General features: G+C 44.6%; 7 protein-coding genes across 18 annotated transcripts; 2 read left to right on the forward strand and 5 right to left on the reverse strand.

The window, feature by feature from the left end:
- Nucleotides 1-2841: 2841 nt before the first annotated feature.
- FKBP2 (FKBP prolyl isomerase 2) lies at nt 2842-16947 on the reverse strand. Of its 3 annotated transcripts, none has more exons than XM_070766231.1 (6): nt 16872-16947; nt 11746-11924; nt 7188-7300; nt 5365-5411; nt 5130-5165; nt 2842-3042 (listed from the first exon to the last, which is right to left on the reverse strand). In XM_070766231.1, exons 1-6 carry the CDS (start codon nt 16930-16932, stop codon nt 2981-2983), a joined length of 498 nt encoding a protein of 165 aa, XP_070622332.1. In that variant the 5' UTR covers nt 16933-16947; the 3' UTR covers nt 2842-2980. The 3 variants fall into 3 exon arrangements, with proteins under 3 accessions (XP_070622332.1, XP_070622335.1, XP_070622334.1); XM_070766234.1 differs by having other exon boundaries at nt 16838-16913; XM_070766233.1 differs by lacking the exon at nt 16872-16947 and adding an exon at nt 14985-15791.
- Nucleotides 16948-22334: 5387 nt separating this feature from the next.
- VEGFB (vascular endothelial growth factor B) lies at nt 22335-36075 on the reverse strand. Its single transcript, XM_070766236.1, is given in 8 exon segments — nt 22335-22552; nt 24211-24339; nt 25374-25388; nt 27859-27932; nt 30326-30522; nt 31823-31883; nt 36005-36048; nt 36051-36075. Coding segments are annotated over 8 exon segments (639 nt in total). The 3' UTR covers nt 22335-22458.
- A 3418-nt stretch (nt 36076-39493) lies between these two features.
- Nucleotides 39494-64816, reverse strand: DNAJC4 (DnaJ heat shock protein family (Hsp40) member C4). Of its 3 annotated transcripts, none has more exons than XM_070766225.1 (7): nt 64736-64816; nt 62981-63101; nt 55638-55737; nt 46538-46830; nt 44835-45005; nt 40784-40870; nt 39494-39721 (listed from the first exon to the last, which is right to left on the reverse strand). In XM_070766225.1, the coding sequence occupies exons 2-7, from the start codon at nt 63070-63072 to the stop codon at nt 39592-39594; spliced, it is 873 nt and encodes a 290-aa protein (XP_070622326.1). In that variant the 5' UTR covers nt 63073-63101; nt 64736-64816; the 3' UTR covers nt 39494-39591. The 3 variants fall into 3 exon arrangements, with proteins under 3 accessions (XP_070622326.1, XP_070622327.1, XP_070622328.1); XM_070766226.1 differs by lacking the exon at nt 64736-64816 and adding an exon at nt 64476-64573; XM_070766227.1 differs by lacking the exon at nt 40784-40870.
- Nucleotides 60027-62408, reverse strand: LOC139175163 (tigger transposable element-derived protein 1-like). Its single transcript, XM_070766071.1, has 2 exons — nt 61845-62408; nt 60027-61503 (listed from the first exon to the last, which is right to left on the reverse strand). Exons 1-2 carry the CDS (start codon nt 62347-62349, stop codon nt 60086-60088), a joined length of 1923 nt encoding a protein of 640 aa, XP_070622172.1. The 5' UTR covers nt 62350-62408; the 3' UTR covers nt 60027-60085.
- On the forward strand, nt 64446-93749 carry NUDT22 (nudix hydrolase 22). Of its 5 annotated transcripts, XR_011560493.1 has the most exons (8): nt 64474-64656; nt 69650-69767; nt 75889-76376; nt 79270-79383; nt 79473-79570; nt 82112-82205; nt 83271-83533; nt 93668-93749. XR_011560493.1 is itself a non-coding variant. In XM_070766220.1 (7 exons), exons 3-7 carry the CDS (start codon nt 75909-75911, stop codon nt 83376-83378), a joined length of 882 nt encoding a protein of 293 aa, XP_070622321.1. In that variant the 5' UTR covers nt 64446-64656; nt 69650-69767; nt 75889-75908; the 3' UTR covers nt 83379-83612. The 5 variants fall into 5 exon arrangements, 4 of the variants coding, with proteins under 4 accessions (XP_070622321.1, XP_070622325.1, XP_070622322.1 ...); XM_070766220.1 differs by lacking the exon at nt 93668-93749 and having other exon boundaries at nt 64446-64656; nt 83271-83612; XM_070766221.1 differs by lacking the exons at nt 64474-64656; nt 93668-93749 and adding an exon at nt 64802-64997 and having other exon boundaries at nt 83271-83612.
- Nucleotides 83462-118824, forward strand: TRPT1 (tRNA phosphotransferase 1). Of its 4 annotated transcripts, XR_011560494.1 has the most exons (9): nt 83462-83533; nt 91249-91355; nt 93668-93749; nt 94805-94974; nt 95326-95500; nt 97753-97809; nt 99276-99386; nt 100059-100145; nt 118786-118824. XR_011560494.1 is itself a non-coding variant. In XM_070766228.1 (8 exons), exons 2-8 carry the CDS (start codon nt 91260-91262, stop codon nt 118815-118817), a joined length of 723 nt encoding a protein of 240 aa, XP_070622329.1. In that variant the 5' UTR covers nt 83462-83533; nt 91249-91259; the 3' UTR covers nt 118818-118824. The 4 variants fall into 4 exon arrangements, 3 of the variants coding, with proteins under 3 accessions (XP_070622329.1, XP_070622330.1, XP_070622331.1); XM_070766228.1 differs by lacking the exon at nt 100059-100145; XM_070766229.1 differs by lacking the exon at nt 118786-118824 and having other exon boundaries at nt 100059-101037.
- Nucleotides 103454-121603, reverse strand: FERMT3 (FERM domain containing kindlin 3). Its single transcript, XM_070766219.1, has 12 exons — nt 121477-121603; nt 120267-120435; nt 118708-118810; nt 115607-115714; nt 114639-114773; nt 113828-113877; nt 112714-112838; nt 110190-110296; nt 109732-109941; nt 106983-107107; nt 105643-105784; nt 103454-104130 (listed from the first exon to the last, which is right to left on the reverse strand). The coding sequence occupies exons 2-12, from the start codon at nt 120407-120409 to the stop codon at nt 103951-103953; spliced, it is 1428 nt and encodes a 475-aa protein (XP_070622320.1). The 5' UTR covers nt 120410-120435; nt 121477-121603; the 3' UTR covers nt 103454-103950.
- Nucleotides 121604-122235: the final 632 nt, after the last annotated feature.

The following is a 122235-nucleotide window of genomic DNA, read 5'->3' on the forward strand; positions in this document are numbered from 1 at the left end:
AATAGTGGTGAAACTTTCATCTCCCAAATGTTGTATATATATGTTTTTATGTATGTTTTTTTTCCCCTTTGTCTTGTATGTCACATTTGTAAAATAAATAAAAAATAAAAAAAAATAAAAAGAGCCAACTTGGCCTACCCCTGGTTTAAGCGATTCCGTTAACCGTAGCCCAGCTTAGCCAGTTGTAAGCCGAGGACTAGCTCGACAACTATGCAAGACTCCCAAGAACCAAATTGATGACACACAAATACACACAACCATTGGCTTAAGGGACAAAGCCACAATCAGGCTCACTTGCGATTCTTCCTCACCACGTGTGTGTTTATTTTATTTTTTAAAACCCAAAACCCAGCATAAGCCATGATTTGAACCATTCTCACTTCCCTCGCGGGGTTTAGGAAACTACCGCCGCACATCCAACTCTTGTGAAACCTTCCGGAAGGACCCGCCGCCCCTTTCCAGAAAGGCTAAACATTTAACGGGCTTGTTAACCACGAACGTCTGAGACGGCTCCCCCGTTTGCCGCAGCATCGCTATAAGACAATGCTGGCAAAAATCCAGCACTTTTTCACACTCCCGCTTTAAGCGAGACGATGCCGCCCGCCTGGTGCTCAGCAAGCGCAAACTCATCCTGTTATCTCACTTTCTCGCCCGGTTTCCTTGCGGAAGGAACTTCCGTTCCTTTATTTACGGAGTCCCTGTTGTCTTTAAACAAACCTAAGGGTTGGGGGTTGTTGAGTTTTTTGCAGTCGGAGTGGCAGAAACGGCCTTTTGCAATTTTATCTTGGTTCAAGCTTGTTAGGAGAATTCTGGGAGAATTCTTCGGAGGAAGTCCCAGAATTCCATGGGGCAGCAGAGGGAGAATCCTTAGGAAACATAGAAACATAGAAGTCTGACGGCAGAAAAAGACCTCATGCTCCATCTAGTCTGCCCTTATACCATTTTCTGTATTTTATCTTAGGATGGATCTATGTTTATCCCAGGCATGTTTAAATTCAGTTCCTGTGGATTTATCTACCACGTCTGCTGGAAGTTTGTTCCAAGGATCTACTACTCTTTCAGTAAAATAATATTTCCTCACGTTGCGGAGAAGGAAGTGCCTTCTCCACCTAGGACAGGAGACTCCGACCTTCATGACTTTTTTAAAAATTAGATTTGTATGCCGCCCCTCTCCGAAGACTCGGGGCGGCTAACAGCAATAAAAAAGACAATGTAGACAAATCTATTATTAAAAATAATCTAAAAAACCCCAATTTAAAGAACCACTCATACATACAAGCATACCATGTGTAAATTTTATAAGCCTAGGGGGAAGGGAATATCTCAATTCCCCCATGCCTGACGACAAAGGTGGGTTTTGAGGAGCTTGCGAAAGGCAAGGAGGGTGGGGGAAACTCTGATATCTGGGGGGAGCTGGTTCCAGAGGGTCGGGGCCGCCACAGAGAAGGCTCTTCTCCTGGCTCCCACCAAACGACATTGCTTAGTCGATGGGACCCGGAGAAGATCCACTCTGTGGGACCTAACTGGTCGCTGGGATTCGTGCGGCAGAAGGCGGTCCCGGAGATATTCTGGCCCGATGCCATGAAGGGCTTTATAGGTCATAACCAACACTTTGAATTGTGACCGGAAACTGATCGGCAACCAATGCAGACTGTGGAGTGTTGGTGTGACATGGGTATACCTAGGGAAGCCCATGATTGCTCTCGCAGCTGCATTCTGCACGATCTGAAGTTTCCGAACACTTTTCAAAGGTAGCCCCATGTAGAGAGCGTTAGCCCCATGTAGTGCATGCTAGGCTGAGGAATTCTGGGAGTTGAAGTCCACAAGACGTAAAAGTTACCAAGGTTTGGAAACCCCTGGTCTAGGAGACATGAGGCCTGAGGCTCAATCTCCTAAGGTCTGAATTTCTCAATCTTGCCAGCTTGAAGATGGGGCAGACTCCAACGCCCAGAATTCCGCAGCTAGCACACTACGGGTTAATGGTGCGATGGGGAGGCAGGTTTTACTCATGGGTCAACTAGAGGGATGGAGGGAGCCTTTCCTGGAGTCTTAACTAGTCTTGCTCAACCTCAGCAACTTTAAAGAGGGGTGGACTTCAACTCCCAGAATTCCCCAGCCATTCTGGGAATCAAAACCCATGCCATCTTAAAGCATCCTGGCTGGGGGATTCTGGGAGTTGAAGTCCATCTCTCTTAAAGCATCCTGGCTGGGGGATTCTGGGAGTGGAGGCCCACCCCTCTTAAAGCATCCTGGCTGGGGGATTCTGGGAGTTGAAGTCCATCTCTCTTAAAGCCTGCTGGCTGGGGGATTCTGGGAGTGGAGGTCCACCCATCTTAAAGCATCTGGCTGGGGGATTCTGGGAGTGGAAGTCCACCCATCTTAAAGCATCCTGGCTGGGGGATTCTGGGAGTGGAAGTCCACCCCTCTTAAAGCCTGCTGGGTTGGAGGATTCTGTTTGTGTATGCGTGTTTGTGTGTGTGAAATCCACCTGTTTCAAAGTTGCTGAGGTTGAAAAATACTGGTCCTGGCTTAATTGAAGACCACCACTTGAAACCATTCAGGCCTTTCTACCTACTCCCTCCTACCCTCCCTCCCTTTTTTCCTCCTTGTAGGACGCTGGCAACCTTTTCCGACCCAGTTTAACCCACAAGCTGGACCTTTAACCGGCTTTAAAGGTCTCGAGAGGGCAGGAGATAAGACTGGCAAGCGGACTCTTCACGGAGGACACTTGGGAGGCGAGCGCCAAAAATAGGAACCCTCTCCTCATCCCACCCTCGGCTGGCCCTCCCGCCCAACGTCCTCCCCCCCCTTCGCATTCACGGCGCAAAATCTGGTCTGTGCTTTTTGTTTTTTCCTTTTTAATTTGGCCCAACTAGGAGCGACAAACCCTTCTCCAGATCCTTCTCTGGCCCGTCCGTCCGTTTTTCGCCCGCGCAACCCTCCCCGCGTGAGCCCCCTCTTCCTCGGCCGAGGCGCCCAGCTATAGTTCTTGGCGGCGCTCGATCTTCAGCAGTTCGACTTCAAAGATGAGCGTGGCGCCGCCTGGGGACAGCGTGGGGGGGAAAAGGAGAGAGAAAGAAGAAGGCAAGAGATTGAAGGATGGATGGATGAAGGGAGAACTGAAATGTGGTCCTTTAAAACAAAAAATCCTCGCGGCTGGATATGAATGAATTTTTTTAAAAAATGGAAGGGTATTTTAATTCCCACAATGGACAATTGGCTGCAAAGGTTGATGAGAGTTAAAAGACAGGGTTCAACTGACTTGCTTTGATGAAAGAACTGAAATTAATTTTGTTTCTACTTGGAAACCGTTTCTGGACTTTATGCTTGAGATGGACAGGGAAAAAAAAGCCACATGCAACTTTGGTGTTGGGTTTTGTCGATTGGATGGTATAGAAATGGCTACGACGTGTTATTATGCCAAATTTCTACTTGGAAACCATTTCTGGACTTTATGCCTGATATGGACAGGAAAAAAAAAGCCACATGCAACTTTGGTGTTGGGTTTTGTCGATTGGATGGTATAGAAATGGCTACGACGTGTTATTATGCCAAGTTTCTACTTGGAAACCGTTTCTGGACTTCATGCCTGATATGGACAGGAAAAAAAAAGCCACATGCAACTTTGGTGTTGGGTTTTGTCGATTGGATGGTATAGAAATGGCTACGACGTGTTATTATGCCAAGTTTCTACTTGGAAACCGTTTCTGGACTTCATGCCTGATATGGACAGAAAAAAAAAAGCCACATGCAACTTTGGTGTTGGGTTTTGTCGATTGGATGGTATAGAAATGGCTATGACGTGTTATTATGCCAAGTTTCTACTTGGAAACCGTTTCTGGACTTCATGCCTGATATGGACAGAAAAAAAAAAGCCACATGCAACTTTGATGTTGGGTTTTGTCGATTGGATGGTATAGAAATGGCTACGACATGTTATTATGCCAAAGTAAAAAATTGAGGTGCGTTATTAGCTTACTCTACTGAGCCAAAGAGCGTTAGAAGTCAATACATTTCTTTCTCACCCTACAATTTTTCCTCTTCCACTTCTCCTCCCCTTTGTTCCCGTTATGTTGTGGTTAGCTCTGGCCCAGCTCCTGCCCCAAGGACTGTGGATGTGGGGGAGACATCCACATGCTGCAGGCCTGTTTTGCCCCCGGTGGAATCTGCTGATGAAGGCTCCTCTGACCAAGAAGACATGAGTGACAGGGAGGAGGAGAGTGGGGCAGACAGCTCAGAAGGGGATCAATTCTCTAGCTCCTCCTTGGATTCGGAACAAGAGTTAGTGATACAGCCACGCATGCGGAGAGCCTGACAGAACACATTATGCTCATTTTTTTCTTTGCCTTTCTGCATTTTTCCAGTTTGTTTAACTATTAAACATCTGTCATTGCGTCAACGAAGTCAATCCAATCAGGATAAAGGTCCAATGGGAGAAATTAAGAGGAAGGTGTTATGGAAATTGTAAATTCTTCATCGCTTGGTTAAACAGAGTATGACGTCCTGTTCTGTGGCTGAGTAACTTTGGGCCAAACACCAGGAGATGGTGAGTTGTAGGTCCTGCTTTAGACACGAAAGGCCAGCTGGGTGACAATGCGCCAATCACCAGAAGACGGTGAGTTCTAGTCCCTCCTTAGCAAGAAAGCCAGCAGAGTGACTTTGCGCCAATCACCAGGAGATGATGAATTCTAGTCCCACTTAGAAACATAGAAGATTGATGGCAGAAGAAGACCTCCTGGTCCATCTAGTTTGCCCTTATACTATTTCCTGTATTTCATCTTAGGATGGATCTATGTTTATCCCAGGCAGGTTTAAATTCAGTCCCTGTGGATTTACCAACCACGTCTGCTGGACGTTTGTTCCCAGCATCTACTACTCTTTCAGTCAAATAATATTTTCTCAAGTTGTTTCTGATCTTGGACATAAAAGCCAGCTAGGTGACTTTGGGACAGCTCCTCTCTCTCTCTCTCTCCCTCTCTCTCTCTCTGGCTGAACCACCTCACAGGATAGTTGTTACAGGGGGGGGGGAGGAGGAGGAAGATGTGTTGGAAATGTCCGCTGCCTGATTTGCAAAAATGTTGAAGGCGAGATGCAAACGAACAAAGAAATAAAGTAAAGAAATAAAATACCTGGGATTTTAGGCGGTGCTCCTCGGTCTCCATAACCTGTGAGATACACAACAGAAGCCAAAATCAACCGGATATCGAAGGATGAAAGGAAATACCTCTAGTCAAACTCGGGAAAAGTTAAAATTTACATATATCCTAAGGGGCAACGAGCCATTGCCAGGGCATAGACTTGACTTTAGGAGCACGGTGCCCACCCAGGGTTAACGCCTGCCCTGGTTTTGCTCTCATTCCTTACCGAGTTCTGAAGGGATGACTAACTTCCTTTTCTCTCCTTCGCACATCCTGAAAGAGCAAAAGAAACGAGAAAGGAGGCCTCGTTGGCTTTAAACAAATCTTGAGGACTAGAATCCATTTACTTATTGTATTTATATGCCACTCTCTTCAAACGGACTCTGAGAATTTTAGTCTCCGCTCTTTTAAACTTTGCCCTTCCAAGCCCAAGCAGGACAAACTATATTTTAAAAAAAGGCTACAAGCGACCGCATTGAAGATAAATCACCTGAACGAAACAACACAGGCCCACATTGTTCCCGCGTCGCTGCCAAATAGGCCTCTGATCTTGCAGAGAAGGACCAAGGGATGGAATGCCTTGCACTCGATTGAAATATGCACGCTAAAAAAAGAGCCGGGGGTGGCGCAGCAGGTAGAGTGCTGTACTGCAGGCCACTGAAGCTGACTGTAGATCTGAAGGTCAGCGGTTCAAATCTCATCACCGGCTCAAGGTTGACTCAGCCTTCCATCCTTCCGAGGTGGTTAAAATGAGGACCCGGATTGTGGGGGCAATAGGCTGCCTCTGTTAAAAAGTGCTATGGCTAACATGTTGTAAGCCACCCTGAGTCTAAGGACAAGGGCGGCATAAAAATTGAATAAATAAATAAATAAAATACCTCGAGAGCCCCAGGAGGAAATGCTCAGGGCAAAACCAATTAGCCTTGGAGAAATACAGCCAAAAAATTCTGGGACATGATAGGATATAATAATAATAATAATAATAATAATAATAATAATAATAATAATAATAATAATAATACAGTGATCCCTCGTTTTTCGCTGGGGATGCGTTCCAAGACCACCCGTGAAAAACGAATTTCCATGAAGTAGAGGAAATATATTTTTTTTATGTATTTAAAGAGTATTCGGACTTTTAAAACCCACCCTTTGCATTAAAGAATCATTCTATAATGCTTCTCAGCTGGAACTACGTGTGATATCCTACCAGTTTATTTAATAGAGTACAGTACAGTAGTACTGTAGAAGGATTTTATGAATTTTTAATGGATTTAATGGTTTAAGCCCCCTTTGAAAACCCGTGAAATGGCGAATCCATGAAAGATGAACCATGAAGAAGCGAGGGATAATAATAATAATAATAATAATAATAATAATAATAATAATACCAGTAATAATAATAATACCGGTAATAATAATACCGGTAATAATACTAATAATAATAATAACAACAACAATAATAATGTATTAGGCTTGTATGCTGCCCCTCTCTGGGTTCTTGGTGCTCTCTGAGCTTGGTGGTTTATTTGCAGACGTTACGCGACCCAACTGGGTAATGTCACCCATGCTAGAAGGGGTGTTTGCAAGCAAACCTCACACTCCCTTCTAGCACGGATGACGCAACTTAGTTGGGTCCTGAAACATCTGCAAGAAAACCACTAAACACAGAGAGTATCAGGGACCCCACCCACAGTGATCTTCTTCCTCCTTCTCCTCCTCACCCACTCAAACTAAATCCCTTCCTAGCAGTGATGGTGCTACCTAGTTGGGTCATGAAAAGTCTGCGAGAAAACCACCAACTGCAGAGAGCACCAAGGACCCCACCGTTCTCCTCCTCCTCTCCATTAACCCTTCTCCCTTCTAGCACTGGTGACATTACCTAGTTGGGTCAAGAAACATCTGCAAGGAAGCCACCGAGCTCAGAGAGTCAACCCTGAGCAACAGAAAAATTCCCTTTCATTAATAATAAAATATTCGATTCTGCTCGCCCATCATGGGCGCCCCCAAAAACCCCCTCGAACCCCCTCTTCCCCAGAAGCCGGCTTTTACCCGAGCAGGCCTTGTTCCCAGCCTTTGATGACTTGTCCGGTGCCCAAAGAGAAGACGAAGGGCTGATCGCGAGTTAAGCTGCTGTCAAACTCCGTCCCGTCTTCCAGTTTTCCCTGGGAAAGCGCAGAGAGGAAAATGAAACGGGAGGTGAGTGAATGTGACGGACGGCTGGTTTGTTTTCATTCGAAACTGAACATTGGCACTGAGACCTTGCCCTTTCCTGCTTACAACCCTACAGCAGGTGTCAGCAACCTGCGGCTCTGGAGACACACGCGGCTCTTTGGGCCCTGTCCTGTGGGCTCCCTGTCGAGCGATCCCACTCCTCACCATCACCATGGGGTACAAATGTTTGTCTGGTGGTGGGCACAATCACTTAGCACTTGTTATATGTTGTGTGTGTGTTTCTATATTATAAAAATCAATAAAAATATTTAAAAATAAAAAAAGAATATTTTTTTGTCTCTGCCAGAGAATGAAATTTCCTACAGGGCCCCAAATCTTTGCGAAATAGGGCAATGGGGCATATTTCAGAGTCTGCGGAGAGGGGCGGCATACAAATCCAATAAATAAATAATAATAATTTATATACACGATCAATAAATAAGGAGACTTCCATTTTGTTGGGTGACTGCACTGTGACTACAAGAGGGAGCCAAACACCCTTTTCATGGCATGCGGTCATTGCCACGTCAATATTCCGGTTTTCCTTGCCCTCAAATCAGCTGTTGGTGGAGATTCTCAGGCGTCCAGGAAATAGCTGCCCCCCTTTTTTTTCAAGAGGCAATTGGACTTTCTTGTTTTTCTCCGGAGATGTTTCACTTCTTATCCATGAAGTGTCTTAAATTCGATTCTGAAGAATTTAGTTCTGAATGGATGAGAAGCGAAACATCTCGGAGGAAAATTTCAATTCAACTCAATTCATTAGATTTGTATGCCGCCCCTCTCCGAAGACTCGGGGCAGCTCACAACAATAATAAAAACAGTATAATAATGGAACAAATCTAATAATAAAATTATATTTAAAAACCCCAACAATTTAAAAACCATACCACACATACATACCAAACATAAAATATAAGAAAGCCTGGGGGAGATGTCTTAATTCCCCCATGCCTGGCGATATAGGTGGATCTTGAGTAATTTGCGAAAGACAAGGAGGGTGGGGGCCGTTCTAATCTCTGGGGGGAGTTGATTCCAGAGGGCCGGGGCCGCCACAGAGAAGGCTCTTCCCCTGGGGCCCGCCAAATGACATTGTTTGGTCGACGGGACCCAGAGAAGGCTCTGTGGGACCTTATCGACCGCTGGGATTCGTGCGGTAGTAGGCGGTTCCGGAGGTATTCTGGTCCAATGCCATGTAGGGCTTTAAAGGTCATGACCAACACTTTGAATTGTGACCGGAAACCGATCGGCAGCCAGTGCAGGCCACGGAGTGTTGTAGAAACGTGGGTGAATCTAGGAAGCCCCACGATAGCTCTCGTGGCCGCATTCTGCACGATCTGAAGTTTCCAAACACTTTTCAAAGGTAGCCCCATGTAGAGAGCAGTTCAGTAATCGAATCTCGAGGTGATGAGGGCATGAGTGACTGTGAGCAGTGACTCCCTGTCCAAATAGGGCCGCAACTGGTGCACCAGGAGAACCTGGGCAAACGCCCCCCTCGCCAGAGCCGAAAGATGATGTTCCAATGTTAGCTATGGATCAAGGAGGACGCCCAAGTTGCGAACCCTCTCTGAGGGGGTCAATAATTCCCCCCCCCCCAGGGTAATGGACGGACAGATGGAATTGTCCTTGGGAGGCAAGACCCACAGCCACTCCGTCTTGTCTGGGTTGAGTTTGAGCTTGTTGACACCCATCCAGGCCCCAACAGCCTCCAGGCACCGGCACATCACTTCCACTGCTTCGTTGACTGGACTGAAAGGGAAAAGCAAGTCCAGCTGCCTTGTGAAAAGACACCTTGGGATCAACCAGGACCTGGATGACTGAGAATTCCCACTGACAGCTGATTTGTGAGGGCAGGAAAGGGGAAATCGGGCAGGGTGGAAAAAAAGGTGTGTCCGGAAACCAAACGTTTTTATGGCACTTGAGTTCAAGGGAGAAACATGAGAACGAGGAATCAGGTTTTGGCCACGTCACTCTTTCTAACTTGGCAAGGGAGTCCACAGATCACACAGGACTTTCCCGTGGTCAGCTATTCACCCTCGGCTTAAAGCTGCCACCGCCGAGCCCTGCAACAGGCGCCTGGGTGAGTCAGCGAGGGTGGTGGAGCTGAAAGACAGCTGAGGTGAGCATCCCCCGGGAGGCTGACTCAGAATCCAGGCTCACAATAAAAGCCCATGTTCAAGCCACTTCAGCCTCTAGGGAAGTTCCTAGTAAAACCCTCCACAACCGGACCACATTTGCACCGTCACACAAACCCTTTGTTGAATCAAGCCATCCAGAATTACCCCGATGGGCGGGGAAGAAAGAAAGAAAGAAAGAAAGAAAGAAGGAAGGAAGGAAAGAAAGAAGGGAAGGAGGGAGAGGAAGAAAGGAAGGAGGGAAGGAAGGAAAGAAGGAAGGAAAGGAAAGAAAGAAGGGAAGGAGGGAGGGAGGGGAAGGAAGGAAGGAAGGAAAAAAGGGAAGGAGGGAGGGGAAGAAAGGAAGGAGGGAAGGAAGGAAAGAAAGAAGGGAAGGAGGGAGGGAGGGGAAGGAAGGAAAAAAGGGAAGGAGGGAGGGGAAGAAAGGAAGGAGGGAAGGAAGGAAAGAAGGAAAGAAAGAAGGGAAGGAGGGAGGGGAAGAAAGGAAGGAGGGAAGGAAGGAAGGAAAGAAAGAAGGGAAGGAGGGAGGGAGGGGAACGAAGGAAGGAAAAAAGGGAAGGAGGGAGGGGAAGAAAGGAAGGAAGGAAAGAAAGAAGGGAAGGAGGGAGGGGAAGGAAGGAAGGAAAAAAGGGAAGGAGGGACGGGAAGGGAGGAGGGAAGGAAGGAAGGGAAGAAAGAAGGGAAGGAGGGAGGGAGTGGAAGGAAGGAAGGAAAAAAGGGAAGGAGGGAGGGGAAGAAAGGAAGGAGGGAAGGAAGGAAACAAGTGAGAGGTAAGATTGAAGGAATGAAGGAAAGGAGGAAGGAAGGAGAAAAGATAGATCGAAAACTATTTTGAGAGAGGAAGGAAGGAGAGAAAGAAAGAAGGAAAAAGAAAAAATAATAATAAAGTAAAAGGAAATGAAATGAAATGAAATTTTTAAAAAGCCACTACAGTACAGCGGTACCTCTACCTAAGAACGCCTCTACTTATGAACTTTTCTAGATAAGAAACGGGTGTTCAAGATTTTTTTGCCTCTTCTCAACAACCATTTTCTACTTACAGACCCGAGCCTCCGAAACTGTAACCGGAAAAGGCCGGGAGAAGCCTCCGTGGGGCCTCTCAATAGAAATCTCCTGGGAGGAAACAGGGCCGGAAAGGGTGGGGAGAAGCCTTCGTGAGGCCCCTCTAGGAATCTCCTGGGAGGAAACAGGGCCTCCACCCTCCCTGTGATTTCCCCAATCGCACACATTATTTGCTTTTACATTGATTCCTATGGGAAAAATTGCTTCTTCTTACAAACTTTTCTACTTAAGAACCTGGTCACGGAACAAATTAAGTTGGCAAGTAGAGGTACCACTGTATTTGGTTTGCAGAGGTGGGAGGTTGGGAGAGGGGAAGGTTGAGGAATGTGAGGCCCCTGGGTCCCGATTAACACTTCAACTCCCAGAATCCCCCAGCCAACACGCTTGTAAAGTTGAAGTCCACATCTCTTAAAAATTGCCAAGTTTTTAAAAAAACACTAAACAAAACCTGCCACATTACAGTGGAATGCGATGCGTCGTACATTAATTCTATTTATTTATTGGACTTGTATGCCGCCCCTCTCCGCAGACTCGGGGCGGCTAACAACAGTAGCAAAACAGCATACAACAATAATCCAATACTAAAAACAGTTAAAAACCCATTATTATAAAAACCAATCATACAAACAGACATACCATGCATAAAATTGTAAAGGCCTAGGGGGAAAGTGTATCTCAATTCCCCCATGCCTGGCGGCAGAGGTGGGTTTTGAGCAGTTTACGAAAGGCAAGGAGGGTGGGGGCAATTCTAATCTCTGGGGGGAGTTGGTTCCAGAGGGCCGGGGCCGCCACAGAGAAGGCTCTTCCCCTGGGCCCCGCCAAGCGGCATTGTTTAGTTGACGGGACCCGGAGAAGACCCACTCTGTGGGACCTAACTGGTCGCTGGGATTCGTGCAGCAGAAGGCGGTCCCTGAGATAATCTGGTCCGGTGCCATGAAGGGCTTTATAGGTCATAACCAACACTTTGAATTGTGACATGCATAGCCGCCCCGAGTCTACGGAGAGGGGCGGCATACCAATCTAATAAATAATAATAATAATAATACCTGGCTGTCTATTTTTGGCTATTAAGGTTCTTAAAACTTCGCTTTGGTTTCCAATACTCTCCTCCGAACACAGTTCTGTCTCCTTCCGCCTCCCAATCCCAAATTCAGGAAGACCCGGCTCTTAGCTCCGTCGTGCGTCGGCTTGGCCGTACTCACCGTGTAATGCATGTGGAGCACGTCGCCTTTGCGGGACTTGATGGGGCAGTTGTCCACTCGCTTCTTGACTCCGATCTGCAGTTTCCGTTTACCTTCCGTGCTCAGCCCAGGTGAGCAAAGGGCCCACAGAGCCAAGGTGAGCAGCGCCGTCCCCACGTTCGTCTGCATCGCTGGAGCCTCTGCGGAGGAGGAAGGGGAGACCCCACACGGATTAGCGCCGGAGCCGCGCACTCGGAAATCCCGACACGGTACGAGACGGCTGGAACGGCATGCAGCGAGAGGCGCCTTCGCAGGACGGGAGAGGATGAAAATGAGCCATCTAGGAAAAAACCCTTCTGGGAATTTGGGGAGGGGGCTTGTTCCAGGTTAGGAAGAATATCCCCTGCCTTGGACGTGGCGGTTTTAACGTCATTGCAACAGTGGGGTGTTCTATGAGTTTGGGTAGCTTTCTCGTAGACGTTTCGTGACCCAGCTGGGTAACGTCATCAGTGTTGGAATTTAGTGGGTTTGGATGGTGTGGAGGAGATGAAGGAGAAAATGGAGGAGGAAGAAGGGGGGATGTGGGGTCCAGTTTAGTTTAGTTTAGTCTAGTCTAGTCCAGGGGTAGGCAAAGTTGGCCCTGCTATGACTTGTGGACTTCAACTCCCAGAATTCCTAAGCCAACAATGCTAGCTCAGGAATTCTGGGAGTTGAAGTCCACATGTCATAGAAGAGCCGATTTTGCGTACACCTGGATTAGTTTAATTGTCATTGCACCCTGTACAAGGAAATTCCTGTAGACATTTCAATGCCCAACTAGGGAATATCATCAATGCTATAGAGGGAGGAAGGGTCTTCAAGGAGAAAGAGCCTGGGAGGTCCTTGATGCTCTCTTATGAGTTTGGTAGTTTTCTCGTAGACGTTTTGCGACCCAACTGGGTAACATCACCAGAGCTGCAATAGAGTGGGTTTATGTGGTGTGGAGAAGATGAAGGAAGGATGTGGGGAAGGGGGGTCTTGTTTAATTTACTTTAGTTTAGTTTAAATTGTCATTGCATCTCGTAGAATGAAATTCTTGTAGACATTTCAATGCCCAACTAGGGAATATCATCAATGCTAGAGGGAGGAGTGGTTTGCAGGGAGGAGGAGGAGGCTGGGTGGTCCTTGGTGCTCTCCGAGTTTGGTTGTTTTCTAAAAATCTCATGACCCAACTAGTTAACATTGTCAGTGCTAGAAGGGAGTATAAGGTTTGCTCTCTGTTTATATAGAGCGATTGCCTTTTCAATGTTGAACTTTGAAGCAGTAAACAAGGAACTACCAACTCGGACAGGGTAAACAGCAGCCTGATCAATAACTTTCCCAGGAATTCCAGCAGGCCAAGCCACTATTACATAAACATATATAATATATAAACTGTGGTCACGAAGCTGGGTCATGAAACATCTGGGGTGAAAAAAAATCACCAGGTACAAAGAGCCCCAAGGACCCACAGTAAAACCCTGAGCTACCAATATCCTCTTCTACCCACTTGTATATAAATGGAAAACGAACACCACTCCTTTTTAGAACTGATGATGTTCCATAGTTGGGTCACAAAATGTCTGTGAGAAAATCCCCAAGGTCGGAACGCACCAAGGACCCCACTCCCTGCCCATTTCAAACCTGAGCTACAAATATTCTCTTCCTATATGGATTCTCCCAGAATCCATCACAATAGCCAGAGTGGATAGGACCGTGATGGCACGCAGCTTCCCCTGCCCCCCAGAGGCCCTCTGGAGGCTGGAAACGGCCTGTTTCCCAACTTCTGGTGCGCCCAGTAGGCTCGTGTTTCTCCCTTCCCAGGCTCCAAAGGCTTCCCTGGAGCTTGGGGAGGGTAAAAACGCCCTTCCCATCCCCCTGGAGGCTCTCTGGAAGCTAAAATGCCCTCTCAGAGCCTCTGACAGCCAAAAATCAGCTGGCCAGCACAGACATGCATGTTGGAACTGCGCTAGGGCAACAACTCGCGTGCCAGCAGATATGGCTCCACATGGCACCTGTGCCATAGGTTCGTCATTACTGCGATAGATAGGTAGGCAGGTAGGTAGGTAGGTAGATAGGTAGGATAGGACAGACAGACATGCATAAATAGATAGGTAGGCAGAGAGACAGATGTAGAAGTAAAGAAAAGAAAAGAACATATAGACCTGCCATCACTGGGCTATAGTTTAGAAAGATTTGGAAAACCCACTCTATTCTCTTCCCTAACTCCTCTCTCTTTGCGATGTCAGATCCCAGTTTTATGCTGGTCTATAACGACATCTAAAATCCTGGAAAGGCTCTGATAAAAGTTGGGAGGACTCACAGAAAGCAGAACAGAGTTTGACCCATGCTGGACATATTGAATAAAGTATGAAGCTTGGCTGGGCCAGTGTTTTTCAACCTTAGCAACCTATAGGTGGACTTCAACTCTCAGAATTCCCCAGCCAGCATTGCTGTTTGGAGAATTATGGGAGTTGAAGTCCACCTACAGGAGGGGTGTTCCAAAAGTAATGCAATTATTATTTTTAACTAATTTATTGGACAGATTTGCACAAACACTTAAAATTCTTAAAAGTACATTTTTTCCAGCGACTCTGCCATGACCGGTACGCGCCCTGGAAGGCGTCTTCGGGGACCTCTCGCAAGGTCTTCATCACGGCTGATTGGATCTCTTCTATGGATAAAAAACAAGTTCCTTGCAGGGCTGGGAACAAAAAAAACCCCTGCAACGTCAGGACTGGGGGGGGGGGGCAGCATTGGCACCTGGTGTTTGGCCAGGAACTCGCGGACTCATAGCGCGTTGTGGCAAGGCGCATTTTTCGACCATAGAAGACATCCAATCAGCCTTGATGAAGACCTTGCGAGAGGTCCCCGAAGACGCCTTCCAGGGCATGTACCGGTCATGGCAGAGTCGCTGGAAAAAATGTGTAGAGGCCCAAGGACAGTACTTTGACAAATTTTAAGTGTTTGTGCAAATCTGTTCAATAAATTACTTTTTAAAAAACAATAATTGCATTACTTTTGGAACGCACCCTGTATTTCCAAAGATGCTAAGATTGAAAAACACTTTGACAGGAGATTCATATTGGCAGCTCTGACCAGACACATCAATGCCTCACTCTCGTCCATGCAGTTTTTTCGACACTCGAGATGTGTTTGGAGTTTGCATGCTCACCCCAACTTCAAACTTGGCATGCACCAGCAAGCAGCCCCACCCACTTCTCCAGAGCCTCCGGACTTACCCATGTGGCTAGCGGGGAGCCAGGCTCTGCTCCCTCCCCTGGTGCCACCACACCACCGTCCAGTCTTTCAAGGAATCGCCACCCCAGGAGTTGGCTCAGTTGTCTCTTGGCTCTGACCACCCACCCTTCCTCAAAGGATCTCGCCCCTGCTTATCTCTAACCCAGGTTTTTTTTTTTTAATAAACCTTGTGGCTGCTTTCAGAAGAGGGGACTTTGTCTCAAAATTTGGGCAACTCCTTAAAGACGTACGGACTTCAATTCCCAGAATTCTTCGGCATGGATGGATGGATAGATCCATGCCCAGGGGAATTCTGGGAGTTGAAAGTCCCTGCATCTTAAACCTGCCAAGATTGAAAAAAAAACCACTGCTCCGTTTCTTCCAAAGGAGCCTACTTTGTTTTTCCCATCCCTCCCGGTCTGCGGTACAGGTAGTTCTCGACTTGCAACAGTGAGCGAAGGGGGAAAAAAATGACTGGACGAGTTTTTCAGACTTACGACCATTAGAGCAGCCTCAAGGTTACGTGATCAAAACTGGACAACTGACTCAATATTTATGACAGTTACAGTGCCCCAGGGGGTGACATCTGACCTTCTGACAAGCAATGTCAATTGGGGAGGGGGAGCTAGATTCACTTAAAGACCATGTTACTAACTCAACAACCGCAGTGATTCATTTACGGAGAAAGGTCGTGAAATGGGGCAAAACTCAAAACTCACGGAACGAAGGTCTCACTTTAGCAACATAAATCTGGGGCTCGGCTGAGGTCGTACGTCGAGGACTAGCCTGTATCTCCCACCCACCCCAACCCCAACCCTGTTTCCCCCCCCCCCCCAAGTCAGCTTCCCCACATGCTTCTTAAGAGACCCCGTACCCTCCCTCGCCTTCCCCGCCCTTCCTCGGACCCTCCTTCTGGAAGGTCCAAACCCTGGCTTCGTTCACCACGTCCTCCTCGCTACAGTTGGTCACTTTGGCCCAGACCCACATGATGCCAGTGCCCGAGGGGTTTCTCACTTTGTGGACCCAGACGTCCCCCGACCCCCCTCCAGGAGGGGCAGGCTTCTCCCGGGGGATCCACACCTGGTTGAGCTCCGCCCCACTTTTCCGGGGAACGGCCCCTTCCTTCAGCCAAGGGAGCCCTGCCATCCTCTCGGGTGGCCTGCCTGGCTTACGGGGTACCCACACTTCCCCCGAACCATCTGTAGGGGCCCGGGGCCACTCCTTGTGGAGCCAAGCCCCCGAGTCCCGCTTGGCCCCTGTGTGGCTGGGAAGACCCCCCGAGAGGCTGCGGCTGACCCCCAAGGCCAAGAGCCCCATGCTGTCCTCCAAGTGCTCCCGTGGGCCTAGGGCCCCCAAGTCCCAAGCCCTGTGGCCATGCAAGCGGGGGGTGCCCCCTTTTCTGGGATGGCCCTCCTGAGGGCCCCCGCAGCCTTCGCAAAGGCCCCCCGGCCAAGAGGCCCTTTTGTCCTGCCCCGCCTTGCTTTGGCCGCCAGGGGGCCCCGGTGTGGCCCCCCAAAGGGCCCCTGAGCCCCCCCTGACTGGGGGAGCCCCCCACCTCCCAGGGGCCCCCCTGAGTTCCCCTGTCTTGGCCTGGAGGTCTTCCCCGGCCGTCCTAGAGTGGCCCTCACCGCTGCCAGTGGCACCACTCCCAGGGGCCCAAGACACCTGGGTCCCCACGTCCCTCAGCTCCGACCTCTTGAGCTCTTCCCGCTGAGGGGGTCCCACTTCTCCTCTCCCGGCCCCCTTCGGTTGCTCCCTAGGCGGCTGCCCCCCGCCCGGCTCCAGGCTTTTCGGCGCCCCGCGCCCGGGTCCCCCCCTTTCCTCAGGACCCCCCATTTCTCCCCACCCCTCTCACCTCGCCTCGCCTCGCCTCAACGGATACCACCCACCCTTCCTGCGCGTGCGCGTTTTCCTCAGCCCCGGCGCTTCCGCAGCGGAAGAAGCGGCCATGTTTTTTTTCTTCCCGCCTTTTCCTGCCTCGGGCGCCCGCGTCACGTGACCTCACGGCATTTCCGACCCGCCGAGCTCGAATTCAATCCGCGGGCCTCCAAGACAGAATCGGGGTTGAGGTTGAGGTTTTAAAAATCTGGGGGAGCTAACAGAAGAAAATAATAATAAAATAGTGCAAAGGTTTGATAGCTGGGCCCTTTCACGTGAGAGGTGACGTCACTTCCTCTCCGCTGGATAGAGGCGGGGGAGATCTCGAGTGGGCGAGGTCAGTGCTCGTTGAGTGGGCGTGGCTAATGGAACCCTGCCTTCTTTTCATTCTTTGGTGTCAGTACTGTATTGGTTAATCCAGGGGTAGGCAAAATTGACTCTTCTATGACATGTGGACTTCAACTCCCAGAATTCCTGAGTTGGCATGATTGGCTCAGGAATTCTGGGAGTTGAAGTCCACAAGTCGTAGAAGAGCCAACTTTGCCTACTCCTGGGCTAACCCTATGAAAGAGGCAGATGTGATTTCCTGTAAATATTTGTGTCATAAACAAACTTAATAATTAATAATAATAGTTATTAATAATCTTTTTCCTTTATGTATGCTGAGAGCATATGCACCAAGACAAATTCCTTGTGTGTCCAATCACACTTGGCCAATAAAAAAATCTATTCTATTCTATTAGAATCTCAATGTGGGGATGGGTGGGATGAATAAAGTTATTCGCAATTAAAAAATCACATCTCTATTTGTGGAGGAATTGGATCTAAGGGGGGAAAAGTTGTTGAGCCAAAATAAAGATGAAATTTATTTTATTTATTTATTCATTCATTCATTCATTTGTCCAATAGACAAATACATAGGAAGAAAAATAGACATGTAGTAATATATATAAGGGTAAAGTGAACTTAGAGGAGAGGACATATGAAAGAAAGAAAATATATATGATAAGTGAGAGAAAGGAAAGACAATTGGACAGGGGACGAAAGGCACACCAGGGCATTTATGTACGCCCCTTACTGGCCTCTTAGGAACCTGGAGAGGTCAATCGTGGAGAGTCTAAGGGAGAAGTGTTGGGGGTTAGGGGTTGACACAATGGAGTCCGGCAATAAATAAATAAATAGAAATACATCCAAAATTAAAAGAGCCGTCCCTATGCAGTTTTTATGGTGCAAGTAACAAGAATCAGAATAAAGTTGAAAGGGACCTTGGAGGTCTTCTGGTCCAATTTCCCAGCTTAAGCTGGAGAACCTATATACCATTTCACACTGATGGCTGTCCAGGGGCATCCACAACTTCTAGAAGCAGGATGTTCCACTGGTTAATTGTTCTCACCATCAGGAAATCCCTCCTTAGTTCTAGGTTGTCTCTCTCATTGACGAGTTTTCATCAGTTGCTTCTTGCCCTGCCTTCTGGTGCTTTGAAAAACAGATTAAAAATAAAAACAGTGCTGGAAGGGACCTTGGAGGTCCAACTTCCTGCTAAACCCTACACCACTTCAAACAAATGGTTATCCAACGTTTTCTTTAAAAACTTATTGCAGCATTCAAAACTTCTGGAGGCCACTTATTCCACTGATTAATTGTTCTCACTCTCAGGAAATTTCTCCTTAGTTCTAAGTTGCTTCTCTCCTTGTTTAGTTTCCACCCATTGCTTTTTGTTCTACCCTCAAGTGCTTTGGAGAATAGCTTGACTCCCTCTTCTTTGGGGCAACCCCTGAGACACTGGAAGGCTGCTTATCCTGTCTCCCCTGGTCATTCTTTTTATTAAACTACCCATGCCCAGTTCCTGCAACCGTTCTTCATATATTTTAGCCTCATCTTTGTTATTCTTCTCTGCACTATTTCCAGAGTCTCAACATCCTTTTGGCATCGTTGCAACCAAAACTGAATGCAGGATTCCAAGTGTGGCCTTACCGAGGCCTTATAAAGTGGTATTAACACTTCACGTGATCTTGATTTTATCTCTCTGTTGATGCAGCCTAGAATTGTGTTGGCTTTTTTTTTTGGCAGCTGCTGCACACGGCTGGCTCAAATTTAAATGACTGTCCACTGGGTTGACCCCTTCCTCTCCGTGGCAACCCCTCAAATATTGGAAGACTGCTATCATGTCTCCCTTTGTCCTCATTTTCCCTAGACTAGTCATGCCTAATTCCTGCAACTGTCCTTTGTAAGACCCATCCTCGAATACAGCTCATCTGTTTGGAACCCATATCGCATCTCAGACATTAACACCCATGAAAATGTCCAGAGATACTTCACCAGAAGAGCCCTTCGCTCCTCCACTCGAAACAGAAGACCCTACGAAACTAGACTTACAATCCTGGGCCTAGAAAGTTTAGAACTAAGACGCCTTAAACAAGATCTAAGCATTGCCCACAAGATCATATGCTGCAACGTCCTGTCTGTCGGCGACTACTTCAGCTTCAACCACAACAACACAAGAGCACACAACAGATTTAAACTTAATATTAACCGCTCCAAACTTGACTGTAAAAAATATGACTTCAGTAACCGAGTTGTCGAAGCGTGGAACTCATGACCGGACTTCATAGTGTCATCCCCAAACCCCCAACACTTTACCCTTGGATTATCTACGGTTGACCTATCCAGATTCCTAAGAGGTCAGTAAGGGGCGAGTACAAGTGCCCTAGAGTGCCTTCCGTCCCCTGTCCTATTGCTCTCCTATATCTCCTATACCTTTCTTCTATTCCTATATCTCTTCTTCTATTCTTTCATTGATATGTTCTATTCCTATACCTTCTTTTCTATTATTTCTTAGATATATTTTACTATGAGTATCTCCTCTATAACCTTCATCATGTATTTTACTATGTGTATATAGATATATACCCACTAAAACCCTCATTGTGTATTGGACAAAATAAATAAATAAACAAATAAACAAACAAACAAACAAACAAATAAAGTTTTTAGCCTCCAGATTTTATTAACTGGAAAAAAATGACGTCTGTTTTAGAGACACCTGAAGCAGAAAGTACGTCCAGTGGCAGAGAGTTCCCTTGCTTAATGAGGCATAATATGAATGAGGCAAACCTGGCCCTCTAGTAAATTTACGCCCAGCTTCAAAAGTGCTTTATAGAAACAGAGATGACCATCCCCTCTGTTCTCCCTGTCCAAGAGACACTAGGCCTTTCTAAATATTGACTTATCAAAGGTTAAAACATTTATTTCCCCCGGAAAAGCCAGAGGGGGTGTTTGGCTCTGTCCTTGAGCTTCCCAGTTTAGGAAGGAGTCCAATCTAGCTCATAATTCCAGTAAGTAAGTTAGTTATCACCTTTAAAGCCCTTCATGGCATTGGACCAGAATATCTCCGAGACCGCCTCCTGCCGCACGAATCCCAGCGACCGATTAGGTCCCACAGAGTGGGCCTTCTCCGGGTCCCGTCAACTAAACAATGTCGGTTGGCGGGCCCCAGGGGAAGAGCCTTCTCTGTGGTGGCCCCGGCCCTCTGGAACCAGCTCCCCCCAGAGATTAGAACTGCCCCTACTCTCCTTGCCTTTCGTAAGCTCCTTAAGACCCACCTTTGTCGTCAGGCATGGGGGAACTGAGACATCTCCCCCGGGCATATACAATTTATGAATGGTATGTTTGTATGTATGTTTGTTTAGTAAATGGGGTTTTTAAATATTTTAAACTATAATTTAGATTTGTTATGAATTGTTTCATTTTGTTGTGAACCGCCCCGAGTCTGCGGAGAGGGGCAGCATACAAATCTAAATAATAAATAAATAAATAAATAAAATAAATAAATACATAAGTGCACCAGTGTGCCTTCCGTCCCCTGTCCAATTGTCTCTCCTTGATCTGATATATCTTTTCTTCCTTTCATATATCTTCTCCTCTATTTTTATATCTTTTCTTCTATCCTTTTCTTTATATATATTACTACATGTCTATTCTCTTCAATATGTATTGTGTATTGGACAAATAAATAAATAAAATGAAATAAATAAATAAACTCCCTCCAAATCAGAAATTGTCCCCAGCTTCTTGGACTGAGAGACAGACCGACTCTGAATCCAGGGGTTGAATGGACGAATCTGTTTATTTTTATTCATTTATTTGATCAAGCTTGTATTAGATATCAAATCCTCTTCAGAATGTGTGGGAGAGACAAACCTCTTTAACACGTTCCGAACCGAATAATGTGTTGAAGAGGTTGACCTCAACAGTTTCATCGTTACAGTCTTTTCCATTTGGCCCTTTTAGTGGTGGGATGGATCTTGAGTCTTTTAAGTTTGTTGATTAGAATATTAGAATATTATTTATTTGTCTAGTATCTATCGATTTCTATTTATTATTATTCCACATTTTGAATACTGTGTTCAGTTCTGGAGACCTCACCTACAAAAAGATATTGACAAAATTGAACGGGTCCAAAGACGGGCTACAAGAATGGTGGAAGGTCTTAAGCATAAAACGTATCAGGAAAGACTTCATGGACTCAATCTGTGTAGTCTGGAGGACAGAAGGAAAAGGGGGGACATGATCGAGACATTTAAATATGTTAAAGGGTTAAATAAGGTCCAGGAGGGAAGTGTTTGTAATAGGAAAGTGAACCCAATAACAAGGGGACACAATCTGAAGTTAGTTGGGGGAAAGATAAAAAGCAACATGAGAAAATATTATTTTACTGAAAGAGTAGTAGATCCATGGAACAAACTTCCAGCAGACGCGGTAGATAAATCCACAGTAACTGAATTTAAACATGCCTGGGATAAACATAGATCCATCCTAAGATAAAATACAGAAAATAGTATAAGGGCAGACTAGATGGACCATGAGGTCTTTTTCTGCCGTCAGTCTTCTATGTTTCTATATATTTTATTCCTATTTCTTCTATTCTCTTCTTTTTTAGATATATTTTACTATGAGTATATCCTCTATAACCTTCATTATATATTTACTATATGTATACCCAATATGACTCTCATTGTGCAATGGACAAAATCAATCAATCAATCAATCAATTAAATAAAAACAAATAAGGACACACACGGAATTGATGCCGGGTAGCAAGCCACGGTTTGTCCAAGAAGCCACGTTTATACACGTGAAGTCTTTGACTTGACAATCATTCACCCAGTAACCATCCAGAGTTACAACAGCACTGAAAAAGGTGACTTATGCTCAACCGGTCCTCACATTACGACCATCGCAATATCGCCACGGTCACATGCTCAACCGGTGTGTATTTACAATGATTGTAGAATCCTGGGGAGCACATGACCGCTATTTGAGACCTTCCCAACAAGCAAAGTCAATTGGGGGGGGGAGCTGTATTCATTTAACGACCACGTGATCCACTTAACAACCACCGTGGCGAAAAGGAAAGAAAGCCCGCCTCTCTCATTTGCATAGCGAAAGCAGAAATTGTGATACCATTGTGCCAACATAATCCTGAAATTAAACCTGTAGCCAGTTTTCGGGGAAGTGGGGGGAGGGTGCTCCCCACCCCAGCCAAACTAGTGGCTGGCCTTTGAGCATGTAAAGATTCACACCCAGCAGAGAACAGTGTCAATGCTCAGTTGGGCCTCCTTCTGGCCAGGATCTAGCCTGAATTGCTGGTTTTAATCCTTTTCGGGTGGATCGTCCTCGGCGCTTTAAACATCTGAAAGGACAAAAAAGATACCAAGCTTATTTTGATCAACTGGTTAAAATTTTGGAATTTTTAAAATTCCCTTTCCCTCCCCTTCTTCCTTCGGCAGCGACTGTCCTCTTCCTCCTCCTCCTCCTCCCCCCCAAATTCCGACCTTGTATTTATTTATTAATTTTTTTCAATAAATTTTATTAATTTTCATAAAATAGACAAAACTGACAAACATAACATTAAACATAAAAATGGGGTTGTATCTTCCCCGCTTATTCTAAAAGTAAAAATGTCAATACAGAAAAAAGAATACTTAAAAAAAAAATACTTAAAGTCAACTTATTATTATAAATGAAAAGAAGAAATTTGTTGGACTTTTTATAATAGGTCTTCATGCATGAACTAATTCTAACATAATTCTAAAATCTTATCCCTACTAATTCTAATATAACACTTAAATCATATCTCCACTAATACAATACTATTTTTTATTTATTTTTACTGTTAATGTTAATATTTCTTCTTGTTTATCCATATATACACTTTGTTCCATATTTCATAAAATTCTGTTTCTTCTTGATCTTTTAACCGTCTTGTCATCATATCCATTTCAGCGCAATCTAATATTTTTTTAACGACTTCCTCTTCTTTGGGAAACCTTGTATTTATTTATTAATGGGTTTGCACCGGACCAGGATATCTGCGAGACCGCCTTCTGCCGCACGAATCCCAGCGACCGGTCAGGTCCCAAAGAGTTGGTCTTCTCCGGGTCCCGTCGACTAAACAACGCCGTCTCGCAGGACCCAGGGGAAGAGCCTTCTCTGTGGCGGCCCCGACCCTCTGGAATCAGCTCCCTCCAGAGATTAGGACTGCCCCCACTCTCCTTGCCTTTCGTAAACTCCTTAAAACCCACCTCTGTCGTCAGGCGTGGGGGAACTGAAACATCTCCCCCTATGTAGTTTTAGTGCATGGTATGACTGTATGTATGTTTTTTTTATATTGGGGTTCTTTGCTTTTAGATTTTTAAATGTACAAGTGTTATTTTAGATTTTGAATTATTAGATTTGTCAATGTATGTTGTTTTTGTCACTGCTGTGAGCCGCCCCGAGTCTGCGGAGAGGGGCGGCATACAAATCTAATAAATAAGAATAAAAATAGTATTTGCTTTTACATTGATTCCTATGGGAAAAATTGCTTCTACTTACAAACTTTGCTACTTAAGAACCTGGTCGTGGAACGAATTAAGTTCTTAAGTAGAGGCACCACTGTATTTATGCGGAGAGGGGCGGCATACAAATCCAATAAATTATTATTATTATTATTATTATTATTATTATTATTATTATTATTATATTTTGGATGTTCAGTAATAGAAAATAGATAGGGAAATCGTATCTCTTGGAGGCGAGGAGAGGCCAGGCACCCTAACCCTGACCCTTAGTGTGAGTGATGTCAAGTTGGCCACCTTTAAGCCAGTCCCATGACCTTTAAGCCACCCTCTGTGGTCACATGATCCTCAAGCCACTCCCACCTGGCCGCATGGCTGGCAAGCCACGCCCACAAAACAAGCCACGCCCCACAGTGTGGTAGTAAAAAAAAAAAATTGCAGCCTTTCACTGGAGGGAAAGCCAGTTCAGAGAGAGGGCGAGAGATATGGAAGAGAAGTTGTGGGTTTTCACCTGCAAGTCTTGTCGCTGATTTTCATCCAACGGATCTCACAATCATCTCTATATCGCTGCTGACACACACATTGGCACGTCTTAGGATCTGGGCGCATTTCCTTGATCCGACATGGTGGACACGGAAGACTATAAGGAGAGGAAAATGACAGTTTAAGCCCCTGAAATGTATCCCGGTACGGATGGGACCGCCGCTTGCTGGCCTTTTAACCCAAGAAGGACTGTGCATTTTTCTTTTTATTTTTTTTTTTGCAAACACAATGGCCAAACCTGATCTAGGAGTACCTCCAGTGTGTGGCCACCTAATTCTGGATATGTGTAAATTGGGTTTATGGGATCTGTGGGAAGGGAAAGGGAAGAGGAAGGAGAGGGGAGGATAGGAAGGGAGGGAGGGAGGGGAAGGGAAGGAAGGAAGGAGGGAAGGAAGATTAGAAGGGAGAAAGGTAAAGGAAAGAAAATTGGAGAGAAAAGAAGGCAGAAAATGGAGGGAGGGAAGGAAGGAAAATTGGAGGGAGAGAGAAGGAAAGAAGGAAGGGAGGTTATAGGGAGGGAGGAAAGGGAAGGAAAAGAGGAAAGGAAAGGAAATTGGAGAGAAATGCAGGCAGGCAGGCAGGCAGGCAGGAAGGAAGGAAGGAAGGAAGGAAAGAAGGAAGGTTATAGGGAGGGAGGAAAGGGAAGGAAAAGAGGAAAGGAAAGTAAAGGAAATTGGAGGGAAGGGAAGGTAGAAAAGAGAAGGAGGTAGGGAGAGAGGGAAGGAAGGATTGAAGGAAGGAAGGAAGGTTATAGGGAGGGAGGAAAGGGAAGGAAAAGAGGAAAGGAAAGAAAATTGGAGGGAAGGGAAGGCAGAAAAGAGAAGGAGGGAAGGAGGTAGGGAGAGAGGGAAGGAAGGAAGGAAAATTGGAGGGTATGAGAAAGGAAAGGAAATAAAATTGGAGCAAAAGGAAGCCAGAAAAGAAGGAAGGAAAATTGGAGGGAAGGATGCAGAAAGGAAGAAAAAGAGAGAAGGAAATGATGGAAAAATTGAGAGAGGAGGGAGGGAAGGAGGAAGGAAGATAGGACGGAAGGATGGAAGGAAGGAAGGAAGGACGGAAGGAAGGAAGGATGGAAGGAAGGATGGAAGGACGGATGGAAGGAAGGAAGGAAGGAAGGAAGGGACTTCTTACCCAGTTGTTCTCCGTCTGAAAAATAGAAGAGAAAAATAATAAGAATTAGCAACTTGACAGCTGAAGGAAATACACCATGTCCCTAGATTTAGCAGCCCGTGCCTAAACATTTATCATCACTATTGATTTAAAACATTTGCTCTTAAGAAATCTCTTAAGAAGTCTGCAGCCAGCCTTCTCCGCCCAGATCTGCAACCGGCCACTTCAAAATAAATTACAACTCCAAAGTTTTTGGACAGCTGAACCCACCTGAACCCAGGATATACTTTAAAAGGAAGGAGCCGTGCCTAATTTTAATAGCTTGAGCAGAATAATAATAAACCCCCAAAGAGCACCTGCATTATTTTTAACAACCCTCCTGGACCGATAGCAAAGTTGTGCTGAATTCCTAAGCACCCATCCTGAAGTTAATCCTTTCCTCTTAATGCCTGACAGGATGGCTTCTTTTATAATATTATATTATATTTATAATATAATATTCTTTCCCCCTAGGCCTTTACAATTTATGCATGTTATGTTTGTTTGAAGGGATGTTTGGTTTTTTACAATAAGGGTTTTAGTTGTTTTAGTATTGGATTTATATGATATTTTTTATTACTGTTGTTAGCCGCCCCGAGTGTACGGAGAGGGGCGGCATACAAATCCAACAAATAGATAGATAGATAGATATCTACATATATCTATCTTATATATATCCATTGTAAGATAAAATACAGGAAATAGTATAAGGGCAGACTAGATGGACCATGAGGTCTTTTTCTGCCGTCAGTCTTCTATGTTTCTATGTTTCTAGATAGATAGATAGATAGATAGATAGATAGATAGATAGATAGATAGATAGATAAAATCAATCAATCAATCAATCAATCCAACATTGTTGAGACTTTGAAACCAGGTCTTTGACATTTTCCATGGATCCTCTCTGGCCTTATTATACCAGATGTCCCTTGCTGTCACCACCAGTGGACAAAACTTTTTTAAAACCATTTTTCTTTGATTAAGGCACCATATAAAAGGACCAGAATTCAAGCAGGCTTCTGCCCATTAATTCCGTAAGAACTGAATAATAGAATAACAGAGTTGGAAGGGACCTTGGAGGTCTTCTAGTCCAACCCCCTGCTTAAGGCAGGAAACCCTACTTTACCACTTAAGACAAATTGTTATCCAACATCTTAAGCACTTCCAGTGTTGGAGCATTCACAATTTCTGGAGGCAAGTTGTCCCACTGATTAATTGTTCTCACTGTCAGGAAATTTCTCCTTAGTTCTAAGTTGCTTCTCTCCTTGTTTAGTTTCCACCCATTGCTTCTTGTTCTACCTCCAGGTGCTTTGCAGAATAGCTTGACTCCTTCTTCTTTGGGGCAACCCCTGAGATACAGGAAGACTGCTATCATGTCTCCCCTGATCCTTCTTTTCACCAAACTAGCCATGCCCAGTTCCTGCAACCATTTTTAATGTATTTTAGCCTCCAATCTCCTAATCCTCTTTGTTGCTCTTCTCTGCACTCTTTCTAGAATCTCAACATCCTTTTTGCATTGTGGCGACCACAACTGAATGCTGTAGTCCGTGTGTGGCCTTACCAACGCCTTATAAAGTAATATTAACACTTCACGTGATCTTAGAAACATAGAAGATTGACGGCAGAAAAAGACCTCATGGTCCATCTAGTCTGCCCTTATATTATTTCCTGTATTTTATCTTAGGATGGATCTATGTTTATCCCAGGCATGTTTACATTCAGTTCCTGTGGATTGACCAACCACGTCTGCTGGAAGTTTGTTCCAAGGATCTACTACTCTTTCAGTAAAATGATATTTTCTCATGTTGCTTTTGATCTTTCCCCCAACTAACTTCAGATTGTGTCCCCTTGTTCTTGTGTTCACTTTCCTATTAAAACACTTCCCTCCTGGACCTTATTTAACCCTTTAACATATTTAAATGTTTCGATCATGTCCCCACTTTCCTTTCTGTCCTCCAGACTATACAGATGGAGTTCATGAAGTCTTTCCTGATACGTTTTATGCTTAAGACCTTCCACCATTCCTGTAGCCCGTCTTTGGACCCGTTCAATTTTGTCAATATCTTTTTGTAGGTGAGGTCTCCAGAACTGGACACAGTATTATTCCAAATGTGGTCTCACCAACTATATACTGTAGTGGGATCATAATCTCCCTCTTCCTGCTTGTTATACCTCTAGCTATGCAGCCAAGCATCCTACTTGCTTTTCCTACCGCCTGACTGCACCGTTCACCCATTTTGAGACTGTCAGAAATCACTACCCCTAATTAATAATTAATAATAATAATAGTAATAATAATAATAATAATAATAATTTATTAGATTTGTATGCCGCCCCTCTCCGCAGACTCGGTTAAAAACCACGGCTTAGCAACATGTAAAATGTTGATTTAATTAGAGAATCTGTGGGAACCTTGGCAGCTGGGCTCGACTGCAGTCATAAGGTGAGTTCTATTCTAAAGCCTTACCTGCAGGTACATTCCAGGTGTTCTTTAAAAGTCAGATACTTTACATATTGGTTTGAAAATTGCCGAACCAATACCTAGAAGAAAGGAATAAGAACATCTTCACTCGAAACGCCCAGGACTCATTGCTAAATGAAGACATAGTTACGTCCGGTAGGAAATTGAAGGAGAATTTGGCTAAAGCATACGATGAACTGTTGCATGAACTGGGCTTGGGTAGTCTAGGGTAGAGAGACACGAGAGGATCTTCCAATATTTGAGGGGTTGCTGCAGAGAGGAGGCAGGTCAGGTTATTGTCCAAAGCACCAGACAAGGAATAATGGATGGAAATTGAACAAGCAGAGATAGAGAGATAGAGAGATAGATAGATAGATAGATAGATAGATAGATAGATAGATAGATAGACAGACAGATAGATAGATGATAGATAGATAGATAAATAGATAGATGATAGATAGATAGATAGATGATAGATAGATAGATAGATAGATAGATGATAGATAGATAGATAGATAGATGATAGATAGATAGATGATAGATAGATAGATAGATAGATAGATGATAGATAGATAGATGATAGATAGATAGATAGATAGATAGGTAGATAGATGATAGATAGATGATAGATAGATGATAGATAGATAGATGATAGATAGATAGATAGATAGATGATAGATAGATAGATAGATAGATGATAGATAGCTGATAGATAGATAGATAGATAGATAGATAGATAGATAGATAGATAGATAGATGATAGATAGATAGATAGATAGATAGATAGATAGATAGATAGATGATAGACAGACAGACAGAGAGCAGACAGACAGACAAATAGATGGATGGATGAAGACAGAGAGAGAGAGAGATTAATTGAAATAGAGAGAGAGAGAGACAGATAAGAGAGAGATAATAGATAGCTATTATCTAAGTAAGTAAGTAAATGGGTAGAGGGAGAAGAGAGAGATAATAAGTAGAAAGATAGAGATGGAATGAGGAAGGAAAGAAGGAAGGAAGGAAGGAAGGAAGGAAGGAAGAATTGAAACCTAACTTCTCTGATGACAGGTGAGCCAGCTAAAACCAACAATCAACTAAGTTGCCTTTGGAAGTTTATTTACGGCATTTATTTATTTTATTTATTTATTCGATTTTTGTGCCGTCCTTCTCCTTAGACTCAGGGCGGCTTACAACATGTTTGCAATAGCCCTTTTTTTTTTAAACAGAGCCAGCCTATTGCCCCCACAATCCGGGTCCTCATTTGACCCACCTCGGAAGGATGGAAGGCTGAGTCAACCTTGAGCTGGTGATGAGATTTGAACCGCTGACCTGCAGATCTACAGTCAGCTTCAGTGGCCTTCAGTACAGCGCTCTACCTGCTGCGCCACCCTGGCTCTTTGGGAGAGCTTGTAGTTGTGGGTGCTTCATCCCTGGAGGCTTTCAGGAAGAGACTGGAACTGCCATCGGTCAGAAATGGTGTAGCCTCCTGCTTGGACGACTAGATCAGTGTTTTTCAACCAGTGTGCAACGGCACACTAGTGTGGCGTGAGACATGGTCAGGTGTGCCACGAAGCTCAGAGAGAGAAAGAAAACAAGAGAGAGAGGAAAAAAGAGAGAGAGAGAAAGAAAGAGCAAGAGGGAGAGAAAGCAAGCAAGCAAGGGGGAGAGAAAGCAAGCAAGCAAGGGAGAGAGAAAGAAAACAAGAGAAAGAGCGAGAGAGAGAAAGAAAGAGCAAGAGGGAGAGAAAGCAAGCAAGCAAGAGAGAGAGAAAGAAAACAAGAGAGAAAGAAAGAAAACAAGAGAGAAAGAAAGAAAGAGAGAGAGAGAGAGAGAAAGAGCAAGAGGGAGAGAAAGCAAGCAAGCAAGAGAGAGAGAAAGAAAGCAAGAGAGAGAAAAAGAAAGAGAATGAGAGAGAGAAAGAAAGAGAGAGAGAGAGAAAGAGAACAAGAGAGAGAGCAAGAGAGAGAAAGAAAAGAGAGAGAGAGAGAGAGGGAGGGAAGGTGGGAGAGAGAAAGGCATAGAGGGAGGGAGGGAGAGAGAAAGAGAGCAAAAAAGAGGAAAGAAAGAAGAGAGAAAGAAAGAGGGATGGAGAGATAGAGAAAAAAGAGGAAGGGAGGGAGGGAGAAATAGAGCGAAAGGGAGGAAGAGAGAGAGAGAGAGGATTTTTTTGTCCAAACTTTTTTTAGCCGCGCCCCCCCCCACCCCCCAATGTGCCCCATGGTTTTGTAAATGTAAAAAATGTGCCACGGCTCAAAAAAGGTTGAAAATCACTGGACTAGATGACCTGCAAGGTCCCTTCCCTCTCTGTTAATCTGAAACTATCCCAGATAGTTTAGCCTGGAGGCTAAAACCTACGATGAACGGTTGCAGGAACCGGGCACGGCTAGTCTAGAGAAGGACCAGGGGAGACGGTCCAATATTCGAGGGGCTGGCCCACCACGACCACCATTCTGCACCCCTCTCCCCACTTTACCTCCAAGATGACTTCTCGGGAACGGCTGGGCACGCACTCCCAGGTTTCGTCCGAGCAGCATCCCTGGCAGCGTTTGAGGGCCACGCACCGCGGGACCACGATGAGGCTGCTCAGATCCGAGTGTTCTTCCTTGACAACCACCATGGTCTCCATGGGCTGGCAGAAGCTGTGGTTGTAGACCTCCAAAAAGGGGATCGCTGATGGGGGTGGGTGGGTGGGAGACACATCCAGGGTTTTAGCTGGTTCGCCTGTCATCTTCCTTCCTTCCTTTCTCCCTCCTTTCCTTTCTTCCTTCTTTCCTTGCCTCTTTCCTTCTTTCCTTCCTTCCTTCCTTTCTCCCTCCTTTCCTTTCTTCCTTCTTTCCTTGCCTCTTTCCTTCTTTCCTTCCTTCCTTTCTCCCTCCTTTCCTTCCTTCCTTTCTCCCTCCTTTCCTTTCTTCCTTCTTTCCTTGCCTCTTTCCTTCTTTCCTTCCTTCCTTCCTTTGTTGCTTGCTTCTTTCCTTCCTTCCTTCCTTCCTTCCTTCCCCTTCCTTCCTTTCTTCCTCCTTCTTTCTTTCTTTCTTTCCTTCCTTCCTTTCTCCCATCTTATCTTCCTTCCTTCCTTCCTTCTTTCCTTGCCTCTTTCCTTCTTTCCTTCCTTCGTTGCTTGCTTCTTTCCTTCCTTCCTTCCTTCCTTTCTTCTTTCCCTCTTTCCTTCCTTCCCCTTCCTTCTTTTCTTTCTTCCTCCTTCTTTCTTTCTTTCCTTGCTTGCTTCTTTCCTTCCTTCCTCCCCCATTCCATTATCTATCTATTATCGTCTCTTTATCCATTTACTTGCCAACACACCTAGAGATCTATTATCTCTCTCTTTTCTGTCTCTTATCTGGCAAGGAGGGTGGGGGCAGTCCTGATCTCCGGGGGGAGCTGGTTCAAGAGGGTCGGTGCCGCCACAGAGAAGGCTCTTCCGCTGGGTCCCGCCAGACGACATTGTTTAGTCGACGGGACCCGGAGAAGGCCAACTCTGTGGGACCTAACTGGTCGATGGGATTCATGCGGCAGAAGGCGGTTCCGGAGATATTCTGGTCCGATGCCATGAAGGGCTTTATAGGTCATAACCAACACTTTGAATTGTGACCGGAAACTGATCGGCAACCAATGCAGACTGCGGAGTGTTGGTGTGACATGGGCATATTTAGGGAAGCCCATGATTGCTCTCGCAGCTGCATTCTGCACGATCTGAAGTTTCCGAACACTCTTCAAAGGTAGCCCCTAACTTTCATTGTGTATTACTGTGCATTGAACCGACTAGCTACCTAGCTACCTAGCTAACTAACTAACTAACTAACTAACTAACTAACTAACTAACTAACTAACTGAACAAACAAACAAACAAACTTATGCCTTTGGAGTTGAATGAAGACGGCGGGAGTGTGATTCCAAGCCCATTGAAGGATGGAAGGAGGCAGGTGTAATGGCAGGGGAGGGTACCACTTCTTCACTCCCCCCACCCCATCCTTACCTTTCATAGGTTGCAGCATCTTCGCAAATACCACCCCCTTTTTCTCAGAAGGAAGCATCGTCTGTCAAAGGAAAAAAGCAGCAGGAAAAAACCCCCATCAGAACCTATTTCAATGGGCCAAAACGGGAGAATTTTAAGGTGTTTTTTAAGACCCTGTGAGTCAAAGGTGGATTCCTCCCAGTTCGGACTGATTCACCTGAACCGGAAAGCTGGTGATGTCACAACGATATCACAGAACTGGATCAGTCGGTGCCAATCTGTGGGAAGGAAGGAAGGAAGAAAGGAGGGAAGGAAGGAAGGAAAGGAGGAAGGAAGGAGGGAGGGAGGGAAGGAAGGAAGGAAAGAAGGAAGGAGGGAAGGAAGGAAGGAAGGCAGGAAGGAAAGAAGGAAGGAGGGAATGAAGGAAGGAGGGAGGGAGGGAGGAAAGGAAGGAAGGGAGGAAGGAAGGAGGGAAGGAAGGAAAGAAGGAAGGAGGGAGGGAAGGAAGGAAGGAATGAAGGAGGGAGGGAGGGAAGGAAGGAAGGAAGGCAGGAAGGAAAGAAGGAAGGAAAGAATGAAAGAAGAAAAGAAGGAAGGAGGGAAGGAAGGAAGGAAGGAGGAAGGAAGGAAGGAAGGAAAGAAGGAAAGAAGGAAGGAGGAAAAGAGGGAATTTATTTATTTATTTATTTATCTATTTATCTATTTATCTATTTATCTATTTATCTATTTATCTATCTATCTATCTATCTATCTATTTATTTATTTATTTATTAGATTTGTATGCCACCCCTCTCCGTAGACTCGGGGCAGCTAACAACAATAATGAAACAACATGTAACAAATCTAATATTTAAAATAATTTAAAAAACCCTTATTTTAAAAAAACCCAAACATAAACACAAGCCTACCATGCATAAATTGTATAGGCCGAGGGGGAAGGGAATACAGTATCTCAATTCCCCCATGCCTGACGACAGAGGTGGGTTTTGAGGAGCTTACGAAAGGCGAGGAGGGTGGGGGCAATTCTGATCTCTGGGGGGAGTTGGTTCCAGAGGGTCGGGGCCACCACAGAGAAGGCTCTTCCCTGGGTCCTGCCAAACAACATTGTTTAGTCGATGGGACCCGGAGAAGGCCAACTCCGTGGGACCTAACTAGTTGCTGGGATTCGTGCGGCAGAAGGCAGAATCCCCGAGGAAGGAAGGAAGGAACGGAAGGGAGGGAGAGAGGGAGGAAAGAAAGAAAGAAAGAAAAAAGAAAGAAAGAAGAAAGGAGGGAGAGTGGGAGGAAAGAAAGATGGAAGAAAGAAATTAGGACGGAAAGAAGGAAGGAGGGAGGGAGGGAAGGAAGGAGGGAGGGAGGGAGGGAAGGAAGGAGGGAGGGTGGGAGGGAAGGAAGGCAGGAGGGAAGGAAGGAACAGAAGGGAGGGAGGAAAGAAAGAAAGAAAGAGAAAAGAAAGAAAGAAGAAAGGAGGGAGAGTGGGAGGAAAGAAAGATGGAAGAAAAAAAATTAGGAAGGAAGGAAGGAAGAAGGGAGGGAGGGAAGGAAAGAAGGAAGGAAGGAAGGAAGGAGGGAAGAAGGAAGGGGGAAGGAAGGAACAGAAGGGAGGGACGGAGGAAAGAAAGGAAGGATAGAAAGAAAGAAAGGAAGGAAGGAAGGAAAGAAAGAGAAAAGAAAGAAGGAGGGAGAGTGGGAGGAAAGAACGATGGAAGAAAAAAAATTAGGAAGGAAAGGAGGGAGGGAAGGAAAGGAGGGAGGGAGGGAGGGAAGGAAGGAAGGAAGGAAGGAAGGAAGGAAGGAAGGAAGAACTGATTTGGAAGGGACCTTGGAGGTCTTCTACTCCAACCCTCTGCTCAGCCACCACCACCATTTCAGACAAGTGGTTTCCCAAACTCTTCTTAAAACCCTCCCATGTTGGAGCACTTACAACGTCTGCAGACAGGTTGCAACAAAACAGCAAGACCAGTGCAAAGGAATTCCACCTCATCCTGCCACCCTCTTTCTCTGGGATTCCCACGGGTGAAGGATGCCGGGGCAGCACCGATCCAAGAACGAGATACGTTTGGCTACTCTGACAAAAGCTGGTCAGCGCATAAGAACTGGCATCTCTGCCAAAGGGGAGGGAATTACGGCCAGGGCGCCGCGACCGAGATTTGCACCAACCCCAAGGGGCTGACCCAGCTGTGCCAGGGCTTGGCATCTTTGCCCAAACATCTCTAGCTGCATAGCTAGAGGTTTAACAAGCAGGAAGAGGGAGATTGTGATCCCCTTATATAGAGCCCTGGTGAGACCACATTTGGAATAATACTGTGTCCAGTTCTGGAGACCTCACCTACAAAAAGAGATTGACAAAATTGAAGGGGTCCAAAGACGGGCTACAAGAATGGTGGAAGGTCTTAAGCATAAAACGTATCAGGAAAGACTTCATGGACTCCATCTGTAGAGTCTGGAGGACAGAAGGAAAAGGGGGGACACGATCGAGACATTTAAATATGTCAAAGGGTTAAATAAGGTCCAGGAGGGAAGTGTTTTTAATAGGAAAGTGAACACAAGAACAAGGAGACACAATCTGAAGTTAGTTGGGGGAAAGATCAAAAGCAACGTGAGAAAATATTATTTCACTGAAAGAGTAGTAGATCTTTGGAACAAACTTCCAGCAGACGTGGTTGATAAATCCACAGTAACTGAATTTAAACATGCCTGGGATAAACATATATCCATCCTAAGATAAAATACAGGAAACAGTATAAGGGCAGACTAGATGGACCATGAGGTCTTTTTCTGCCGTCAGTCTTCTATGTTTCTATGTTTCTATCTCTCACTCCGCGCATGCCATTTGGAAAAATCGCCTTCCATTGAGGACCTGTATACTGCAGGCGTCAAAAAGAGGGTTGTGGAAAATTATTTATTGATCCCTCGGATCTTGGACGTAAACCTCAAAACGTCCCTACAGAGCCCTGCACACCAAGACAACTAGACACAAGGACAGTTTTTCCCCGAACGCCCTCACTCTGCTAAACAAAGAATTCCCTCAACACAGTCGGATTTTTTACTAAGTCTGCACTACTATTATTACTAGTTTTTTCTCATCATTCCTATCATCCTTTTCCTCCCACTTAGGACTGTATGACTGTCACTTGTTGCTTGTATCCTAAGATTTTTTTTATTAATATTGATTGTTTCTTCATTGCTTATTTGACCCCTATGACAGTCATTAAGTGTTGGACCTCATGACTCTTGACAAATGTATGTTTTCTTTTATGCACACTGAGAGCATCTGCACCAAAGACAAATTCCTTGTGTGTCCAATCACACTTGGCCAATAAAGAATTCTATTCTATTCTATTCTAAATTCCACTCCACTCCTCTTCTCTCCTATTTCTCTTCTATATTCTATCTATTCTACTTCTACTTTTATTCTATATTTTATTCCATATTTTATTCTATTCTACACTACTCCTCTTCTTCTATTTCTCTTCTATGTTCTATTCTATTCTACTCTCTATCTAAATCTTATTCCATTCTGTGATATTCTATTCTATTCTACTTTACTCTACACTACTCTAATTCTATTCTATATTATATTCTGCTCTACTTCTATTTCTATTCTAAATTTTATTCTAAATTTTTATTCTATTCATTCTACTCTAATTCTATTCTACTCTATTCTACTCTAATTCTATTCTATTCTATTCTACTCTAATTCTATTCTACTCTACTTCTATTCTATTCTAATTCTATTCTACTCTAATTCTATTCTATTCTATTCTACTCTAATTCTATTCTATTCTACTCTACTCTAATTCTATTCTATTCTAATTCTATTCTACTCTAATTCTATTCTATTCTACTCTAATTCTATTCTATTCTATTCTATCTACTCTAATTCTATTCTACTCTAATCTAATTCTATTCTACTCTAATTCTATTCTACTCTAATTTTATTCTGTTCTACTCTAATTCTATTCTATTCTACTCTAATTCTATTCTATTCTACTCTAATTCTATTCTTCTCTACTCTAATTCTATTCTTCTCTACTCTAATTCTATTCTATTCTATTCTACTCTACCCTACCCTACCTTACTCCACTCCACCCCACTCTAATCTACTCTATTCCAGCAGGGGAAGCTACACTTACCCTGGGCAAAACCCCTGGCTTTCCCCCCACAGCCTCCTGCCCGGCTCCCCGATGCCCATCTCCTCACCGTTGGTGAGCAGGTCGGCAGCGTCCAAGCTGCCGTGGAGAGCAGCAGAGGAGCCCACGCAGCGTTCTCATGGTCAAGGGCCCAGGGCAGAGCAGTGGGGGTCTTCAGAAAGTCCCCCCCACCCTCTCACCACCGAAGGGAGCCAGCTGGCTTGGGTCCAAGGCCCGGCTAGCTGCCCACTGCTGCTGCTGCTGCTAGGCAGCCTGAAAGAGAAGCCGCCTGCAATTCTCCTCCTTTCTAATAATGCAGATTTTTTTTGTAAAAAAAATAAATAAAAATAAATAAAGCTTAAGGTTTCAAGGGCACAGGAGATGTGGGAGCTGTGTCTTGCCTTCCTCTGTTTAGTTTAGTGGGTTGGGGGGGCAAATGATTCCAGGCGGGGAAAGGACGCAGCATTCCTCCCTTACGAACAACAACCCTGCGAAGTGGTGAAAGAGAGAGAGAGAGGGAATGGCGCAGTCAGCCAGCTCGCTTTGGTGAAACTAGAACTCAGCGTCACCTGGTGGGGCAGCCCAAAGTCACCCAGTTGGCTCTCAGGCCTAAGGCAGGACTAGAATTCACCGTCTCCTTGTGATTGGCCCAAAGTCATCCAGTCAATTCTCATGGTTAAGGCGAGACTAGAATTCACCGTCTCCTGGTGATTGGCCCAAAGTCATCCAGTCAACTCTCATGGCTAAGGCAGTACTACAATTCACCGTCTCCTGGTGATCACCCCAAAAGTCGCCCAGTCAATTCTCATGGCAAAGGCGGGACTAGAATTCACCTTCTCCTGGTGATTGGCCCAAAAGTCACCCGGTCAATTCTCATGGCAAAGGCGGGACTAGAATTCACCGTCTCCTGGTGATTGGCCCAGTCACCTAGCCAGCTCTCTCCCAATCGGCTTCCATGCGTTAGGCAGGACTAGAGCTCCCCGTTTCCTGGTGATTGACACAAATTCCCTCAATCGGCTTCCATGCGCAAGGCATGCTAGAGCTCCCCGTCTCCTGGTGATCAGCCAAAAAGTCACCCAGCCAGTCCTCATGGCTAAGGTGGGAACTAGAACTCACCGTCTGGATTGTGAGTGTGCTTAGGCATGTGCAGAGTGCTTTCCCATCCCACTGAGATTCTCCTTATTAGCTGGCCTGCAGCGCTAAAATAAAGTGGTTTTTTTCAAGATCCGGCCGTGACCTCATTTCAGCCACTGGTCGAATGGGTTGGTCCCACTAAAACGGAGCAAATTGTATTTAAACGGAATTTTTACACTCAACTCGCCTTATTTATCACTTTCATGTGGCGTTTTATTCCATGTCTGTAAGCCGATCGGACTAGCTTTGGCTGAACTGAACGGCATATAAGTTTGATAAATAAATAAAATACAGTGGTACCTCTACTTACAAACTCAATTCGTTTGGTGACCAGGTTCTTAAGTAGAAAAGTTTGTAAGAAGAAGCAATTTTTCCCATAGGAATCAATGGGAAAGCAAATAATGTGTGCGATTGGGGAAAGCACAGGGAGGGTGGAGGCCCTGTTTCCTCCCAGGAGATTCCTAGAGAGGCCCCACGGAGGCTTCTCCCTGCCTTTTCCGGCCTTGTTTCCTCCCAGGAGATTCCTAGAGAGGCCCCACGGAGGCTTCTCCCTGCCTTTTCCGGCTCTGTTTCCTCCCAGGAGATTCCTAGAGAGGCCCCACGGAGGCTTCTCCCTGCCTTTTCCGGCCCTGTTTCCTCCCAGGAGATTCCTAGAGAGACCCCACGGAGGCTTCTCCCTGCCTTCTCCGGCCCCGTTTCCTCCCAGGAGATTCCTAGAGAGACCCCACGGAGGCTTCTCCCTGCCTTTTCCGGCCCTGTTTCCTCCCAGGAGATTCCTAGAGAGACCCCACGGAGGCTTCTCCCTGCCTTTTCCGGCCCCGTTTCCTCCCAGGAGATTCCTAGAGAGGCCCCACAGAGGCTTCTCCCTGCCTTTTCCGGACCCGTTTCCTCCCAGGAGATTCCTAGAGAGGCCCCACAGAGGCTTCTCCCTGCCTTTTCCGGCTCTGTTTCCTCCCAGGAGATTCCTAGAGAGACCCCACGGAGGCTTCTCCCTGCCTTTCCCGGCCCTGTTTCCTCCCAGGAGATTCCTAGAGAGACCCCACGGAGGCTTCTCCCTGCCTTTTCCGGCTCTGTTTCCTCCCAGGAGATTCCTAGAGAGGCCCCACGGAGGCTTCTCCCTGCCTTCTCCGGCCCCGTTTCCTCCCAGGAGATTCCTAGAGAGGCCCCACGGAGGCTTCTCCCCGGCTTTTCCGGCCTTGTTTCCTCCCAGGAGATTCCTAGAGAGGCCCCACGGAGGCTTCTCCCTGCCTTTTCCGGCCCCGTTTCCTCCCAGGAGATTCCTAGAGAGGCCCCACGGAGGCTTCTCCCTGCCTTTTCCGGCTCTGTTTCCTCCCAGGAGATTCCTAGAGAGGCCCCACGGAGGCTTCTCCCCGCCTTTTCCAGCCCTGTTTCCTCCCAGGAGATTCCTAGAGAGACCCCACGGAGGCTTCTCCCTGCCTTTTCCGGCTTTGTTTCCTCCCAGGAGATTCCTAGAGAGGCCCCATGGAGGCTTCTCCCTGCCTTTTCCGGCCCTGTTTCCTCCCAGGAGATTCCTAGAGAGGCCCCACGGAGGCTTCTCCCTGCCTTTTCCGGCCCCGTTTCCTCCCAGGAGATTCCTAGAGAGACCCCACGGAGGCTTCTCCCTGCCTTTTCCAGCTCTGTTTCCTCCCAGGAGATTCATAGAGAGGCCCCACAGAGGCTTCTCCCTGCCTTTTCCCGGTTACAGTTTCGGAGGCTCAGGTTTGTAAGTGGAAAATGGTTCTTGAGAAGAGGCAAAAAAAATCTTGAACACCCGGATCTTATCTAGAAAAGTTCGTGAGTAGAGGCCTTCTTAGGTAGAGGTGCCACTGTACCCTCCCCACCTCGCTGAGCTCCCCTCCCCTCCCCAGCTGGCACTCTAGCAGTCCCATGAACCACGGCTCTCCTCGGCCACTCGGCCTTCAACTCCCAGAATTCCCCAGCCAGCATCACGTGATTGACATTTGTGAGAATAATTGTGGGGAGAGCGGGCAGGTTTCCAGCACACAAAGGACACACCGCGTTGTGTGCGTGTGTGTTTCTGTTGACCTGCTTTCGTGTTTTCACACCCTGACCCACGCTGACAAACCCCCCCCCCTCCCCACCACAACCTGCTGGAAAAAAATTCCCACCCCCATTTTTGCACAATCGAGATTAAAACAGTTGTTTCACACCTGCGGTACCTTCTTCACCGCAGTTGTGATACTGGCAGAAAATAAGCCGGGAAGAACAAATTGTGCATGTGTAGGGGGGGGGGGAAGCCCAGATTGTGTGTGTGTGTGTGTGTGTGTCCTTTGCGTGCTGGAAACCTGCCCCCCCTCCCACTGCCCCCAATTCCCCATCCCTGCTTTTTTTCATCCGAGTCCTGAGCGGATGGACGAGACCGCGCAGGATTTCCATGGAAAACGAGGACCGGAGAGAGGAAGCGTGAGCGAAGGGCTTCTATTGACAAGAATTGGGGAGCAGGGGTAGGGGAGTCCGGAGGGTCTCGGCCAGCAGGCTGGAAAAGAGCCGTCTGCCCCTGGATCACTTGGCATTTGAGACAGGAGTGACCGTATCCTTTAGAGAGTCCAAGATTCCCGAGCGTGGTTTAGAAGCGGGGTCTTCCTCCGGGATCGGGGTGGCCTTCTGTCCTAGACGCTGTTCTTGCCTGGCTCTGCGGCAGAGGGGGGAAGGAGGGTCAAAAACGTTCCTCAAACGCTACGGTCAAGAACCCCCAACCCCCAAAATCACCCGCCTGTAGCCTAGGTCTGCTGGCCGGGGCTGGCCTACAACTCCCAGAATTCTCAGCCAGCGCGGTTGATCAGGGGGTGGGAGGGGGATTGGTGCTCCTAGAGAGGCCCCTCCCCTGGAGGACCTCCGTCAAAAGTGGCCCCAATGAGGGTGGGGGGTCGAAAATGCGTCTATTGATTACAGTGGGTTCAAAATGCTGATAGGGGAAGGTGTGGATGAGAGGGAGGAAGGGACGAAGGGAGGAAGGGATGGAGGGAGGGAGGAAGGAAGGAAGGAGAGTAGATAAATAGATGGATTGAAGGGAAGGAAGAAAGGAAGGAAGGAAGGAAGGAGAGTAGATAAATAGATGGATAGGAAGGAAGGAAGGAAGGAAGGAAGGAGAGTAGATAGATGGATAGGAAGGAAGGAAGGAAGGAAGGAGAGTAGATAGATGGATAGGAAGGAAGGAAGGAAGGAGAGTAGATAAATAGATGGATAGGAAGGAAGGAAGGAAGGAAGGAGAGTAGATAAATAGATGGATTGAAGGGAAGGAAGGAAGGAAGGAAGGAGAGTAGATAGATGGATAGGAAGGAAGGAAGGAAGGAAGGAGAGTAGATAAATAGATGGATAGGAAGGAAGGAAGGAAGGAAGGAGAGTAGGAAAATAGATGGATTGAAGGGAAGGATGGAAGAGTTGAGGAGAGGAAGGGAAGGAAGGAAGGAAAGAAAGAAGGAAAGGAAAGGAAAGAAGGAAAAAGGAAAAGGGAAGTAGGATGGGGAATGGAAGGAGAAAGGGGAGGAGGGGGGAGATGGAAGTAAGGGAAAAAGCATGAAAAGGTAGAGGAAAAAGAAAATGGAATTTAATCCCATCCTGCAATAATTTTCTCAGCCCATTGTGCCCATGAAATCCATCTTTGTCTTGGTTAAGTTCCCCCCACTTGGGATTCTGGTATTTATTTTAATCTTTTGCATAAAATAAAATTTGGAGTATATATATATAAAGACACCTGGCTTGCTCCTTTGCCTTCATGAGGGCCTGGGTGATTGCGCGGTCCCTCTCATCCAGGAAGCCTGTGTGAAGTTTTGAGACCTGCCTGCATGGGAAATGGAAGACGTGAGTGAGTTGTGGATGAGAGGAAGGAAGGAAGGAAGGAAGGAAGGAAGGAAGGAAGGAAGGAGAGTAGATAAATAGATGGATTGAAAGGAAGGAAGGGAGGAAGGAGGGAGGAAAGGAAGGAGGGAAGGAAGGAAGGAGGGAAGGAGGGTATGAAGAAAGGAAGAAGGGAGGGAGGAAAGGAAGGAGGGAAGGGAGGAAGGAAGGAAGGAGGGAGGCAGGGAGGATTGAAAGGAGGGAGAGAGGAAAGGCAGGGAGGGAGGGATGAAAGAAGGAAGGAGGGAGGGAGGAAAGGAAGGAGGGAAGGAAGGAGGGAGGAATGGAAGGAAGGAAGGAGGGAGGGAGGAATGGAAGGAGGGAGGGAGGAAAGGAATGGAGGGGAGGATGAAAGAAGGGAGGGAGGGAGGGAGGGATGAAAGAAGGAAGGAAGGGAGGGAGGGAGGAAGGGTGAGTGGGTAGGAGAGGGGGGAGGGATGAAAGAAGGAAGGAGGGAAGGAAGGAAGGAAAGAAGGAAGGAAGGAGGGAAAGAGGGAAGGAAGGAAAGAAGGAGGGAAGGAAGGAGGGAAGGGGGGAGGTGGGGATGAAAGAAGGGTGAGTGGGTGGGTGGGAGAGGAGGGAGGGATGAAAGAAGGAAGGAGGGAAGGAAGGAAGGAAAGAAGGAAGGAAGGAGGGAAAGAGGGAAGGAAGGAAAGAAGGAGGGAAGGAAGGAGGGAAGGGGGGAGGTGGGGATGAAAGAAGGAAGGGAGGGTGAGTGGGTGGGTGGGAGAGGAGGGAGGGATGAAAGAAGGAAGGAGGGAAGGAAGGAAGGAAAGAAGGAAGGAAGGAGGGAAAGAGGGAAGGAAGGAAAGAAGGAGGGAAGGAAGGAGAGAAGGGGGGAGGTGGGGATGAAAGAAGGAAGGGAGGGTGAGTGGGTGGGTGGGAGAGGAGGGCGGGATGAAAGAAGGAAGGAAGGAAGGAAGGAAGGTGTTGTCATTTCCTTCCTTCCTTCTCTCCCTCCCTCCCTTCCAATAAAGAAGGCTTTTAAAGAAGAGACTGGACAACCACGTGTCTGAAGCGATATAGGTCAGTGGTGGCAAACCATTTTTTCCCATGGGTACCAAAGAAGTGCTTGGGCCCACGCTCATAATTCAATGCCCTTGATGTCCCCCAACCCTTGCGCGTGCGACCTGCCCATACTGCCCCGCACACTTCTCACTCCCCCGTTTCCAACTTCTGGTGGCCCTGGTAGGCCTGTGTTTCATCCTCCCCAGGCTCCGGAGGCTTCCCCGGAGCCTGGTTAGGGCAAAAACAGCCTCCGTCACCCCACCAGAGGCCCTCTGGAGACCGGAAAAGCCCTCCCAGAGCCCCCCCGTGTGAGCCGAAAATCAGCTGGCGTGTTCACACATGTGCGCTGGAGCAGAGCTAAGGCAAGGGCTTGCGTGCCAGCAGATGTGGCTCCACATGCTACCTGTGACACCCGTGCCATAGGTTCACCATCACGGGTATAGGGAGATTGAGACCAGAAGGCCTCCCTTTGTCCCTTCTTACCCTGTCATTCTGCCTTTTTTTAAAATGTTTTGCTTTCCAGAGAAAGCAGTAAAGTGATGCTTCCTCAACCCTCCTTTCTGCTCAGGCCTCGGGGTTCTCTTATCAGATGGCTGCCCAGGCTGCGTGTCTTCCTTCTTCCGCCTCCCAAGGTTGTTCGCTCACACATGACAACCAACCAAGGATGTACTGACGGAGACGCGACGGAAAACTGGCTCTTGCTAGCACTGATTGTGAGTGTCGGGCACACGCCCCCCCCCAACTGTTGGGGTGGGAATGAGGATCATTTTCAATTTTTGAGGGTGGGTGGGAAGTGCGGGTATCAACGGGCCGGTCCTGCCCCCCCCCCCCCTTGCTGCTCACCGGGGTGCAAGATTTGATTCCGTATGTTTCTTCCCAGCTGCCTTTTAAGCACTTAACGCTAGTTCGGGCTTAAGTGGAGTGTTTAATTGCCTGCGCTCTGATTAAAGGCCGTTTCCTGATTAATCTTTCCCTGGCCACAGCTGGCTAATGAGGCGGAGGATTAGAATAAAGAACCAGACGGCGGGGAGCGACGCTTGGCTAGCTGCCGTGCCCGGGGAGGAGAAATTCGGCAGAGGAAGCCATGGGGGGGGGGGGAGGCAGGGCAAAGGAGACACTGGTGGAACAAATACTGACGGAGCCTACGAACGGCATGATGGTGAACCTGTGGAGCCCTATCGGAGGGTAGATGAGGCATTGGTGGAGGTCAGCTGAAGCTGTGCGCCAGCTGGCTGATTTTGGGCCGTGCGGGAGACAGCCTGCAATGCTGCATTCTGGAAGGAAGGAAGGAAGGAAGGAAGGAAGGAAGGAAGGAAGGAAGGAAGGAAGGAAGGAAGGAAATTTCTGAGAAGTATGTCAATTGCAAGAATGTTCAAGAAGGAAGGGAGGGAGGGAGGGAGGGAGGGAGGGAGGAAGGAAGGAAGGAAGGAAGGAAGGAAGGAAGGAAGGAAGGAAGGAAGGAAATTTCTGAGAAGTATGTCAATTGCAAGAATGTTCAAGAAGGAAGGGAGGGAGGGAGGGAGGGAGGGAGGGAGGGAGGGAGGAAGGAAATTTCTAAGAAGTATATCAATTGCAAGAATGTTCAAGAATGAAGGAAAGAAGGAAGGAAGGAAGAAAATTTCTAAGAAGTATATCAATTACAAGAATGTTCAGGAAGGAAGAAAGGAAGGAAGGAAGGAAGGAAAGAAGGAAGGAAGGAAGGAAGGAAGGAAGGAAGGAAGGAAATTTCTAAGAAGTATGTCAATTGCAAGAATGTTCAAGAAGGAAGGAAGGAAGGAAGGAAGGAAGGAAGGAAGGAAGGAAGGAAGGAAGGAAGGAAATTTCTAAGAAGTATGTGAATTGCAAGAATGTTCAAGAAGGAAGGAAGGAAGGAAGGAAGGAAGGAAGGAGGGAAATTTCTGAGAAGTATGTCAATTGCAAGAATGTTGAAGAAGGAAGGAAGAAAGGAAGGAAGGAAGGAAATTTCTAAGAAGTATGTCAATTGCAAGAATGTTCAAGAAGGAAGGAAGGAAGGAAGGAAGGAAGGAAGGAAGGAGGGAGGGAAATTTCTGAGAAGTATGTCAATTGCAAGAATGTTGAAGAAGGAAGGAAGAAAGGAAGGAAGGAAGGAAGGAAATTTCTAAGAAGTATGTCAATTGCAAGAATGTTGAAGAAGGAAGGAAGGAAGGAAGGAAGGAAGGAGGGAAATTTCTGAGAAGTATGTCAATTGCAAGAATGTTGAAGAAGGAAGGAAGAAAGGAAGGAAGGAAGGAAGGAAGGAAGGAAGGAAGGAAGGAAATTTCTAAGAAGTATGTCAATTGCAAGAATGTTGAAGAAGGAAGGAAGAAAGGAAGGAAGGAGGGAGGGAAATTTCTGAGAAGTATGTCAATTGCAAGAATGTTGAAGAAGGAAGGAAGGAAGGAAGGAAGGAAGGAAGGAAGGAAGGAAATTTCTAAGAAGTATGTCAATTGCAAGAATGTTGAAGAAGGAAGGAAGGAAGGAAGGAAGGAAGGGAGGGAGGAAGGAAGGAAATTTCTAAGAAGTATGTCAATTGCAAGAATGTTCAAGAAGGAAGGGAGGGAGGGCAATAGTACGTAGACTTATAACCCACTTCATAGACCTTTACAGCCCTCTCTAAGTGGTTTACACAAAGAAGAAAGGGAGGGAGGGAGGAAGAAAGGAAGGAAGGAGTTGTGGATGAAGGAGGGAGGGAGGGAGGGAGGAAGATAGCACTTATATACAGCTTCATGGACCTTTGTCAGCCCTCTCTAACGGTTTGCAGAGTCAGCCTCTTGCCCCCAACCATCTGGGTCCTCATTTGACCCACCTCACAAGGAAAGAAGGCTGAGTCAATAACCTTGAGCCTGGTGAGATTCGAACTCCTGGCCATGGGCAGTGAGTCAGCCTGCAGGGACCCCTACCTGTAGGACAGGAAGTGAACCACGAGGCTTCCAGACATGATCAGCAGACAGTACATGACGATCCTCTGGTTGCGCTGCTGCCGCCTCTTGAACTCCTTCTCGGCGTACCATTCCTGGGGCGTTTTGTGGAATTCCTCCCAGTACGCATCGGCCCCAAAAGGGTCTGGATTTCTGGGAAGAGGAAGAGGGAACAGAACATCGTGGTTGAGAAGAAAGTGCCACGGTAACGCCAAACGGTCACTAAACGAACAGCTGTTACGGCGAGGACTATCTGCATTGGACGCTTTAATAATGCTGTTCGGGTAGAAAAATTGGGTAGTTGAAGCCTTCGCTTACAGAATTGATTTCTTAAACGTTCTTAAACATTGTGTATCTAATCACACTTGGCCAATAAAGAATCCTATCCTATCCTTTCATTCTCTGTTCTGTCCTGTTCTGTCCTTTTATTCTCTGTTCTGTCCTGTTCTGTCCTTTTATTCTCTGTTCTGTTCTTCCCTGTCCTGTCCTATCCTTTCATTCTGTTCTGTCCTGTCCTGTTCTGTCCTATCCTTTCATTCTCTGTCCTATCCTATCCTATCCTTTCATTCTCTGATGTGTTCTGTTCTTTCCTGTCCTGTCCTATCCTTTCATTCTGTTCTGTCCTGTTCTGTCCTATCCTTTTATTCTCTGTTCTGTTCTGTCCTATCCTTTCATTCTCTGTCCTATCCTATCCTATCCTATCATTCTCTGATGTGTTCTGTTCTTTCCTGTCCTGTCCTGTCCTATCATTCTCTGTCCTATCCTTTTATTCTCTGTTCTGTTCTGTCCTGCCCTGTCCTATCCTTTCATTCTGTTCTGTTCTGTTCTGCCTGTCCTGTCCTATCCTATCCTTTCTTTCATTCTCTGTTCTGTCCTATCCTTTCATTCTGTTCTGTCCTGTTCTGTCCTATCCTTTTATTCTCTGTTCTGTTCTGTCCTATCCTTTCATTCTCTGTCCTATCCTATCCTATCCTATCCTTTCATTCTCTGATGTGTTCGGTTCTTTCCTGTCCTGTCCTATCATTCTCTGTCCTATCCTTTCATTCTCTGTTCTGTTCTGTCCTGCCCTGTCCTATCCTTTCATTCTGTTCTGTTCTGTTCTGCCTGTCCTGTCCTATCCTATCCTTTCATTCTCTGTTCTGTCCTATCCTTTCATTCTCTGTTCTGTTTTGTCCTTTCATTATTTGTTCTTGTCTGTCTTGTCCTTTTATTCTCTGTTCTGGTCTGTCCTGTCCTATCCTTTCATTCTGTTCTGTTTTGTTCTGTTCTGCCTGTCCTGTCCTGTCCTATCCTATCCTTTCATTCTCTGTTCTGTTTTCTTGTCCTTTTGTTTTCTGCTCTGGTCTGTCCTGTCCTATCCTTTCATTCTGTTCTGTTTTGTTCTGTTCTGCCTGTCCTGTCCTGTCCTATCCTTTCATTCTCTGTTCTGTCCTATCCTTTCATTTTCTATGCTATGCTATGTTATTCTATTCTTTCCTCTATTCCACTCCACCTCCACTCTACTTCCATTTCTATCCTCCTATCCTCTCTTATCCATTTTCCCTATGAATGAGCCTTCAATCCCCAGGGGCTATCAAGTCCCCCCTTTTTTTCTCAGGGCTGTTGTAACTTCGAACGGCCACTCAACGAACGGTCCAGTCCAGGCCCCCCTGCCCTGCCCTTACTCCCTGCGGCTTACCACTTACCTTCCGGTTTCTTGAGAGCGATGGGGATTAAAAGGGTCTTCGGACGAACGTCTGCGGGAGCTTGGGTGTTCCCGGGTCTTCTGGCTCCTTGGCTGGCGATGGACGTGAAGGTCGCCGAAGGGGTCTCGGGCCGAACCTCGGTGGGCATCCTGGCGCTGCCAGGCCTTCCGGAGGATTTGCTGGGCGTCGTAATCTCGCCGGGTTTTCTCTTTGCTCAAGACGTTGTAGGCCTCGCTGAGTTTCACAAACTGGCTGTGCAGCTCCGGGTTGGTGGGGTTACTGTCGGGATGGAGCTGCAAACGGGGGAGGAGAAAAGAGGGGTGGGTGGGGATCTTATATCAGCCTAATTATTATTATTTATTTTATTATTATTTATTAGATTTGTATGCCACCCCTCTCCGTAGACTCGGGGCGGCTCACAACAATAACAAAGACAATGTAAGAACAATGTAAGAGTCTTCGGAGAGGGGCGGCATACAAGTCCAACTAATTAATTAATTAATTAATTAATTAATTAATAAATAAATAAATAAATAAATAATAAATAAATAAATAAATCTAATAATTTAAAAAACACTAAAAACCCCATTATTAAAAGCAAACATACACACAAACATACCATGTATAAACTGTATAGGCCCGGGGGAGATGTCTCAATTCCCCCATGCCTGATTGCAGAGGTGGGTCTTAAGAACTTTACGAAAGGCAAGGAGGGTGGGGGCAGTTCTGATCTCCGGGGGGGAGCTGGTTCCAGAGGGTCGGGCCCGCCACAGAGAAGGCTCTTCTCCTGGGTCCCGCCAAATGACATTGTTTAGTCGACGGGACGGAGAAGGCGAACTCTGTGGGATCTAACCGGTCGCTGGGATTCGTGCGGCAGAAGACGGTCCCGGAGATAGTCTGGCCCGATGCCATGAAGGGCTTTATAGGTCATAACCAACACTTTGAATTGTGACCGGAAACTGATCGGCAACCAATGCAGACTGCGGAGTGTTGGTGTAACATGGGCATATTTGGGGAAGCCCATGATGGCTCTCGCAGCTGCATTCTGCACGATCTGAAGTTTCCGAACACTTGTCAAAGGTAGCCCCATGTAGAGAGCGTTACAGTAGTCGAGCCTCGAGGTGATGAGGGCATGAGTGACTGTGAGCAGTGAGTCCCGGTCCAAATAGGGCCACAACTGGTGCACCAGGCGAACCTGGGCAAACGCCCCCCTCGCTACAGCTGAAAGATGGTTCTGTAATGTGAGCTGTGGATCAAGGAGGACGCCCAAGTTGCGGACTCTCTCTGAGGGGGTCAATAATCCCCCCCCCAGGGTTATGGACAGACAGATGGAATTGTCCCTGGGAGGCAGAACCCACAGCCACTCCGTCTTATCCGGGTATGTATGTACAGTATGTAAGCAATTTATATGTATGTATGGAAGCAATGGAAGCTGCAGTTTAATGTTTCCAAATGTAAAATAATGCACTTGGGGAAAAGGAATCCTCAATCTGAGTATTGTATTGGCAGTTCTGTGTTAGCAAAAACTTCAGAAGAGAAGGATTTAGGGGTTGTGATTTCTGACAGTCTCAAAATGAATGAATAGTGCAGTCAGGCAGTGGGAAAGCAACTTCAGCTTCAATCGCAACAACACAAGAGCACACAACAGATTCAAACTTAATATTAACCGCTCCAAACTTGACTGTAAAAAATATGACTTCAGCAACCGAGTTGTCGAAGCGTGGAACTCATTACCGGACTCCATGGTGTCAACCCCTAACCCCCAACATTTTCCCCTTAGACTATCCACGATTGACCTCTCCAGGTTCCTTAGAGGTCAGTAAGGGGAGCGCATAAGTGCACCAGTGTGCCTTCCGTCCCCTGTCCAATTGTCTCTCCTTTATCTCCTTTATCTTTTCTTCCTTTCAAATATGTTCACCTATACTTTTATTTATTATTTATTCATTTATTTATTTTGTCCAATACACAATGAGGGTTTTAGTGGGTATATATCTATATACACATAGTAAAATACATGATGAAGATACTCATAGTAAAATATATCTAAGAAAGAAGAGAAGAGAAGATATAGGAATAGAACATATCAATGAAGGAATAGAAGAAGAGATATCGGAATAGAAGAAAGGTATAGGAGATATAGGACAGGGGACGGAAGGCACTCTAGTGCACTTGTACTCGCCCCTTACTGACCTCTTAGAAATCTGGAGAGGTCAACCGTAGATAATCTAAGGGTAAAGTGTTGGGGGTTTGGGGATGACACTATGGAGTCCGGTAATGAGTTCCACGCTTCGCCAACTCAGTTACTGAAGTCATATTTTTTACAGTCAAGTTTGGAGCGGTTAATATTAATTTAATATTAATATTAATTTCAAATTTGTTCACCTATACTTTTATATCTTTTCTTCAATTCGTTTCTTTATTTATATTACTGCATATCTATTCTCTTCAATGTGTATTATGCATTGGACTAAATAAATAAAATAATAATAACAAATAGAACGCTCGTCTGCATTAAGGCAAAGTAAATAGGATGGTTGTGTGCAGGCCATGTGTCTGAGGTCATCCTCGACTTACAACGGTTTCTTTACTGACGTGACCACAGCGCTAGGGGAAAAAAAGGACTTATTCTATTTGGGGATTTTTTTAAATAAAACCTCTTATTTTATATTTTAAACGTGCTTCATTCTGGACCCACCGATTGCGAAGCTCGGCTGAGTTTGCAGTAACGGCTGAATTGATTTTGTTCGATTCCGGAGGGAGCTCTATTTACTTTATAAAAGACTGGGACCCTTTGTAGCTGCTTTGCTGGAGGTCGATAAAAGCGAACGGCTGATTTAGGGATTTGTTCATTAAAGGGGTTTGTCGAGAGGAAGAAAAGGACTGTGATATGCAGCAGGGGAGGATAGAGGTAGCAATTGCTGTTTTTAACTGCTGCGGAGAAGATTGGAAGAGGCTTTTTAGATATTATTTTTATTGCATGCTTTCCTTATTCTGTACTTTAAAAAAAAAAAATCCTTTTATAGTTCTCTTTTGCTATTTTTTTCTACATTTCTGAAGTTTTTAAGTCAAGGCATCAAAGCTAGAAAGCGGGAGACTGGGAGATCAAGTCCCGCCAGGGATACGAAAGCCTGCTGGGTGACTTTGGGTCAATCACCAGGAGACGGGGAGTTCGAGTCCTGCCGTAGGCATGAAAGCCGATTGGGGGAATTTGCACCAATCATCAGGAGACTGGGAGTTCTAGTCTTGCCTTAGGCATGAAAGTCAGCTGGGTGACTTTGCGTCAATCGCCAGGAGACTGGGAATTCTAGTCCTGCCTTAGGCATGAAAGCCCATTGGGGGAATTTGCACCAATCGCCAGGAGACGAGGAGTTCTAGTCCTGCCTTAGGCATGAAAGCCCATTGGGGGAATTTGCAGCAACCACCAGGAGACGAGGAGTTCTAGTCCTGCCTTAGGCATGAAAGCCCATTGGGGGAATTTGCACCAATCACCAGGAGACGAGGAGTTCTAGTCCTGCCTTAGGCATGAAAGCCCATTGGGGGAATTAGCACCAATCACCAGGAGACGGGGAGTTCGAGTCCTGCCGTAGGCATGAAAGCCGATTGGGGGAATTTGCACCAATCATCAGGAGACTGGGAGTTCTAGTCTTGCCTTAGGCATGAAAGTCAGCTGGGTGACTTTGCGTCAATCGCCAGGAGACTGGGAATTCTAGTCCTGCCTTAGGCATGAAAGCCCATTGGGGGAATTTGCAGCAACCACCAGGAGACGAGGAGTTCTAGTCCTGCCTTAGGCATGAAAGCCCATTGGGGGAATTTGCACCAATCACCAGGAGACGAAGAGTTCTAGTCCTGCCTTAGGCATGAAAGCCCATTGGGGGAATTTACAGCAACCACCAGGAGACGAGGAGTTCTAGTCCTGCCTTAGGCATGAAAGCCCATTGGGGGAATTTGCACCAATCACCAGGAGACGAAGAGTTCTAGTCCTGCCTTAGGCATGAAAGCCCATTGGGGGAATTTACAGCAACCACCAGGAGACGAGGAGTTCTAGTCCTGCCTTAGGCATGAAAGTCAGCTTGGTGACTTTGCGCCAATTAATAGGAGACTGGGAGTTCTATTCCTATCTTAGGCATGAAAGCCGATTGGGGGAATTTGCACCAATCATCAGGAGACTGGGAGTTCTAGTCTTGCCTTAGGCATGAAAGTCAGCTGGGTGACTTTGCGTCAATCGCCAGGAGACTGGGAATTCTAGTCCTGCCTTAGGCATGAAAGCCCATTGGGGGAATTTGCAGCAACCACCAGGAGACGAGGAGTTCTAGTCCTGCCTTAGGCATGAAAGCCCATTGGGGGAATTTGCACCAATCACCAGGAGACGAAGAGTTCTAGTCCTGCCTTAGGCATGAAAGCCCATTGGGGGAATTTACAGCAACCACCAGGAGACGAGGAGTTCTAGTCCTGCCTTAGGCATGAAAGCCCATTGGGGGAATTTGCACCAATCACCAGGAGACGAAGAGTTCTAGTCCTGCCTTAGGCATGAAAGCCCATTGGGGGAATTTACAGCAACCACCAGGAGACGAGGAGTTCTAGTCCTGCCTTAGGCATGAAAGTCAGCTTGGTGACTTTGCGCCAATTAATAGGAGACTGGGAGTTCTATTCCTATCTTAGGCATGAAAGCCGATTGGGGGAATTTGCACCAAGTACCAGGAGACTGTGAGTTCTAGACTTACTGTAGGCATGAAAGTCAGCTGGGCGACTTTGCGCCAATCACCAGGAGACGGGGAGTTCTAGTCCCACCTTAGACACAGGCTGGGTGACATTCCCCCAGTTTATTATTTTTATTTATTTATTATTTATTAATCAGATTTGTATGCCGCCCCTCTCCGCAGACTCGGGGCGGCTCACAGCAATAATAATACAATGTAAACAAATCTAATATTTAAGTTTAAGTTAATTTAAAACCCCAATTTAAAAACCAATCATACAAACATACCATGGATAAATTTTATCAGCCTAGGGGGAGGGAGGGAAAGTCTCAATTCCCCCATGCCTGATGACAGAGGTGGGTTTTAAGGAGCTTACAAAAGGCAAGGAGAGTGGGGGCAACTCTGATATCTGGGGGGAGCTGGTTCCAGAGGGTCGGGGCCGCCACAGAGAAGGCTCTTCCCCTGGGTCCCGCCAAACTACATTGTTTAGTTGACGGGACCCGGAGAAGGCCCACTCTGTGGGACCTAACTGGTCGCTGGGATTCGTGCGGCAGTTCCTCTTTATCAGCCCAGCCCACCTCACAAAGTTGTTGTTACGGGGAAAAGGGGAGGAGACAGTTGTGCTGGATATGTTCGCTGCTAGTTAGTCAACACACCAGGCAAATGAACCGAATACAGGTGAAATGACAGATCCCGCCAACCTAAACAAGCAGAAATGGAATTATCTTCATGTGCGGTATGTACGAAGCCAGCAAATGTGGCGCGTTTAGGATTCGGTCTCTTGTGCACAGAGCATTGTGCGAACGCAGCCGTCCTATTCTGAGTGTGCCAAGCGTGTTTTGTGAACTCGGCAGCTGTGGTGAGTTTTGAGATTCGGTGTATTGTGGAAGCTTTGGGGGGAAAAAAAAGATGAACAGACAAACTGCTCTTTGTGTCTCGTGCAGACGCTCGACACTGCGAGCTTGTTTCCCGAGCTGCGCCTGGCATGGAGGCGGCGTGGGACTCACGGAACGGCCCCGTCGGTTGTTTAATACTTAGCCCCGTTCTTCCCCAATCCCCACATTGTGCCTGACCCACAGAGAGAAAATAATTCAGAATAATTCAGAATACAGGGAAGAGCGGGGCCGGAGGGGAAGCTGCGTGCCTCCCCTTGACACTCCAGAGTTAAAAAAAATCAAATTGGAGAGGGTGGGACCGAAAGAGGAAGAGGAGGAGAGGAAGAGGAGGAGAGGGGCGGCATACAAATCTAATGCAGTAGTCCCTCACCTATCGCTGGTGTTACGTTCCAGACCCGGCCGCGATAGGTGAAATCCGCGATGGGGAATTTATCGACTGATAGTACTTATTTAAGTATTTATATTGTAATTGTTTGGTAAGTTTTCATTGTTTTAAGTGTTTATAAACCCTTCCCACACAGTATTTATTTTAGATAACAGTATTTAAATACAGCATTTACAATTTTAGATATATTTTTTTTTTGAAAAACCTGCCGATCGAGTTCGGCGGGCTGTTTAAATCTGCCGATCGACTTCCTCAGAAACCCGCGAACCAGCGAAGATCCGCGAATGGTTTTTCTCATTAATATTTCTTGAAAACCCGCGATGAAGTGAAGCCGCAGTAGGTGAAGAGCGGTATAGCGAGGGACTACTGTAGAATAGAACAGAACAGAATAGAAAATAGAATAGAATAGAAACTAGAATAAATCGAATAGAATAGAATATAGATCGTGCAGAATGCAGCTGCGAGAGCAATCATGGGCTTTCCCAAATATGCGCATGTTACACCAACACTCCGCAGTCTGCATTGGTTGCCGATCAGTTTCCGGTCACAATTGAAAGTGTTGGTTATGACCTATAAAGCCCTTCATGGCACCGGACCAGATTACCTCAGGGACCGCCTTCTGCTGCATGAATCCCAGCGACCAGTTAGGTCCCACAGAGTGGATCTTCTCTGGGTCCCGTCAACTAAGCAATGTCGCCTGGCGGGACCCAGGGGAAGAGCCTTCTCTGTGGTGGCCCCAGCCCTCTGGAACCAACTCCCCCCAGAGATTAGAACTGCCCCCACCCTCCTTGCCTTTCGTAAACAACTTAAAACCCACCTCTGCCGCCAGGCATGGGGGAATTGAGATCCTCTTTCCCCCTAGGCCTTTACAATTCTATGCATGGTATGTATGTATGTATGTTTGGTTTTTATATTAATTGATTTTTAATCATCAATACCAAATTACTACTGTACACTGTTTTATTGTCGCTGTTAGCCGCCCCGAGTCTCTGGAGAGGGGCGGCATACAAATCCAATAAATAAATAAATAAATAAATATAAAATAGAATCAAGTATAGAATAGAAGATAGGAAAGAATAGAATACAGAATAAAACAGGACAAAATAGAAAATAGAATAGAATATAAACTAGAATAAATCAAATAGAATAGAACAGAAAATAGAATAGAATCAAGGATAGAATAGAATAGAATCTAGAATAGAATAGAATATAGGAAAAACCTTCCGAGTCTTCGGAAAGGGGTGACATACAAATCCAATAAATAAAAATAAATAAAAAATAGAATACAGAATAGAATCAAATGGACTAGAATAGAATAGAATCGAGAAGAGAAGAGAAGAGAAAGAGAAAAAGAAGAGAATGAGAGGAGAGGAGACAAGACTGGACAACCATGTGATCGAAATTGTAGAAGGGCTCTTGCTTGAACAGGGGGTTGGACTAGAAGACCTCTGAGGTCCCTTCCAGCTGGGCTGAATGCTCAAACCAATCAATGCCTATAAGCCCATATACTGTAAATATCCCACAGGGTGTTTGTGGTGCGAGGCTGCCCTCTTCAGGAGAAAGACAAAAAGTGCAAGCTTGTTTTCACAGAACTTATAACTAGATTTTTTTTAGCTAGTTCAACTACCTTTCGAGTTCTAGCCACCGGCCCGTTTTAGCCATCGCCGTCCGTCAAAACTGAACTTTTGAAGGAGGAGGTTCGAGGGACTCAGCTGAAGCTGTTATCATAAGCTTTGTAGTCTCATCTGACATTTTCCACACAAGTAGGAGAAGGAAAGCAGAAAGCGGGGGGAAATGCCCATCAGATGTTTTGACCTGGATTACTGTCATAAATCAAGGACTACCTTATACCACCTTCAGTTAATAGCAACAGCACTTAGGCTTACATACTGCTTTGCAGCCCTCTCTAAGCAGTTTACAGAGTCACAACAATCTAGGTCCTCATTTTGCTGACCTTGGAAGGATGGCAGGATGAGTTAATCTTGATCCTGGTGGGACTTGAACTGCCAAATTGCAAGCAGCCCGCAGGCAGCAGAAGTAGCCTGCAGTACTGCACTCTAACCACTGCGCCACTGAGACGCAATCTGGTCCTTTGGCCTTTAACTGGCTTCAAAACTCTCTTGTATTTTATTAATTCATTTATGATGGAATTTGGCTCCGCTAACTCCCATCAAATGTGCCCAATTCGATCCATGCTGTCCACAATTTGAACTAATCAAGCCAGCCAATGCATAACAATAAAACCATATAGAGCCTTATTATCTGTTGTGGTTGGCTCTGGCCATCTCCTGCCCCAAGGACTATGGATGTGGGGGAGACATCCACATGCTGCAGGCCTGTTTTGCCCCCGGTGGAGTCTGCTGATGAAGGCTCCTCTGACCAAGAAGACATGAGTGACAGGGAGGAGGAGAGTGTGGCAGACAGCTCAGAAGGAGATCAATTATCTAGCTCCTCCTTGGATTCAGAACAAGAGTTAATGACACAGTCACGCATGCGGAGGGCGATGCATAGGCAGCAACAACTGAGAGATTATTATCAAAGAAAATGAGGCCACCTGTGGTTGGGTGGGGCTGTGGTCATTAGTGAGGCTGCCATAAATAGCAGCCTGTGGGTTTGGCCATTGTGGAGGATTATCTGATCGTTGTGTTTCGTGACTGCTTTACTGACTTTGACTTTTTGTGGGCTGATTTTCCCCCGCTTTGAAACTAAACCAGAGCAAAGTGTGTTTCACTTTGTGAAAGAAGAAGGACTGTGAATTGCCTCACAGCTGCAATCTAAGTATCACAGAACTGATAAGGGACTTGTACAAATTACCAGTTTGTTTGGAGACGAGGGCTCTTGGCTATACCAAAAGAGGGCTTCGTTTATTTGCATTTTTCGGTATAAAGAACATTGTTTTGAATTTTCAAACGTGTGTGTGTCTGAAATTGTACCTGTGCATTTTTGGGAGGATTCTACCAGAGAGCCCGACAGAATATTGTCCCATAGGCATCATGCATAAATAATGTAAAGAGACCTTTTTTGAAACCTTGTTCAAATTCCTTTTGAAAGAAGTCGGAGAGACAAAAAAAAAAAAAAGGACTTTGTGCATCGTGTAAAGTCTGCTTTTCAGACAAGCTTACCTGTTTTGATTTCCTAAAAAATGCTTGTTTGATCTCCTTTGAAGTCGCATCTTGTTTGATCCCGAGAACGTCGTAGTGGCTAATATGCCTAGCTGAAGACCTAGAAAGGCGACACGGTTACTCTGTTGAAGATGACAGTGTAGAAACATTCGAGAAGGTGAATCTGGGCTTATTCCAAAGAGGGTTTAGAAGGCCTAGGAAGGTGGGGTCTTTAGCCCAGCGACCGATTAAGTCCCACAGATTGGCCCTTCTCCGGGTCCCGTCGACGAAACAATGTCGTCTGGCGGGACCCAGGGGAAGAGCCTTCTCTTTGGCGGCCCCGGCCCTCTGGAATCAACTCCCCCCAGAGATTAGGACTGTCCCCACCCTCACCTTCCGCAAGCTCTTGAAAACCCACCTATGTCGCCAGTCTTGGGGAAATTGATATACCCTAGCTGGTTTGTCTGGATGTATGATTGCTTTTTTATAATGGATTTTTTATAACTGTTTTAAATATTAGATTTGTATTTGTATTATTTGTTGTGAGTCGCTCCGAGTCCTCGGAGAGGGGCGGCATACAAGTCTAATAAATTATTATTATTATTATTATCCATGTAAATTATTGAGTTTATCATCTGCACCTCTATAATTGTCTGGTTTGGTTCTGCAAACCAACAAGACAGACAACAGACTTCAATGGATAATTAGAATTGCAGAAAAAACAATGGCTACCAACCTGCCTTCCATTGAGGACTTGTATATTGCACGAGTCAAAAAGAGGACGGCGAAAATATCTACAGACCCCTCACATAGAAACATAGAAGTCTGACGGCAGAAAAAGACCTCATGGTCCATCTAGTCTGCCCTTATACGATTTCCTGTATTTTATCTTACAATGGATCTATGTTTATCCCAGGCCTGTTTAAATTCAGTGACTGTGGATTTACCAACCACGTCTGCTGGAAGTTTGTTCCAAGGACATCCTGGACATAAATTATTTCAACTGCTACCCTCAAAACGACACTATGTGGTATTACACACCAGAATAACTAGACATAAGGGCAGTTTTTCCTCCCGAATGCCATCGCTCTGTAACAGCTAATTCCCACAACATTGTCAAATAAGTTACTAAGAGTGTATTACTATTATTAGTCTCTGTTTCTTCCCACTTATTACTATAACCATGTTGTTTGTATCTTTCAATTTATATTGTTTTTATTTGTTTCCTAGTATGATTCGATAGCTTATTAGTAACCTTGACTATCACTGTTGTATCTTTTTATTCTTGATGAATGTATTTTATTCTCCTTATGCACATACACAACTAAGACAAATTCCTTGTGTGTCCAATCACACTTGGCCAATAAAGAATTCTATTCTATGTTGTATGGCTGTGGTATCATTATTATTATTCTTATCTTCCTCACTACCCATCTTATCGGTATTATTATGATTTTAACTAACTGCTATTTTGCATTCATAGGGAGAAGCTCTTCATCGGAGACAAATTATTTGCATGTCTTTGGCAGTTCGAATCTCACCAGGTTAACGTTTGACTCAGCTTTCTGTCCTTCCAGGTCGTAAAAACGAGGATCCAGACTGCTGGGGGCCATATGCTGACCCTGTGAACTGCTTAAAGAGGGCTGTGTGTATAAGCCTAAATGCTGCTGCTATTGCTAATCCCTCTGGCTTGAACATACAGGCAGCCTTAGACTTATGACTACTGCAGTGGTTTTAAGTGTGAGAACTGGTTGTAAGTCTCTTTTTTTCAGTACTGTTTTCACTTCAAACAGTCATTAAGCCACGGTGGCACAGTGGTTAGAAAGCAGTATTGCAGGCTAATTCTGCCCACTGTCAGTGGTTCAAGGTTGACTCGGCCTTCCCTCCTTCCGAGGTTGGTAAAATGAAGATCCAGAGTGTTGGAGGCAATATGCTGACTTAGTAAACTACTTAGAGAGAGCTGTGAAGAAGTCAAAGTGCTACTAAATGAAAGATTGTAAGTCGACAAATACCTGTATAGAAGACATTTACAGATCAGCACTTACACCTATTACAAGTACTGTACACATTATTTTTATTACTAGATTTTTATCATATACAGTGATACCTCGTCTTACAAACGCCTCATCATACAAACTTTTCAAGATACAAACCCGGGGTTTAAGATTTTTTTGCCTCTTCTTACAAACTATTTTCACCTTACAAACCCACCGCCGCCTCTCGGATGCCCCGCCTCCGGACTTCCGTTGCCAGCGAAGCACTCGTTTTTGTGCTGCTGGGATTCCCCTGAGGCTTCCCTCTATGGGAAACCCCACCTCCGGACTTCCGTGTTTTTGTGATGCTGCAGGGGAATCCCAGCAGCGCAAAAACAGGTGCTTCGCTGGCAACGGAAGTCCGGAGGTGGGGTTTCCCATGGAGGGAAGTCTCAGGGGAATCCCAGCAGCGCAAAAACGAGTGCTTCGCTGGCAACGGAAGTCCGGAGGTGGGGTTTCCCATGGAGGGGAGCCTCAGGGGAATCCCAGCAGCACAAAACGGGCGCTTTGGCTGGCAAAAGGGGTGAATTTTGGGCTTGCACGCATTAATCACTTTTCCATTGATTCCTATGGAAAACATTGTTTCGTCTTACAAACTTTTCACCTTAAGAACCTCGTCCCAGAACCAATTAAGTTTGTAAGACAAGGTATCACTGTATCTGTACATATATCTAGACTTACAATCCTAGGTTTAGAAAGCTTAGAACTACGTTGCCTTAAACGCGACCAAAGTATAGCCCATAAAATCATCTGCTTCCTTCCTGTCAATGACTACTTCAGCTTCAACCACAACAACACAAAAGTACACAACAGATACAAACTTGAAGTAATCCACTCTAAACTCGACTGCAAGAAATACAGATTTAGTAACCGAGTAGTTGATGGATGGAACTCACTACCAGACTCTGTAGTATCATCACCAAACCCCCAAAACTTTACCCTTAGACTATCCACTGTTGACCTCTCCCGATTCCTAAGAGGTCAGTAAGGGGCGTGCATAAGTGCACCAGAGTGCCTTCTGTCCTCTGTCCTAAGGTTTCTCTTTTACTAGCATCATGTATATAAATATTATTATATCTCTGTATACCACTAATACGTACTTGACAAAACAAACAAACAAACAAATAAATAATATATACTGCTGAAAAAAATAAAGGGAACATTCAAATAACACATCCTAGATCTGAATGAATGAAATATTCTCATGGAATAATTTGTTCTGTACAAAGTTGAGTGTGCACAACAGCAAGGGAAATTGATTGTCAATCAGTGTTGCTTTCTAAGTGGGTAGTTTGATTTCACAGAAGTTTGATTTACTTGGAGTTATATTCTGTTGTTTAAGTGCTCCATTAATTTTTTTGAGCAGTGTATATATGTGTGTATGTGTATATATATACAGTGATCCCTCGATTATCGCGAGGGTTCCGTTCCAAGACCTCTCGCGATAATCGATTTTTCGCGATATAGCGGTGCGGAAGTAAAAACACCATCTGCGCATGCGCGCCCTTTTTCCATGGCTGCGCATGCGCAGATGGTGGAGCGACGAAAGTTCGGAGGCTGGCAATGGTTGTTTTTCATGCCGGCCACCCCCCCCAGCGCCTCCGGGCTCCTCGCCGCTACCCCCCACCCGCCCGATTCGCCCCTCTCACCGGCTTTCTTGGGGCACGAGTCCTCCTTCAGCAGCACTTGTGGCAACGGCTTCTCGGCTTTTAGAATGCCCGCCTCCTTCCTTCCTTCCCTCCCTCCTTCCCTCCCTCCTTCCTTCCCTCCTTCCTTCCCTCCCTCCTTCCTTCCTTTCTCTCCTTCCCTCCCTCCTTCTCTCCCTCCTTCCTTCCTTCCCTTCTCTCCTTCCCTCCCTCCTTTCCTCCCTCCTTCCTTCCCTCCCTCCCTCCTTCCTTCCCTCCTTCATTCCCTTCTCTCCTTCCCTCCCTCCTTCCTTCCTTCCCTCCTTCCTTCCCTTCTCTCCTTCCCTCCCTCCTTCCTTCCCTCCTTCCCTCCCTCCTTCCTTCCCTCTTTCCTTCCCTTCTCTCCTTCCCTCCCTCCCTCCTTCCCTCCTTCCTTCCTTCCCTCCCTTCTCTCCTTCCCTTCTCTCCTTCCCTCCCTCCTTCCCTTCTCTCCTTCCCTCCCTCCCTCCTTCCTTCCTTCCCTCCTTCCTTCTTTCGTAAAAAGCACTTAAACAATGACAGAATAAAAAACCCCAGCCCTCACCTGTGTTTGAATTTCATTCACTCAGTCATTCATTCATTCTTCTGTATGCCACTCAGTCCCAACACTTTCAACCTACAAATTACCATTTCCCATCCCCTTAATTACTGTACTGTACCTCTACCTGTACCTGTACTGTACACATTGAATAACACACTTAGTCATCCTGATAGAAATAATAACAATATTTATTTACATTTTTACATTTTTGGGGGGGGGGGGTTAGCATAACTAGGATAACTCGGGATCTTCTTCTATCACCATGTCTACAATGGACGCTGCAGGTGATGGTGTGACAGACCTCTTGGTTTTCGTGACAAACATAGTTATGGGCAGTTGTTGGCACAGTTTCTTTTTCTGGGCTAACATGGCTCTGTATGGTGCAAAGGTGTAGTCAAGGGAGGCCTTAAATTGTATAGAGCGAGTCATGTTGGGATCCCAAAGTTCCACCATGCGTTGTACATTTGCAGCAGCTCTGTTCAGTTCTACAAGCCGCTCAAGCGTTAGGCCAACATCTTCTTCTTCCTCAGCTTGTTCAGCTTCCGCTTCCTCCTCTTCTTCACTCGCTGACCTGGTCAGCTCCTCCAGATCTTTGTCTGTCAGCGGTAGGCCATGCTCATCAAGCAAACCATTGACTTCCTCTGGTGTCATGTCAATGAAGCCTTCTCCACCCAGTGCCTGTGCCAGCTTCACAGAGTTCTGGACTGCAGCATCTTGAATTTCTTCGGGAGCAAATCCCCTGTAATCATGCACCACTTCTGGCCACAATTTCCTCCAGCAGGCATTCATTGTCTGTGACTTCATATCCATTAAGGCATTCTGAATGTTCTTCAGACAAGATGCAATTGTGTACTGACGCCAGTAGGCCTTCAATGTGAAGTTTTCATCAGCATCCATTGCTTCCACGATGCTTCCAAGAGAATTGCGCGTGTACAGTGCCTTAAATGCGCGGATAACACCTTGATCCATCGGCTGGATAAGCGATGTGGTGTTTGGTGGCAAGAATTCGACTTGCACCCCATCATGTTCATGTGCCAGGTCATCATGGCCTCCAGCATTGTCCATTAGGAGAAGCACTTTGAAATTGAGTCCTTTGCCAGCCAAATAAACCTGCACCTGTGGGATGAAGCACTGATGAAACCAGTCCCGCGTGAGGGGTTTTGTAATCCATGCTTTAGGATTATGCATCCAGTACACTGGCAATGCATTCTTATTTCTGTTCTTGAGGGCTCTTGGATTTCGTGACTTATAAATTAGCCCTGGCTTCATCAAAAAGCCTGCTGCATTCCCACACATGATCAAAGTCACTGGATCTTTCATGGCATTAAAGCCAGGGGCTTTGGCTTCATCTTGCATCAAGAAAGTCCGTGAAGGCATCCTCTTCCAGAACAGGCCTGTTTCGTCCATGTTGAACACCTGTTCTGGAAGGTAGCCCCCTTCTGCAATTAGATCTTTAAACGTGCGCTGGATGAAGTTTTCGGCTGCACCTGTATCTGCTGAGGCAGCTTCTCCATGCAATGACACACTCTTCAGGCCATAGCGCCGTTGAAATTTCTCAAACCACCGTTTGCTTGCTGTGAATGTGGCTGGGGCTGAAGAAGCAGAAGATGTTGATGGCTGGGGGTCTTCAGAGTCACCAGCACCTTCATCTACAGAGAATGACAGGAAAGGGAGAGAGAAGTGACTTGAATGAAAGCATACAGTCCTTCCTTCCTTCCCTCCTTCCCTCCCTCCTTCCTTCCCTCCTTCCCTCCCTCCTTCCTTCCCTCCTTCCTTCCCTCCCTCCTTCCCTCCCTCCTTCCCTCCCTCCTTCCTTCCCTCCTTCCTTCCCTCCTTCCTTCCTTCCTTCCCTCCTTCCTTCCCTCCCTCCTTCCTTCCCTCCCTCCTTCCTTCCCTTTCCTCCTTCCCTCCCTCCTTCCCTCCCTCCTTCCCTCCCTCCTTCCTTAAAAAGCACTTAAATAATGACAGAATAAAAAACCCCAGCCCTCACCTGGGTTTCCCTCATCTGCATCGCCTTCTTCTGTGTTTCCAAGACGGTTGTACAGTTGCTGCGCCTTGGTTCGTATAGTGTTCGTATCCAAAGCAATGCTCTTTTTGCGGCAGTCTTGTACCCACACGGACAAAGCAGCTTCCATCTTCATAAGGCGTTTGTTTCTAGGCGTCACCATTCTTTTTGCAGCCTTGTTGAACATTATCTGAGAAGTTTGCCTTATCTTCTTTTCGTCTTTCCGAATGTATCGCACAGTCGATTCGTTGATCCCATAATGCCGACCAACATCTACATTAGAATGTCCCGCTTTCAGCATGTCCAAAAGTTCAATTTTCTCCTTAATTGTCAGCATCTTCCTGCTCTTTTTAGCGTCGCCGCCTCCACTCCGCATGCAACGTTTAGGAGCCATCTTCCAACAAGTCTTAACAAGTTCCAACAGTTCCAAAAGTTCCAAAGCACGCTGAGCAAACAACACTGATTGGCCGAGATTTCTGTCCATCAGCATTGTCGGGCGAAATGTTTGCAATGACAACGCTGATTGGCTGTAATTTTGCTGCAACACCGTTGCCGGGCAAACTTTTTGCGATGGCAAAGCTGATTGGCCGAGATTTCGGCCAACCAGCAATGGCAGACGTCAGTTTGATGATGACGTGTGACGTCATCGGGTGGGAAAAACCGTGGTGTAGAAAAAAACCCGCGCACGTATTTTTAATTTATTGTTTTTTGAAAAATCGCGATATAGCGTTTCGCGAAGATCGAGATCGCGAAAATCGAGGGATCACTGTGTATATATATATATATATATATATATATATATATATATATATATACGATAAGATAAAAATCTAGTAATAAAAATAATGTGTACTTGTAATAACTGTAAGTGCTGATCCGTAAACCTCTTTTTGTAATCTCCACTTGTAATCAGTCTCATATATAACCAGCATCTGCGTAACCAACCTCTTCTCCACTCCCTTTAAACCCATCAGTTGAGCCACTCCACTACCTCTGATGAAGTGGTTTACCAAAGCTTATACCTTTTAATATAATTTGTGTGTTGGAAAAGGTGCTCCCCACCCCTTTCTAGAGTCTTATCAGTTCCAAGTGCCCGAATTAATTGCAAGAAACAGACTCACCAACCATAGATTGTAGAAGCAAAAGCCCGATGCCGGGAATTTTGGCAAAATTGGCAACAACGACAAAGGGAACACAGATTAGCCAAGGCCATTTCTTGAAATCTCTTCTCCCGTTCTTATCCTGACAAATGGAATGAGGAAAGACAAAGGGAGTCATTACAATGTAAGAAACTGGTTACTGGTCAAACTTTATATATTTACAGCGCTTGTGGGTTTTGAGGAGGGGTCTGATTTTATTTTATTTTATTTTATATTTACTTACTTACTTACTTACTTACTTACTTACTTACTTACTTACTTACTTATTGGATTTGTATGCCGCCCCTCTCTGTAGCCTTGGGGCGGCTAACAACAATGATAAAAACAGCAGGTAACAATCCAATAATAAAACAACTAAAAACCCTTATTATAAAACCAAACATACACACAAACATACCGTGCATAACTTGTAATGGCCTAGGGGGAAGGAATATCTCAACTCCCCCATGCCTGGCGATATAAATGAGTCTTGAGTAGTTTACAAAAGACAGGGAGGGTGGGGGCAATTCTAATCTCCGGGGGGAGTTGGTTCCAGAGGGCCGGGGCCACCACAGAGAAGGCTCTTCCCCTGGGGCCTACCAAACAACATTGTTTAGTCGACGGGACCCGGAGAAGGCCAACTCTGTGGGACCTTATCAGTCGCTGGGATTCGTGCGCTAGCAGGCGGTTCCGGAGGTAATCTGGTCCTCACAGGTAGTCCTCGCAGTTGCAACAGAGCCCCAAATTTCTGTTACTAAGCGAGACAGTGGATATATATCCGAGTCTGCGGAGAGGGGCAGCATACAAATCTAATAAATTATTATAATTATTATTATTATTATTTTGCCACATTTTATGGCCTTTCTTGCTGCAGCTGTTAAGCAAACCATTGCAATTGTTAAGTGAATATGTTGACTTTGCTTGCAGGTCGCAAAAGGGGAACCACATGATCCCAGGACACAGCAACCGTCATAAGTATGAACCAAGATTTTGATCAAGTGACAATGGAGATGCTTCAAGGGTTGTTAAGTTTGAAAAAATAGTTATAGGTCATTCCCCCCCCCCAGTGTTGTGGCTTTAAATTGTTATTAAATGAACGGTTATATGTGGAGGACTACCTCTGAAAGGATACAAACATACACCCAACTAAAGGAAGAAAGGCTCAGAGCAAATTTTCTAAGCCATCAAAGCAAAATCTAGGACGCTATGCCTGTTTTGCAATTTGTCCTGCACTAAAGATGGAGGAGCCAGATGAAGACTTGAGTGGCCTCATGACTGCAATAAACCAATATAGAGCCAATAAATAATTGTGATGGCAGTAAGCCAAGGGACTACAACTCCCATCGCTCGGCTGAAGCAGCCGAGCCAAGAATTCTCCTTAGTGGAAAGAAGCATAGGGTTAACCATCGAAGGGGCGGAACTTTAAGAAGCCTGCCGGCTATTTCCGGGGGGAAGAAATATATGGAAGGACCCTTACAGCAAGAAGCCTCCTTGGGAACCCGGAAGTGCAGCGGAAGGAAAGATCCAAAAGAATCCGAAGAGAAAACCGGAGAAAGGGGTTAAGGGACGCTTTGAAATTCGTAGGACTGGTCGTCCTTTTAAAACAACAAAAACCCCAAAGCGCAGCCACTCCCAACTGCCGGAGCAAACGTGGGAAGGTGACTGTGGGGGGAGGAAGGGACAAAAAAGAGGGACGGGCAATGACGGGGGGTCACGGCGGTTACCATAGAAACTCACCAACGGGTGTATCGACTTCGGCCGCCATTTTGTTCTCACTGCCGCGAGCCCCGAAGGGGAGGCGGGAGGGAGCGACATCCGGGTACTCTTCGAAGGATTCCAGCGCTTGCCTCCAAAGGGGCTGGGCCTACAAGTCCCAGAATTCCTTGCTAGAGATGCTGAGGGGACACTTTTGGGAAGCGTAGATGAGGCGGATTGGGATGAGGGACAGTTTATTATCCTCTGAAGTGCTCTGAAGTTGTGACGTTAGATACCCAAACAGGTATATCTTTCCCTCGCGGTTTGGTGAAAAGGTGGAGTCAAGTGTTGTGCACACAAATACATCATACAGTGTGTTAAATGAAAAGTTAGGCTGGGTGTTCTAGAACTTAGCAACTCCTAGGATTCCCCAGAAAACATGTTTTAAGGGGTGTGGACTACAAGTCCCAGAATCCCCTACCTGGCCAGCTTTAATATGGGTGGACTGCAAGCCCCAGAATTCCCCAGCCAGCAGGCTTTAAAAGTTGTGGACTACAACTCCCAGAATTCCCTGGCCAGATGTCCACACATCTGAAAAATTGAGAAATACTTAGTGGTCTCAGGACGCCTTTACATTCTTAAAAATTATGGAGGAAACCCCCCCCCCCCAAAAGAGCTTATATTTATATATAAATACAAGTTCAATTTATCAAGAATTGGGCATGGCTAGTTTAATGAAAAGAAGGACCTGATAGCAGAGTTCCAATATCTCAGGAGTTGCCACAAAGGAGTCAACCTATTCTCCAAAGCACCTGAGGGTAGAAAAAGAAGCAATGGGTGGAAACTAAAGAAGGAGAGAAGCAACTTAGAACTAAGGATAAATTTTCTGACAGGACAATTAATCAGTGGAACAGCTTGCCTCCAGAAGTTGTGAATACTCCAACATTGGAAGTTTTGAAGAAGATGTTGGACAATAATTTGTCTGAAATAGTGTAAGGTTTCCTGCCTAACCCAGGGGTTGGACTAGAAGACCCTCAAGGTCCCTTCCAATGCTGTTATTATTATTATTATCAGTTTTTGCCGAGACATTTAAAAATATTTATTTATTTGACTTCATGGAACCTTTGAAAGGGTGTTGGGGTCGCCTTGAAAATCACTGCATTAGAACATATCAAGTTTTATACGTGCCTATATATGCACACATGTATACGTATGCATATTTTGTTTTATTTATTTTATTTATTCATTTGTCCAATACACAAATACATAGGAAGAAAAATAGACATGTAGTAATATAAAAGAGGGTGAAAGTGAACTTAGAGGAGAGGATATATGAAAGAAAGAAAATATATATGATAAGTGAGAGAAAGGAAAGACAATTGGACAGGGGACGAAAGGCACACCATTGCACTTATGTACGCCCCTTACTGGCCTCTTAGGAACCTGGCGAGGTCAATCGTGGAGAGTCTAAGGGAGAAGTGTTGGGGGTTAGGGGTTGACACAATTGAGTCCGGCAATGAGTTCCACGCTTCGATAACTCGATTGTTGAAATCATATTTTTTACAGTCACGTTTGGAGCGGTTCGTATTAAGTTTGAATCTGTTGCGTGCTCTTGTGTTGTTGCGGTTGAAGCTGAAGTGGTCATTGACTGGTAGGACGTTGCAGCATATGATCTTGTGGGCAATACTCAAATCGTGTTTTAGGCGCCGTAGTTCTAGGCTTTCTAGGCCCAGGATTGTTAGTCTATTTTCGTAGGATATTCTGTTTCGAGTGGAGGAGTGAAGGGCTCTTCTGGTGAAATATCTTTGGACGTTTTCAAGGGTGTTGATGTCCGAGATGTGGTATGGGTTCCAGACAGACGAGCAGTAGTCTAGGATGGGTCTGGCAAAAGTTTTGTAGGTTCTTGTGAGTAGTGTGAGATTGCTTGAGCAGAAGCTGCGTAGGATCAGGTTAACAACTCTAGAAGCTTTTTTGGCGATATTGTTGCAGTGGGCTTTAGCACTTAGGTCATTCAATATTAGTATTCCAAGGTCTTTTACTGAGTGTGGGTTAGCAGTGAGAGATTGTTTATTCAGTTCGTATGTGCGGTTTGGATTAAGTTTACACTCGCACACAATGTACGCTAGATTTATATTATCAGATATTTTATATGTTTGTTTACGAAGGGGTATACATTTGTGTGCGTGAATGCTAATTCAAATGGATGTGTGCACCTGTAAGAACTTAGCTCCCTTTCTTGCCTAGCCCTACACAGATTTGTGAGACGTCTGATTGATTTTCTATAACTGCAGGTGGTCAAACTTTGAAGCAGAAGATTCGTGGCCAAGTGACAATAGCAATCAATCAATCAATCAATCAATATCAACTTCATTTGATTAGTCAATCGACCATATCAAAGCGAGGAAAAGGACCACATCGGTCGTCATAAAACTGTGACTGGTTAAAATACAATAAAATTGGCTGAAATAGAGGGAATTTGAATAAATAATAAGTTAAAATGCAGTATAATATGCTAAAATTGAGTAGGAAAACGTGAGAATATAACTCGTGCAAAGGATTATATTAAACAAATCTAAGATACTGATATAAAATATTCTTAAGTGAGTTCATCTCCTTTGCATGCCACCCCAATATGTTCTATAAAACATATTCTCATCTGAACAGCCCTGACTATAAAACTTACCGGTTCTAGAAACTACATATACATTTGTACCCTGAAGAAAATATGATAACTGTTTATTACAGTCCCAGTGTATGATTTTGTCAAGTGACAATAGGAAGCGGGGGGTCTATCAAATGCACAATTGTCCCCCTCCTCCAGGTACCAAAGGAGGATCTTTTTTTTATCAACAGCTAAAGATGCCAGAAGCCAAGTCCCCACTGCTCAATCGAGGCCCTGTGAATGAATCTTCGCTTTGTGCAAAAGGGGTTTCCCTCTCCCGCCCCAAAATTAAATTGAAACATGCCAATTGCAAAGGTTGAAAGGCAAGGGAACAGCTGGCTGTGGGATCCCTTGCGGAGCCTGTGGGTTTTGATTTGAAAAAGATATTACAGATGCTCCTGCTAACAAGCAGGAAGAGGGAGATTGTGATCCCCTTATATCAGGGGTCCCCAAACTTGGCAACTTTAAGACTTGTGGACTCCAACACCCAGAATTCTCCAGTCAGCTACACTGGCTGGAGAATTCTGGGAGTTGAAGTCCACAAGTCTTAAAGTTGCCAAGTTTGGGGACCTCTGCCTTATATAGAGCGCTGGTGAGACCCCATTTGGAAGACTGTGTTCAGTTCTGGAGACCTCACCTACAAAAAGAGATTGACAAAATTGAACGGGTCCAAAGACGGACTACAAGAATGGTGGAAGGTCTTAAGCATAAAACGTATCAGGAAAGACTTCATGAACTCCATCTGTATAGTCTGGAGGACAGAAGGAAAAGGGGGGACATGATTGAAACATTTAAATATGTTAAAGGGTTAAATAAGGTCCAGGGGGGAAGTGTTTTTAATAGGAAAGTGAACCCAAGAACAAGGGGACACAATCTGAAGTTAGTTGGGGGAAAGATCAAAAGCAACATGAGAAAATATTATTTCACTGAAAGAGTAGTAGATCCTTGGAACAAACTTCCAGCAGACGTGGTTGGTAAATCCACAGTAACTGACTTTAAACATGCCTGGGATAAACATAGATCCATTGTAAGATAAAATACAGGAAATAGTATAAGGGCAGACTAGATGGACCATGAGGTCTTTTTCTGCCGTCAGTCTTCTATGTTTCTATGTTTCTTTTCTAAAGTTGCCAGGCAAAAGGGCTAATATCTGGTCAGCCGTGAAATATACGGAAAGGGTGCCAGCAGCCTCCCAGTGAAAACGAACCAGGGAGCCACACCAACAAAATACGCTTTTGTCCAAGGTGCGGCAGTGACATTTCTCTTTCACTGGGAAGAAGAAAGAATGGACCTTTTATGTTTTGTTTTGTTTTATTTTTGAATGGGGTGGAGGTTCCTCCTACAAAGGGCCCAGTCAGGACAGCTTAGAAAAACCGGTGTCAGAAGGGAAGTTATGTTGCTGCCAAACGAGAAATGCCAATTTGTTTACGTGGTATGAAGGAAAGGCAAAAGAGAAAAACTGCAGCGGAAATTAATGCTTCATGCTCCGGGCTTCAAGCTGACCTTAGAACAGGGGTTACAACATTTTGCAGACTTTGGAATCCCTGGCAATGAGAAATGAGTTTGTTTTAAAAAATCAAAACGAATAAAATTATTTTATTGGTATCAGGGTAGGGCGAGAAATAACCACACTGTTGACTTTTGAGGATTCAGTTTCAATCTATATTAACACAGGAGTTCTGAAATGTTTTGGTCCTCCAGTGATTTTGCTCAGGTAACATGAGTAATGGACTTTAAAAGCCTGCCAATTTTTCCAGCAGAATTCAATCTTGCTCCTGTAACTCTTTTATCTGGCTGAGTTTGCAGCTGGTTTAAAGAGATAAAACAGAGAGCAAAAACAGAATGTGTTTTTACCAGCTCTTGTCCTTTGTCTACGCAAACCCAATTCAGGTGTGTGTGTGTTTGTGCGTTTTAAATTGTAACTCAATAAAAGAGAATATTTGTAGCTCAGGCTTGAAATGAGAGGCCCTTGATGTTTTCTGACCTTAGTTGTTTTCTTGCAGATGTTTCATGGCCCTGCTAGGTAACATAATTAGTGATAGAAGGGACATCTGCAGCAAACCCCTCTCCCTTCTAACACTGATGATGTAACCTAGTTGGGTGATGAAACGTCTTCAAGAAAACAAACAAGCTTAGAGAGCACCAAGAAGAACCCTTCAAGTTGCAATTCCAAGTTGCCTTTATGTCTGCCTATTTGTCTGTTTGTCTGTTTGTCAATCCTTCTTCCATAGCATCTGATTTTTGACATTTTGTATGAAAAGTCACACTCTTAAACCAAAGCTCTTTTTGTTTAGTTATAGGACTTTGGTGAATACCCAGCCCTTTGGCGCTGATCCGTTGTGGACTCATCCTGCAAATCAACAACTGATAACTGAAGAAACAATTCCTGTTGCAAGACAGATACGCCACAACGTGAGGTTTTTTTCCCTAATACTTAATAAATCATAATACATAGCATCTGGGTTGAGCATAGTTATGCCCCCAATCTTATTTTAGTCTGTCCTGTATTGTGTGAACGTGTGCTAAACCATAAAGTCAGTGCCAGTCAAAACACGACCACGGTTATTTCACCTGGTCAATTCCAAAGCTGCTGGGACTCTTAGGGAAAGCAAACCAACTTTATCACAGTACAGTACAGATACACCTCGACGTACGGCCACAATTGAGCCCAAAATTTCTGTTATTAAGCGAAACAGATATTCAGTGACCCATTTTACAGCCTTCGTTGCCAAGTCAGTAGCCCCGTTGTTAGGTGAAAATCTGAAGGGGATCATGTGATCCTAGGATACTCCAACCATCATAAAGATGAGTCGGTTGCCAAGTGTCCAAATATTGATCAAGTAACCACGGAGATGCTTGGAAATGTCCTAAGTCACTTTTTTCAGAGCTGCTGTAACTTTCAACGGTCACTCAGCAAACTATTATAAGTCAAGGACTACCTGTATCTTGTTAACAATGGTTCTGACCTAGAAATTAATTAGCATCTTCTAGAAATGCTGATTTCAATTCTGTCGAAATGTTATTCTATTCTAATTCTAATGAGCCACTAGTATTACAGGTTACTTCTGGTAGCTGCCTGCAGTTTGGCAGTTCAAGTCTCACCAGGTTCAAAATTGACTCAGCCTTCCATCCTTCCAGGAATGGTAAAATGAGCACCCAGATTGTTGGGGGCAAGAGACTGACTCTGTAAATTGCTTAGAGAGGGCTGTAAAGAACTGTCTGAAGTGGTGTACGGTTTCTGCCTAAGCAGGGGGTTAGACTAGAAGACCTCCACAGTCCTTTCCAACTCTGTTATTCTATTCTAACAACTGTGTTACTGACTTTATTTATTTATTATTTATTAATCAGATTTGTATGCCGCCCCTCTCCGCAGACTCAGACTTTAATAACTAGAGTGATTCATTTAACAACTGTGGCAAGGAAGGAAGTGACTTATGATCATTTTTCACGCTTATGACCCTCGTGGCATTCCCCATGGTCACATGATCAAAATTCAGACACTCGGGAACTGGTTCATGTTTACGACAGTAGCATGTGATCCCTTTTTACAAAGTCAAAGTGGATCAACAGGGAAGCCAGATTCACTTCGGCAATCAGGTGACTAACTTTTAACAACTGCCAAGGGATTCACTTCGTTGTCAAGACAGGTCATAAAACGGGGCAGCGCTCCCTTAACAAATGTTTTGTTTAGCAGCAGAAGTTTTGGGCTCAATTGAGGTCGTAAGTTGAGGGCTACCTATAACGACAGAAGGGGGGGGAAAGTAGAAAAAATATTTACAGTATTGGAGGGTTGGGAAATATTTCACATTTCACATATTTCATATGAGCTGGAACTAATAAAGCAGCGAGAAAATTCCTCTAGGGTTTTGTTGCAAAGAATCTCTTTCTTAATTGTTTTTGACATTTTCATCTGTCTTTGGTTTAGCACCGTTGGTGACAGCCAAACCAGATTCAGTGGTCTGTGTCTTCCCGGTTCAAATCCCAGATAAATGTTTTCAGCACGTGTTCTACGCTCAATTGAACTGTGACTTAATGTTGTCTTTCCCAGCTGTCTGGCTTCCCACTTCAGATAGTTCTCGATTTACGATACTTCATTTAGTGACCGTTCAAACTCAAAACAGCAGTGGGAGGGAAAAGGGAATTACGACTATGTTTTTCGCCCTTAAAACCCCAGGCTCAAAATTCAGACCTTCGGCAACTAACTCACATTTATGACCATTGCAGTATCACGAGGGAGGGGCCTGTGGTCTCCTTTTGTGACCCTCTGATCAGGAAAGATTCATTTAACAACCTGCAGAGATTCTCTTAACAAGTAAAAAAATCATGTAACGGAGCAAAACTCATTTATGTCTCACTTAGCAACAAAAGTGAGGTTGCAAAAAGGGACCACATTAACCACCACCCCCACACACACAGGACATTGCAATGGTCATAAATATGAGCCAATTGCCAAGCATCTAAATTTTGATCATGTGACCAAGGGGGGATGCTGCCATGGTTATAAGTGTGAATTTTTTTTCAGTGCCGTCAAAAGTTCAAACGGTCACTAAATGAACTTGTTGTAAGTCGAGGGCCATGGTTACGGCTATGATGAGGCTGAACTGTTTTTATTTTGGAGGAAAGACCTCTCCAGGTTCCTAAGAGGCCAGTAAGGGGCGTACATAAGTGCACTGGTGTGCCTTTCGTCCTCTGTCCAATTGTCTTTCCTTTCTTTCACCTATCTTATACATTCTCTTCCTTTCATATATCCTCTCCTCTAAGTTCACTGTCACCCTCTTTTATATTATCACATGTCTATTTTTCTTCCTATGTATTTGTGTATTGGACAAATGAATAAATAAATAAAATAAAATAAATAAAATAAAGTTATTAAAAAAGATTTTAAACCTTTTTTAAAAAAAATCTAGGCAGCGGAGGGGGAAATATTAAAAAAACAATGAGTTATCCAACGGACATTTCTTTAGTGAAAGCTGCAGTGTGGCAGTTGCTTCCCACCCTCTGCAGACAATTATTGCGATTAAACTACAATGATGGCATTCTAGGAGCAACGAAGGGGCCCATCTTCGCTCCGTAATTAAATTGAAGCCTTATAATCTCATCCATCTCCGCTCGAGGGCTTGACGTCCTCTTTGGATTTATAGCCTCTGCAATCCGGTCCAAAGGGAAAAAAAGCTTAATATCAGCCGTAGCGAGTGGAGGTGGTGGACGGAATTAAGAATTGGCACGAAGCCTCGGTTTTTTTCTTTCTTTCTCCTCCCTGTCAAATATCCCTACTATTCCCCCCTCCCAAAAATTGGTTTTCCCCCACGTTCCAGCTGAGCATTGCCAACTACTTTCCAGCTCTACAGCTCATCCTTTAAACTGCAGCTATTCCCAGCCTCAACCTTTGCAAAAATGAGTTTTTTCTGCTGTGATTCAGCTACCAGATTTTCAAATCCTTGATCCGCCAGAGACTTTGCTTCTAACGCAACTTGCGGCTGATATAGAAGTCTTGCCTTCTTTTACACCTCTCCAGAAAGAGATCGAGTTTTATTTATTTGAACAGTTGGCAGCTCTAAATTTCTCCCTCTCTTTTTTCCCCAATATACAGTGGTACCTCTACTTAAGAACTTAAAATTCGTTCCGTGTTCCGTTTCCCATGTTGTATACTCTAGGTATAGTGGGGTGGATGGATCCCATTTTTCGGTTGAGTCTTTGTATGTATAATGTTTTGAGTGATCAGATGTTTATTTATTTATTTATTTATTTATTTATTGGATTTGTATGCCGCCCCTTTCCAGAGACTCGGGGCGGCTAACAGCGACAATAAAACAGTGTACAATAGTAATTTGGTATTGATGATTAAAAATCAATTAATATAAAAACCAAACATACATACATACATACCATGCATAGAATTGTAAAGGCCTAGGGGGAAAGAGGATCTCAATTCCCCCATGCCTGGCGGCAGAGGTGGGTTTTAAGTTGTTTACGAAAGGCAAGGAGGGTGGGGGCAGTTCTAATCTCTGGGGGGAGTTGGTTCCAGAGGGCTGGGGCCGCCACAGAGAAGGCTCTTCCCCTGGGTCCCACCAGGCGACATGTTACCTTGTTTATTTTTATTGTTTTGTTTTTTTCTTTTATTTATTTGATATTTGTCTCTCCTATATTCTATATATCTTTTCTCCCATCCATATATCCTTCCTCTACTCTTCATTGATGTATTCTATTCTCATATCTCTTCTTCTGTCCCTTCCCTGATATTTACTACTACACGTTTTTATTCTCTTTAACTTTCAATTTGTATTGGACAAAATAAATAAATAAATAAATAAAATATTGTATGCTATGAATAGTAGAAACCTGGGTCACAAATGCTTCCGACTACAACCAAATCTGGTTCCGACAAAAAATCCACACACACACACACACACAAAATTTCTGCAGCCAATTTCCCCTTCCACACCAATTTTTTTTGTAAGTGCCAAATTTCCAAAATTAGGTTCGGGTCATGACCAAATTGGGTTGAGAACAAAGTTATGGAACAAATTATGGTCACGATCAGAGGTGTAGAATCATTTTGGAATCAGGCAGTGTGTGAATCAAATAATATATATATATATATATTCAGAGCTTCAGTTGGCAATTTTCTTTACTAAACATGGTTGTTTGCAGATGGCTTCATAAAATAAAGATCTTCAATTAACAGAATGTGTTTTTGATTGAGGCTACATTGTCAATTTGAGATTCTAGTACAATAGTTGAAAAAAAAACTAGCAACATTTAATATTTTTTTCAAAATGATAATTTATGGTGCTAAATAAATTAACAAAAATAATGTATATTATAATTACCGTAACTATAATTTCGTTTGAAATAATTTCAAACTTAATTGGATAATGAATTCCAGCATTTTCCTCCTGATTTTGAATGTAATTGAGTGAATGACATAAGTTTTAAAAAGTCCCCAAATTGCTTTTAAAAATGGCTATTTTATTACTTCTTTAAGTAGAAACCTTCTTAAGTAGAAGCAATTTTTCCCGTAGGAATCAATGTAAAAGCAAATAATGCGTGCAAACCCTTTAAGAAAGAAATAAAAGCTCGGAATTTGGGTGGGAGGAGGAGGAGGAAGAAGAAGAGGAGGAGGACAGTTGCTGCCCAGAGCGAAGGGAGCATTTCTTTTCTCTGGGCGCTGGCAGAGATTTATTCCCTCTTCTGCGTGATTGGGGGCGTAATGTGTTTAAATGACACCTTAATTTATTTGGCTTCATGCTGTCCACATTTTTAGACAGAGTAAACATACCGGTCTTTCCTTGTGTCCCACATAGTCACAGTGAAGCCAAGCGCTCCAAAAGCTTTGTCATATCTCCTCGTCTCAGCTTTCAGAGACTTAACGTTTGTCTCCTTATCTCTGTCTCTCTCCTCCTTTCTTTTCTTTCCTGTTACATCTTTTTCCATGGTGTCTCTTAAGGGTTTGTTATCTGCACTTCATATCTCCTGCTCTGTGCTACGTGCTATTGTTAGGTGCAAAAAAACCCTACTCCCTGCGGCAAAAAACCCCACATTCCCTGGGGTCATGCACCCCCTCCCCCTAGCATTGCTCTGCGCCCCCCCCCCTGGGGGTCCTGCCCCATTATTTGAGAAGCACTGCTGAGCACACAACAGATTTAAACTTAATATTAACCGCTCCAAACTTGACTGTAAAAAATATGACTTCAGTAACCGAGTTGTCGAAGCGTGGAACTCATTACCGGACTCCATAGTGTCATCCCCAAACCCCCAACACTTTACCCTTAGATTATCTACGGTTGACCTCTCCAGATTCCTAAGAGGTCAGTAAGGGGCGAGTACAAGTGCACTAGAGTGCCTTCCGTCCCCTGTCCTATTGCTCTCCTATATCTCCTATACCTTTCTTCTATTCCTATATCTCTTCTTCTACTTTCATTGATATGTTCTATTACTATATCTTCTTTTCTATTCTTTCTTAGATATATTTTACTATGAGTATCTCCTCTATAACCTGCATCATGTATTTTACTATATGTATATATACTGTATATGTGACACATACAGATAGAATTGTCGGCTATCAATAAAATTAACTGCCTTGGAAATGGCCCTGGGTCGGGCCGAGAGGCAAATAAGGAGCTGTGATGTTCCTTCAATACACCAGGGTGATTCGACACAAAAATATGTAACCCTTCCCTGGTGCAGAGCTGAAGGGATTGGATATTGTAGCCTAGAGGATAATTCTCTGCCTTACAAGGCAAAGGTTGCAGGTTCAAGACCCAGTGGGTATGGCTAGCTGATGAGGTCAAAATAAGGCCGAAATAGATCTATCCTAGACTCCCTTAATTTTCAAATTCGGCAAAAAAATATGTGACATATATATATATATATATACCCACTAAAACTCTCATTGTGTATTGGACAAAATAAATAAATACATACATACATACATACATACATACATACATACATACATACATACATACATACATATTGGGAATCCCAAACCAGAGGAAATGCTGGACGTTTGCCCGTTCTCTTTTTTCAGGTGAACGAAGCAGACCAAGGATGGATCCAGATATCTCCTTACTGTTCAAGTGCCCGGATTGTGGGGGTATCCCCGAGTCTCGCGTCCGAGTAGAACTTTCCCCCTTGTACGACCGGACCTCGCTGCCTGCAGATCAGGCCCAAATCGACAGCGTTTGGGCAGCACGATGCCGGCAGAACCCGTGGCTTTTCGACGGGGCCAAATTCCGCCTCCACTCGGTCAAGCTGGACGGGAGCCGTTTGACTTTCCACCTGGGGCTTACCAGCTATAAGGACTTCGTGGGCACCAACTTGGCAGAGACAGCCGGGCAGCTGCGGGAAAAGGGGCACAAGGACTTTGGGAACAGCCAAGCCTACCTCGCCGAACCCCTGGGTGTGGGTGCGATGGTGCACACAGCAGACGACAATTTTGTCTTCATGCGACGCAGCCTGCGTGTGGGGGAAGCCCCGGGAAAGATTGACGTTCCTGGCGGACACCCGGAGCCTCAGGTGGGTATCTTTATCCGTTTTGGGGCAGAGGAGGGAATCCCACCAATCTTGTACATACAGACAGGTAGTCCTTGAATTACGACCACCATGGAGCACAGAATTGTGATTGTTAGTCTCTGCAATTGAGACACCACGCAGCCTGATTAAATGTTTACAAATATTAGAAAATATTATTTCAGTGAAAGAGTAGTAGATCCTTGGAACAAACTTCCAGCAGACGTGGTTGGTAAATCCACAGTAACTGAATTGAAACATGCCTGGGATAAACCTAGATCCATCCTAAGATAAAATACAGGAAATAGTATAAGGGCAGACTAGGTGGACCATGAGGTCTTTTTCTGCCGTCAGACTTCTATGTTTCTATGTTTTTTTTAAATATAAAACTAGTCACCATGGTTGTTCAGGGGATCATAGTCATTGTTAAGCAAACCACCTGGTCATTAGACGAATCCAGCATACCCAATGGACATTTTGCTGCTGGAAAACAGCAGAAAAATCACAAATTATGATCTCAGGATGCCATGCATTTGAACCAGTTGCCATATGATCACCTGAAGCAACTTAGAACTAAGGAGAAATTTCCTGACAGTTAGAATAATTAACCTGTGGAACTACCTGCCTCCAGAAGTTGTGAATGCTCCAACACTGGAAGTTTTTAAAATGTTGGATAACCATTTGTCTGAAGTAGGGTTTCCTGCCTAAGCAGGGGGTTGGACTAGACGACCTCCAAGGTCCCTTCCAACTATGTTACTCTATTCAAATAACTGAGCTGTGTTGTGTGTGAGCGCAGGAAACGTAACTTTGATGATGAGTAATAAATAACTTTTAAAAACTCAGAATGGTTCTTAAGCGACCCATCGTAAGTCAAGAGCTCCCTGTGTTGGTAATGACCTTTAAAGCCCTTCATGGCATTGGACTAGAATACCTCCGGAACCGCCTGCTACCGCATGAATCCCAGCGGCCGATAAGGTCCCACAGAGTTGGTCTTCTCCGTGTCCCGTCGACCAAATAATGTCGTTTGGTGGGCCCCAGGGGAAGAGCCTTCTCTGTGGTGGCCCCGGCCCTCTGGAATCAACTCCCCCCGAAGATTAGAACAGCCCCCACCTTCCTTGTCTTTCGCAAGTTACTCAAGACCCACCTATATGGCCAGGCATGGGGGAACTAAGACATCTCCCCAGGCTTTCTTATATTTTACGTTTGGTATGTATGGGTTGTATGGTTTTTAACAGTTGGGGTTTTTAATATAATTTTTACTATTAGATTTGTTCCATTGTTATATTGTTTTTATTATTGTTGTGAGCCACCCCGAGTTTTCGGAGAGGGGCGGCATACAAATCTAATAAATTGAATTGAATTGAATTGAATATATACTGACGACTACAATTGAGTTCAGGATTTTAATTGTTATGAGAGACATTTGTTAAGTGACTTTCCCTCATTTTACGACCTTTCTTGCCCCGGTTGTTAAGTGAATCATTCCACTTGATAAATGAGAAAGCCGGTTGTTAAGTGAACCCGGCTTCCCCACTGACTTTGCTTGCCAGAAGGCCGCCAAAGCCGATCTCATGACTCATACGGTTATAAGTATGAGTCATTTGCCAAGCGTCTGATGATGATGATGATGCTACAAAGGTTGTAACTCTGGAAAATGGTTCTAAACTGGGCTGTTGTAAGTTTGAACGGTCGATAATTGAAGGTGAAGACTCCCTGTGTATTCTTACCCCTGATAAACCACACCGGGGTGTATCTCTTTTGGAAAATTACAACCACAAACGGAAGCTCTGCACGACCTTCTCTCCAATTTATTGACGTCGCCGATGGAGCCTGATTGCATTCTGACCTGGGCTTCCTGGTCAAATAACACAGCACAAACCGCGTCCACAAAACATCTTTTGTTTTAGCGGCTGTGAATTATTTTCATTCCCAGATGTAATAAGTCCCAAACAATGACGACAGTCTTTCGGGGGAAAGGCAGATAAGCACACAAACCTTGATCTCTCTGGACCAGCTGCCAAAGACCAATTGGCAAGAAAGTTAGCCAGGCCAAAGAGGAGTCTCAGCTAAAATGACATGAGGTGAACAAAGTTGCTTCCTGCAACGAGCCCCTTCTGTGTGCTCCACTTATATAGCCTATGGCAGTGATTTTCAACCTTTTTTGAGCCGCGGCACATTTTTTACATTTACGAAACCCTGGGGCACAGTGAGTGGGGCGGGGGCAGGGGCCTAAAAAAAGTTTGGACAAAAAAATTATCTCTTCCTCCCTTTCGTTCTATTTTTCTCTCCCTCTTTCTCTCCCTTCCTTCCTCTTTCTTTCTCTCTCCATCCCTCTTTCTCTTCCATCCTTCCTCTCTTTTTTGCTCTTTTTCTCTCTCCCTCCCTACCTCCCCTCTATGTCTTTCTCTCTCTCTCCTTCCCTCCCTCTCTTTCTCTTTCTCTCATGCTTTCTTTCTCTTTCTCTCTCTCTTGCTTTCTCTCTCTTGTTCTCTTTCTCTCTCTCTCTCTCTCTTGCTTTCTTTATCTTTCTTTCGCTCTCTTGCTTTCTTTCTCTCTCTGAGCTTCGCGGCACATCTGACCATGTCTCACGGCACACTAGTGTGCCGCGGCACACTGGTTGAAAAACACTGGCCTATGGGAAGGGCCAATTATCCCCAAGACTTACTCCCAAGTAGTCCTCCTCTTCCGGAACGATTCTTGCCTTCTGGCAGCTCTGCGCATGTGTACATTGAGAACTGATTCCCCCTGGAATCTCTGAGCTTTCTCCTGATTCGTGATCCTCCCCAGCCTCCTCGTTGTCCAACTCTGTTGCCAGCTGCACTGGTGGACCACAACAGTTTGTAGCTCTTACTCCCGAGTAGGCCTATTTGCTGCTACAGTATTTCCCTTTTCTTTGCAGGCTGTGCTGGGCAATGACGCTTCGGTGGGATCCTTGATTCGACATCAGGATCTCCCGGGGGATCGGGTGGTCGGGGAACTGTTCTCTTCTGTGCTCCGCGAGATCCAGGATGAGGTGAGAGGCTTGAGAAAGCGGGCAAGGTGTTGAGCCACGGGGATTCTCCTCCAGCTGCTTCCCGAATCATCTTTTTCACCTGTTTCCAGGTGAACCTCCAGCCGGACACTCTCAGCAGACCTGTTTTGCTTGGCATCGTTCGGAACGAAACCACGGCGGGCCGGTCCAGCGCCGAATTCTACGTCAGGTAATGCTTGAGGAAGCAGGGAGGCGGGCGGCCCTCGACTTACAACCACAATTGAGCCCCAGATTTCTGTCACTAAATGAGACATTGGTTAAGCGGGTTTTATTTATTTATTATTTATTTATTTTATTTTATTTTATTTTATTTATTTTGTTTGTTTGTTTGTTTGTTTATTTATTTTATTTATTTATTTTATTTATTTTATTTATTTTATTTATTTTATTTATTTTATTTATTTTATTTATTTATTTTATTTATTTTATTTTATTTATTTATTTTATTTATTTTATTTTATTTTATTTATTTATTTTATTTATTTTATTTATTTTATTTATTTTATTTATTTTATTTATTTTATTTATTTTATTTATTTTATTTATTTTATTTATTTTATTTATTTTATTTATTTTATTTATTTTATTTATTTATTTGATTGATTGATTGATTGGATTTGTATGCCGCCCCTCTCCGGAGACTCGGGGCGGCTAACAGCGACAATAAAACAGTGTACAATAGTAATTTGGTATTAGAAATGATTAAAAATCCATTAATATAAAAACCAAACATACATACATACATACCGTGCATAGAATTGTAAAGACCTAGGGGGAAAGAGGATCTCAATTCCCCCATGCCTGGCGGCAGAGGTGGGTTTTAAGGAGTTTACGAAAGGCAAGGAGGGTGGGGGCAGTTCTAATCTCTGGGGGGAGTTGGTTCCAGAGGGCCGGGGCCGCCACAGAGAAGGCTCTTCCCCTGGGCCCCGCCAAGCAACATTGTTTAGTCGACGGGACCCGGAGAAGACCCACTCTGTGGGACCTAACAGGTCGCTGGGATTCGTGCAGCAGAAGGCGGTCCCGGAGATAATCTGGTCCGGTGCCATGAAGGGCTTTATAGGTCATAACCAACACTTTGAATTGTGATCGGAAACTGATCGGCAACCAATGCAGACTGCGGAGTGTTGGTGTAACATGGGCGTATTTAGGGAAGCCCATGATTGCTCTCGCAGCTGCATTCTGCACGATCTGAAGTTTCCGAACATTTTTCAAAGGTGGGCCCATGTAGAGAGCATTGCAGTAGTCGAGCCTCGAGGTGATGAGGGCATGAGTGACTGTGAGCAGGTTTTGCCCCCTGTTACGACCTTTCTCACCACCATCACTGCCGTTGTTAAATTAGTATCATGAATCTGGCTTCCTCGTTGACATTGCTTGTAATAAAAGCCAGTCACATCACATGACCCTGGCTCAGACTTAGAAACTTTGACTTAAAATAACTTTATGGTCACTCTGAATGAACAGTAGTCAGCATACATTAAAGTGAAATCTCATTGTGTATAGGTCTCTGAGGATCTCTCTCCACCTGTAATATACACTACAGAAAAAATGACAAATAAAAGAAATAAATACAAAATTATGCATATGCCCACGTATTTTATATACCTATACCTGCATTTTTCAGATTATAAGATATAACTGACTATAAGACACACCTAAATTTTGAAGAGGAAAACAACAAGAATTTTTTTTGGCCTCCAAACACCCCATTTCCGGGCTTTTTTTCAGAATTTTTCAAGCCCTTCTGCTGCTTGTTTTCAAGGCTTTTTTCACCCCATTTTTGAGGCTTTCTCTGGGCTATTTTTGAGGCTTTTTCAGGCTGTTTTTCAAGGATTTTTCAACCTGTTTTTGAGGATTTTTTCTGCCTGTTTTTTGGGCATGGTGGTGAAAAAAGCCTTCAAAATAGCCTGAAAAAGCCTCTAAATGGTGCAAAAAACCCCCAAACCCTTGAAAACAGCTCCAAAAAAGTCCTTAAAATGCCCCCCAAAAGCCTCAAAAACTGCCCGAAAATGGGCTGGAAAAAAAAAGCCCCCCAAACTGGCCAAAAATGGGGCATGCGGAGGCCAAAAGATGACCGTTGGGTGGGCGGGGGCTTCAGCAATATTCAGTCTATAAGACACACAGACATTTTCACCCCCTTTTGGGAGACCAAACAGTGCATCTTATATAGTCCCAAAAATACGGTGTGTGTGTAAATTTGTATTTTAATGCCCCTGTAATCTCCTGCATCAGGGTGGACTCAGGGCCACTGAATGGAGCTCGCAGACTGTTTTAATGGCCCATTGCTCTTCCTGTCGCCAGTGAGGAGTTTTGTTCAGCAGATTTATTCTCATTGTGCCCGGAGAGAGAAATATCTGCCTCTAGCTAATTTGTGAGGCCAGAGATCCCTCTCCCAGGCTCCCCCACATATATTATATGACGCCGAGAAACAACACAGTCTAGTTTGGATGTACGCATGCACACAGCAAGAGAAACAAATCTGTCATCATAATAATAATTAATAATAATCTATTAGATTTGCATGCCGCCCCTCTCCGAAGACGTACTGCAACAATATCGCCAAAAAGGCACTGCAGCCGTCATAAACACGGCAGCCGTCATAAAGACGAGTCAGCTGCTTGTTCATCCAGCCCATTTTCAAACCTTCCAATCTCCATCGCGACTTTAGTTCTGCTCCTCGGCTGACGGTTCTCCTCCCCATTTGGCCCTTCAGGTGCAGCCTGACATCGGAGGAAGTGAAGCAGTGTTACGCCCTGGGGGGACCAGAAGCTCAGGAATCCGTCAGCATCATCATTGCCAGCCGAGAGGTACGTTTTAAACCTCTGGAGGGGGCTGGCCCAAATCACCCAGCAGGCTTTCATGCCTAAGGCAGGACTGGAACTCACCTCCTCCTGCTGCCTGAAATGGCTAGACCAAGCCTGCTGGCCTGAGCCTCTCGCCCTCTTGGAGATGCACTAAATTTAATTGGGTTCATTATTCTGCCTTGAGGTTTACTAGAAAAAAGGTAGAGTAAAACTCCAGCCAACCTTGAAAATCGCCCCCACCCATCAAAACATCTGTCCATTACAACCATTACTGCATGTCCTGTTGAACCTCATCCCATTTCAGCATCTATCTCTTCCCCCCCCCCCTCTCTTTCTCTCTACCCCTCTCTCTTTCCTCCTGTCTCTTTCTCTCCCTCTCTCTCTTTCCCTCTTAGTTTCTCTTTCCCTCTTTTCCTCTCTCTCCCATTTCTATCTCTCTCTCATTCTCTCCCTCTCATTTTTCCCTCTCTTTTTCCTTCTCTCTCTCTTTCCCACTCTTTCCATCTCTCCCTCTCTCATTTTGTCCCTCTCTTTCCCTTTCTCTCTCTTTTTCCCTCTTTCTGTCTCTCTCCTGTCTCATTATCTCCTTTCTCTTCTCTCTCTCTTTCCCTCTTTTCCTTCTCTTTCCCTCTCCCTCCCATTCTCTGTTTCTCAATTTCATTTTCTCACTCTCTTTTTCCCTCTTTCTCTCTCTCTCCTTTCTCATTCTCTCCTTTCTCTTCTCTCTCTCTTTCCCTTTTCCTTCTCTTTCCCTCTCCCTCCAATTCTCTGTTTCTCAATTTCATTTTCTCACTCTCTCTTTCCCTCTCTCTTTTTCCCTCTTTCTCTCTCTCCTTTCCCTCTTTCTGTCTCTCCCCCCCTCTTTCTTTCCCTTTCTCATTCTCTCCTTTCTCTTCTCTCTTTCTCTTTCCCTCTCTCTCTCCTCTCTTTCTCACTCTCTCTTTTCCCCCTCTCTTTTTCCCTCTTTATCTCTCTTCCCTCTCTCTTTGCCTCTTTATCTCTCTCCCCCCCTCTCTCCCCCTTACCCTCTCTCTCTCTTTCTCTCATTCTCTCCCTCTCTCTCTGCAGGATGTCCTGTCGATGGAGCAGAAGAAGGGCGAGTGGTGGAGTGAACTGTGCCCATCAGCCAAAGGGGCAGTGAAACTTTACACGGAGGTCCTGGGAGCACATCTGTAAAAGGCCCCCCCCCCCCCCCGATAGATTCTCTGTCACGGACTGCTCAAGAACCTCTTCACCAAAACATCAAATGCCACAAGCCCACCGTTTCCTGTTTCTCAAGCGAAGGAGGGCAGTTATGCCAAGATTCACCCTTCTCTCTTGAAATTAAACTGGTAAGGACTTCCAGCTCCTAGAACTGTGCCTATTGGGCTCCATTTTTCAATAAAGAGCCTTTTTTAAAAAACTAAAAAACCCTCCTCTCATTTCAGGTACAATTTCAGATGCTAGGATAGTTTGGGCAAAGCTTCTGAGCTTCTATTTCCTGTCCTACTCTCATCCTTGGGAAATAGTTAAACTAGAATCTACCATTGGCTGGGTTGGCTTTGTCCCCAAATTAAATTGTGGTTTGGTGGATACACAATCCTGAAATCTGCAGAATGTTTGATGGGCTTATATAAGTTTGGCCCTGTGAACACTTCTTAATGCGTTGGAGGTGAAAAAAATTAAGAATGTGCCTTGTGTTTTAAGCAAAAACCTTAAACAGAACAAGAGTCCAATAATGCGGTTCATATTTATAGGGAACGAGCAGTTACGTAAACCTTAACGTGTGTGTTTGGCGTTTAATGTGTTACAGGATCGGCTGCCGCGGTTCCTAAACTGTGATTTGGGACTCACACTATTGTGTGAACACAACTGATTACATTCTGGGTTGGTTTTTTAATTTTTTAAAAAAAATAAACGATGGTCAGGTTTGGGCTGCAGCTGATGGAACGATCCACATTTGTTGGTTTATTGGAATAATAAACGCAAAGCTTCCAGTCGTGATGGATAAGCAGCAATGTCTGGATTGACAGAACAATGTCTTAGGAAGATGTCATTGGTTGATGGAATTGACTTCCAGAAGAGGTCGTGACAGCTGTTAGCCTGGATAGCTTCAAGGCAGGATTAGACAGATTCATGGATGCCAAGTGTATCATAGGTGGTTATTGAAACAGATGTCCATGTGCAGCCTCTATGTTGGTTGAGACAGGCAGGGTTCCCTTAGGTCCCATTTGTTGGGGGTCCAGAGAAAGGGAAGGTTTTGCCTTCTCTTTCTGCTCAAGATCCCCATGGACAATTGGTGGACCACTGTGTGACACAGAATTTATTTATTTATTTATTTATTTATTGGATTTGTATGCCGCCCCTCTCCAGAGATTCGGGGCGGCTAACAACAGTAATAAAACAATGTACAATAATAATCCAATAAATACTAAAAATGATTTAAACACCTATTAATATAAAAAACCACACATGAAATTGTAAAGGCCCAGGGGGAAAGAGCATCTCAGTTCCCCCATGCCTGGCGGCAGAGGTAGGTTTTAAGGAGCTTACGAAAGGCAAGGAGGGTGGGGGCAATTCTAATCTCTGGGGGGAGTTGGTTCCAGAGGGCCGGGGCCGCCACAGAGAAGGCTCTTCCCCTGGGTCCCGCCAAGCGGCATTGTTTAGTTGACGGGCCCCGGAGAAGACCCACTCTGTGGGACCTAACTGGTCGCTGGGATTCGTGCAGCAGAAGGCGGTCCCTGAGACAATCTGGTCCGGTGCCATGAATGCTGGACTCGATGGGCTTTGGCCTGATTCAGCAGGGCTCTTCTTAGGTTCTTATGTTCTTATGTCCGGCTGCTGTTGCGGGGGTGAATTACAACCATGTGGGATTAAGAAGGTGGCACGAAACGCTTCCTCTGTCCATTGGCCGATTTAAGCCGCTGTAAATATTTCTGACTGTTTCACAGTGACCGAAGAACCAAGAAACGGAGTTGGTAGGGACATCAGAGGATTTAGCCAATCCCCTCGCTTGGTCCTGATTATCTGGATTATTGGCATCTTGGAGGCAATTAATGAACTATAATCTGGGTACCTTCCCTACCCATCAGCATCTTATCCAGCAGCCTAAGCAGCTTAAGTGTCTGAACTGTGACCCATGGTGCTCAGCTGACGTATTCGTTTAATGATTTCTGCTTTAGTAGGTTAGAGAGATGCTTACTGTGCTTACATCATGCTTAGCTGGGTCAGTGGGAGACCAGGGTTTGGGGGTCTGGGAACACCAATCTGGGGTTGATTTACTCATATTTTTATTTATTTTATTTATTCATTTGTCCAATACACAAATACTTAGGAAGAAAAATAGACATGTAGTAATACAGTGTTTCCCAACCTTGGCCACTTGAAGATATTTGGACTTCAACTCCCAGAATTCTCCAGCCAGCGAACGCTGGCTGGGGAATTCTGGGAGTTGAAGTCCAGATATCTTCAAGTGGCCAAGGTTGGGAAACACCGTAGTAATATATATAATGCTGGGTTACATTTTGGCTGAAAATAGATCCTATCAACTAATTTTCTCTATACCCAACACAGGAAGTTCGCAACTTACAAATCATTCACCTATCTTAAAGCATGCTTCCTGAAGAATTCTGGGCGTTGAAGTCCATCTGTCTTAAAGCATGCTGGCTGGGGGATTCTGGGAGTTGAAGTCCACCCATGCTGACTAGAGAGTTCTGGGAACTGAAGCCCACCCACCTTAAAGCTGCCAAGATTGATAAACCCTCTGGGGGGGAAACCTATTTGACTGGGTTAGTGGCTGATGTGCTGGGTGCCTTTTATTCCATGCAGCATTGTTGACTAGTGTGACTCAGGTCCTGTGTGCTTCACGGCATCTTCTGTGTGGAATGTCAAATTTGTGACTGGTCACCTTAGAGATTGCTTAAGGCAACTTGCAAACCCAACCTCCCCTCCCCCCCGCCTCCGAAGAGACCAACAATTCCATTAAAAATGGCCACCCTAAACCATCTCTCTCTCCTCTCTCTCTCTGTCCATCCATCCATCTCATCTGTCTGTCCATCCATCCCTGTATTCTTTCCTGCCTTTCTTCTGTGTCTGTCTATCTCACTCTCCTCTATCTGTCTAATCTATCTATCTATCTATCTATCTATCTATCTATCTATCTTTCTATAGATCGATCTTTCTATCTATCTATCTATCTATCTATCTATCTATCTATCTATCTATCTATCTATTTATCTTTCTATCTACCTACCTACCAATTTATCTATCTATCTATCTATCTATCTATCTATCTATCTATCTATCTATCTATCTATCTATCTTTCTATAGATCGATCTTTCTATCTATCTATCTATCTATCTATCTATCTATTTATCTTTCTATCTACCTACCTACCAATTTATCTATCTATCTATCTATCTATCTATCTATCTATCTATCTATCTTTCTATAGATCGATCTTTCTATCTATCTATCTTTCTATCTATTTATCTTTCTATCTACCTACCAATCTATCTATCTATCTATCTATCTATCTATCTATCTATCTATCTATCTTTCTATCTTTCTATCTATTTATCTTTCTACCTACCTACCTACCAACCTACATATCTATCTATCTATCTATCTATCTATCTATCTATCTATCTATCTATCTATCTATCTATCTATCTATCTTTCTATAGATCGATCTTTCTATCTATCTATCTATCTATCTATCTATCTATCTATCTATTTATCTTTCTATCTACCTACCTACCAATTTATCTATCTATCTATCTATCTATCTATCTATCTATCTATCTATCTTTCTATAGATCGATCTTTCTATCTATCTATCTTTCTATCTATTTATCTACCTACCTACCTACCTACCTATCTATCTATCTATCTATCTATCTATCTATTTATCTTTCTATCTACCTACCTACTTACCTACCTACCAATCTATTTATCTACCTACCTACCTACCTATCTACCTATCTATCTATCTATCTATCTATTTATCTTTCTATCTACCTACCTACTTACCTACCTACCAATCTATTTATCTACCTACCTACCTACCTATCTATCTATCTATCTATCTTTCTATTTATCTTTCTATTTATCTTTCTTTCTATCTTTCTATCTTTCTATCTATTCTACCTGTCTGTCTGTCTGTCTGTCTGTCTATCTTTCTATCCATCCATCCATCCATCCCATCCATCCATCTATCATATTTCCATGTATCCGAATGTTCTTCTGCTGAGTAATTACTGTGTTTTGAAACTCATCCTTTGTATTACTTCGTCATTGTCTGCTCTAAATACCGACAAACTGTTTTGGCATTCCCAAGATTCCCTCTCTCTCCCCCCCCTTGCACTGAAGACAGATTGAAGAGAAGCAAAAATCCCAGGAGGGGGGAAATTTAAAAAAACAATCACTTTCCTTGGTGGGAGGAAAACTATTTTGGCGTCAAACAGGCTGTTGAGTTGAAATAAAGACAGACATTTGCAGGAGCCAAAAAAAAATAACTACAGACAGAAATGGCAGTTTTCATTTAATTGTTCCCATTTCCGCTGCCGGCTTGGGAGTGTGTATTGTACTTTGGGGACATGGGGGTCTCTGGGAGTTTGGATAGTAGGTTGTTGTTGTTGTTTTAAATCCCTCTTATATTCAGATGCCTTTGTCCTTGAAATGACTTTCTGGAGATTGGGAGGCAGGACACACAACTTTAACCACACCAAGAAGGGCAAGAGTGACACCCAGTGGCTTTCTGGGCATAAGATTGCATTTAAAAAAAAAAAAAAGTATCCTAAAATACAGATGGTCCTCGGCTTACAACGGTTCATATACAGTAGTCCCTCGCTATACCCGCGCTTCACCTACTGCGGCTTCACTTCATCGCGGGTTTCTGAGGAAGTCGATCGGCAGATTTAAACAGCCCACTGAACTCGATCGGCAGGTTTTTCAAAAAAATATATATATCTAAAATTGTAAATACTGTATTTAAATACTGTATCTAAAATAAATACTGTGTGGGAAGGGTTTATAAACACTTAAAACAATGAAAACTTACCAAACAATTACAATATAAATACTTAAATAAGTACTATCAGTCGATAAATTCCCCATTGCGGATTTCACCTATCGTGGCCAGGTCTGGAACGTAACACCAGCGATAGGTGAGGGACTACTGTAGTGACCGTTCGAAGTGAGGGCAGCAGTGGAAAAAGGGCCTTATGACCGTTTTTCACACAATTGTAGCAGAATCCCCAGAGGCACACAATCAAATTTTGGATTATTTATTTATTTATTTATTTATTTATTTATTTATTTATTTATTTATTTATTTAACAACAGTAATAAAACAGCATATAACAATAATCCAATACTAAAAACAGTTAAAAACCCATTATTATAAAAACCAATCATACATACAGACATACCATGCATAAAATTGTAAAGGCCTAGGGGAAAAGAGGATCTCAATTCCCCCATTCCTGACGGCAGAGGTGGGTTTTAAGGAGCTTACAAAAGGCAAGGAGGGTGGGGGCAATTCTAATCTCTGGGGGGAGTTGGTTCCAGAGGGCCAGGGCCGCCACAGAGAAGGCTCTTCCCCTGGGCCTCGCCAAGCGACATTGTTTGGTTGACGGGATCTGGAGAAGACCCACTCTGTGGGACCTAACTGGTCGCTGAGATTCGTGCGGCAGAAGGTGGTCCCTGAGATATTCTGGTCCAATGTCATGAAGGGCTTTATAGGTGATAACCAACACTTTGAATTGTGACTGGAATCTGATCGGCAACCAATGCAGACTGCGGAGTGTTGGTGTGACATGGGTATTTTTGGGAAAGCCCATGATTGCTCTCGCAGCTGCATTCTGCACGATCTGAAGTTTCCGAACACTTTTCAAAGGTAGCCCCATGTAGAAAGCGTTGCAGTAGTTGAGCCTCGAGGTGATGACGGCATTTGACAACTGGGTAATACTTATGACAGTTGCAGTGTCCTGAGGTCGTGTCATCCCTTTTTGTGGCCTGACAAGTAAAGTCAATGGGAGGGGGAGCCAAATTCACTTAACGACCGTGTGACTAACTTAATAAGTGCAGCGATTCACCTAACAACGGTGGCAAGAAAGGTAAAATGGAGTGAAACTCTCTTAACAGACGTCTCGCTTAACGACGGAGATGTTGTGGTCGTATGTCCAGGGCCCCTTGTAAACCTCAGGAGATTTTCAAGTAGCGATCAGACGGTCATTTCGAGGGTCTCTTGAAAGCCTCCCAATGTTTTTCAGGCGGGCCTCAATTTATGGCTGCAATTGGGAGCAGAATTTCCACGGCAGGCCCTTGTTAAGTGAATTGTGCCTCATTTTACGTCTTTGCACTTGTAAAGTGAATCACACGGTCATTAAGAGAATCCCAGCTTCCCCCATTGGATTTTTTGGGTTGGAAGCTCATTGGGAAGGTCACCAATGGAGGACACACAAACCTAGGGTGCCACAACAGTCATAAACACCTGCCAAGTCATTTTGTGGAGGGGGATTGTGTGTGTGGTGCTTTGTCTAAGTGCTAGGACCAGTTGCAAAATTACACCTTTAACAATTAGCAGAGTTGGAAGGGACCTTGTAGGTCATCTAGTCCAACCCCGCTACCCAAGCCGGAGACCCTACACCGTTTCTGACAGTGTCTTCTTAAAAGCCTCCAGGGATGAAGCTCCGACAACTTCTGAAGGCAACTTCTGTCCCATGGGTTGATTGTTCTGACTTGTCAGAAAATGTCTCCTTATTTCCAGGCTGAATCTCTTATTGCTCAGTTTCCATCCATTATTCCTTGTCTGGTGGCTTGGAAAATAGCTTGACCCCCACCCACCCTCCTCTCTGGGACAGACACTACATCGCACTGGACCAGAGTATCTCCGGAACCACCTGCTACCGCACGAATCCCAGCGGCTGATAAGGTCCCACAGAGTCGGCCTTCTCCGGGTCCCCGTCGACAAAACAATGTCGTTTGGCGGGCCCCAGGGGAAGAGCCCTTCTTTGTGGCAGCCCCGGCCTTCTGGAATCAACTCCCCCCCGGAGATCAGAACTGCTCCCACCCTCCCTGTTTTTTGTAAATTACTTAAGACCCACCTATATCGCCAGGCATGGGGAAACTGAGACACCTCCCTAGGCTTTTATATTTTATGATTGGTATGTATGCGTCGTTTGGTTTTAAATGAGGAGTTTGATATGTGTTTCTTTTTAATATTAGATTTTGTTCTTTGACATTGTTTTTTTACTACTGTTGTGAGCCACCGCGAGTCCTTGGAGAGGGGCGGCATACAAATCTAATTAATAATAATAATAATATAATAATAATAATAATAATAATAAAATAGTATAAGGGCAGGACTAGATGGGACCATGAGGTCTTTTTCTGCCGTCAGTCTTCTATGTTTTCTATGTTTCTATTATTATTATTATTATTATTATTATTATTATTATTATTATTATTATTAAATATTGGAAGATGCTCTTATGTCTCCCCTGGTCCTTCTCTTCGCTTAGGACTAGCCAGGCCTGGTTCCTGCAACCATTTATCGTAGGTTTGCTCAATGAACAATTGTAAATCAAAGACTCCCTATGTTTCTGGAGGCTCGGAATTCATCCCTGTTTTATTTCCAAGCCTGCTGGTCAGAATCCCCCTCCCCAGAATCTCCCTGGGAAGAACAAGCACATTAAACCCAGCCAACCTAGCTGGAGAACATCCTGACCGCAGACTTAGCGAGAAGGAAGCAATAAAAAACTACAACTCCCAGAAGCCCATGCAGTCCTAGTAGATCAGCTGACTCCCTTTTAAAAAAAAAAAGTCCTTCCCACTTAAGGAGAGGTTTCAGGCTGTTGGGACCAAAAGAACAACACACACACACACACACACACTGAAACACACACACACACTCATACACACGCCCCCTCTCCTCCTCCCGGGCAATCGAGACCAGGACGAAGTTACAAAAGAATACAGTCTAGAAATTAAACTCCCCCATCATCAGGGAGATTAAAAAAAATAAAAATAATTGTAGGGTTTAACCAAGGAGATATTTTGCAGGTGTAAAACACATGGCCGCAGCAGGACCAAGTGGTGGCCAGGGAGCTTTGCCAAACTCTGCAAGAGGAGAGCGGAAGCAAAGAAGCCGGAGAAGACCCAGAGATCAGGTTAGAGAGATTCCTTCTCCGAATCCAGCTTCCTTCCTTCCTTCCTTCCTTGTATAAGTGGAATGCATTACCTGACACTGGTTTCTTTCCCCAAACCCCAAAACGTTCACCTTAGACTTTCTTTCTTTCTTTCTTTCTTTTTTTTCTTTCTTTCTTTTCTTTCTTTCTTTCTTTCTTTCTTTCTTTATTCGTTTGTCCAAGACACAATACATATGGAAGAGAATAGACATGAAGTAATATATATAAAGATAATATGTAAAAATAGAGGAGAAGATATATGAAAGGAAGAAAAATATATATGATATATGAGATGAAGGAAAGACAATTGGACAGGGGACGAAAGGCACACTAGTGCACTTATGTATACCCCTTGCTGACCTCTTAGGAACCTGGAGAGGTCAATCGTGGATAGTCAGACTCTAAGGGAGAAATGTTGGGGGTTAGGGGTTGACACTATTGAGTTCCACGCTTCGACAACTCGATTGTTAAAGTCATATTTTTTACAGTCAAGTTTGCAGCGGTTAATATTAAGTTTGAATCTGTTGCGTGCTCTTGTGTTGTTGCGGTTGAAGCTAAAGTAGTCATTGACCGTAGGACCTTGAAGCATATGATCTTGTGGGCAATACTTAAATTGTGTTTTGGGCGCCGTAGTTCTAGGCTTTCTAGGCCAGGATTGTTAGTCTATTTTCGTAGGGTATTCTGTGGAGGAGTGAAGGGCTCTTCTGGTGAAATATCTTGGACGTTTTCAAGGGTGTTGATGTCTGAGATGTGGTATGGGTTCCAGACAGATGAGCTATATTCAAGGACGGGTTTGGCAAAAGTTTTGTAGGCTCTTGTGAGTACTGTGAGATTGCTTGAGTAGAAGCTACGTAGGATCAGGTTAACAACTCTAGAAGCCTTTTGGGCGATATTGTTGCAGTGGCCTTTGGCACTTAGGATTGTCTACTGTTGACCTCTCCCCATGCCTAAGAGGTATTAATAATCATGTTTATACTTATATCTGTTATAATATAGATGGATATATATGTGTGCGTGTATGTGTATATGTATATGCAGATTGTTCTGAGTTCAGGTTTTGCCCCGTGTAATATTTTGAGTGTTTACGCGACGTTTCGGCAAAATCACATTCGCCATCATCAGGCTGAAGTTATTGGCTTCGTGCTGCTTTGAATATAGTTATACTGTATATGTATATATATATATAAATACATATAAATATATAATACATATATAAATACAAATACAGGGTGATTCGACACAAAATGTAACCCTTCCCTGGTACAGAGCTGAAGGGATTGGATACTGTAGCCTAGGGGATAATTCTCTGCCTTACAAGGCAAAGGTTGCAGGTTCAAGTCCCAGTGGGTATGGCTAGCTGATGAGGCCAAAATAAGGCCGAAATAGATCTATCCTACTCTCCCTTAATTTTCAAATTCAGCTTAAACATGTGACATATATATATATATATATATAGTTATATACAACTATATACGTATAACTATATAGAGAGAGTTATATATATGTCATTTTATATATATATATTTAATTATATTCAAAGCAGCATGAAGCCAACAACTTCAGCCTGATGGTGGCGAATGTGATTTCGCCGAAACGTCACACAGACACTCAAAATATTACACGGGGTAAAACCCGAACTCAGAACAATCTACATACATATACCCGTGAAAATCTACGAAAACATATATATATATTCATATTCAGCAAAAATACATGTGACACATATACTGTAGATAGAATTGTCGGCTATCAATAAAATTAACTGCCTTGGAAATGGCCCTGGGTCGGGCCGAGAGGACAAATAAGGAGCTTGTGATGTTCCTTCAATACACCAGGGTGATTCGACACAAAAATATGTAACCCTTCCCTGGTGCAGAGCTGAAGGGATTGGATACTGTAGCCTAGAGGATAATTCTCTGCCTTACAAGGCAAAGGTTGCAGGTTCAAGTCCCAGTGGGTATGGCTAGCTGATGAGGCCAAAATAAGGCCGAAATAGATCTATCCTAGTCTCCCTTAGTTTTCATATTCAGCAAAAATACATGTGACATATATATATTTATATATACATACACACACACGCACGCACACACACCCCTAATTCCCTCTTTTCAGTGCCATTGTAATTTGGAATAGTCACTAAGTGAACGGTCGTAAACCAAGGACCATCTGCCAAAAGCATCTTGCAGGTCAGGTCTCCTCCTCCTTCACCTCCTTCATCCCATTCTCCAGGATCTGTTTACCATTTTCAGTTCCTTCTCACCATCCTGAGTTTCTCTCCAAATTTTACTTTCCAGGATCCAGATGTTCGTCTGTCCAAATCTCTCTCGTATGCTTTGCGCCACGGGGCCGAAAACCTGGGCCTCCACATGTCATCTGGTGAGTGTTTCCTGACGTTTTCCCTCTTAGTGTCCCCCTCTCCCCCTCTATCTCTTCCTCTCCTCTTCGTCTCCTCCCCCCTCCTCTTCTCATTCTCCTCCTCCTCTTCCTCCTTCCCCATCTCCTCCTCATTTCATCATCATTATTATTATTATTAATTATTATTATTTAGATTTGTATGCCGCCCCTCTCCGTAGGGAAGAGCCTTCTCTGTGGCGGCCCCGGCCCTCTGGAACCAACTCCCCCCAGAGATTAGAATTGCCCCCGCTCTCCTTGCCTTTCGAAAGCTGCTTAAAACCCACCTCTGCCGCCAGGCATGGTGGAATTGAGATCCTCTTTCCCCCTAGGGCTTTGCAATTTTATGCATGGTATGTCTGTATGTATGTTTGGTTTTATAATAAGGGGTTTTTAATCGTTTTTATTATTGGATTATTATTATATGCTGTTTTATTGCTGTTGTTAGCCGCCCCGAGTCTGCGGAGAGGGGCAGCATACAAATCCAACAAATAAATAAATAAATAAAACATCATCAGTGTTAAGGGTGTGTTCTGTGCAGATCCAGGCATTGTAATGTGTACATTCTGCATTCTGGCTTTTTGGTCCTGGTAATTGTGGCTTAAGCCAAACATGCCTTTAGCCTACTTACTCTCCTTCCCCCATTCCAGAATCTTTCCCCCTCCCCTCCTCCATTCCTGAATCTGATCGAAAGGGGGGACATGATCGAAACATTTAAATATGTTAAAGGGTTAAATAAGGTTCAGGAGGGAAATGTTTTTAACAGGAAAGTGAACACAAGAACAAGAATAATTAGTTGGGGGAAAGATCAGAAGCAACGTGAGAAAATATTATTTTACTGAAAGAGGAGTAGGTGCTTGGAACAAACTTCCAGCAGACGTGGTTGGTAAATCCACAGGAACTGAATTCAAACATGCCTGGGATAAACATATATCCATTGTAAGATAAAATACAGGAAATAGTATAAGGGCAGACTAGACGGACCATGAGGTCTTTTTCTGCTGTCAATCTTCTATGTTTCTTCCTTCATGAATCTTAAGATGGCTTTGTCGACCTGGGGGAGATTCTTCGTTTGCCCCAATTTAAGGCTTGGTCTGAGGAGGATGTGAAACGTGTCGTGGAGACTAACGAAAAACAGAGATTTGCTCTGGGCCATCATCCGTCCAGCGGACACCTCCAGATCCGTGCAAATCAAGGGCACTCACTACAGGTAAGGAGTTCAAAGACCATGTTATATGGTAAATGATTTAACTCTACTAGATAAATGGTCAAAGCAATGGAAACTGCAGTTTAATGTTTCCAAATGTGAAACAATGCACTTGGGAAAAAGGAATCCTCAATCTGAGTATTGTATTGGCAGTTCTGTGTTAGCAAAAACTCCAGAAGGGAAGGATTTAGGGGTCGTGATTTCTGACAGTCTCAAAATGGGTGAGCAGTGTGGTCGGGCGGTAGGAAAAGCAGGCCTGCCTGCCGAGCCTCTCCTTTTAATGCCAAGGAATGTAGAAAAAGAGGAGCCATTTCATTTCAGCAAGTCCTGGACCACTAATTCTCACCCCTCCAGGTTCCTGAGCTGGAATTAACTCCGCTGCAGACCCTACAGGATTTCCCAGAGACTGTGGCTCACGGCACACTCCTGCGCCACTGGCCAGCCATTCGTCAGCATGGCCTGTCCCGAATGGGGAGAACGCACATCCATTTAGCCCCTGGGTTGCCAGGAGAGGGCGCCATACTAAGTGGTGAGTGCTCCACTTTGAGAAGTGGGGTGGGTGGGGGCAGGTTTTCTTTGTGTTCGGAATCCTTGTCTAACGGGAGTTTCATATAGCCCCTAATACAGTGACCCCTCGTTTTTGCGCGGGGTTTGTGAAAAACGAATTTCCCTGAAGTAGAGGAAATATATATTTTTTATGTATTTAAAGAGTATTTGGACTTTTAAAACCCACCCTTTGCATTAAACAGTCATTCTATAATGTTTCTCAGCTGTGATATCCTACCAGTTTCTTTAATAAAGTATAGTAGTACTGTAGAAGAATTTTATGAATTTTTAATTGATTTAAATTTTTTAATGGATTTAATGGATGTAAGCCCCCTTTGAAAACCCGTGAAATAGCAAATCCACGAAAGATGAGCCGTGAAGTTGTTGTTGTTGTTGTTGTTGTTGTTGTTGTTGTTGTTATTATTATTATTATTATTATTATTATTATTATTATTATTATAGAAACATAGAAGACTGACGGCAGAAAAAGACCTCATGGTCCATCTAGTCTGCCCTTATACTATTTCCTGTATTTTATCTTAGGATGGATCTATGTTTATCCCAGGCATGTTTAAATTCAGTTATTGTGGATTTACCAACCACGTCTGCTGGAAGTTTGTTCCAAGGATCTACTTACTCTTTCAGTGAAATAATATTTTCTCACGTTGCTTTTGATCTTTCCCCCGACTAACTTCAGATTGTGTCCTCTTGTTCTTGTGTTCACTTTCCTATTAAAAACACTTCCCTCCTGAACCTTATTTAACCCTTTAACATATTTAACATATTATTATTATTATTATTTATTAGATTTGTATGCCGCCCCTCTCCGTAGACTCGGGGCAGCTGTAGTGAGGAAGTAGTGAGGGATTACTGCATTCAAATATTCCCACTCGGTTTTCATCGCAGTTAGCTGCTGTTTCCTTTGGGAGAACATCCAGGATTTTGGACTTATCGTAAAGACGCTCGGTACACGATAGAAGTAGCGAGTATTTGATGTTGCACATCACAAGAGCTATTAGGATTTCATACGTGCAATGCTGTAGGAACTTTAATGCTGCCATTCAAAGTTTGATAATGAAGATGATATGTGACTGCGCAGAAATGGACAAATTGACCATAGAATTCAAGATGGTATAAACGGACCAACGATAGAAAATCGAAGAGAAAATGTGGGACAAAGATATAGAATTAGAAAGTTCTGTAAAATAATGTATAAATTGTATGAATATAACAATGGTGTATATAAAAGGTTGTAGATCTCCTCAAAGAAATGTTATGATATGTAAAATGCCGCCCTTCTCCTTAGACCCAGGGCGGCTTACAACATGTTAGCAATAGCACTTTTTAACAGAGCTAGGCTATTGCCCCCACAATCCGGGTCCTCATTTTACCCACTTGGAAGGATGGAAGGCTGAGTCAACCTTGAGCCGGTGATGAGATTTGAACCACTGACCTACAGATCTACAGTCAGCTTTTTAGTGGCCTGCAGTACTGCACTCTACCTGCTGCGCCACCCCGGCTCCTTTATTGCAATGCAATGGTCAGGGATTGAGCCCCAGCCAAGAAAATAATAGGGGGAAACATCTGAGGGAAGACCCTCCTTAGGGAGGGAAGGAGGGAGGAACTGCTTCAGAATTGCAAGGTCCTATTACTATACCTGCTACAATAAGATATATAGTGTTCCCTCGATTTTCGCGGTTTCAAACTTCGCGAAAAGTCTATACCACGGTTTTTCAAAAATATTAATTAAAAAATACTTCCCGTTTTTCCCCCCTAGGCCACGGTTTTCCCCGCCCGATGACGTCATATGTCATCGCCAAACTTTCGTCTGCCTTTAATAAATATTTTTTTAATAAACTTTAATAAATCAACGTGGTGAGTAATAATCTAAATGGTTGCTAAGGGAATGGAAAATTGCAATTTAAGGGTTTAAAGTGTTAAGGGAAGGCTTGGGATACTGTTCATAGCCAAAAATGGTGCATTTACTTCCACATCTCTACTTCGCGGAAATTCGACTTTCGCGGGCGGTCTCGGAACGCATCCCCCGCGAAAATCAAGGGAACACTGTAATCCATATTTAAATGGCATGGGTTCTTTAGTCTGGTCTATCTCATAGGTGTGACTTTGAATTAGGGCATAGCGTGATGTGTGAATAATCAACCTGGTACATGTACAATCCTAACTTGGGATAACGCCTCAATGCATTCAGGTAAGACCTCTTCCTTCTCTTCCCAGGAATGAAAATCAGTTCTGAAGTGGCTGTAATAATTGATATTCCCAAGGCGCTGGCAGGTGAGTGAAGACCAGCCTTGGAGCGCCAAAGACAGGTCAAGAAGTAAAGTTTTAATTTTTAACAGAGACGGCTTGCCTACAGTGGGTGCTTTATCACTGGAGGCTTTTGAGGGGTCTGAAATGGTACAGGGCCGTGATGGCGAACCTATGGCAAGCGTGCACAGGTGATACGCGGAGCCATATCGGAGGGCATGCGAGACCTTGCCGTGTTTCACCTCCAGCGCAGCTGGTTTTCGGCCTTGGGAAAGGCCGTTTCGTCCTCCGATGCTTCAGGGGAGCTTCCCTGAAGCGGTGGAGGCAAAAAAATCCCCCAACAGACAAACTGGAAGTTTGGAAAAACTCACTTCTGATTTGCCGTTGTGCTGTTTTTTGCACTCCGAGGGGTTCAGGGAAGCTTCCTGAAGCCGCGGAGGACAAAAAACAGCACAATGGGCAAAACGGAAGTACGTTTTTCTGAACTTCCAGTTTGCCCATTGTGCTGTTTTTTGCACTCCTGAATTTCAGGAATTCAATTTCAATTCAATTCAGTTTATTAGATTTGTATGCCGCCCCTCTCCGAAGACTCGGGGCGGCTCACAACAATAATAAAAACAATATTCCAGCGAAAACAAATCTAATATTAAAAAGCACATAAAACCCTATCATATTTAAAAAAGCAAACAACATGTACATACCCAAACATAAATATGAAAAAGCCTGGGGGAAAAGTGTCTCAACTCCCCCATGCCTGGCGGTATAGATGGGTCTTGAGTAATTTACGAAAGACAAGGAGTGTGGGGGCAGTTCTAATCTCCGGGGGGAGTTGATTCCAGAGGGCCGGGGCTGCCACAAAGAAGGCTCTTCCCCTGGGATCCGCCAAACGGCATTGTTTGGTCGACGGGACCTGGAGAAGGCCAACTCTGTGGGATCTTATCGGTCGCTGGGATTCGTGCGGTAGCAGGCGGTTCCGGAGGTACTCTGGTCCAATGCCATGTAGGGCTTTAAAGGTCATAACCAACACTTTGAATTGTGACCGGAAACTGATCGGCAGCCAATGCAGGCCACAGAGTGTTGCAGAAACGTGGGCGAATCTAGTAAGCCCCACGATGGCTCTCGCGGCCGCGTCCCTGAACCCTCCGGAGTGCCAAAAACAGCACAACAGCAAACCTCCACGGGAGCCGAAAATCACACGTACACACTGGAGCTGAACTATGGCAACAGCTCACATGTCGGCAGATATGGGACCACATGCCACTTGTGGCACTGATGCCATAGGTTCGCCATTACGGGACTATAAGACCTCCAAGGTCCCTGCCGACTCCCTTACTCTATTCTTTTCTGATGCTGAGGGTGGAATTTAAGGGTGGGTGGGAACCCGTTTCGAAACCCTGGGTGAGAAGTCTCAACTTGTCTGCCGGTCTTCTTAGAGACGAGAGAGGGGAAATGATGGGTGTTATTTGACTCGGAGAACTTCTGCTTTCCCGTAGATGGGATCTCTTTCTTCCGCTCGGCAAACGGCGTCATCCTGACCGCAGGCAACGCAGAGGGGCGGCTGCTTCCCCGCTACTTCAGCAGAGCCCTGCAGCTTCAACCGCGACGTAAGTCTGAAACGTCTTCCAGGCCTAGGGTCCAGTTCAGGACTCTAAACGTTCAAGACCATCAGTTTGAAGTCTTGGGAGGAAGGGGGGGAGCTTCGTGTAGGCCAGAGGTCTTCAAACTTGGCAGCTTTAAGACTTGTGGACTTCAACTCCCAGAATTCTCCAGCCAGCTATGGACGTCAACTCCCAGAATTCTTAAAGTCTTAAAGTTGCCAAGTTTGAAGACCTGGTGTAGGCCGCAGAGGGGTTCAACAGATGCCACATGGTCTTATCTGGACTTTCCAGGTAGGTCACAATTACAGGTAGCCTTCGACTTGCGACCACAACTGAGCCCAGAATTCCTGTTGCTAAGTGAGGCCTTTCTGAAGTGAATTTTGCCCTGTTTTTACGACCTAATTCATTAAGCGAATCACTGCAGTTGTTAGATGAATAACATGGGCGTTAAGTGGGACAGTACAATGGTCATAAGTGTGAGTCAATTCTGCGCAGCATCTGACTTTTGATCAGGTGACTGAGAAGGGCTGGTGCAACGGCTATAAGAGTGGGAAAAAAACCCACGTTTTTTTCATTGTAACTTCAAACGGTCACTAAGTGAATTGTTGTAAGCCAAAGACTGTATCATTCAGGGAATAATACCTTTGTCTGGGCTATCTGCTCTTTTTCTCTTCCCAGGCGGCCTCCTGCCTCTTGAGTGACCGTTCCCAGCATGGATCTCTTCCCTTCCTTTATTTCGTCCGAGAGATACCCGTTTATCACACCGTGTGTGTTTGAACATGTAACTAAACCATGAACCTCACCTTGCAATTAGAACAGACATAATCTTTCTCTTTGTTCTGACCCAGGTTTCACCAAATCACAAACCAGACTCCTCGTCCCCCCCAAAAAACCCTTTTTATTTGGTTAATGTGAATTGTTAGCATTCACATCCAGCAAACAGTCTTTTGAGGGTGAATTGCAAACACAGACCTATCGGTCCTTGGATAGTTGCGAGGCCGATAGCTTCTTGACACAACACTGAACAAGGAAATACTGGGCAAGGAATCTCTCAGATAAGCAGGTCTTCATTTTATTCAACGAACTAATTGTCTCCTGCAAACACCGCTCCCCTTTCGCTCCTCTTTATTTCCTATGGGAGGGGCCATTCAGGGTCGCCTTGTGCTTTTACTCCCGAGTAGACCTCTGTTCCTCTATTGTTCCCTTCTCCTGACTGCTCTCATCGGGAACAGGCTCCAGCTGTTCTTCAGCCCCACTTATCTCTGATTCCGAAGGCAGCTGATAACTGTCAGACAGCCCTGGCCCCATCTCTGCCTCGGATGTAGAGCACTCATCCGAGCCTTCCCCAGACTCCAGGACTGGGCCACGTTCCTCCACAACCTCCTCACTGTCTGAATCTGCCGTCAGCTGTGCTGGGGGCCAAACATTATCTTTCTCCCTCCTGTCCCATTTGGGTAGTCCTTGACTTAGGACCACAACTGAGCCCAAAGATCCTGTTGCTAAGCGAGTTAAGTGAGTTTTGTCCCCATTTTAAACCCTTGTCACGGTTGTTCGGTGAGTCACTGCAGCTGTAAAGTTAGTAACATAGAAACATAGAAGACTGACGGCAAAAAAAGACCTCCTGGTCCATCTAGTCTGCCCTTAGGCTATTTCCTGTATTTTATCTTAGGGTGGATCTATGTTTATCCCAGGCATGTTTCAATTCAGTTGCTGTGGATTGACCAACCATGTCTGCTGGAAGTTTGTTCCAAGGATCTACTACTCTTTCAGTCAAATAATATTTTCTCATGTTGCTTTTGATCTTTCCCCCAACTAACCTCAGATTGTGCCCCCTTGTTCTTGGGTTCACTTTCCTATTGAAAACACTTCCCTCCTGAACCTTATTTAACCCTTTAACATTATTTATTATTATTTAACGGGCTGTTAAGCGAACTGTGCTTCCTCATGGACTTGGCTTGTTACAAGGTGATCCCATGATTTTGAGACATGGCAACCGTCATAAATAGGAACCCGTGATCCTGTGACCACGGGGATGCTGCAATGGTCGTAAATCTGTGAAAAACGGTCATTTTTTAAAATCAGGGTTGCAACTTTGAACGGTCACTAAATGAACCGCCTTTAAGCGAAGCAGCGCCTTCACATAAGCTGGCAAAACCAGGTAGATGTTCTACCCAGGTAGTCCTCCACTTACGAGCATTTGTTTAGAAACCATTGAAACGGGGCTGTAAAATGTCCGGTCCTTGCACTTACAACCAGTCCTCGCATTTACGACCATCACAACCCCTTCCCACAGTCTCCTGATCTCAGTCAGGCGCTTTGGGAAGTGGCTTGAATTCGCAACCAGAGGCTGTGTCCTACTGTCAGGTGTATGTAGTTAACGCATGGAATGATTGTGTTGTATGGTTTTAATGTTGGGTTTTAGATGTGTTTAATATTAGATTTGTTATATTGTATTATTTGTTGTGAGCCGCTCCGAGTCCACGGAGAGGGGCGGCATACAAATCTAATAAATTATTATTGTTGTTGTTGTTGTTGTTATTATTATTATTGCTACTACTACTACTATTTATTTATTTATTTTTATTTATTATTAGAGTTGAAAGGGACCTTACAGGTCATCAAGTTCAACCCCCTGCCTGAGCAGGAAATCCTACAGCACCCCAGCCCAATGGCAGTCCAATCTCCTCTTGAAAATGTCCAAAGTTGGGGAGTCCACAACCTCCGCTGGCAGGCCGTTCCACTGGTTGATCGCTCTCACTGTCAGGAAATTCTTCCTTATCTCCAGGTTGAATCTTTCCTTGGTCAGTTTCCAACCGTTGTTCCTCGTCCGGCCCTCTGGCGCCCTGGAAAACAGTGTGTCCCCCTCCTCTCCGTGGCAACCCCTTAAGTACCTGTATACAGCTATCATGTCCCCCCTAGCCCTTCTTTTTACTATGCCCAGTTCCAGTAACCTTTCCTCGTATGGCCTGGTCTCTAGTCCCTTTATCATTTTAGTTGCTCTTCTCTGCACCCTCTCTAGAGTCTCTATATCTTTCTTGAAGTGTGGTGACCAGAACTGGATGCAATACTCCAGGTGCGGTCTGACCAGGGCCTTACAGAGTGGTATTATTACCTCTCTGGTCTTGGAGTGTATATCCCCCTGTTCATGCAGCTTAGGATTGTGCTGGCTTTTTTAGCCGCTGCTGCACATTGCTGGCCCATGTTTAGCTGGTTATCCACTAAGACTCCAAGATCCCTTTCACAGTCACTCATGGTGCGTGTGGTTTCGCCTAATTTGCATTCATGTTTTGGGGGTTTTTTTGCCCAGGTGCAGGATTTTACTCTTCTCTACATTGAACTTCATTTTGTTCGTTTCGGCCCACTGTACAAGTCTGTCTAGATCTTTCTGAATTCTGTGTCTACCCTCTGGGGTGTTGGCCACTCCTGCCAGCTTGGTGTCATCGGCGAATTGAATTAATTCCCCCTCTATTCCCTCGTCTAGGTCGTTGATAAATATGTTGAAGAGTACTGGGCCTAGGACTGATCCCTGTTGGTACCCCACTGCCTACCTCTTTCCATGTGGATTTAGTCCCGTTGAGAGCTACTCGTTGGGTGCGATTGGTCAGCCAGTTTTCAATCCATCTTGTTGTGTTACTGTCGATCCCACTCTTCTTTACTTTGGAGAGTAGAAGGTTGTGGTCCACCTTGTCGAATGCTTTGCTAAAGTCTACTACTATTATTACTACTACTACTACTACTATTATTATTATTATTATTATTATTATTATTATTATTATCATCATCATCACGTGGTCACAATATGTGCCCTTTTATAGTAGTCTTCAATCAAAAAAACCCATTTGGAAGAGTCGGACCGTACTTATGATGGTGGTGTTCGCTTAACAACCGCCATAAAAACGGTCGTAAAATCAGGGCTGACTTGGTTTCCAACTGCAACGACTTAGGATGGAAATTTTGGTCTCAACTGTGCCGAAATTCGAGGACTACCTGTAGCTGGGGAGACATTAAACAGCCTCCTCGCAATCTAGGCCCTTCTGAGAAAAGAATAATCATACTGGGGCGAAAAAAGCTTATTTCTGAAAAATCCTCTTTATAATTCCCTCGAAGACGATTAACACAAAAGCACTCAACACAATCCGCCCATTTCCCACCCACCCCGTCGCACGCCGTACAAAAATAACAACAAGTACCTAGATCCCAATTTGCATTGGATGAATTCCTGAGTTTCTCAAAAGTGTAAAAAATATTGTCCTTCCCGGCAAGATATGGAATACTTGAAAGAGTAAAATTCTCTAACCCTGTTGGTTGCGCGCCCTCCAATTTCCTGCTTTGAAATACTAAAAAAAAAACCTAACAACACAGCCATCATTAATGTAACCTTCGAATCCTTTGGGAAATGTTTTTCCTTCTCTGGGGAAAATCCTCACTCCATCGTTTTCATCCTGGCTCTCCGAGTCTTTATGGATGCCTGGACTTCAATAGGGGCCTTGGCGCCCCCATGAGAACCTAGGCAGCCCATCCTGGAGATCAGCTGCTCCTTGGAGGAAGGAAGGCCTTGGGAGGAGAAACATCAGAGGGCTTCGTGGCCCCCTGTCAACTTATGGAAGAGCTCTTCATTCAGCGTCTGGCTTCGGTCAGCTGTCCGGGTAGACAGGAAGATGTAGCCCCCGATGTATTCGTGGACCGTCTTGCAGCCGGCGGAGATGCAACTGAAAGCCACGTTGATGTGCTCATCGAATTCGATGGCCACCTGAGGACAAACAAGGCGAGAAAACAAACGGAAAGGTTCACACCAGCACGGGCAATCGAACTGCCTTATTGCTAACAACCTGTTCTGTCGGGCTCTCTGGTAGAATCCTCCCCAAAATCCACAGGTACAAATTTCAGACACACACACGTTTGAAAATTCAAAACAATGTTCTTTATAAAGAAAATTCACTTAAACCAAGCCCTCTTTTGGTATAGCAAAGAGCCCTCGTCTCCAAACAAACTGGTAATTTGTACAAGTCCTTTATCAGTTCTGTGATACTTAGCTTGCAGCTGTGAGGCAATTCACAGTCCTTTTTCTTTCACAAAGTGAAACACACTTTGCCCTGGTTTAGTTTCAAAGCGGGGGGAAATCAGCACACAAAAGGTCAAAGGCAGCAAAGCAGTCACGAAACACAACGATCAGATAATCCTCCACAATGGCCAAACCCACAAGCTGCTATTTATAGCAGCCTCACTAATGACCACAGCCCCACCCAACCACAGGTGGCCTCATTTTCTTGGACAATAATCTCTCAGTTGTTGCTGCCTATGCATCGCTCTCCGCATGCTTGGCTGTATCATTAAATCTTGTTCCGAATCCAAGGAGGAGCCAGATACTTGATCTCCTTCTGAGCTGTCTGCCCCACTCTCCTCCCTGTCACTCATGTCTTCTTGGTCAGAGGAGCCTTCATCATCAGATTCCACCGGGGGCAAAACAGGCCTGCAGCATGTGGATGTCTCCCCCACATCCACAGTCCTTGGGGCAGGAGCAGGGCCAGAGCTAACCACAACACAACCTGTGTGCAGGAACCTTCTCAATTAACCATCGGCTTGGAGTTTGTTCTATGCCGGGCCTACGCAGCTTGAAAACAAAGGAGGAATCTGACATTTCAAATCAATCTTGTTTATATAGAAATCCTCATTTATACAAGCCAAAGTCATGCATGTGAGTTTATCTTGGCAGCTTCTCAGTGAGAGTAGTTAAAAGGTAACAGTCCAGCTGCTAGGCCGCTGCCAAAGATCAAAGCTTATTGTGAATTGTTTCACTGACTTACTTTTGCAGCTCGCCAGCATCTCCGCAGACAGGGCCAAGCATTTTAGCAGGGAAATAACAGTTGGCTAGCGTAACCTGGCTGAAACCTCATAAGTCATTCAACTGCATTGCAAAAGGTTGGAACTCCACCCCAGATTTCCCATACGCCACCCTTAAATACCTATAGGGAGTGGTCAACAATTCCCTAGAGTTAACAAACTACAGGCTACTTCCTTTTCCCATACAAGTATTCTTGTCTTTTTCTTAGCGGGCATCTAAAAAAAGGTTCCTGATCTTCCTCCTCCTCTAAGTCAGACCCTAATAACATTGGCATATCTGCCACCTTTGGGGGTCCTTCAGGTTCATGCAGGTCTATTGTCCCTCGGTCTGTTTGTCCCTCGGCCACAGTTTCTGGGACGGGCCAAATGAACAGAGTTCGAATCCACTTTCAAGAGTTCAAATCCTTCGGCGTGGGCTCACCTGCCGAATGTCCCAGTTGACGTTCCACTGGCGCATGTTGCTGTACCGCCAGGTCTTCACCACGTCCCCGACGGCCAGGTCGATCCGGATCAAGCGGTTGTTGGCGATCCCCAAGATTTCGTCTTTCCTGCTGCCTTTGAACCTGCGTGCGAAGTGCGGGAGCCCCGTGAAGGTCGGCCCACTTCCTGTCAGGAGACAGTTCCTGGTTCGGAAAGCTAAAACCCCGAGCTGGCTCCGGTGGTGTGTTTTTTTTCTTAAGTTGCAAAGAGCCAAACATCTGACCTTCCTTAAGCTACAAGGCAACCAAACATCTGGGCCATTTTATCCTTAAGGATAAAATCAATGCTATTAAGGGAGGGAGGGGGGAAGGAAGGAAATTTCTAAGGTATGTCAATTGCAAGAACATTCAAGAAGGAAGGAAGGAAGGAGGGAGGGAAGGAAGAAAGGAAGGAAGGAAATTTCTAAAGTATGTCAATTGCAAGAACATTCAGGAAGGAAGGAAGGAAATTTCTAAAGTATGTCAATTGCAAGAACATTCAGGAAGGAAGGAAGGAAATTTCTAAGGTATGTCAATTGCAAGAACATTCAAGAAGGAAGGAAGGAAGGAAGGAAATTTTTAAAGTATGTCAATTGCTAGAACATTCAGGAAGGAAGGAAGGAAATTTCTAAGGTATGTCAATTGCAAGAACATTCAAGAAGGAAGGAAGGAAGGAAGGAAGGAAGGAAGGAAATTTCTAAGGTATGTCAATTGCAAGAACATTCAAGAAGGAAGGAAGGAAGGAAGGAAGGAAGGAAGGAAGGAAGGAAGGAAGGAAGGAAATTTCTAAGGTATGTCAATTGCAAGAACATTCAAGAAGGAAGGAAGGAAGGAAGGAAGGAAATTTCTAAGGTATGTCAATTGCAAGAACATTCAAGAAGGAAGAAAGGAAGGAAGGAAGGAAGGAAGGAAATTTCTAAGGTATGTCAATTGCAAGAACATTCAAGGAGGGAGGAAGGAAGGAAGGAAGGAAGGAAGGAAGGAAGGAAGGAAGGAAGGAAGGCTTTCCAAGAAGTATATAAATTGCAGGAAAATTCTTTGAATGATGCTTTTAGAACCAATCAATCAAATCTTGGAAACCAATAAATTCCCAACCATCATCCATCAGTCTGTCCATTGATTCAAACTCTTTCTTCTAGGTTTCTTAGCCCATGGGTTTCATTGCCCTCTATGAAATGAGTGGCCAGCAGATTCCCGTCCCCTCTGCTGACCTCCCGCCTCCCATTCCTTTCCCCAAACTCTTGACGCCCCTCCAGGAAGCCCACCCACCTTCTCAGGAAAATAAATGGAGCCGGCTCCTTACCTGACCACAAAGTACGAGATGCCGAAATCAGGGAGGGATTGCCAGGCTTGGACGAATTTCATCTTGGCTTCCGGCAGGGAGTGCTGAGAGACATTCTGGTAGGCCTCCAGGATGCGGGGAGTTAGCTGCCAACATTTGCCAACAGAAAGAGATCAGAGAGAAATGGATGGAAGGCCTCAAGCCCCTGCACCCTTCCAGAACAACACAAAAGGAGGAAAAACACACATACAGTGATACCCCGTCTTGCAAGCCCCTCGTCATACAAACTTTTCGAGATACAAACCCAGGGTTTAAGATTTTTTGGCCTCTTCTTCCAAACTATTTTCACCTTACAAACCCAAGCTGCTGCTGCCGCCACTGGGATTCCCCGCCTCTGAACTTCTGTTGCCAGCAAAGCGCTTTTTTTTTGCGCTGCCGGGATGCCCTGAGGCTCCCCTCCATGGGAAACCCCACCTCTGGACTTCCGTGTTTTTGCGATGCTGCGGGGGAATCCCAGCAGTGCAAAAACAGGCGCTTCGCTGGCAATGGAAGTCTGGAGGTGGGGTTTCCCAGCAAGGGGAGCCTCAGCGAAATCGCAGCATCACAAAAACACGGAAGTCCGGAGGTGGGGTTTTGAGGACTTCCATTTTTTTTGTGATGCTGTGATTTCGCTGAGGCTCCCCTCGCTGGGAAACCCAACCTCCAGACTACCAGCAGCGCAAAAACAGGTGCTTTGCTGGCAACGGAAGTCTGGAGGTGGGGTTTCCCATGGAGGGGAGCCTCAGGGGAATCCCAGCAGCACAAAAACGGGCACTTCAGCTGGCAAAAGGGGTGAGTTTTGGGCTTGCACGCATTAATCACTTTTCCATTGATTCCTATGGGAAACATTGTTTCGTCTTACAAACTTTTCACCTTAAGAACCTCGTCCCGGAACCAATTAAGTTCGTAAGACAAGGTATCACTGTATATGGAAATGTATTGCAGGTTCTCTATTACTCTACAGGTAGCCTTCAACCTACATTCACAATTTGGACCGGAGTTTCCATCGCTATTAAAAATTCAAGTTTCCCCTCACATGTGTGCTAGTCGTTCCCAACTCTAGGGGTCAGTGCTCATCTCCATTTCAAAGCCAAAGAGCCAGCACTATCTGAAGACGTCTCCGTGGTCATGTGGCCAGCATGACTAAACGCCAAAGGCTCACGGAACGCTGTTATCCACCCACCGAAGGTGGTCCCTATTTTTCTACTTGCATTTTTTTTTTACGTGCTTTCAAAACAGCTGGGTTGGCAGCAGCTGGGACAAGTTATGCGGCGCTAGGGATTCGAACCGCCGAGTGGCCGACCTTTCTTATAGAATGGAATGGAATGGAATGGAACGGAACAGAACAGAATATATAGAGCGCTGGTGAGACCACATTTGGAATAATACTGTGTTCAGTTCTGGAGACCTCACCTACAAAAAGATATTGACAAAATTGAACGGGTCCAAAGACGGGCTACAAGAATGGTGGAAGGTCTTAAGCATAAAACGTATCAGGAAAGACTTCATGAACTCAATCTGTATAGTCTGGAGGACAGAAGGAAAAGGGGGGACATGATCGAAACATTTAAATATGTTAAAGGGTTAAATAAGGTTCAGGAGGGAAGTGTTTTTAATAGGAAAGTGAACCCAAGAACAAGGGGATGCAATCTGAAGTTAGTTGGGGGAAAGATCAAAAGCAACGTGAGAAAATATTATTTTACTGAAAGAGTAGTAGATCCTTGGAACAAACTTCCAGCAGACGTGGTTAGTAAATCCACAGTAACTGAATTTAAACATGCCTGGGATAAACATATATCCATTGTAAGATAAAATACAGGAAATAGTATAAGGGCAGACTAGATGGACCATGAGGTCTTTTTCTGCCGTCAGACTTCTATGTTTCTATGTTTCTAGAATAGAATAGAATAGAATTTTATTGGCCAAGTGTGATTGGACACACAAGGAATTTGTCTTTGGTGCAGATGCTCTCAATGTGCATAAAAGAAAAAGAGACATTTGTCAAGAATCGTGTGGTACAACACTTAATGATTGTCATAGGGGTCAAATAAGCAAGGAAGAAACAATATTAATAAAAATCTTAGGATACAAGGTTACAGTCATACAGTCCTAAGTGGGAGGAAAAGGGTGATAGGAATGATGAGAAAAAACTAGTAGAAATAGAAGTGCAGATTTAGTAAAAAGTCTGACGGTGTTGAGGGAATTATTTGTTTAGCAGAGTGATGGCGTTCGGGGAAAAAACTGTCTTTGAGTCTAGTTGTCTTGGTGTGCAGTGCTCTGTAGCGACGTTTTGAGGGAGGGAGTTGAAACAATTTGTGTCCAGGATGCCAGGGGTCAGTAAATATTTTCCCCGCCCTCTTTTTTTGACTCGTGCAGTATACTGGTCCTCAATGGAAGGCAGGTTGGCAGCCATTGTTTTTTCTGCAGTTCTTTGATTGACAAGCTCAGCACCACTGAGCCACTGCACCCTTTTTCCATTGCTATTACAATGGTCAGTTACACATTCTGGGGTTTTTTTCGGATATATTTAGTAGGATAGAAAGTGAGAAGGAAGAGGAATGAGGAAGTGGCAGTGGTCACCGTAAGAATGACTTCAACTTTGTCCTGGATTTCTATTCAATTTTATTTACCCCTCTCAGCAACCGCCCTGTTGGTTTCCCATGATCCTCAGCTAGCCTCCCTCCAGGGCATTGTGGGAAATTACAACGGCCGCCTGGAGGACAAACGATACCTGCTTAGGTTTGAACTTCTTCTGATAGCGAGGAGATACCAGCCATTGGGTCCCTTCCGTCTCTGCAGTGAGGGACATTTCTGGGTTGGTCTTCTGCAACTTTAGGAAGGAGAGGATGTTCTCCTTTTCGGCTTGGTAGGACGCGTCCGCCATCGTCTTCCCTTTCGCGGCCAAACGGCAGCCGGCCATCCAATTGGCGTATTGCTGCTCCTGGTTAAGGGACAAGGGAGAGAAAGATGCTTCAACCATTCCGACATCTTTATAAAATACAGTTGGGTGATCTTCACACGTGGTGGTTCTTCTATGTTGGACGTCCCGAAGCGCCAACTTCTGAGATACTTCAGTTAGGTCTTGTATTTGAGGTCCAACCAAGGTTGGGCCCAGCAGTCCATCTGACGCTCTGCCCAACTCTCATCCCAAACTTGGCTTCCTTCCCTCCCCGTCTTTGCCTCACTCACGTCCGAACATCTCAGGTGGACTTCGCTCATTCCATCAGGAGAAGGGACCAGCAACTTGATGCAGAATTTCTGGCCGGAGATGTTGACATCTGGCACCACTTCACAGCCTGGATGAAAGAGAGAGAGAGAGAAGGGGTTGGGGAAGTCCAGGGGTGGGATTTAGCCAGTTTGGACCGGTTCGGGCGAAACGGATGCTAATTTTACATCTGGTTCACCAAACCGGTAGTTGCAAGCAGTGTTCCCTCTAATTTTTTGGGGGGTGGGTGGAAAAGTATAGTGTCTGAGCGGCAGTCCCTTTGGGACTGGGCGGCACAGAAATAAACAAACAAACAAACAAACAAAAAACCCACCCTGTTTTGCCTCCGAGAATTTCAAAATAAAATACTGTACTGTGTGTCTATAACAGTGAGCTCATAATAGGGCAACTCTATCAATATCAAAATGCCCCTTAAATAGTTGAGCTAGTTTCAAACTAGATTTTGATTTTCTTTCTCTCTTCCTTACTCCCATTCTTTTTCTTTCTCTTTTCCTTCCTCTCTTTTTTCTATCTGTTTCTCTCTCTTCCTCTCTCTCTCCTTCCCTCTCACTCTTTCCCTCTCGGCTTCTGGGCAGGTTTGGAAAACTCTGAGTTGATGATGATTTTTAAGTAAGCGATTGCTCACTGCTCAGCTTAGAGGAAACTATGGTTGCAAGGACTGGCGGGCTCCACTCACTCTGTCCCTCCCCTCCCAGGAGTCTCCACGCCGTCCCTTTTCAATGCCAGATAAGTGCAGGACCCACGGGGCAGCTGTGTGAAGGCGAAAAACTGGTTTCTAGGACGTTCCAGAAGTCTGGAAATGGGCCCGTTTCTGGCCTCCAGAGGGCTTCTGGAGCCTACAGAAGGCCATTTGTGTCCTCCTGGAGGCTCGATGAAAGCCTCTACCTTGGGGAGGTGAAAAATGGGCCTCACAAAAGTTCTGGAAGTCTGGAAATGGGCCTGTTTCTGGCCTCCAGAGGGCTTCTGGAGCCTAGGGGAGGGCATTTTTGTCCTCTAGCTTGGGGAGGTGAAAAATGGGCCTCACAAAAGTTCCGGAAGTCTGGAAATGGAGCCCAGGAGAGGCCATTTTTGCCCTCCCACAGGCTCAAGAAAAGCTCACCATGGCCACACCCACTCAGCAACCGGGCAGAGAACCGGTTGCTAAATTTTTTCGATCCAACCCTTACTTTAGACCAAATAAAACTTATCTGATCATGACATGGTCCGTGGTTCACTGGTGGGCTCTAAATGATTTTGCTACTGGTTTGCGTGCGTACAAGTACACACGCACAACACTTGTGCACATGCGCAGAAGCACCCCGGATGGGTGGTGGAGCATCCCTTCGCCGACCCATCCGGTTCGGAGAACCAGGCCAATCTGGGAGCAATCCGGGACCGTCTCCTGCCACACGAATCCCAGCGACCGATTAGGTCCCACAGAGTGGGCCTTCTCCGGGTCCCGTCGACCAAACAATGTCGTTTGGCGGGTCCCAGGGGAACAGCCTTCTCTGTGGCGGCCCCGACCCTCTGGAACCAGCTCCCCCCTGAGATTAGAACAGCCCCCGCCTTCCTTGCCTTTCGCAAACTCCTTAAGACCCACCTCTGTTGTCAGGCATGGGGGAACTGAAATATCTTCCCCAGGCCTATACTGCTTATGTATGGTATGCTGTGTGAATGTTTTTTAAATTATGGGTTTTTAGCTTTCTAATTATTGAATTTGTGTTTTACACTGTTTTTCTGTTGCTGTTGTGAGCCGCCCCGAGTCTGCGGAGAGGGGCGGCATACAAATTAAATAAATAAAATAAAATAAAATAAAATAAAATAAAATAATAAAATAAAATAAATAAAATAAGTAAATAAATAAAATAAATAAAATAAATAAAATAAATAAAATAAATAAAATAAATAAAATAAATAAAATAAATATAATAAAATAATAAAATAAAAAAAAATAAAATAAAAAAAATAAAAAAATAAAAAAAAATAAATTAAATTAAAAATAAAATAAAATAAATAAAATAAATAAAATAAAATAAATAAAATAAAATAAAATAAAATAAAATAAATAAAATAAAATAAAATAAAATAAATAAAATAATGAAATGAAATGAAATGAAATGAAATGAAATGAAATGAAATGAAATGAAATGAAATGAAATAAAATAAATACACCCGCCCCCAATTTTCAAGTGGTATTGGCACTCATCTTCCTTGGTTGTCAACCTTTGGCATCCTGGCTGGAATTGAGAAATTTATTCGGAGTCCTCTTCATTTAGAAATGCTCAACTCTGTGAACATTTTATTGATTGATTGATTGATTAGATTTCTATGCCGCCCTTCTCGCGGCGACTCAAGATCTACTCCGAAACATGGTCTACTCTGGCTGAGGACCAACAGGTTCTTCTCGAGATCCTTTCGGCCAACAAACTAGAGGTTGCAACCAAGACACTGCGAAGTGGGTAGTCATTGGATCGTGCCATCTTTTCCTTGATATGATGGTGGTCTCACCTTTTAGGCTGAGCTGTTGGACAGGTTCTCCCAGCGCCTCTTCTGGGCTCTTGTAATACGAGATGGTCGTCTCTTTGAAAGTCACCCAGAACTGCTTATAGCCTTTCAGGGTCAACTTACGGGGCCTGGGAGGAATAAAAGAGGGGTGAACAAAATAGCTGGAGAATCACAGAGTTGTGGAGTTGAAGGCATCTCCTGGGGTTCCTCTACTACTCCAACTCTTTAGCGTGCAGGAATACCAGTTTGACCATCCTAAAGAGGTGGCTGTCCAAACTTTTTTTAAAATAACCTTTGGAAATGGAGATTCCAAACCTATTATAGCAGGGTTTGTCAACTAGGGCAACTTTAGAACGTATGGATTTCAAATCCCAGAATTCCCCAGTTGGGGAATTCTGGGAATTGAAGTCCATACATCTTAAAGTTGTCAAGATTGAGAAATACTATTCTAGGTAGCTTCAACTTACACGTATTGGTTATAGAGGAGATACTCATAGTAAAATATATCTAAGAAATAATAGAAAAGAAGGTATAGTAAGAGAACATATCAATGAAAGAATAGAAGAAGAGATATAGGAATAGAAGAAAGGTATAGGAGATATAGGAGAGCAATAGGACAGGGGACGGAAGGCACTCTAGGGCACTTGTACTCGCCCCTTACTGACCTCTTAGGAATCTGGATAGGTCAACCGTAGATAATCTAAGGGTAAAGTGTTGGAGGTTTGGGGATGACACTATGAAGTCCGGTAATGAGTTCCACGCTTCGACAACTCGGTTACTGAAGTCATATTTTTTACAGTCAAGTTTGGAGCGGTTAATATTAAGTTTAAATCTGTCGTGTGCTCTTGTGTTGTTGTGGTTGAAGCTGAAGTAGTCGCCGACAGGCAGGACGTTGCAGCATATGATCTTGTGGGCAGCACTTAGATCTTGTTTAAGGCGTCTTAGTTCTAAACTTTCTAGGCCCAGGATTGAAAGTCTAGTCTCGTAGGGTATTCTGTTTCGAGTGGAGGAGTGAAGGGCTCTTCTGGTGAAGTATCTTTGGACATTTTTGGACATCTGTTGCAAAAAACCCCACCATGACATTAAAAAGAAACTAGCCATGTTAAAAAAGACTAACCTGAAGATTCGGAGATGGTCCTTCAGCTCGGGGATGGCCGTCAGACTGTCCTAAAGAGGAGGCCAGAGGGAAACAGCCAAAATTTAAAAAAAGGATTATTATATTTCTGGATTACTTTTAAAAAGTGTTTCCCCAACCTTAAGCCATTTTAAGATGTGTAGACTTTCAACTCCCAGAATCCCGCAATAAGCCATGATCCTTCATTGGGGTTTGACTAGTCCTGGGTTGTTGCAGCAATTATACTTTAGATTAGAGGTGGGCAACTATGGTCCCTTTACAACCTGGGGGCTTAAGCTCCCAGAATTTGTATTATATTTATATACATTTACATAATATATGTATTATTAATACATACATTTATATATTATCTAATATATTTATGTAAACTCCCTTTGTTTTTCTATGTTTGTGCACCATCCTATGCAGATGGGAGATATCAAAATTGATGGATAACATACAAGGAGTCTTTGACTTACAGCTGTTCATTTAGTGACCGTTCAAAGTTACGACGCCACTGAAAAAAAAGGGGATGTATGGCTGTTTTTCACAGGATCAAAATCCTGATGCTTGGTAACCGACTCACATTTACGACGGTCGCCTTTTGCGACCTTCTGACAAGCCAAACTCAAAGGGGGGGGAGCCAGTTTCACTTAATGACCAGGTTAAGTGCTGCAGTGATTCACTTCCGATATTTGGAAAACGGGGCCGAATTCACTGAGCCACTGTCTCACTTAAGCAGGAGAAACTTTGGGCTTAAGAATTTTGGGTTGAATGTTGAAGACTTTCCTGTGAAATAAATCTTAGTCCTTACCAAAACGTTTGGACTTGGGGCTGAGCCTTCCAGTTTGACCTCCAAGTTAGCCAAAGCTTTGTCTAAGTCATCCAGGCCCGATTCGCTGGACTGCTCCACAGGGGTGGCGTTCAAGGACAGCTGGTTGATGTGATACTAGGACAGAGCACAGGCAATGCTTATTAAAACCGTGGAAAGCTTCCCAGCCCTAAGGCACGGGGATAATAACCGTCTTCTGCCCCACGAATCCCAGCACCCAATAAGGCCCCACAGAGTCGGCCTGCTCCGGGTCCCGTCGACTAAGCAATGTCGTCTGGCGGGACCCAGGGGAAGAGCCTTTTCTGTGGCGGCCCTGGCCCTCTGGAATCAACTCCCCCCGGAGATTAGAACCGCCCCCACCCTCCTTGCCTTTCGTAAGCTACTCGAAACCCACCTATGTCGCCAGGCATGGGGGAACTGAGTTTCCCTTAGGCTATGCTAAGGCTATGGTAGAATTGTGTATGGTCTGTTTGAGTGTATAGTTTTTTAAATACAGTAGTACCCCTAGATATGAGCATAGTTCGTTCCATAAGGGAGCTTGTATCTCGAGGCAACTCGTATCTGGAACAAGTTGTTTTCCCCCTCCGAGATAACCAAAAGCAAGGATTCTTGCGCCACCTAGTGGACGCTCGGCTCGTGTCCCGAATTTGAGCTTGGGACTAGAACAGAAATGTCTCTCCCCTCGTGGCTCGTATCTTGAAATACTCGCATCTAGGGCAGCTCGTATCCCGAGGTACTACTGTAATAGGTTTTTAATGTGTTTTAATATATTGGATTTGTGACGTGGTATTTTTGTTGTCAGCCGCTCCGAGTCCTCAGAGAGGGGCGGCATACAAATCGAATAAATAATAATAATAATAATTATTAATAATAATAATTATTATTATTATTATTGTTGTTGTTGTTGTTTAAATGGAACATTTTTTTGAGGTGGGGGAAGACCGCATTACCTGTAAGGCAGCGAAGATGATCATTTCTTCTTCGGTGCAGTCGGTCTCCTCCAGCAGCACCGACCAGCGGGCCTGTTCGTACAGCTGGTTGATCCTGACGGCGTCGTACTGCAAGGAAAGGGAGTCAACGGGTGAGACAAAGCTTTTAAAGTCGGCCTCCGTTGCAAGTGGCTTTCTCTCAAGCGAGCACCCTGAGCTCTAGGACACAAAGAAACACGTGTTTAAAATGCGACAGGGAAAGAAGAGAGCGTTTGTAGCTCGGTGTCGAATCGTGGGGGTCCTTGGTGCCCTCTGAGATGGCTGGTTTTGTAGCAGACGTTTTATGACCCAACTAGGTAACATCATCAGTGCTAGAAGGAAATGGGGATTGTGGAGAGGAGGAGGAGGAGGAAGAGGAGGACCACAATTGGGGTGCCTGGTGGTCTCTGACTTTGGTTGTTTTCCTACAGACATCTCATTATCAAACTAGACAATATTATCAGTGCTACTAGGCTGCGGGGCTTGCTCTCACAGTGAAGAGACAAACAATACGTCAATCAATCAACCACCAACTCAAAGGAACTAACAGTTAACACCGGACCCAATCAAGGAATCGCAAAGTCCATTCCCACCAACACTGACAGAGAGCAAGCAAGCCCCACTCCTTTTTAGCTCTGATGATGTTACCAAGTTGGGTCACGAAACGTCTGCAAAAAAACCACAAAATTCGGAGCCCCCCCACCCCCACGTTAAAATACAACTACTACTAAGTCAAGTATGTATGTATGTATGTTTGGTTTTTATATTAATGGGTTTTTCAATCGTTTTTGGTATTAGATTACTATTGTACACTGTTTTATTGTTACTGTTAGCCGCTCCGAGTCTCCGGAGAGGGGCGGCATACAAATCCAATAAATAAATAAATAAATAAGACCTAAAAGAGAATTGAAATCTTTTTTTCCAAATACAAGCCTCCTTGTGCCCCATGGTGGTGGTGGTGGGGGGTTTGACCCATAAACGGAGGGAAAACACACTTCCCGCATTGGCAGGAAATAAAACTATTTGCGCGTATTACCCAATACTGTTGAGCCACCTGCTTTCTGTTCCCTTTCAGAAGGAAACTTTGTGCTAAATATATATATATATTTTCCCCTTTTGAGATATGCCTCACACGCTCTTCCCTGGCAACCCAGCAATGTTGACAAATCACACCTTAATTTGACTGTGGGAAATAATCTAGAAATGAGAAGGCGATTTTTAAACACCAAATTGCCACACACGTGGGCCTTTTTCCCCACCGGCAGCGCTGAAATCCAGATCAAAATATATGAATATATTTTAATGCTTTACGGCCTGAGGACTAGAAACTTTGGCTTGCAAAATACCTCTTTGTTGTCAACCGATACGTGACTTGAATAGGGATTGATGGATGCTGGATTGCTGCAGCAACAATTACCCCTTAGATGAGGGGTGGGCAACTATAACCCCTTCATTCTCACTGTCAGAAAGATTCCTCCTTATTTCCAGGTTGAATAATCTCTCTTTGGTCAGCTTCCATCCATTATTCCTTGTCTGGCCTTCTGGGTGCCTTGGAAAACATGTCTGACCCCCTCCTCTCTGTGGCAGCCCCTCAAATGTTGGAAGACCACCATCAAAAAACCCACCTTTGCCGCCTGCCATGGGGAAATTGATTCCCCTTGGCCGCTCCGTTTTATGTACGGTTTGTTTGGGTTGTGTGATTGTTTTTAAATCAAGGGTTTTTAACTGTTTTGCTTTTTAGACATTGGATTTGTATTTTGTATTGATGTTGGGAGCTGCTCCGAGTCTTCAGAGAAGGGTGGCATACAAATCTAATTAATAATAATAATAATAATAATAATAATAATAATAATTATTAGTATTATTATTATTATTATTATTATTACTATTACTATTACTATTACTATTACTATTATTAGAGTGGTATTTAATAGGAAAGTGAACACAAGAACAAGGGGACACAATCTGAAGTTAGTTGGGGGAAAGATCAAAAGCAACATGAGAAAATATTATTTGACTGAAAGAGTAGTAGATCCTTGGAACAAACTTCCAGCAGACTTGGTTGGTCAATCCACAGGAACTGAATTTAAACATGCCTGGGATAAACATATATCCATTGTAAGATAAAAATACAGGAAATAGTATAAGGGCAGACTAGATGGACCAGGAGGTCTTTTTCTGCCGTCAGTCTTCTATGTTTCTATTTCTATTACTATTACTATTATTATTATTGTTATTATTATTATTACTATTATTATTACTGTTATTATTACTATTATTACTATTGTTATTACTATTATTATTACTATTATTACTATTATTATTATTATTACTACTACTACTATTATTTTTATTATTATTACTACTATTACTACTATTATTATTATTATTATTATTACTACTACTACTATTATTTTTATTATTATTACTACTATTACTATTATTATTACTATTATTACTACTACTACTACTATTATTATTATTATTATCATTGTCATCATTATCATATCTCCCCTGGTCCTTTTCTCTGCTACCCTATCCGTGCTCAGTTCCTGCAACCGCTCTTCGTACATTATAGCCTCCAGTCCCCTGATCATCCTGGTTGCCCTCTTCTGCACTTTCTCTAGAATTTCAGTGGCTTTTTTTTGTAGTGTGGTCACCAAAACTGGACGCAGATCTCTAGGTTGGTCTAACTAAGGGTTTTATAGAGCGGTATTAATGCCTCCCTAGATTGTATCCCTCCGTTAATGCAATTTAGTGTTGCATCGGTTTTTTGGCTGCTGCTGCATACTGCTGGCTCATATTTAATCCACCAAGACGCCACGATCCCTCTCGGAGTCGCTGACCACTGAGTCTGGTTTCGCCCAGTTTATACGTTTATCTTACCTCTGCCTTAAATAAAAGCAGAAAGTGGAGGAATATACAGTTGAAGTTCCCTAAAATAAGTAAAAAAAAACCCACCATGATATATGCCTGATATATGCTATATCTCCGAGCCTTCGGAGAGGGGCGGCATACAAATCTAATAAATGAATGAATGAATGAATGAATGAATGAATAAATAAATAAATAAATAAATTCACCTGTTGCTCCAGATCGAAAAAGCTGTAGTACTTGAAGCGCAGCCATAAGCAATCCTGCTCTTTTACTTCTTGTTGTAGCAAAGTGCGGGACGAATCCAGCCATCTTTTAAAAGAAAACAGGAGGAAAAAAAATGAAGAATTGGGCTGATGTGAGCACAGACAGTTCTTGACTTACGACCACGATTGGCCTCGACAGTTCCGTCGCTAAGCAAGACCACTGTCCTGAGGGCTGCGACCCGTTATACGACCTTTCTTGCCACGGGTAAGGGAATCCCTGCAGTTGTTAAGCGAGTAACGTGGACGTTAAGTGAATCTGGCTTCCCCATTGACTTTGCTCTGTCTCAAAAGGGGAATTGTGCAATCCTGGGACACTGCGACACTCCAAGGTCTCTTCCAATTGTGTTTATTCTGTTCTGTTCTGTTCTATTCCCATTCTATTCCCATTCTATTCTATTCTATTCCCATTTTACTCCCATTCTATTCTATTCTATTCCTTTCTGTTCCGTTCCATTCTATTCTATTCTATTCCCATTCTATTCCCATTCTATTCTACTCTATTCTATTCTATTCCTTTCTGTTCCGTTCTATTCTCTTCTATTCTATTCCCATTCTATTTCCATTCTATTCTATTCTATTCCCATTCTATTTTATTCCATTCCCATTCTATTCCCATTCTATTCTATTCTATTCTATTCCTTTCTGTTCCGTTCTATTCCCATTCTATTCCCATTCTATTCCCATTCTATTCTATTCTATTCCATTCTGTTCCTTTCTGTTCCTTTCTATTCTATTCTATTCTATTCTATTCCCATTCTATTCCTATTCTATTCTATTCTATTCCTTTCTGTTCTGTTCTATTCTATTCTATTCCCATTCTATTCCTATTCTATTCTATTCCTTTCTGTTCCGTTCTATTCCCATTCTATTCTATTCTATTCTACTCTACTCTACTCTACTCTACTCTACTCTACTCTACTCTACTCTATTCTACTCCACTCCACTCCACTCCACTCCACTCCTTTCTATTCCATTCTATTCTATTCCCATTCTATTCTATTCTATTCCTTTCTGTTCCGTTCTATTCTATTCTATTCCCATTCTATTCCTATTCTATTCTATTCTATTCCTTTCTGTTCCGTTCTATTCCCATTCTATTCTATTCTATTCTATTCCTTTCTGTTCCGTTCTATTCCCATTCTATTCTATTCTATTCTACTCTACTCTACTCTACTCTACTCTACTCTACTCTACTCTACTCTACTCTACTCTACTCTACTCTACTCCACTCCACTCCACTCCACTCCACTCCACTCCTTTCTATTCCATTCTATTCTATTCCCATTCTATTCTATTCTATTCCTTTCTGTTCCGTTCTATTCTATTCTATTCCCATTCTATTCCTATTCTATTCTATTCTATTCCTTTCTGTTCCGTTCTATTCCCATTCTATTCTATTCTACTCTACTCCATTCCATTCTATTCCTTTCTATTCCATTCTATTCTATTCCCATTCCATTCCATTCCATTCTATTCCCATTCTATTTCCATTCCATTCCAACCTGCTGTTGATCCTGGTCTTTTCCACAAGGGATCCCGGCCGGTGCATCCGGACAATCTGCTCGGGGGTCAGGCTGGTCTGGCTGACCGACAGCATCCGATAGCAAGCCTCGGTTTCGGCGCTGTCTGAAAAGTGAGCAGGCATCCCGCGGAAAGTCTGTTGCTCTGCACCTGGGATTAGGAGGAGGGGCGAGAGAGAAAGGGTCAGGGGGTCAGTGTCCAGCCCTACATGTTCCTTGGTTCAGGCAAATTCAGGTGGTCCTTGACTTACAACTGTTCAAAGATACAACCGCACTGAGGAAAATGACTCTTTTTCACACTTACGACCTTTGGTAGTATCCTCACAGCCGCTTGATCAAAATCTCGATGCTTCAGACGCACTGCAGGTGTTAAGTTAGCACAGGTAATCCTCAACCTGCGACCACAAACGGGGCCCAGCATTTATGTTGTTAAGTGAGAAATGCGTTAAGTGAGCTTTGCCCCATTTTATGACTTTTCTCACGTAGAAACATGGAAGATTGACAGCAGAAAAAGACCCCCATGGTCCATCTCGTCTGCCCTTATACTATTTCCTCTATTTTATCTCAGGATGGATCTATGTTTATCCCAGGCATGTTTACATTCAGTGGCTGTGGATTTACCAACCACGTCTGCTGGAAGTTTGTTCCAAGGAATTGTATTCTGTACATTCCTGTATATAACTGTATATTTCTTCACTACCTTCATTAAGGGAATCACTGCAGTTCACATGGTTAATCAGCGAATCTGGCAGCGCCATTGGCACAGAAAGTGGTAAAAGGGGATACATGACTTCAGGATGCTGCAACCATCGTAAATGTGAGTCCTTTGTCAAGCATCCAAATGTAAATAATGCTACAGCGTGAAAAATGGTCCTAAATCCCTGCTTTTCACCGCCCTTGTTAACTCTGAATGGTCACTAAATGAACTGTTGTAAGTCGAGGACTCCCGGTAATGCAGTGTTGTTAAATGAATCTGGCTTCCTCGTCGACTTTGCTCATCAGAAGGTCGCAAGGGATACCACAACCGTCATAAATATGGGCCATTCGAATTTTGATCTCGTGGCCATCTTGGTCATAAGTGTGAAAAACGGTCATAAGTCACGGTTGCAACTTTGGAACGGTCACTACATGAACTGCTGCAAGCCGAGGACTGCCTCTATAGGTGTGCAACACAAAGTTGGGATGCTCTCACTTGCTGGCAGCCGGACGCTGGTGAGGTCGTAACTCGGAGTCGTGCTCTCCTCTTTCTCCTTCTGTTTCCGTTTGTCCTTCTCTTCGGGCGCCCGGAGCAAAGACAGCTCTTCCGGGTGACGGATGGCTACAACAGGAAGTGAGCAAGTGGTTAGCCCTCCCCCCCGAAAAAAACAGATGGGTTCCCAACTCCCCCCCAACTAATCATGGTTGGAAACGAGGCAGAGTTGGAATGTGAAGGGAAATGGCTGGTTTATCTATTTTCTGTTCCTGGGATCTCCAACCTTGGCAACATTTAACACTCCGCGGCTTGCATTGGCTGCCGATCAGTTTCCGGTCACAATTCAAAGTGTTGGTAATGACCTACATGGCATCGGACCAAAATACCTATGGGACGAATCCCAGCGGCTGATTAGGTCCCATAGAGTTGGCCTTCTCCGGGTCCCGTCGACTAATGTCGTCTGGCAGGACCTAGGGGAAGAGCCTTCTCTGTGGCGGCCCCGGCCCTCTGGAATCAACTCCCCCCTGAGATTCAAATTGCCCCCACCCTCCTTGCCTTGCATAAGATGTTGAAGACCCATCTATACCGCCAAGCATGGGGGGATTGATTTCTCCCCTTACCTTCCCTGACTCAACATATGAGATTGGCAGGATTGTTTTAGAAATGTTAGTTTTTTATAATAATGGGTTTTTTAAATATAGTTTGTATTGGATTTGTATTTTATTGTATCTACTGTTGTTGTGAGCCGCTCCGAGTCCT

The sequence above is a fragment of the Erythrolamprus reginae genome, chromosome 13 (assembly GCF_031021105.1).
Source record: "Erythrolamprus reginae isolate rEryReg1 chromosome 13, rEryReg1.hap1, whole genome shotgun sequence".
NCBI lineage: Eukaryota > Metazoa > Chordata > Lepidosauria > Squamata > Dipsadidae > Erythrolamprus > Erythrolamprus reginae.

What these genes read in the sequence shown, in the direction of transcription:
- FKBP2 (XM_070766231.1), bottom strand. Translation starts at nt 16,932, where the DNA reads ATGGCCGCTTCTTCCGCTGCGGAAGCGCCGGGGCTGAGGAAAACGCGC. An exon ending in TGGGAACAAGGCCTGCTCGG is followed by an intron (nt 5,412 to 7,187) that starts GTAAAAGCCGGC and finishes TTGCTCTTTCAG; the next exon opens with GATGTGCGAAGGAGAGAAAA. An exon ending in AGCACCGCCTAAAATCCCAG is followed by an intron (nt 3,043 to 5,129) that starts GTATTTTATTTC and finishes CGCTGTCCCCAG; the next exon opens with GCGGCGCCACGCTCATCTTT.
- LOC139175163 (XM_070766071.1), bottom strand. Translation starts at nt 62,349, where the DNA reads ATGCTGATGGACAGAAATCTCGGCCAATCAGTGTTGTTTGCTCAGCGT. An exon ending in TGCAGATGAGGGAAACCCAG is followed by an intron (nt 61,504 to 61,844) that starts GTGAGGGCTGGG and finishes CATTCTCTGTAG; the next exon opens with ATGAAGGTGCTGGTGACTCT.
- DNAJC4 (XM_070766225.1), bottom strand. Translation starts at nt 63,072, where the DNA reads ATGGCCTTGGCTAATCTGTGTTCCCTTTGTCGTTGTTGCCAATTTTGC. An exon ending in TTTTTAGGAAATCAAAACAG is followed by an intron (nt 46,831 to 55,637) that starts GTAAGCTTGTCT and finishes CCCCGTTTGCAG; the next exon opens with CTCCATCCCGACAGTAACCC. An exon ending in CGCTCTCAAGAAACCGGAAG is followed by an intron (nt 45,006 to 46,537) that starts GTAAGTGGTAAG and finishes TCCTCTTCCCAG; the next exon opens with AAATCCAGACCCTTTTGGGG.
- NUDT22 (XM_070766220.1), top strand. Translation starts at nt 75,909, where the DNA reads ATGGATCCAGATATCTCCTTACTGTTCAAGTGCCCGGATTGTGGGGGT. An exon ending in TCCGCGAGATCCAGGATGAG is followed by an intron (nt 79,384 to 79,472) that starts GTGAGAGGCTTG and finishes ACCTGTTTCCAG; the next exon opens with GTGAACCTCCAGCCGGACAC. An exon ending in AGCGCCGAATTCTACGTCAG is followed by an intron (nt 79,571 to 82,111) that starts GTAATGCTTGAG and finishes TTGGCCCTTCAG; the next exon opens with GTGCAGCCTGACATCGGAGG.
- TRPT1 (XM_070766228.1), top strand. Translation starts at nt 91,260, where the DNA reads ATGGCCGCAGCAGGACCAAGTGGTGGCCAGGGAGCTTTGCCAAACTCT. An exon ending in GGGCCTCCACATGTCATCTG is followed by an intron (nt 93,750 to 94,804) that starts GTGAGTGTTTCC and finishes ATGAATCTTAAG; the next exon opens with ATGGCTTTGTCGACCTGGGG. An exon ending in TATTCCCAAGGCGCTGGCAG is followed by an intron (nt 97,810 to 99,275) that starts GTGAGTGAAGAC and finishes GCTTTCCCGTAG; the next exon opens with ATGGGATCTCTTTCTTCCGC.
- FERMT3 (XM_070766219.1), bottom strand. Translation starts at nt 120,409, where the DNA reads ATGCCTGCTCACTTTTCAGACAGCGCCGAAACCGAGGCTTGCTATCGG. An exon ending in CCCCAAGTCCAAACGTTTTG is followed by an intron (nt 113,878 to 114,638) that starts GTAAGGACTAAG and finishes CCTCCTCTTTAG; the next exon opens with GACAGTCTGACGGCCATCCC. An exon ending in TCCACCTGAGATGTTCGGAC is followed by an intron (nt 109,942 to 110,189) that starts GTGAGTGAGGCA and finishes TCCCTTAACCAG; the next exon opens with GAGCAGCAATACGCCAATTG.